This window comes from Ranitomeya variabilis, chromosome 4 (genome assembly GCF_051348905.1).
Source record: "Ranitomeya variabilis isolate aRanVar5 chromosome 4, aRanVar5.hap1, whole genome shotgun sequence".
Classification (NCBI taxonomy): Eukaryota; Metazoa; Chordata; class Amphibia; order Anura; family Dendrobatidae; genus Ranitomeya; species Ranitomeya variabilis.
In genome coordinates, this window is record NC_135235.1 from 753,270,162 (window position 1) to 753,414,340 (window position 144,179).

General features: G+C 46.7%; 1 protein-coding gene across 1 annotated transcript; it reads right to left on the reverse strand.

Annotated features, from left to right (window-relative positions):
* Positions 1 to 47,224: 47,224 nt before the first annotated feature.
* On the reverse strand, positions 47,225 to 110,935 carry LOC143766804 (uncharacterized). The gene is made up of 7 exons (XM_077254767.1): positions 110,911 to 110,935; positions 86,635 to 86,784; positions 86,326 to 86,505; positions 86,119 to 86,242; positions 85,941 to 86,035; positions 85,674 to 85,764; positions 47,225 to 48,803 (listed from the first exon to the last, which is right to left on the reverse strand). Exons 2-7 carry the CDS (start codon positions 86,710 to 86,712, stop codon positions 47,278 to 47,280), a joined length of 2,094 nt encoding a protein of 697 aa, XP_077110882.1. The 5' UTR covers positions 86,713 to 86,784; positions 110,911 to 110,935; the 3' UTR covers positions 47,225 to 47,277.
* Between the last annotated feature and the right edge of the window lie 33,244 nt (positions 110,936 to 144,179).

Below are 144,179 nucleotides of genomic sequence, written 5' to 3' on the forward strand. Positions count from 1 at the left end.
CGTCACAGGATCGCTCCTGCATCGTTCTGGAGCTGCTGTGTTTGACATCTCTACAGCGTCCTAAACAGCGACGCTGCAGCGATCGGCTCGTTGTCTATATCGCTGCAGCGTCGCTGAGTGTGACGGTACCTTAATAGTTTTACACAGTCTTGTATCTGGTTTATCTCATCAACAGAATCCAGGAAATATTCAGCACTCATAAATTCAATATATCTCAGTGATTTCTATGATACGTGCATTGTCCATGTTGTCTCCAACACCAACTATGGAGGACAGGAAGTGAGGGAACGGATTGATCTCCTAGTACAGGGCCCCTTTCTTGGCCCCACACAGTGTAATGCCCCCATTATGCCCTGTAAGCAGGGTTCTGCCCCACAACCAGCTGCCTCAGGCACTTTACCATGAGCTGGTACCTCAGATTCTTCTCCGCACCCCTTTCCTTTGCTTGGCGCCAAATCTGTTCTGCCTTTGGGGCTCTGGTCTTTATAATATCAGTAACTGCATCATCAAGGTCTCCTGACCAGGTGCACCCTCTAGACTTCCCTCCTGAAACCCTCCCTCTTCCCATTGATGTCACATGGTCCCGTCTGGACGGCAGATAGCAGTCTGTACAAATGCAGCACAGCCCTGAGGAGTCTTTTTTATGATGCTCCTTTTTACACCCCTTATGTAATATATATGATGCCGCTCACACAGTATAATGTTCCCACAGTACTGGCATCTCTCGTAAAAAAGGTATTTTCACACTACCGCCATACCCCCACACACAGTATAATGTTCTCATAGTACCGCCATACCCCCACACACAGTATAAAGTTCTCATAGTACCGCCATACCCCCACACACAGTATAATGTTCTCATAGTACCGCCATACCCCCCACACACAGTTTAATGTTCTCCCAGTACTGCCATACCCCCACACACAGTATAATGTTCCTACAGTACCTCCATCCCACCACAAAGAGTATAATCTTCTCACAGTACCGCCATACCCCCACGCACAGTAAAATGTTCTCACAGTACCGCCATCCCACCGCACATAGTATAATGTTCTCACAGTATCACCATACCCCCGCACACAGTACAATGTTCCTACAGTACCTCATCCCACCACACAGTATAATCTTCTCATAGTAACGCCATACCCCCACACACAGTATAAAGTTCCCACAGTACCATCATCCACCACTCACAGTATTTTGTTCCCACAATAGTGGCTTCACACAGACACAGGATAATGTTTTCCACAGGATTGGCATCCCCCTCACACACAGCATAATGTTCTCACCTCAATAAACGAGTGTCAAGAGCAAAGAGAGTCATGCCGGCTCGGACGTTGCCTGGATTAACAAGGTCTCCGATGATGCCCTGTACTACTGTAGTGTATCATCAATGCCTGTCAGTGTAATACTAATGGCCCCATACCATGCCTCCCAACCATCCCAGATCCAGCGGGCAGTCCCGATTTTGACAGTCTACCCCGCTGTCACAGGCGGGATCTCACTTTTCCCGCACTGCAATGTGAGCCTCAGCCTCATCCCTCCACCTGCAGAGCAGCACACCACATATATGGCTGCTCTGTGCGCACAGAACCTGTGATGAGGTCACAGGAGGGGAGGAGTCAGGGGTCACATCATTGAGGCCTCCGTGTATACATGCAGTACTGTTATGACCCCAGTGGACAGGGTCTCAGAGGAACGTGTAAGTCTGCAAGATACAAAAATCCAGCTCATAGGGCTGTGGTAACTGGGTTGACCAAATAGCTACTCCTAACGCCAACACTAGAAGTAGCCGGGGATCATGCCTACGGTGATCGCTAGATGACACGCGCCAGCCGGAGAATCTAACTACCCCTAGGAGAAGAAAACAAAGACCTCTCTTGCCTCCAGAGAAAGGGACCCCAAAGCAAGATACAAGCCCCCCACAAATAATAACGGTGAGGTAAGAGGAAATGACAAACACAGAAATGAACTAGGTTCAGCAAAGAGAGGCCAGCTTACTAATAGCAGAATATAGCAAGATAACTTATCTGGTCAACAAAAACCCTATAAAAATCCACGCTGGAGATTCAAGAACCCCCGAACCGTCTAACGGTCCGGGGGGAGAACACCAGCCCCCTAGAGCTTCCAGCAAAGGTCAGGATACAGATAGGAACAAGCTGGACAAAAATACCAAACAAAACAAAAGCAAAAAGCAAAGAAGCAGACTTAGCTTGGAAAACAGGAACCAGGATCAGAGGACAAGAGCACAACAGATTAGCTCTGATTTCAACGATGCCAGGCATTGAACTGAAGGTCCAGGGAGCTTATATAGCAACGCCCCTGAACTAACGGCCCAGGTGATGATATAGAAAAAGACAGACGCTCCAGAGTCAAATCACTAATGACCACTAGAGGGAGCAAAAAGCAAAATCACAACAGTACCCCCCCCTTAGTGAGGGGTCACCGAACCCTCACCACGACCACCAGGGCGATCAGGATGAGCGGCGTGAAAGGCACGAACTAAATCGGCCGCATGAACATCAGAGGCGACCACCCAGGAATTATCTTCCTGACCATAGCCCTTCCACTTGACCAGGTACTGAAGCCTCCGCCTGGAGAGACGAGAATCCAAGATCTTCTCCACCACGTACTCCAACTCGCCCTCAACCAACACCGGAGCAGGAGGCTCAGCAGAAGGAACCACAGGCACAACGTACCGCCGCAACAAGGACCTATGAAACACGTTGTGGATAGCAAACGACACAGGAAGATCCAGGCGAAAGGATACAGGATTAAGAATTTCCAATATCTTGTAAGGACCAATAAAACGAGGTTTAAATTTGGGAGAGGAAACCTTCATAGGAACAAAGCGGGAAGAAAGCCACACCAAATCCCCAACACGTAGTCGGGGACCCACACCGCGGCGGCGGTTGGCAAAGCGCTGAGCCCTCTCCTGTGACAACTTCAAGTTGTCCACCACAAGATTCCAGATCCGCTGCAACCTATCCACCACAGAATCCACCCCAGGGCAGTCAGAAGGTTCCACATGACCCGAAGAAAAACGAGGGTGGAAACCAGAGTTGCAGAAAAACGGCGAAACCAAGGTGGCGGAACTAGCCCGATTATTAAGGGCAAACTCAGCTAACGGCAAGAAGGTCACCCAATCGTCCTGATCAGCAGAGACAAAACACCTCAAATAAGCCTCCAAAGTCTGATTAGTTCGCTCCGTCTGTCCATTAGTCTGAGGATGGAAAGCAGACGAAAACGACAAGTCAATGCCCATCCTACTACAAAAGGATCGCCAGAATCTGGAAACGAACTGGGATCCTCTGTCTGACACAATATTCTCAGGGATGCCGTGCAAACGAACCACGTTCTGGAAAAACACAGGAACCAGATCGGAAGAGGAAGGCAGCTTAGGCAAAGGAACCAAATGGACCATCTTGGAGAAGCGATCACATATCACCCAGATAACAGACATGCCCTGAGACACCGGAAGATCAGAAATGAAATCCATGGAGATATGTGTCCAAGGTCTCTTAGGGACAGGCAAGGGCAAGAGCAACCCGCTGGCACGAGAACAGCAAGGCTTAGCTCGAGCACAAGTCCCACAGGACTGTACAAATGACCGCACATCCCTAGACAAGGAAGGCCACCAAAAGGATCTGGCCACCAGATCTCTGGTGCCAAAAATTCCTGGGTGACCTGCCAACACCGAGGAATGAACCTCGGAAATGACTCTGCTGGTCCACTTATCAGGCACAAACAGTCTGTCAGGTGGACAAGAATCAGGCCTATCAGCCTGAAATCTCTGCAACACACGTCGCAGATCTGGAGAAATAGCTGACAAGATAATACCATCCTTAAGAATACCAACAGGTTCAGCGACTCCAGGAGCATCAGGCACAAAGCTCCTGGAAAGAGCATCGGCCTTCACATTCTTTGAACCTGGTAAATACGAGACAACAAAGTCAAAACGGGAGAAAAACAATGACCAGCGGGCCTGTCTAGGATTCAGGCGTTTAGCAGACTCGAGATACATCAGATTTTTGTGATCAGTCAAGACCACCACACGATGCTTAGCACCCTCGAGCCAATGACGCCACTCCTCAAATGCCCATTTCATGGCCAACAACTCCCGATTGCCCACATCATAATTTCGCTCCGCAGGCGAACACTTCCTAGAGAAAAAGGCGCAAGGTCTCATAACAGAGCAACCAGGGCCTCTCTGCGACAAAACGGCCCCTGCTCCAATCTCTGAAGCATCCACCTCAACTTGAAAGGGAAGCGAGACATCAGGCTGGCACAAAACAGGCGCCGAAGTAAACCGACGTTTCAACTCCTGGAAAGCCTCCACGGCAGCAGGAGCCCAATTAACCACATCGGAGCCCTTCTTGGTCATATCCGTCAAAGGTTTCACAATGCTAGAAAAGTTAGCGATAAAACGACGGTAGAAGTTAGCGAAACCCAAGAACTTCTGAAGACTCTTAACTGACGAGGGCTGAGTCCAATCAAGAATAGCTCGGACCTTGACTGGGTCCATCTCCACAGCAGAAGGGGAAAAAATGAACCCCAAAAAGGGAACCTTCTGTACACCAAAAAGACACTTTGAGCCCTTGACAAACAAAGAATTTTCACGCAAAATTTTAAAGACCATCCTGACCTGCTCCACATGCGAGTCCCAATTATCAGAAAGAACCAGAATATCATCCAGATAAACGATCAGAAATTTATCCAGATAGTTCCGGAAAATGTCATGCATAAAGGACTGAAAAACTGAAGGGGCATTAGAGAGCCCAAAAGGCATCACCAAGTACTCAAAATGACCTTCGGGCGTATTGAATGCGGTTTTCCATTCATCCCCTTGCTTAATGCGCACAAGGTTGTACGCACCACGAAGGTCTATCTTGGTAAACCACTTGGCACCTTTAATCCGGGCAAACAAGTCAGACAACAGCGGCAAAGGATACTGAAATTTGACAGTGATCTTATTTAAAAGCCGATAGTCAATACAAGGCCTCAAAGATCCGTCCTTTTTAGCCACAAAAAAGAATCCCGCACCAAGAGGGAAAGAAGACGGACGGATGTGTCCTTTCTCCAGAGACTCCTTGATATATGAACGCATAGCGGTATGTTCAGGTATCGACAGATTAAACAGTCTTCCCTTAGGAAACTTACTGCCTGGAATCAAATCTATTGCACAGTCACAGTCCCTATGAGGAGGCAATGCACTGGACCTGGACTCGCTAAAGACATCCTGATAATCAGACAAGTACTCCGGAACTTCCGAAGGCGTAGAAGAAGCAATAGACACAGGCAGGGAATCCTCATGAATACCACGACAGCCCCAACTAGACACTGACATAGCCTTCCAGTCAAGGACTGGATTATGGGTCTGTAACCATGGCAGCCCCAAAACAACCAAATCATGCATTTTATGTAGAACGAGAAAACGTATCACCTCGCGGTGTTCAGGAGTCATGCACATGGTAACCTGTGTCCAATACTGCGGCTTATTTTCTGCCAATGGCGTAGCATCAATACCCCTAAGAGGGATAGGATTTTCTAATGGTTCAAGAATAAAACCACAGCGCTTAGCAAATGAGAGATCCATAAGACTCAGGGCAGCACCTGAATCTACAAACGCCATGACAGGATAAGATGACAGTGAGCAAATCAAAGTTACAGACAGAATAAACTTAGGATGCAAATTACCAACGGTGACAGGACTAACAACCTTAGATATACGTTTAGAGCATGCTGAGATAACATGTGTAGAATCACCACAGTAGTAGCACAAGCCATTCCGGCGTCTATGAATTTTCCTCTCATTTCTAGTCAGGATTCTATCACATTGCATCAAATCAGGTGTCCGTTCAGACAACACCATGAGGGAATTTGCGGTTTTTCTATCACATTGCATCACATCAGGTGTCTGTTCAGACAACAACATGAGGGAATTTGCGGTTTTGCGCTCCCGCAACCACCGGTCAATTTGAATAGCCAGGGACATGGTATCATTCAGACCTGTGGGAATGGGAAAACCCACCATAACATTCTTAATGGCCTCAGAAAGGCCATTTCTAAAATTAGCGGCCAGTGCACACTCGTTCCAATGTGTCAGCACGGACCATTTCCGAAATTTTTGGCAATACACCTCAGCCTCGTCCTGGCCCTGAGACATAGCCAGCAAGGCTTTCTCTGCCTGAATCTCAAGATTGGGTTCCTCATAAAGTAAACCGAGCGCCAGAAAAAACGCATCAATATCAGCCAATGCCGGATCTCCTGGCGCCAACGAAAAAGCCCAATCCTGAGGGTCACCCCGTAAGAATGAAATAACAATTTTTACTTGTTGAGCAGAGTCTCCAGACGAACAAGGTTTCAGGGACAAAAATAATTTACAATTATTCCTGAAATTCCTAAACTTAAATCGGTCTCCTGAAAACAGTTCAGGAATCGGAATCTTGGGTTCAGACCTAGGATTTCTGGTAACATAATCTTGTATACCCTGCACACGAGCGGCAAGCTGGTCCACACTTGTAATCAAGGTCTGGACATTCATGTCTGCAGCAAGCTTAAGCCACTCTGAGGTAAAGGGGAAAAGAAAAAAAAAAAATGAGAGAGGGAAAAAAAAAAACTCAAAATTTTCTTTCTTATAATCCCACTTCTGCAATGCATTAAACATTTAATACTGGCCTGGCATACTGTTATGACCCCAGTGGACAGGGTCTCAGAGGAACGTGTAAGTCTGCAAGATACAAAAATCCAGCTCATAGGGCTGTGGTAACTGGGTTGACCAAATAGCTACTCCTAACGCCAACACTAGAAGTAGCTGGGGATCATGCCTACGGTGATCGCTAGATGACACGCGCCAGCCGGAGAATCTAACTACCCCTAGGAGAAGAAAACAAAGACCTCTCTTGCCTCCAGAGAAAGGGACCCCAAAGCAAGATACAAGCCCCCCACAAATAATAACGGTGAGGTAAGAGGAAATGACAAACACAGAAATGAACTAGGTTCAGCAAAGAGAGGCCAGCTTACTAATAGCAGAATATAGCAAGATAACTTATCTGGTCAACAAAAACCCTATAAAAATCCACGCTGGAGATTCAAGAACCCCCGAACCGTCTAACGGTCCGGGGGGAGAACACCAGCCCCCTAGAGCTTCCAGCAAAGGTCAGGATACAGATAGGAACAAGCTGGACAAAAATACCAAACAAAACAAAAGCAAAAAGCAAAGAAGCAGACTTAGCTTGGAAAACAGGAACCAGGATCAGAGGACAAGAGCACAACAGATTAGCTCTGATTTCAACGATGCCAGGCATTGAACTGAAGGTCCAGGGAGCTTATATAGCAACGCCCCTGAACTAACGGCCCAGGTGATGATATAGAAAAAGACAGACGCTCCAGAGTCAAATCACTAATGACCACTAGAGGGAGCAAAAAGCAAAATCACAACACAGTACTCTGCTGGGTGTCATGGTGCTGGATGAGGGTAAGTTTCTGTGTGGGGTCAGGAGGTGTTTACAGTGTGGATGTAGCAGAGCTGTGTGTGTACAGAGCAGAGTTGTGTGTGTACAAGGTGTAAGTAGTGGAGCCGCATGTGAACGGCACAGAGCAGTGGTGTCCGGAGGTGGAGCCATGTGTGTATGAAGTGTACGGAGCGGAGCCACATGTGCAAAGTATATGGAGCAGAGATGTTTGTGTGTACGGAGCAGAACCGCGTGTGTACGAGGTGTACGGAGCGGAGCCACATGTGAACGAGGTGTACAAAGTGGAGCCGCGTGTGTGCGAGGTGTACGGAGCGGAGCCGCGTGTGTGCGAGGTGTACAGAGCGGAGTCGTGTGTGTATGAAGCAGAGCTGCGTGTGTATGAAGTGTACGCAGCGGGCGCTAGCTGTGTCGGGTCGGATCAGATATTGCTCCTCGCTCTGACACTGACTGGCACAGGAGACACGGAGAGGTCTTTATCAGTGGCGTATCGGAGCTGCAGCGACGTGAGCAGTCAGCGGTTCGGTGTGGCTGGATGATATCATCCAGTGCAGTGGGAGTGGAAGCTGCCGGCTGCTGCTAGGGAGCGCGTTGAAAGGTGTGTGTGTGTAGTGATGGAGAAGGCAATTATGAGGGTGAGGTAACCATGTGTGACCATCATACTGTACGCATTATCATGTGGTGCCATTATACTGTACCCAGCATCATGTGGGGCCATTATACAGAATGGAGCATCATGTGGGGCCATTATACAGTATGGAGCATCATGTGTGGCCATTATACAGTATGGAGCGTCATGTGGATCCGTTATACAGTACGGAGCACTATGTGTAGCCATCATACAGTATGGAGCACTGTGTGGCCATATTTTTTTTGTTTATAATTATTGTTAATGAAACAGTGTGATCAGCAGTGCTAAATAGGTGTGTTGGGGCGTGGATATGTGTGTGACTAGTTGTGAAATGGGTGTGGTTAGAGGCGTGGCCTAAAATTTGCCGCTGCGCGTGCCACAAACTTTGTCCCTCTTTCCTTTCTTCAAAAGTTGAGGTATGCCATACACATGAGATAAGAGTTGGCTGAACAGTCATTTGGCAGACAGCCATCTCTCCCGACTCCCCCATACACACAAATATTCCAGCTTTCCTGGGGTCTGTATGAGAGAGTCGCCTCCAGACTCCTCTAGTGGAGGATTATCTACAGGAAGAACAAACAGATTATCCTCTGAAATTCAGGATGTCAGATCCTTTTTTGCCCTGACATCATCTGTCGGGAGGCCCCCAAATACATTATATAGTCGCCCAAACCCCCGAAATCAGTGATTTCATGGAACTTTTGTCTAATGTGTATGGGGGCGGTAAAAGGTAACTTATTGGACGCTGCCTCTGGCCCGGCCTAATAGACCTTCATACATTACAGCCCAGACACCATTATTAGGCATGTAAGTATCGTAATAACTAGGCCGCCCCATACTATCGAGTACTTGGGGGCGGGGGGCATTCAGCCAAACTCTGTCACACTTTCTTAAGGCCCCGTCACACATAGCGATTTACCAACGATCACGACCAGCGATACGACCTGGCCGTGATCGTTGGTAAGTCGCTGTGTGGTCGCTGGGGAGCTGTCACGCAGACAGCTCTCTCCAGCGACCAACGATCAGGGGAACGACTTCGGCATCGTTGAAACTGTCTTCAACGATGCCGAAGTCCCCCTGCAGCACCCGGGTAACACAGGGTAAACATCGGGTTACTAAGCGCAGGGCCGCGCTTAGTAACCCGATGTTTACCCTGGTTACCAAAAAAAACAAACAGTACATACTCGCCTTTCGGTGTCCGTCAGGTCCCTTGCCGTCTGCTTCCTGCTCTGACTGAGCCGCCGTACGTCACCGCTGTGATCTGCTCTCACTGTACGGCCGGATCTCAGTCAGAGCAGGAAGCAGACTGCAAGGGACCTGACGGACATCAGATGGTGAGTATGTACTGTTTGTTTTTTTTGGTAACCAGGGTAAACATCGGGTTACTAAGCGCGGCCCTGCGCTTAGTAACCCGATGTTTACCCTGGTTACCAGTGAAGACATCGCTGGATCGGTGTCACACACACCGATTCAGCGATGTCAGCGGGACCTCAACGACCAAAAAACGGCCCAGGCCATTCCGACACGACCAGCGATCTCACAGCAGGGGCCTTATCGCTGGTACGTGTCACACATAGCGAGATCGCTACTGAGGTCGCTGTTGCGTCACAAAACTTGTGACTCAGCAGCGATCTCGCTATGTGTGACGGGGCCTTTAGATGTCATGTTTGCTTTTCACAGCAGCAAGTGGTTAAACTGCCAGGGTTTTTGTTGAAGCCTCATCTGTGCCGTCCCTGCGGTGCACATCTATGTTCTGGTGCACTAAAAGATTAATTTATTTTTAATAGATGTTTAACAAGTTAAAAATTATAAAATGTGTCTTCTGCTTTTTCCATGTTTTTTTTTTCTTTTTACAAGAATTGTTGGAGCCAATTTTCTCTTGAAACATTTTAATATCTTGTTTTTTTTCTGGTGTTTTTCCTGTAATATCGGAAAGACTAAGGCCAGAAATAAACCCCATAAATCACAGTACATGGAGACTTTGGGATCAGATAATTTCTGTCCGTGTTGATTGTGGAAACAAAAAAGCTTTTCTAAAAGCCTCAAACTTCTGTGTGTGAATCAGATCTGAGATCTAACGTGATAGAAGATTACAGTGCGGGGAAGACGGGAAACCTCCATATAGACGGCCGGTGGTGATGGAGTCAGTGACCGACTCTGGCCACATATGTCTCTAGAGCCGTAGTAGAAGATGAAGATGTCGTCCTCATCATGAAGTAGTTATTTCTCATGTCGCGTGTAATGAATATCTCCTGCAGTATTGCTAATGCCGATTCCAGGGTCGGTAAATGAGACGAGAATTAGCGTTATGGAAGATGAGTCTATGAGGAACGTATTCAGCTGCCGACTCCGAGGGAGAAACTGCTTGTTGTCTGTGGCCTAAATATATAGGATTTATTAGTAGATGTAAAGAAGGAAACTAAATACTGTAAAATAATAAATCTCCTCATATGTTTCCCTTATTATCTCCAGTTATTGTATTATTACACAGGATTCTTGTGATGTTACATCGGCTCATCTTCTCATTCAGGTCTCTACAATATCGGATCCTCTCAGTGAAGATCTTCTACAAAAGAGAATTGTCCTGATTTACCCATCAAAGATGGATATGGACAGAGACAAGATGGCGGAGAGGATATTACACCTCACCCTAGAGATCCTCTTCCGGCTTACTGGAGAGGTGAGAGATTCTGATGACGTCACGTTACATCATTCTTATCTATGGGAATAACAGATGGACAGAACTGGAGAGGTGAGGACTCTGGAAATGTCTGTAGTGAGATTTAATAATGTGTCTCTCCATTACCAGGATTACACAGTGGTGAAGAAGACCTCTAGTAATCGCTGTCAGGACCCTGTGTCTGAGGGATGGGGAAGACCCCTGAGCCCAATCACGGGGCCTCCACCTCACCCCCTGATCCATGAGGACATCAATGACCAGAAGATCCTAGAACTCACCTACAAGATGATTGAGCTGCTGACTGGAGAGGTGACACTGCTGGGAATGCTGGGACATTATACAGTAACACTATGAAGGGATCAGGGGGATGACGGTATCATTGTATGTGTCAGGTTCCTATAAGGTGTCAGGATGTCGCCGTCTATTTCTCCATGGAGGAGTGGGAGTATTTAGAAGGACACAGAGATCTGTACAAGAACGTCATAATGGAGGTTCCCCAGCCCCTCACATCTCCAGGTAATAGACAGGACTAAATACACACGGCCTATAATTATCTGTATGTAAAGAATGAATTCAGTCCCTGTATGTGTTTCCTCCAGATCTATCCAGTAAGAGGACAACACCAGAGAGATGTCCCCGTCCTCCTCTTCCACAGGACTGTAACCAAGAAGATCCCGATGCTCCTCAGGATCATCAGGTAGATGGAGAGAAGGTGTCAGGAGATCTCCCCTATGATGTGTAGACGCCGGTGAAGGTCTTGTGCTCAGTCTTGTTTTATCCACCAGTATTATATGTTTTATACTTGTGTAATGAGAACGGTGGAGATGGCAGGATTAGAGCTGATCATAGATGTGACTTCTCCATCTGTCGGTGACTTTTATAATATTTGTTTCAGAGTGAAGATCTGCCCCATATTAATACTACAGAGACATATGTGAGAGATGATGAGCGGTGTAAAGAGGAGATTCCCACATATGACCCAGGTGAGTAGTAACCACTAAATGCAGAGAAGTCACAGATTCTTCTCAGTCACCGGCTGTGGCTGCTTTATCGGTGGTGTAGTCCGGCCGTATTACCATGATTGCCATGGATTCTGGCTGATGAATTGGGACACACATAAATTTGTAGGACAATATGCTCTAGCAAGCTATCTGTCAAACAAATTATAAAAAATTGATTGGTCCAAAATTTTCCACCTCCACATTTATACCAGGAATGGCAATAAAATTAGGGATGAATGGAGTAGCCGAATCCGAATCCTCCCATCTGGGAAATGCTACACCAAGAGGCAAAGCCCCTTGGACATTGGTGTGCGCCAATTCACGGGCACTAGGGACATTGCTAGTACTGGGCATTGTTCCCTGAGTAGGAGACATTTCTCCAGAAGCGCTATTTGTCCTTCTTGTTGTACTGGTCCTTGTGTGTGAGGATGGACCAGAATCACTGCTCATTTCTGAGCTATCACTGTCACTGCTACTAAAGCCCTCGGAATCCACATCCCCATCCAGCACTGCGCTATCTTCGCTGTCAGAACATAAAAGTGCATAAGCCTCCTCTGCACTATAATACTGACGGGCCATTTTATTTATTTTATTTTTTTTTCATAAATAGAAAACACTGACATGACCAAATTATTGGGGAGACAATTGAGAAAAGCTTAATTCTTTAGCCTAACCCTAACTTTAGAATAAACCCTAACTTTAGCCCCAACACTAACCCTAACTATAACACTAACCCTAACCTGCCTTATCTGTTTTTTTTACTTTATAACAAGATCGCTGACTGACACAGCTGTTGCCAGCAGCACTTGTAACACTGATTCTCCTCTAATCTCTCACTGACAGGAGATTTGAGGAGAAACAGCATTTTTATGAGGCAGATCGCCAGGGAAAGTTAATTGCTACAACACACTATTAGTGATTTGTCTCATTGGCTGGTGTGACGCTGATGTCATCACGACCTGAACAAATCAAGTCTCAATGAGGTCGGGGGTCACAGTAAGTGTTGTGCGCCAGAATCCTCTCAACATAAGGTATGTGGGGGTCCCGATGAGCACAAAACCGCCGACCATAGACAAACGGTAGATAAACGTCAGCGCTAGCAGGGCTTTGTGCAGCGCTGACGTTTATCTACCGTTGGCGGTCACAAAGCGGTTAAGTTAAGGGAAACATCATTTCTGTCCAGGCCTATTTCCTGAGTTTTATTTTTTTTTTTTAATTCTGTGGAAGCATGGTTGAAAAGTAATGTCTGACTTTTATTTGTTCATTTTCATAGATTTTTGATTTATTACTTTTGTCAGATTCAAGTTATTTCTGTGACCATTGTGGGGTTTTCTGTCATTAAACGAGGGGTACCAACAATTTTGACCACGTGTGTCGGAGGAGTGAATATTTTGAATCCACATCCACTTTCTGGAAATTAGCACAAATTGGATGTCAAAATTACACATCTGCCATTTTATTACCCAGCACATAATGCTCAGATTGTGCTCCAGGAGACACACACCGCAGAGTAAGTGGATTCTTCTCACTATAATATTGCTAAATACAGGGATCCTAAATGTTGTTTGAGCACACTGCAAGACTCAGAAGTGAGAGCGGATTTTGCTGGATTGGTTTATAGAAACCCTGCTGCTTTTCAACAGCCTTTAGGGTATGTGCACACGTTGCGGATTTCTTGCAGAAATTTCCTGAAGAAAACCGGAAATTTTCTGCAAGAAATCCGCATTTTTTTTTTTGCGTTTTTTTTCCGTTTTTTTCGCGTTTTTTTAGCATTCTGCAAGCGTAATTAGCTTGCAGAATGCTAAAGTTTTCCAAGCGATCTGTAGCATCGCTTGGAAAACTGACTGACAGGTTGGTCACACTTGTCAAACATAGCGTTTGACAAGTGTGACCAACTTTTTACTATAGATGCAGCTTATGCAGCATCTATAGTAAAAGATAGAATGTTTAAAAATAATAAAAAAAATAAAAAAAAAGGTTATACTCACCCAGACATCTCCTCAGCGGCGTCCGTTCCTCTTCCTATAGCTGGTCTGTGCGCGCAGGACCTTCCGTGACGTCACGGTCACGTGAGCGGTCACATGACCGCTCACGACCAATCACAGGACAGTGACGTCATCGGCAAGGTCCTTCACCGCACATCAGCTACAGGAACCGAAGCGACAGCATGCAGTGGAGGCGGGAAGACATCGAGGGTGAGTATAGGACTATTTTTTATTTTAATTCTTATTTTTTGACCACTTATATGGTGCCCAGTGCGTGGAGGAGAGTCTCCTCTCCTCCACCCTGGGTACCAACCGCACATAATCTGCTTACTTCCCGCATCGTGGGCACAGCCCCGTGCGGGAAGTAAGCAGATCAATGGACCCCTAGGTGTGCGGAATCCCCTGCAATTCCGCATTTTAATGAACATGTTGCTTTTTTTTCCGCGATGCGATTTTTTCGCGGAAAAAAAGGCTACATTTGCACAAAAAATGCGGAATACACTTAAAATAATGGGAGGCATATGTAAGCGTTTTTTTCGCGTTTTTATCACGTTTTTATAGCGAAAAAACGCGAAAAAAACGCGAAAAATACTTAACGTGTGCACATGGCCTTAAGCTACTAATAGTGTGGGAACCTGTTTTTCAAACCTAGAAAAAGTGTGAGATGGGTCACACCTATACAATACCCTCAGGCATATCAGTAGAATATAGCACGGAGAGTCTCCCAATAATTAAAACGTAACTTTTAATCACTAAGATAAAATGGACAAACTAACATGACACAATTAACACATGTGAATAAAGGCCCCGTCACACATAGCGAGATCGCTAGCGAGATCGCTGCTGAGTCACAAGTTTTGTGACGCAACAGCGACCTCAGTAGCGATCTCGCTATGTGTGACACGTACCAGCGATCAGGCCCCTGCTGCGAGATCGCTGGTCGTGTCGGAATGGCCTGGACCTTTTTTTGGTCGTTGAGGTCCCGCTGACATCGCTGAATCGGTGTGTGTGACACCGATCCAGCGATGTCTTCACTGGTAACCAGGGTAAACATCGGGTTACTAAGTGCAGGGCCGCGCTTAGTAACCCGATGTTTACCCTGGTTACCAGCGTAAATGTAAAAAAAAAAAAAACAATACATACTCACCATCTGATGTCCGTCAGGTCCCTTGCCGTCTGCTTCCTGCTCTTACTGACTCCCGGACGTAAAGTGAAAGTACAGCACAGCAGTGACGTCACCGCTGCACTCTGCTCTCAGTGTACGGCGGCTCAGTCAGAGCAGGAAGCAGACGGCCAGGGACCTGACGGACATCAGATGGTGAGTATGTACTGTTTTTTTTTTTTTTTGGTAACCAGGGTAAACATCGGGTTACTAAGCGCGGCCCTGCGCTTAGTAACCCGATTTTTACCCTGGTTACCCGGGTGCTGCAGGGGGACTTCGGCATCGTTGAAGACAGTTTCAACAATGCCGAAGTCGTTCCCCTGATTGTTGGTCGCTGGAGAGAGCTGTCTGTGTGACAGCTCCCCAGCGACCACACAACGACTTACCAACGATCACGGCCAGGTCGTATCGCTGGTCGTGATCGTTGATAAATCGCTATGTGTGACGGGGCCTTAAGGTGCTCATGCAAACCAGTGCTCAAGATAAAAATTGGTTTGATCTCACCACTGGGAACAGACGAATGTCCACAGCAGATTCCTCCTGTTGCCTTCTCTAGATAGGAGGAGAGGAAAGAGCGGGAGGTGGTATAGGGCTTTACTAAACTCCCGTCGTGCCCCTTGTATTGCCCCTGTCCTAACAAGGACAGGCCACAAGTATACCCTGCTAGGGACAATCACCATCCACTACATCTAATATATAGGTCTCCCTACGCGTTTCCTCCCCAGTCACGGGGATTCATGACTACCCATAGGCAGTGACACAAATTGTCACACCCATTGATAGGTACCCTGGCACTGCAGGGTTACTTAGATGACGGACACTTAAGTTTTTGCATACTTTATGTCCCATTGGCTTTAAATCAACTCCCCTGATGAATCCCCGTTACTGGGGAGGAAACACGTATGGAGACATATATATTATATGTAGTGGATGGTTGTTGTCCCTAGCAGGGTATACTTGGGGCCTGTCCTTGTTAGAACAGGAGCAATACAAGGGGCACGACAGGGAGTTTAGTAAAGCCCTATACCCCCTCCCTCTCTTTCCTCTCCTATCTAGAGAAGGCAACAGGAGGAACTGCTGTGAAAGTTTGTCGTTCCCATTGGTGAGACCAAACCAATTTTTTATCTTGAGCACTGGCTTGCATGAGCACCTTATTCACATGTGATAATTTTGTCCTGTTAGTTTGTCCATTTTATCTTAGTGATTAAAAGTTAAGTTTTAATCATTGGGAGACTCTCCGTGCTATATTCTAACCTCTGTTTATCCATTGATCGATGATGGACCTGACAGGGGACTTGTTTTTTTGTGAGATAACAATTGGTATTATTTTTGCCTACATAACATTGATTGATTCTTTTTATTCAATATTTGGGAGGCAGAATGAACAAACAGTTGAACACCACACACTACTGGTTCATCCAACAAGGTTTTCTATTAGACTCTGAACACTCATTGTTTGGTAAATAAAGTTTTTACATAGCTTGCCATTTTTATGGATGGTTTAAGTTGAAATGTTCAAAAATATAAAACTCAAGGACATTTTATTACAAAAAAATGTTTGTTTGTTTTTATCTTAGCAGATGACTGTACCAGGAGATCAGAGGGACAGCTGACATCTTCAGTTTTTAAATCTGATGATCTTGAGATCCTACAAGATACAACTGAAGTGAATGCTTTTACTCCAGATATACCATCATCCATTCACAGCAAAGATCTGTCATCTGATCCTATGAAACAGGTCCCATCTTCTGATTCATTGCTAACTACTAAGGAAAATCAAAGTCATAAACAAGGCATTAAAAGACAAACTGCTCCTAATGCAAATAAGTCATTTTCCTGTTCAGAATGTGGTAAATGTTATAACCAGAAATCAGATTTGGTTAGGCACCATAGGACTCACACAGGGGAGAAACCTTTTTCCTGTTCAGAATGTGGGAAATGTTTTAACCAGAAATGGCATCTTGTTAGTCACCAGAGAAATCACACAGAAGAGAAGCCTTTTTCCTGTTCAGAATGTGGGAAATGTTTTAACCGGAAATCAGATTTGGTTAATCACCACAGAACTCACACAGGGGAGAAGCCTATTTCCTGTTCAGAATGTGGGAAATGTTTTTACCATAAATGGAATCTTGTTAGACATCAGAGAACTCACACAGGGGAGACGCCTTTTTCATGTTCAGAATGTGGGAAATGTTTTAAATGGAAAATAGATTTGGTTAATCACCATAGAACTCACACAGGGGAGAAGCCTTTTTCCTGTTCAGAATGTGGGAAATGTTTTTACCAGAAATGGAATCTTGTTAGGCATCAGAGCATTCACAAAGAGGAGAAGCCTTTTTCCTGTTCAGAATGTGGGAAATGTTTTATCCAGAAATCAGATTTGGTTAGGCACCATAGAACTCACACAGGGGAGAAGTCATTTTCCTGTTCAGAATGTGGGAAATGTTTTACATGTAAATCACTGCTTATTACTCACCATAGAATTCACACAGGGGAGAAGACTTTTTCCTGTTCAGAATGTGGGAAATGTTTTAACCAGAAATGGCATCTTGTTAGACATCAGAGCAGTCACAAAGAGGGGAAGCCTTTTTCCTGTTCAGAATGTGGGAAATGTTTTATCCAGAAATCAGATTTGGTTAGGCACCATAGAACACACACAGGGGAGAAGTATTTTTCCTGTTCAGAATGTGGGAAATGTTTTAACCAGAAATGGCATCTTGTTAGACATCAGAGCAGTCACAAAGAGGGGAAGCCTTTTTCCTGTTCAGAATGTGGGAAATATTTTACCCAGAAATCAGATTTGGGTAGGCACCATAGAACTCACACAGGGGAGAAGTCTTTTTCCTGTTCAGAATGTGGGAAATGTTTTACACGTAAATCACTGCTTGTTACTCACCACAGAATTCACACAGGGGAGAAGCCTTTTTCCTGTTCAGAATGTGGGAAATATTTTATCCAGAAATCAGATTTGGGTAGGCACCATAGAACTCACACAGGGGAGAAGTCTTTTTCCTGTTCAGAATGTGGGAAATGTTTTACACGTAAATCACTTTTTGTTACTCACCATAGGACTCACACAGGGGAGAAACCTTTTTCCTGTTCAGAATGTGGGAAATTTTTTAACCAGAAATCAGATTTGGTTAGGCACCATAGGACTCACACAGGGGAGAAGCCTTTTTCCTGTTAAGAATGTGGGAAATGTTTTAACCTGAAATCAGATTTGGTTAGGCACCATAGGACTCACACAGGGGAGAAGCCTTTTTCCTGTTCAGAATGTGGGAAATGTTTTAACCTGAAATCAGATTTGGTTAGGCACCATAGAACTCACACAGGGGAGAAGCCTTTTTCCTGTTCAGAATGTGGGATATGTTTTAACAGGAAAGCACTTCTTGTTAGACATCAGAGCAGTCACACAGAGAAGCCTTTTTCATTTTCTTAATGTGGGAAATACTTTACTTGGAAATCAACTGTTAATAAACATTAGAGACATCACATAGGGGAGAAGCCTTTTTTATGTTCATAATGTTGGAATAGTTTTAACCAAAATTGAATCTTCTTAAATGGGTTGTCTCTTGTCATTCCTCGTGTTTGCTGACAAAAGGATAAAACTAAACTTTATTAATTCCAAATGTAAAACTATACCCATAATTTGCCCCCTGAAGGTTAGTCAGTAGGTGACTAATAGAAATAACATGTACCCCACATTTCATTATATAGGGTGAGGTGACATATACACACTCACTCTCCAAGCCTCTCATTTCTACGGGTTTCATCGTCCTCACCAAAGGCAACTCATCAGGAGACTAACAGACTAATATTGACCTATATTTAAGCAAAACTAGACAAAAAACTAAAACCATGTATCATGTTATCCGAAACAGTCAGAAAACCAGCCACATATTGGCAGATCCCAGACCTCAAACTATATACTTCATAAGTTTATTAGCCACTCCAGTGTCAGGAATAGATAGTATGTGAAAAATACAGTATAATTCTTGTGTTTTTCTCCTATAGTGACTGCCCTAGTTTGGTATTGTAACAGCTGTTAATTAGTAGTGCAAACTGTCTCAGGCTAAACTCCGTTTTCAAATGGCCCAATATGTACCACTCGGGGAAAACTTACCTACTGCAAAGATCAATAGCAGCTTCTAATGGCCATGCTGTCAAGGAATGAGTACAATATCATTATAAAGACTAGGGATATGTGGAGGATCTGTGCCATTATTTAGTATGAAAATGTCACGGAGTGACTGGCCCAGTGTGACACGACCCAGCAACATACAGCATTGTATCTTAATTAACCAGAAAACTATTTTTAGCAAATGAAGAATAATAGAATGTTATCTGTATGTTGGTTTCAAATTTAAAGTGTTGATTTCTGGTTGGTCAAGAAAACAGACTTTTGTTAGTGTAAGCCTGGAATACTGACTTTTATTGTGGCTTATCCTTGATCACTAGTGATGTTTGCTGTTATGCTAATTATGCATTGTTTTATTGAGCCAGTTTGTTGACTTCTATAGCAGAGAGGGAAAAGCTATGCAGATAGTTTAAATAATTAAGTATGGCTATTTGATCTCGTCTACATTCTTACCCTTTATGTAAATACTGAATGATGGCCACTTGTTAAGTCTAAAAATAGGTTACATGCCTCTGTATAAAGATACTGAGAGAAACAGCCAGAGAGATTCTGCCAAGACATGCACACATTTCAAAAGGACCAGAGAAAGGACAGCAGCCATTTTACATCATGGCTCCATTACGAGGGACACGGAGCTATCATTCTATAGGTAACAACCTATGGGTTTTCAGCCTCAGTTGGAAGAATACAGATCTGTTCCATAGACCATCGCTGAACCATGGATACGTTTGGAGAAGCCAGGTTGTGAGCCTCAGATCAACTGGCCTTGTACCTTGTATGGATTCGGTGGACTGTCATCTTCCTACACTTGTTGTTACCTCCTCTCTGTGTGCGTGCCACAGGTGGAGTAACCGACCCTGGAATATGAAGCCAGGTTGTGATCCTCAGATTCACTGGCCTTGTAGCTTGTATGGACTCAGTGGACTGTCATCTTCCTACGCTTGTAGTTACCTCCTCTCTGTGCATGCCACAGGTGGGGTAGCGACCCTGGAAGATCTGTAGTCACAGCTGCTATTATCCCGGCGAGTCAGCGGAAGGGCGAGACTCTAATGTGCACCATCTTGGGATGTTTGCTGGGACTGTTCTATGTGTTATCTGCCTGTTTTATGGTACAATAAAGCTTTGCCACACTGTTTTACCTTCACCCTGTGTTGCCTGAGTAGCGTTTTGCCCATGTTAAAAGGAGAGCGGGAGTTCGGTGAGACGATCCCTGGTGCATGTGTTTTCGGCTAGCGGGCGGCGCTCATAGCAATCCGGCAGTGACAACCATAGACTTATTCTGGAGACCTCTGGTTGTCATGCCAACCCATCGGTGAGACGCGATCATGTGATGGGATCACTGATGAGCGGGATTTCAGGCGCGCTTGCTGACATGTGCTAGAAAAGATGTGGCTCAGCGCTGGAGCCCACATCAAAGGGAGGGAGTCTGACATCGGCGTACATTTGCTGCTGGTGTTGTAAAGGGGTTAAAAGGGATTGTTGTTACAGAGACAGAAGTGGTAATCAATCATGTATACATACATATATGTATGTGTGTATGAAGCCCCGCCCATTTCACATAGTCCCGCCCACTTCGCATAGCCACACTCACTCCACACGCAAAGCCCCGTATAATATCTAATATATCTATTTCATAGGCACATCTTCTTGACAACAATAGCTTACACTGCCTGTGTTGCCCATAGCAACCAATCACTAAGCATCTTTCATTTCAGCAGAGCTGTTTAGAACATGAAAGCTGAGCTGTGATTGGCTGCTATGAGCAGGTTTTCCTTGTAGACAGTTGTGGTAACTGAGGCCTATTATTCTTCTCATTTCTATGGTGTTATCGTCCTTCTGTAAAGCTGGAAATAACACAATTTATTACCGTACCGACACAGACCCCCCTCTGCCACAGACTGCAGGGGGCCCAGAATCAGGAACTTCTCTTTGTCTGACATGAAGCTTCTCATTAACTTCAACCACAGATTAAAGAAAGAAACACAAGACGGATTTCTCCAACCCATGAACCATTTTACTCGGTGTAACAGCGCCAACCTGACAATGCCGGGTTCACTGTACACCTATTTATACAGCTACAACTAATGCCGCTCTAAATGACTCCTTCTATACAATCCACAAACAGTACAGAGGGGCTGACAGCACTCACTTCTCTGGGGCGCCCGTTCCACGTCCAGGGAACCCTCCTGGATATTCCAAGACCATCCAATACAAACATGAACAGCGCTCCACCCAGGTGTAGAAATCTTCAAGCAACGCTTTATTAAGCCATAGAAAAAACAGCAACGTTTCGACCAAAAGCTGGTCTTGAAAAAGACCAGCTTTTGGTCGAAACATCGCTGTTTTTTCTATGGCTTAATAAAGCGTTGCTTGAAAATTTCTACACCTGGGTGGAGCACTGTTCCTTCTATACAATGTCTAACTAAATGGTATTACTGAAATGCTCTGTGCTGCGGGGACACTGCGCCTCCACCGTGTACAGACGGGAGGGAACCTGGAGACGACACAGGTATATACTATATACAGGGGAGATGACACAAAGGTATATACTATATACAGGAGGAGATGACACAAAGGTATATACTATATACAGGAGGAGATGACACACAGGTACAGTACAGACCAAAAGTTTGGACACACCTTCTCATTTAAAGATTTTTCTGTATTTTCATTACCATGAAAATTGTACATTCACACTGAAGGCATCAAAACTATGAATTAACACATGTGGAATTATATACTTAACAAAAAAGTGTGAAGCAACTGAAAATATGTCTTATATTCTAGGTTCTTCAAAGTGGCCTCCTTTTGCTTTGATGACTGCTTTGCACACTCTTGGCATTCTCTTGATGAGCTTCAAGAGGTAGTCAAGAGTTCCCAGAGATGCTTAGCACTTGTTGGCCCTTTTGTCTTCACCCTGCAGTCCAGCTCACCCCAAACCATCTCGAGTGGGTTCAGGTCTGGTGACTGTGGAGGCCAGGTCATCTGGCGTAGCACCCTATCACTCTCCATCTTAGTCAAATAGCCCTTACACAGCCTGGAGGTGTGTTTGGGGTCATATATATTTAGTCTGGCTGGGATAGCACGCGTGCGGGGTCGCGTGTGCAACCGATATTAAGTGCAACAGTATAAAGTGCTTGGCAGTTAGACAATGGCATTGAAGCTGATGTTCCTCTCTTCTTCACACGGGTAATTTATCCATCATCCATTTGTGTGCTGACTGCAAGTGTGAACAGAACCATATCTAGCAAGCTTTGCTCATGGTAATTTATCCATCATCCATTTGTGTGCCGACTGCAAGTGTGAACAGAACCATATCTAGCAAGCTTTGCTCATGGTAATTTATCCATCATCAATTTGTGTGCTGACTGCAAGTCTGAACAGAACCATGTCTAGCAAGTTTTGCTCATGGTAATTTATCCATCACTCCTGTGTTGCTTTTTTTCGCTCTGTTTTTGGTTTCTGATTTAAAGTGTTATAAGCTTTTTTTTTTTCCTTTTTTCCCACGGTTTTATGGCCTTGTTCAGCATTGATTGTTTACCCTGCATGGTCATGCCTGCTCTGGCCTTATGCTAATTGGTTAATTGCTGATTGTGGCCATTTGGTTCCTGATGCTAGCAGTCATTTCATATATATTTAGTCTGGCTGGGATAGCATGTGCACGGGGTCGCGTGTGCAACAGTATAAAGTGCTTGGCAGTTAGACAATAGCAGTTGGACAGGGCAGGAGACAGGTAAGGTGCATAAGTTCTTCAAACAATCATGCTTCTTGGTCAGTCATACTACATTATGCATTGATCATATCAATCTGCTTCTTATTTGTTTTTACTTCTGCTTTCTCACAACTCGCCCGCCCTTTAACACATTCTGGGCACTCTCTCTATATCCACCCTTCCCTTCTCCGCTCTCCCATATATAACTCTGAGGCTCTACTGACATTTCTTACCCACTCCAAACCAGCCACTACCTCCATGCAGCACTCAAAACGTTCATACAAATCATCCCACCACCTGCTCTTTCTGTTTTTTCTCCTTCTACTAGTTGCAGGAGACATCTCCCCCAACCCTGGGCCTCCCTCCACCAGCATACATTCCTCTTCAGCTGCAAATAGAAACCCTGCTAATCTTATTAACATTCAGTGCATGCCTTCTCCTATCGCTTTCCACTGTGCTCTCTGGAATGCACGGTCTGTGTGTAACAAACAAATTAACTTACATTCACGATATTTTCCTCTCTAATTCCCTTAACCTTCTGGCTATTACAGAAACCTGGATCCAGCACTCAGACACCACCACCGCTGCTGCTCTCTCGTTTGGTGGGCTGAAATTTTCACATACCGCCAGACCTGAGAACAGACAGGGTGGAAATGTTGGTTTGCTCCTTTCATCACAATGTGCTTTCCAGGTCATCCCCCCGGTTCACTCACTTACATTTCCTTTCTTTGAAGTCCATGCCGTCAGACTCTTTAAGCCCTTCTCCTTGCAAGAGGCGGTTGTTTATCGCCCTCCAGGCTCCTCCCGCCTGTTTCTAGTCCACTTTGCCCCCTGGCTTACTCACTTTCTATTCTGTGACATCCCCACCCTCATCACGGGAGACTTTAACATCCCATCAATGATCCCCTCTCCCAATCTGCCTCTCATCTTCTTACTCTAACTTCTTCATTCGGCCTCTCAGTTTACTAATTCTCTTACGCATGAGGACGGGAATACTCTGGACCTGGTTTTCTCCCGTCCCGGATTGCTGCCCGACTTTACTACCCTCTCCTGCTCTCGGACCACAACCTTCTTTCCTTCTCTGTCAAGAATTGTCTCCTCACCCAGGACACCCACACTTATCGGAATACACGTACCATTAATACCCAGCAGCTTATGGACAACCTCCACACATCTTTAGCCCCCATCTCCTCCCTCTCCTGTCCAGACTTAGCATTGTCACACTTCAATAATACACTGAAGAATGCCCTAGATGAAGCAGCACCTTCTACATGCAGAAAGACCTGACACAGACAACGGCAGCCCTGGCACACTATGCAAACACGCTTTCTTCAGCGTTGCTCAAGGTGTGCAGAGCGGCAGTGGAGAAAATCTCTCTTAGCAGAAAACTTTATCCACTATAAGTTCATGCTCAAAACCTATAACTCTGCTCTTTATCTGGCCAAACAATCCTACTTCACCACCCTCATCACCTCACTATCCAACAACCCAAAACGACTTTTTGAAACTATAAACTCCCTCCTGAAACCTAAAGTACAGGCCCCCATCACCAACCTCAATGGTGAGGATCTGGCCACTTATTTCCTAGAAAAAATCAACCACATCCATCAGGATATCTCAGCCCAATCTCCTCAGTGCCTGGATCCCCTTCCCTGCCACCCCCCCCAATCTCACTAGAAATCTTTGAGCCTGTTTCAGAAGAAGTTTCCAAGCTCCTCGCTTCTGCTCGGCCTACAACCTGCAACGGTGACCCCATTCCTTCACATCTCCTGCAGTCTCTCTCACCAGTGGTAACCACTCACCTGACTAAAATATTTAACCTCTCTTTCTTAAGGTATCTTTCCCTCCTCATTTAAACATGCCATCATAACCCCTTTACTTAAAAAGCCATCCCTGGCCAGAACTGCACTGCTAACTACAGACCTGTCTCTAACCTTTCCTTCATCTTTAATCTCCTGGAACGCTTGGTCCATTCCCATCTAATCCGCTATCTCTCGGATAACTCTCTTCTCGACCCCTTACAATCTGGTTTCCGCTCTTTACACTCCACTGAAACTACCCTCACTAAAGTCTCTAATGATCTAATAACAGCTATATCCAAAAGGTCATTGCTCTCTGCTGATTCTCCTGGATCTCTCTGCTGCATTTGACACTGTGGATCACCAGCTCCTTCTCACTATGCTCCACTCCATAGACCTCAAGGACACCGTTCTCTCCTGGTTCTCCAGCTACCTCTCTGACCGCTCCTTCACTGTATCTTTTGCTGGCTCATCTTCCTCTCGTCCCCTTACTATCGGGGTTCCGCAGGGCTCAGTCCTAGGCCCCCTCCTCTTCTCTCTATACACGGCCCCTATTGGACAAACAATCAGCAGATTTGGGTTCCAGTGTCATCTCTATGCTGATGACAACCAATTATACACTTCTTCCCCTGACATCACCCCAACCCTAATTCAAAATACCAAGGATTGTCTGTCTGCTGTCTCTAACATCATGTCCTCCCTCTATCTGAAACGAAATCTCTCCTAAACGGAACTTCTTGTGTTTCTCCCTTCTACTAACCTCACTCTACCAAACATCGAAATTACTCTGGAGGGTTCAACCATAACTCCCAAGCAGCATGCCTGCAGTCTTGGGGTCATATTCGACACCAAACTTTCCTTTACTTCCTATATCTAATTACTCACTCGCTCTTGTCACCTGCATCTTAAAAACATCTCCAGAATCCGACCTTTTCTCACCTTTGAAACTGCTAAGATTATTACTGTCGCTCTTATTCATTCTCGTCTGGACTACTGCAACTCTCTTCTGATCGGTCGCCCTCTTACCAAACTTTCTCCTCTCCAATCCATCTTGAATGCGGCAGCCAGGGTCATATTTCTGTCCAGCTGCTTCACCGGTGCCTCCATCTTGTGCCAGTTATTACACCGGCTACCCACTCGCTACAGGGTCCAGTATAAACTCATCTCTCTCACCCACAAAGCTCTCCACAGTTCTGCACCGCCTTATATCTCCTCTCTCATCTCTGTCTATCGTCCTACACGTGCCCTCCATTCTACAAATGACCTAAGACTAACATCCCCCGTAATCAGAACCTCGCACCTCCGTCTCCAAGACTTCTCCCGTGCTGCGCCAGCTCTGTGGAATGCACTTCCCCAGACAATCAGACTGATACCTAGCCCCGACCTATTCAAGCGTGCTTTGAAAACCCATCTCTTCAAACAAGCCTACCACACCAACTACTCAGTAAACTAACTTTGCCCTGTTCCCTCCTTCCAAATATTATTCTGAATCTGCACCCTACTATTCATCTGTCTCCACACCCTCCATGCACATGATAACTGCACTTGATACCTGACTAATGCACTTAAACACACGGGCTGATGACCGGATCATGCAGCTTTATATGAAAATCCCTATTTATTATAATTGCCAGACCTGAAATAACAAGCACTTTTCACTATTTCCTTGTAGATTGCAAGCTTGCGAGCAGGGACATCACCCCTAATGTCACTGTTTAAATTGTCTTAACTTGTATTGAATTTATTGTCTGTGCATGTCCCCGCTTAATTGTAAAGTGCTGCGGAATATGTTCGCGCAATATAAATAAAAAATTATTATTATTATTATTATTATTGTCCTGTTGAAAAATAAATGATGGTCCAACTAACCGCAAACCGGATGGAATAGCATGCCACTGCAAGATGCTGTGGTAGCCATGCTGGTTCAGTATGCCTTCAATTTTGAATAAATCCCCAACAGTGTCACCAGCAAAGCACCCCCACACCATCACACCTCCTCCTCCATGCTTCACAGTGGGAACCAGGCATGTAGAGTCCATCCGTTCACCTTTTCAGCGTCGCACAAAGACCCAGTGGTTGGTACCAAAGATCTAAAATTTGGACTCATCAGACCAAAGCCCAGATTTCCACTGGTCTAATGTCCATTCCTTGTGTTCTTTAGCCCAAACAAGTCTCTTCTGCTTGTTGCCTGTCCTTAGCAGTTGTTTCCTAGCAGCTATTTTACCATGAAGGCCTGCTGCACAAAGTCTCCTCTAAGCAGCTGTTGTAGAGATGTGTCTGCTGCTAGAACTCTGTGTGGCATTGTCCTGGTCTCTAATCTGAGCTGCTGTTAACCTGCGATTTCTGAGGCTGGTGACTCAGATAAACTTATCCTCAGAAGCAGAGGTGACTCTTGGTCTTCCTTTCCTGGGGTGGTCCTTATGTGAGCCAGTTTCTTTGTAGCGCTTGATGGTTTTTGCAACTGCACTTGAGGACACTTTCAAAGTTTTCCCAATTTTTCGGACTGACTGACCTTCATTTCTTAAAGTAATGATGGTTACTCGTTTTTCTTTACTTAGAATTTGTATTATGGCAAGAAAAAAGCAACTAACAGTCTATTCAGTAGGACTATTGTCATGTTCTCAATGGCAAGAGAACATAGCATCAGCATATATAGGAACTAGCTCTTGGAAGATGGGAACTGAGCTGACCATGAACTAAACCTAACGCACAACTAGCAGTGGCCGGGTAGCATGCCTACGTTGATTCTAGATGCCCAGCACCAGCCGGAGGACTAAATAATGCTAGCAGAGGAAAATATTAGTCCTAGCTCACCTCTAGAGAAATACCCCGAAAGGAGACAGAGGCCCCCCACATGTATTGGCGGTGAATTAAGATGAAATAACAAACGTAGTATGAAAATAGGTTTAGCAAATTTGAGGTCCACTTACTAAATAGCAGAAGACAGAAAGGACACTTTCATGGTCAGCTGAAAACCCTATCAAAACACCATCCAGAAATTACTTTAAAACTCTGGCATTAACTCATAACACCAGAGTGGCAATTCCTGTTCACAAGAGCTTTCCAGACACAGTAACGAAACTACAGCTGTGAACTGGAACAAAAAGGCAAAAATAAACATGGACAAAAGTCCAACTTATCTAGTAGTTGTCTAGGAGCAGGAACAAGCACAGAGAGGCTTCTGATAACATTGTTGACCGGCAAGCAACTAACAGAGCAGCAAGGTTATATAGCGACTCCCACATCTTGATGGGAACAGGTGAACAGAGAAGATGAAAACACCAGTTCAATTCCACCAGTAGCCACCGGGGGAGCCCAGAATCCAAATTCACAACAGTACCCCCCCCTCAAGGAGGGGGCACCGAACCCTCACCAGAACCACCAGGGCGATCAGGATGGGCCCTATGAAAGGCACGAACCAGATCAGAGGCATGAACATCAGATGCATTCACCCAAGAATTATCCTCCTGGCCGTATCCCTTCCACTTGACCAGATACTGGAGTCTCCGTCTGGAAACACGAGAGTCTAAGATTTTCTCCACAACGTACTCCAATTCACCCTCAACCAACACCGGAGCAGGAGGCTCAACGGAAGGCACAACCGGTACCTCATACCTGCGCAATAATGACCGATGAAAAACGTTATGAATAGAAAAGGATGCAGGGAGGTCCAAACGGAAGGAAACAGGGTTAAGAATCTCCAATATCTTATACGGGCCGATGAACCGAGGCTTAAACTTAGGAGAAGAGACCCTCATAGGGACAAAACGAGAAGACAACCACACCAAATCCCCAACACAAAGCCGAGGACCAACACGACGGTGGCGGTTGGCAAAAAGCTGAGTCTTCTCCTGGGACAACCTCAAATTGTCCACCACCTGCCCCCAGATCTGATGCAATCTCTCCACCACAGCATCCACTCCAGGACAATCCGAAGATTCCACCTGACCAGAGGAAAATCGAGGATGAAACCCCGAATTACAGAAAAACGGGGACACCAAAGTGGCAGAGCTGGCCCGATTATTGAGAGCGAACTCTGCCAATGGCAAAAAAGCAACCCAATCATCCTGGTCAGCAGACACAAAACACCTCAGATATGTCTCCAGGGTCTGATTAGTCCGCTCGGTCTGGCCATTCGTCTGAGGATGGAAAGCGGACGAAAAAGATAAATCTATGCCCATCCTAGCACAGAATGCCCGCCAAAATCTAGACACGAATTGGGTCCCTCTGTCAGAAATGATATTCTCAGGAATACCATGCAAACGAACAACATTTTGAAAAAACAGAGGAACCAACTCGGAAGAAGAAGGCAACTTGGGCAGAGGAACCAAATGGACCATCTTAGAGAAACGGTCACACACCACCCAGATGACAGACATCTTCTGAGAAACAGGCAGATCTGAAATAAAATCCATCGAGATGTGTGTCCAAGGCCTCTTAGGAATAGGCAAGGGCAACAATAATCCACTAGCCCGAGAGCAACAAGGCTTGGCCCGAGCACAAACGTCACAAGACTGCACAAAGCCTCGCACATCTCGTGACAGGGAAGGCCACCAGAAGGACCTTGCCACCAAATCCCTGGTACCAAAAATGCCAGGATGACCTGCCAACGCAGAAGAATGAACCTCAGAGATGACTCTACTGGTCCAATCATCAGGAACAAACAGTTTATCGGGTGGGCAACGATCCGGTCTATCCGCCTGAAACTCCTGCAAGGCCCGCCGCAGGTCTGGAGAAACGGCTGACAATACCACTCCATCCTTAAGGATACCTGTGGGCTCAGAGTTACCAGGCGAGTCAGGCTCAAAACTCCTAGAAAGGGCATCTGCCTTAACATTCTTAGAACCCGGTAGGTATGACACCACAAAATTAAACCGAGAGAAAAATAATGACCAGCGCGCCTGTCTAGGATTCAGGCGCCTGGCGGTCTCAAGATAAATCAAGTTTTTGTGGTCAGTCAATACCACCACCTGATGTCTGGCCCCCTCAAGCCAATGGCGCCACTCCTCAAAAGCCCACTTCATGGCCAAAAGCTCCCGATTCCCAACATCATAATTCCGCTCAGCGGGCGAAAATTTACGGGAAAAGAAGGCACAAGGCCTCATCACGGAGCAGTCAGAACTTTTCTGCGACAACACTGCCCCAGCTCCGATCTCAGAAGCGTCGACCTCAACCTGAAAAGGTAGAGCAACATCAGGCTGACGCAACACAGGGGCAGAGGAAAAACGGCGCTTAAGCTCCCGAAAGGCCTCCACAGCGTCAGGGGACCAATCAGCAACATCAGCACCCTTCTTAGTCAAATCGGTCAATGGCTTAGCAATATCCGAAAAACCAGCAATAAATCGACGATAAAAGTTAGCAAAGCCCAAAAATTTCTGAAGACTCTTAAGAGAAGAGGGTTGCGTCCAATCACAAATAGCTTGAACCTTGACAGGATCCATTTCAATGGAAGAGGGAGAAAAAATATATCCCAAAAAGGAAATCCTCTGTACCCCAAAAACACACTTAGAACCCTTCACACACAAAGAATTAGACCGCAAAACCTGGAAAACCCTCCTGACTTGCTGGACATGAGAGTCCCAGTCATCCGAAAAAATCAGAATATCATCCAGATACACAATCATAAATTTATCCAAATAATCGCGAAAAATATCATGCATAAAGGACTGGAAAACTGACGGAGCATTTGAAAGACCAAAAGGCATCACTAAATACTCAAAGTGGCCCTCGGGCGTATTAAATGCGGTTTTCCACTCATCCCCCTGCCTGATTCGCACCAAATTATACGCCCCACGAAGGTCAATCTTAGAGAACCACTTGGCCCCCTTTATGCGAGCAAACAAATCAGTCAGCAACGGCAATGGGTATTGATATTTTACAGTGATTTTATTCAAAAGCCGATAATCGATACATGGTCTCAAAGAGCCGTCTTTTTTTGACACAAAGAAAAAACCGGCTCCTAAGGGAGATGACGATGGACGAATATGTCCCTTTTCCAAGGACTCCTTTATATATTCTCGCATAGCAGCATGTTCAGGCACAGACAGATTAAATAAACGACCCTTTGGGTATTTACTACCCGGGATTAAATCTATGGCACAATCGCACTCTCGGTGCGGAGGTAATGAACCAAGCTTGGATTCTTCAAAGACATCACGATAGTCAGACAGGAACTCAGGAATTTCAGAGGGAATAGATGATGAAATGGAAACCACAGGTACATCCCCATGAGCCCCCTTACATCCCCAGCTCAACACAGACATAGCTCTCCAGTCGAGGACTGGGTTGTGAGATTGCAGCCAAGGCAATCCTAGCACCAAATCATCATGTAGATTATACAGCACCAGAAAGCGAATAATCTCCTGGTGATCCGGATTAATACGCATAGTTACTTGTGTCCAGTATTGTGGTTTATTATTAGCCAATGGGGTGGAGTCAATCCCCTTCAGAGGAATAAGAGTCTCCAAAGGCTCTAAATCATACCCACAGCGTTTGGCAAAGGACCAATCCATAAGACTCAAAGCGGCGCCAGAGTCGACATAGGCGTCCGTGGTAATAGATGACAAAGAGCAAATCAGGGTCACAGATAGAATAAACTTAGACGGTAAGGTGCAAATGGAAACAGATTTATCAAGCTTTTTAGTGCGCTTAGAGCATGCTGATATAACATGAGTAGAATCACCACAATAGAAACACAACCCATTTTTCCGTCTAAAATTCTGCCGCTCACTTCGGGACAGAATTCTATCACACTGCATACTCTCTGGCGACTTCTCAGTGGACACCGCCAGATGGTGCACTGGTTTGCGCTCCCGCAAACGCCTATCGATCTGAATAGCCATTGTCATGGACTCATTCAGACCCGCAGGCACAGGGAACCCCACCATAACATCCTTAATGGCATCAGAGAGACCCTCTCTGAAAGTCGCCGCCAGGGCGCACTCATTCCACTGAGTAAGCACAGACCATTTACGGAATCTTTGACAGTAAATTTCCGCTTCATCTTGCCCCTGAGATAGGGACATCAAAGTTTTTTCTGCCTGAAGCTCCAAATGAGGTTCGTCATAAAGCAACCCCAAGGCCAGAAAAAACGCATCCACATTGAGCAACGCAGGATCCCCTGGTGTCAATGAAAAAGCCCAGTCTTGAGGGTCGCCCCGGAGCAAGGAAATCACAATCCTGACCTGCTGTGCAGGGTCTCCGGCAGAGCGAAATTTCAGGGACAAAAATAATTTGCAATTATTTCGAAAATTCTGAAACCCAGATCTATTCCCCGAGAAAAATTCCGGCAAAGGAATTCTCGGCTCAGATACAGGTGCATGACAAACAAAATCTTGCAAATTTTGTACCTTCGTGGCGAGATTATTCAAACCTGCAGTTACACTCTGAAGATCCATTACAAACAGGTGGACACAGAGCCATTCAAAGATTAGAAGGAGAAAAAAAAAAAAAAAAAAAAAATTCTCAGCAGACTTCTTATTTCTCTCCATTCTCAGCCAAGGATTTTAACCCTTTAGTGGGCCGGTCAAACAGTCATGTTCTCAATGGCAAGAGAACATAGCATCAGCATATATAGGAACTAGCTCTTGGAAGATGGGAACTGAGCTGACCATGAACTAAACCTAACGCACAACTAGCAGTGGCCGGGTAGCATGCCTACGTTGATTCTAGATGCCCAGCACCAGCCGGAGGACTAAATAATGCTAGCAGAGGAAAATATTAGTCCTAGCTCACCTCTAGAGAAATACCCCGAAAGGAGACAGAGGCCCCCCACATGTATTGGCGGTGAATTAAGATGAAATAACAAACGTAGTATGAAAATAGGTTTAGCAAATTTGAGGTCCACTTACTAAATAGCAGAAGACAGAAAGGACACTTTCATGGTCAGCTGAAAACCCTATCAAAACACCATCCAGAAATTACTTTAAAACTCTGGCATTAACTCATAACACCAGAGTGGCAATTCCTGTTCACAAGAGCTTTCCAGACACAGTAACGAAACTACAGCTGTGAACTGGAACAAAAAGGCAAAAACAAACATGGACAAAAGTCCAACTTATCTAGTAGTTGTCTAGGAGCAGGAACAAGCACAGAGAGGCTTCTGATAACATTGTTGACCGGCAAGCAACTAACAGAGCAGCAAGGTTATATAGCGACTCCCACATCTTGATGGGAACAGGTGAACAGAGAAGATGAAAACACCAGTTCAATTCCACCAGTAGCCACCGGGGGAGCCCAGAATCCAAATTCACAACAGACTATCAGCTGTATATCCACCAGACTTCTGCACAACACAACTGATGCTCGCAACCCCATTTATAAGGCAAGAAATCCCACTTATTAAAGGGAACCTGTCCACCAGCATCAGGGGCTTATCTACTGCATTCTGTAATGCTGTAGATAAGCCCCCGCTGTATCCTGAAAGATGAGAAAAAGAGGTTAGATTATACTCACCAGGGCGGGTGGTCCGATCCGATGGGCGTTACGGTCTGGGGCCTCCCATCTTCTTATGATGACGTCCTCTTCTTGTCTTCATGCTGCGGCTCCGGCGCAGGCGTACTTCGTCTGCCCTGTTGAGGGCAGAGCAAAGTACTGCAGTGCGCAGGCGCCGGGCAAGGTCAGAGAGGCTCGGCGCCTGCGCACTGCAGTACTTTGCTCTTCCCTCAACAGGGCAGACAAAAGTAGCCTGCGCCGGAGCCTGGCCTGAAGACAAGAAGAGGACGTCATCGTAAGAAGACCGGACCGCGATGCCCATCGGAGCGGACCACAGCGGGAAGGCCCCTGGGTGAGTATAAGATAACTTCTTTTTCTCATCTTTCAGGATACATCGGGGGCTTATCTACAGCATTACAGAATGCTGTAGATAAGCCCCTGATGTTGGTGGGCTTAGCTCAACTTCCATTTTGGGGGTGACAGGTTCCCTTTCAACCTAACAGGGCACACATGTGAAGTGAAAACCATTCCTGGTGACTACCTCTTGAAGCTCATCAAGAGAATGCCAAGAGTGTGCAAAGCAGTCATCAAAGCAAAATGTGGCTACTTTGAAGAACCTAGAATATAAGGCTAGGTTCACATTGCGTTATTGGGTGATCGCTAACGGACAGCGTTGCGCGGCGAAAATGTCGCAATTAACACTGTGCAACGGGTCCGTTAGGGCACCCATTGACAGCAATGTTGTTCCTGCCTGAAGCGCATCGCTAGCGTGTGCCTTTTTCGGCTCGCGCTAGCGATGTGCTGTTCTTTTGTGACGCGCCTCGGACACTGCTTGCAGCGTCTGCGGCGCTCCCGAGGTCCATTCGGCGCTCCCGAGGTCCATTCCCCGCTCCCGCAGATCGGGGATCTGTAAGGGCGGGGACGCTAGCGCGACCCCTAAACGCGGCCCCTGCTGCTGTCCGGGTCCGATGGGTGTCGCAGTCCGGTCAAGGGCCTCCCATCTTCAAAGATGACGTCCTCTTCTTGTCTTCATGCGGCAGCTCCGGCGCAGGCGTACTTTGTCTGCTCTGTTGAGGGCAGAGCAAAGTACTGCAGTGCGCAGGCGCCAGGAAAGGTCAGAGAGGCCCAGCGCCTGCGCACCGCAGTACTTTGCTCTGTCCTCAACAGGGCAGACAAAGTATGCCTGCGGCATGAAGACAATAAGCCGGATTACTCACCGGTAATGCTCTTTTAATGAGTCCACGACAGCACCCCACATGAGAGAGAGGGATCCGCCCATAGGAACAGGAAACCTACAGAATAAAAGGAGGCGGTCCCCTCTCCTCCTCAGTTTAGTTTACAGAGTATAAAAAGGGAACCGCAAAAGCTTTAGTATTAATTCTTATTCAGCAAAATATCTTAAAAACTCTATACAACCATTATTTGTGAATTTAAAGAAAGGGCTGTGCGGATTTAGAGACATTGGAGGAAAGGCGTAAGCCAGTTTGAAGTTCCAAGGATGGTGTAGGGAGTCCAGCATGTCTGGATGATCCAAGGAGTTCAGGGAAGCGAATCTTTCTACCTGTCTGTTGCCTCTTGTGGCAAATAGATCTATCTGAGGTACTCCCCATGCTCTTGTTATTAGTCTGAACACGGTTTTGTTTAAGGACCATTCTCCCTGGCGCAGCCTGTTTCAACTGAGGTAGTCCGCTTTGGTATTCTCTACTCCTCTGATGTGTAGGGCTGTTAGAGATGCAAGATGAATCTCTGCGAACTGGAAGATCTCCCCTGCGATGGTCATCAGACTTCCTGACCGTGTACCGCCCTGACGGTTTACATAGGCCACTGTGGTGGAGTTGTCTGAGAAAACTCTTACATTTGCTCCTTGAATCTGTGGAAGAAAATAATTTAAGGCTTTCCCTACTGCTGTTAATTCTTTCCAATTTGAAGAACATGATGATTCTGACTGATTCCAGGTATCCTGAACTACATCATTTTCCATATGTGCACCCCATCCCGTAGGGCTGGCGTCGGTAGTAATTATTTTGGATGGATCTACTATCCAAGGTACGCCCCCTGAAAGGTGTCCCATATCTAGCCACCAGGATAGAGATTCTATGACATCTCTAGAGAGAGTTAGTTTACTCTCTAGGTGTCCTTTCCGTCCCTGAGCTGACAGTACTTCGTACTGTAATTGGCGGGTATGGAATTGAGCCCATGGTACAGCCGGGATACATGAGGACAATGATCCGTATAAGGACATAGCCTTTCTCAGTGTCATGTAGGGGTTTCTTATTGCTTCTGACACCTTTGACTGTATAGTCATTCTCTTTGAATGTGGGAGGAAGCTTTTTTGACTTACGGAGTCTAGCTGGATCCCTAGAAACATTTGAGTAGTGTCTGGCTTCAATCTGGACTTTTCGAAGTTGATAATCCAACCCAACTCCTGCAGGGATGAGATTGTGTTAGACAACCGCAATTTACATTGAGCCACAGAATCTCCTATCACTAAAAAGTCATCCAGGTAGGGTATTATTAAAGTGTCCCGTTGGCGTAGATGAGCCATCACCTCTAACATTACTTTTGTAAAGATGCGGGGGGCCATAGAAAGCCCAAATGGCATTGCTACATATTGAAAGTGACGAACCTGTCCCTGCAGGATGACTGCTACTCTTAGATACTGCTGGTGTTCGGCATGTATGGGAAGGTGATAGTAAGCATCTTTTAGGTCTATCCCGGCCATGACACACCTAGGGAACAAAAGCTTGATGGTAGTACTAATGGATTCCATTTTGAAAGTGTGGTTACGCAAAAAGGAATTTAGTTTTTTGAGGTTTATGATGGTTCTAAATGAACCATCTGGCTTATTGATCAAGAATAAAGGGGAATAGAACCCCCTCCCTTCTTGATCTCGTGGAACCTCTATCAATACTTTTTTAGATAGAAGCGACAGGATCTCTGATTCTAGAGCTTCTTGTTGTTGTTGACCTCTCGGAGATGTTACAATAAAAGAATCCCAAGGGATTCTATCAAATTCTAATTTTAATCCGTTTTCAACAATGTCCAGAATCCAAAGACTAGATGTTATCAGCTTCCATTTAGAAAAGAAATATTTCAATCTACCGCCCACTTCATAATTAACGGTACTTGTTACGTTTTTGGTTATAGGATCCCGAAAACAGAGCACCTCTTTGTTTTGGATCCTTTGTCTCCCAGCGCTCCCTTTGTTCAGTAGGTTTGTTTCTGGTAAAGGGGCGTCTCCTGAAAGCTCTCCTGTAAGAGGGAAGGTACTGGTTAGGGAAGCCTTTCTTCCGCTCTCCTGCCTTATTTAAGAGCTCGTCCAGAGTTTTCCCAAATAGGAACTCACCCTGGCAGGGGATCGCACAAAGTTTTGCTTTGGCCTGTGCGTCCCCTTTCCAATTTTTCAACCAGAGTGCTCGCCGGGCTGTGTTTACTAGGCCGGCTGACCTGGCTGTTAGGCGTAGCGAATCCACCGACGCATCTGCTAGAAATGCTACTGCATCTTTCATTAGAGGGATTTTCCACAGAATTTTATTTCTCGAAGCTCCACCTCTAATTTGTTCCTCCAGCTGCTCTGTCCATACTAGCAGTGACCTTGCAGTGCAGGTGCTAGAGATGGCTGGTCTGAATGCCCCCGTATTAGCCTCCCATGACCTCTTAAGTAAGGCTTCTGCCTTTCGGTCTAACGGATCAGTTAAAGTCCCTGAGTCCTCCACAGGCAAGACCGACTGTTTAGAAGTTGAAGCCACTGCAGCATCAACCTTTGGTATCTTTTGCCAGGAACTAAGTTCTTCATCACTGAAGGGGTAGCGTCTTTTAGCAGAGGATGGTAAGAATCCTCTTGTGTGTTGTTTCTCCCACTCTTTTTTAACCAGCTCCTTAATTGTGGGTATAGCGGGGAAGGACCTTCGTTTTCTTTGTCCTAACCCCGCAAACATGATGTCCTGCGCTGACTTCTTTCCCTTCTCATCTGGGCACCCCATCGTGCTCCTGACGGCTTTAATTAAACTGTCTACACTACTATTTGGTAGACAAAGGCCTCCTTCATATTCCGATGAACTTGGCTGGGACTCCTCTTCATCAGAGGATTTTTGTACTACCTCTGCCTCCGAGCTTACTGGAGATCGGGACCTGCTAGGCTGACGGGTACTGGTGCTACTCGTATGCGCCAAACCCTGCATCTCTTCACGTATTATGGCTCTAACGTCAGACGGAGTCATTACGTTTTCTTCCCGTAAGGTCAATATGATGCACTCTGCACATAATCTCTTTGTGTATGAGTCCGGGAGGGGTTGTAAGCATAAGGCACATTCTTTATGTTTGGATTTATGTGTTCTTTTCTTAGTCTAGAGGATACAGGAGGAACATATATCAGCATATGGGAAGAGACTCTTTTAAAAACTCACCCAGTGAAGCTGACAGGTTCCGGTTCTGGAGGCGGATTCTTTGATGAAACATCCTTCTGTTTGGTGGCAGATCGCTTTTCCTGGGATCGATCTCCACTTTTAGTGCTGCTCCTGGCGCTTGTCTCCTTACTGGGAGACCGCTCTGTTGCAGGCAAGTGCGCTACATCGGCCGGTGAAGCCATACTTACACACACCGGCCGACGCTAGTGCTGCACTTTTAAATCTGGCGCCGAATCTCCTGCCTCCCTGGACCCAACCCGGAAGTGCTCCAGCGACTTCCGGGTTAGACGCGCCGCTCCTCCTTACCATGCGGTGGCTGCTGGATAAGAAGCCGACCGCTGAGCGCGCGCGTCCTCATGGAGCCGGGCGGCCCAGCGGTACCGAACCCGGACCATGGCGACGATCAGACGAGGGGGGAGGCTGCAAACAGTGGCTCCCCCGATGCTGCCTCTGGTACCGCAGCCCCTGCCGTTCCCACGGAGACCGACGCAGGCGGGTGCATGGCCCAGGAATCCTTGAACTGTAGGTACTTCGGGTTCCCCATAGAAACAGGAAACCTAAACTGAGGAGGAGAGGGGACCGCCTCCTTTTATTCTGTAGGTTTCCTGTTCCTATGGGCGGATCCCTCTCTCTCATGTGGGGTGCTGTCGTGGCGAAGGGTAAAAAGAGGACGTCATCGTAAGAAGATGGGAGGCCCCTGACTGGACCGCGACGCCCATCGGACCCGGACGTAGCGAGACCGCCCCTGAGTGAGTATAATATAACCTCTTTTCTTATCTTTCAGGATACATCAGGGGCTTATCTACAGCATTACAGAATGCTGTTGATAAGCCCCTGATGCCGGTAGCCGCAGCTCATCTTCGATTTTTGGGGTGACAGGTTCCCTTTAAGAGCACCAATCTGGTTATTTTTAGAGTGCATTTGAGCTTTGATCTCTATATAGTTTCTCATAAAAATGAACAAGGGCTGGATTGGGCAAGAATTTTGTACACCACCAAGTGAAAACAGCAAAACATAACCTCAAATACATTGTCTTTTTTTGTGGAGGGGAATTCTCATGCACCTCTTCACAACCACACATGGGTATAAGCTTCCTGATTTGGTCTGTTTGGTGTTATCCTCATCATCCACTTTACATACGAACACCAGGGTGAACGTATTCCGTGATGCAAAAGTCACTCATTTTTTGTGCAAGGGTGTCTATGATGGCCCTGAAATATAAAAAAAAAAATGTACCCCCCCCCCTCCCCATGGGGAAACATTTGTCAGCCCATGCACTTCATATATGGGCATTACAAGTGTAGAAGACACACTCCTTTACATTGGGCCTAGTTTATAATGAGGCCTTCCTCCACGTCTCATCATCCACCGCTAGTGATCACTGATGAGCGAACATGCTCGCCACTACTCTGTACTTGCCCGAGTATCATTGTGCTCGGTGTACTCGGCGAGCACCGAGCATTTCCGGAATTATTAGGCAGGAGCTTGTGTCTCCGCCCTGCAATTCTGGCGCTCTCTACAGCGCCAATGAACCTGCAGGGATTGTCTGCCATGCACTGTAATACCGCAGCCATCTTTGTTGTGGTATTACAGTGATTGGCTGGCAGCACAGAGTCATCAGGTCTATAAGAGACCAGGCGCCACCCTGCTTGGCTCACTCTGCTCCGGACTCAGTGTAGGGAGAGCTACTACTGAGATAGGGTCAGATTTATTCTTTTATTAGTTAGTGTGGGTCTACTAGTGTTCAATCCACAAATCCTGAGAAACCTACAGTCCTTTTTAGGGCTATTTCGGGGGTATATAGATCATTGTGCTAGGTAGGCAGGGGAGTCTATGTGCACATATCCACATCACTGCAAGGCCTGCAGGCGCTGTATGTGAGTCTATAGATCTCCCTGCATACATCAAAAGGCTCCATTACTGTCTGGTTTGCTGCTGCGTATTTTATATATACCTAGCTGCAGGCATCCGTGGCCATTTTTTTGTTTGGCACCTTAAACCTGCAAATTTTAGTATAAAGCAATCCAGAGCCGCATTTTTTCCACATTTGCTTGGTCACACTGCAGGATACAGTCAGGTAGTTTTAATACAAGAGCATTAAAATTTAACAATTTAAAAAGGTTGTTTTTGTCCCAGGCATCAGATGTGAGTGGGCATAAAATTATGGCCTTTTTTTTTGGGGTACTATAGTTTTTTTTGGAGTGTCTTACAACATTTTTGTCAACATTTTGGTGACCAAAAAATCTTTAGCTGGCAAAAAAATATTTAGCTACAGTTCTTATATTTAGCACTGGGATTTGTACACCACACGCATCGCATATCATTGCGCTAAATATTGTACAATTTTATTACTCCACATTTTTTATTTTAGTGTCATAGCCTACTTATTGACACAATTTGGGTCGTCCCCAAAAAAATCAAGGCCACATTTTGATCAGTCTATCATCTCCGTCAGATGCACACAGGGCTGCCACTAGAAATTTCGGGGCCCCAAACTGGCAAAATTTTCGGGGCCCCCTTGAGATTCCGGCCAGGCTCCACCCTAGCCCCGCCTCCACCCCTCAAACTGTCCACAGTCCCACTGCTCTCTCTTGGAAAAACTCCACTTCTCACCTATCACACATTAACAGTTCCCATCACCAGATCACACATATAGCCGGCAGCTTTTGTTTTGGCAAAAGAGTTTTTAAGCCGCCAAAATGACAAGGTAGACACTTTTGGCCGGGCCCTACTCTACGCTAACCTATTAAATATTTGTTAAAATATGCAATACAATTTAGGTATATTGTAACGATTATAGTGGTACACTCAGGAATCTCTTGGCTTGAGACAAATAAGGCAACAAAACCAAAGTGCAGTGAAAAGTCTGTATTATTCAAAAAACACAGGTGCAAGGTGAGAGCAAGTCCAAACACAACAAACAAGATGAAATCAGGAGTAGTGCCTTAGCAGCTCTGCTGCAGGCAGAGTCAGTGTTTATATGCACAAACGTGGTTGCAGCATGTGCACAACAGTTCCAGTAAAAAGCAAACGAGGTCCTTCTTAGGCCGGTTTCACACGTCAGTGGCTCCGGTACGTGAGGTGACAGTTTCCTCACGTACCGGAGACACTGACACACGTAGACCCATAAAAATCAATGCATCTGTTCAGATGTCATTGATTTTTTGCGGACCGTGTCTCTGTGTGCCAAACACGGAGACATGTCAGTGTTCATGGGAGCGCACGTATTACACGGACCCAATAGAGTCAATGGGTCCGTGTAAAACACGGACCTCACACGGACATCTGACCAGCGGGGGGGGGCGCACAGGGGGTGGGGGGGCGACGGACACATAGATCTTTATTTTAAACACTATTATTCATATTTTCTCTGCAGGAAACGCTGCTGCAGGGAACATATGAATCGCGGCTTCAGCACGATGCAGAGTGGGTACCACACGCTCCGTGTGGTACCCACTCGCCATACGGGCGGCACACGTGTGCCGCACGTATGGCCTACGTGAGTTCCCAGGCACACGGACACGGATAACTCCGGTACCGATTTATTCCGGTACCGGAATTATCTGGACGTGTGGGACAGCCCTTAGGAGTTCATTGCAGCCCTGCTGCGGGCAAAGTCTGATGGGTGTAGCACCCTTTGTGGTGAAGAGGTAATCAGACACAGTTCATACTAGGTTAGGCAGTCATTAGAAAAGTGTCCAAAAGCAGTGCAGAGCTTTTGAGTCCAGAAACAGACAAACTGGCAGCGGATACCAAACTAGATTGGCTGTAGCAGGCAGATCTTACGTGTCCTAGCAGGCAGGAGAAGGTTGAAGATAGACTCAGGCAAAAACAGCTTGCAGCACAAGACCACTGAGAAATGAGCAGGTTTGCTGAGGAGGCGGAGCCGGAGAATCTGAAGAGGAAAGTCTCTTGTAGCACAAGCCCGGAATACTAGCAGAATACACAAGCAGAGAGTTGGATGTGAACCAGGGTTATAAAGACAGGGAAGGCAGATCACATGAGCAGAAGCAAGGCAGCAGACGCCATCTTGGAAAAGGGCGAAAAGTACCACAAATGAAACAGGAAATCCAGAGTCCTGACATATATTTTTATTTATTTCTCAATTTTTAAAATGACCAATAATATCACATCCAAAGGGACAAATACCACCACACCATGTCCAGACCACATATTACCACCACAGTGATCAAATAATATCAAATACAAGGAACAAATACCACAACACCATGACCAGACCACATATTACCACCACATATTGACTGAATAATAATAATTTTATTTATATAGCGCCAACATATTCCACAGCGCTTTACAAATTATAGAGGGGACTTGTACAGACAATAGACCTTACAGCATAACAGAAATCACAGTTCAAAATAGATACCAAGAGGAACAAGGGTCCTGCTCGCAAGCTTACAAACTATGAGGAAAATACTGAATACTACAATACTGATCAGTGATAAAAAAAACAAAACACTACCATCACCATCAGTGCCATTATACGCAGGAGATCTGTACTTAGTATGCAGTGTCTGTGTACAGGTAATACAGTGATCACTAGTGACATTATACACAGGAGCTCTGTATATAGTGTATAAGTAATCCAGTGATCACTGGTGATATTATACACAGGAGCTCTGTATATAGTATACAGTGTATAGTGTCAGTGTATAGGTAACACACTGACTCACCAGTGACGTCTCTAGGTGAAGTCCTTCATCTTTCATCGAGCACAGACCGCCATCACTTCTTCCAGCCAGGGCTCATCTCTGCAGGAAATAACAGTTATCTCGAGCTCCGCTTGCAGAACACATTACTTGTGGCTCGCGGTCCTATGAATTGTGGCTCGCGGCTGTCTGCCAGCTTGGTGAATTAGCTCCAGTTCTAGCAAACAGGTATGAAGAGCACATCTGAAAATGGTGGATTTTGTGAGCAGCCCTGCACAGAAGAGCAGATCTGGATGCACATATACTTGTCTTAGGGGTTTTGAGATGATTTAAGTATGGTACGCTGGAGACAAGATGATACCACCTGTCAGAGGAGATGTTTGAAGCTGGATGTGACAGTGTCTTGGGAGTGCTTTATAGGAGAATACTGAATGGGGGTATTGTGGGAACCCCTGGATCTTAGTATACTGCTTTGGCGTGATTTTTGTGGAAAAGCTTTGGTTAACCATTATGCCGGTAATGGGGGCTTTGGTTGCCACTATTGTGAGGGGGGCGGGAGCTGAATGTGGCTCGCGACCCTCTCTCAAGGCTGGATGTGGCTCCCGACCCTCTCTCAGAGCTGAATGTGGCTCTCAAGGTCAGAAACGTTGGGGACATCTGCTCTACACAGTAACAGGCCTGCCCCCTCATTTAAAACACTATACTCAAAAAAATAAAAAAAATAAGTCACTGCAGTAATAATATCCTTTAATTAGCCCCTATGGTAATAATATTCCCCATCCTGGCCCCCGTGTGTCTCATTCCTGGCGTCAGCCATATGTTCTCCCATCCTGCCCTCATGAGTATCTATTCTGCCCCATATGATCTCCCCATCGTATCCATCCTGCCCCACCTGTCTCCAATCCTGCCCCTAGTGTCTCCAATCATGCCCGTATCTCCATTTTGCCCCATCTCCAATCATGCCCCCATGTCTGCGATTCTGCCCCGTGTCTCCATTCTGACCCATCTGTCTCCAGTCATGCCCCCATGTCTTTCATCCTGCCCCATTTCTCCATCATGCCCTGTATCTCCATTCTGCCCCGTGTCTCGCATTCTGCCCCAATGTCCAGCATTCTGCCCCAGTGTGTCCAGCGTTCTGCCCCAGTGTCCAGCGTTCTGCCCCAGTGTGTCCAGCGTTCTGCTCCAGTGTCCTGCCCGCCATACCGGAAAGTACGAGTGAGACGGCATCTCTCAGATGCAGTGAATTCTAAAGCCCTGTCTGCCTCAGCTGTGTCCAGACACTTTTACAACGTGCACAAAGGTAATTTAACTAGCCTCAGATTCTGTGGAATAGAAAAGGTTTACAAACCTCCGAGAGGAGGTAATTTACAGCAGAAACTTTTTAATCGGGAAACGTATTGGATGTTCATGTTAGACACACGTATTCCCTATGGCCTTAATGCTAGACATGACTTAATAAAGCAATATTAATTTATGTTCAAGTAATGTTCAAGCAATGTCTCTTAAGGGTATTTCATATGTCAATCTGTCATTTCTATGATAATTTTAACCGGTGATTTTCCTTATTCTTTTCCTTTTTTTTTTTTTCATTTTTAATTGTTTGTCCAATCAATGTCATGTGCACACTATATATATGCTCTCATTGCACTATCAGGTAGATCATGAGTAAGACTTCATAGTTGAAACGTGTTGATCCTCCTCACTGGTGTGCCAGGTGTTTGCTATGTAAAGATTTTTCATTTTGAAGAACTATTTATCGGTTTAGTTGTCTAATAAAGTCTCACAAAGTTTGAACTGCCTCCACCTCCAGCTGGATCATTTCTCTTTTTGTCAACAACTTTTGGGGTCCAATTTCAACTGTTACCATTGGAAAAATACAAAACTGGGGGCTAAAAAATAATTTTTGTGGAAAAAAAAAAAAAATTTATTTCCACGGCTCTGCGTTATAAACTGTAGTGAAACATTTGGGGGTTCAAAGCTCTCACAACACATCTAGATGAGTTCCTTAGGGGGTCTACTTTTCAAAATGGTGTCACTTGTGGGGGGTTTCAATGTTTAGGCACATCAGTGGCTCTCCAAACGCAACATGGCGTCCCATCTCAATTCCTGTCAATTTTGCATTGAAAAGTCAAACGGCGCTCCTTCCCTTCCGAGCTCTCACATGCGCCCAAACAGTGGTTTACCCCCTCATATGGGGTATCAGCGTACTCAGGACAAATTGTACAACAACTTTTCGGGTCCAATTTCTTCTCTTACCCTTGGGAAAATAAAAAATTGGGGGCGAAAAGATCATTTTTGTGAAAAAATATGATTTTTTATTTTTACGGTTATGCATTATAAACTTCTGTGAATCACTTAATGGGTCAAAGTGCTCACCACACATCTAGATAAGTTCCTTAGGGGGTCTACTTTCCAAAATGGTGTCACTTGTGGGGGGGGTTTCAATGTTTAGGCACATCAGGGGCTCTCCAAACGCAACATGGTGTCCCATCTCAATTCCAGTAAATTTTGCATTGAAAAGTCAAATGGCGCTCCTTCGCTTCCGAGCTCTGCCATGCGCCCAGCCGTTTACCCCCACATATGGGGTATCGGCACACTCAGGACATATTGTACAACAAGTTTTGGAGTCCATTTTCTCCGGTTACCCTTGGTAAAATAAAACAAATTGGAGCTGAAGTAAATTTTTTGTGAAAAAAAGTTAAATGTTCATTTTTATTTAAACATTCCAAAAATTCCTGTGAAACACCTGAAGGGTTAATAAACTTTTTCAATGTGGTTTTGAGCACATTGAGGGGTGCAGTTTTTAGAATGGTGTCACACTTGGTTATTTTCTATCATATAGACCCCTCAAAATGACTTCAAATGAGATGTGTTCCCTAAAAAAAAATGGTGTTGTAAAAATGTGAAATTGCTGGTCAACTTTTAACCCTTATAACTCCCTAACAAAAAAAAATTTTGGTTCCAAAATTGTGTTGATGTAAAGTAGACATGTGGGAAATGTTACTTATTAAGTATTTTGTGTGACATATCTCTGTGATTTAATTGCATAAAAATTCAAAGTTGGAAAATTGCGAAATTTTCAAAATTTTTGCCAAATTTCCGTATTTTTTCGCAAATAAACGCAGGTAATCTCAAATAAATTTTACCACTATCATGAAGTACAATATGTCACGAGAAAACAGTGTCAGAATTACCAGGATCCGTTGAAGCGTTCTAGAGTTATAACCTCATAAAGGGACAGTGGTCAGAATTGTAAAAATTGGCCTGATCATTAACGTGCAAACCACCCTTGGGGGTAAAGGGGTTAAAATTGTGAAAAATACAGGCCACATATTAAAACAGTCTGTTACCTCCATCCGATGCCAGTTCTATGTGTGGTCTAAAAACAGTTGTTTTTCATGCATACATTCCAATTTTTGGTCTGTCTATACCCTAGGTCTATACACTATTTTGGTAAAAAACAACATATATTACAGTGTGGTAGTTCCGTGACACGCCTCATCTATCCACGGGCTACAAAGTGTGCTTTTGAGGCTGCCATTCTCCTTTTTTTGCGGTGTGTTACCCTAGCTATAAAAACTATTTAGCAGTAAAAAATATATAGGCCACATATTGAAGAATCTGGTATCTCAAACACCAGATGAATCTGTGGCCTAAAAATTGTGGCATTTCAGAGCTACATTCCACTGTGTTTGCTGCCTTTGACCTGATTTCTATACACTATTTTGGGGCCAAAATAAAAACACAGGCCACACATTTTACAGTGTGGTATCTCCGTGACACGCCTCATGTATCTTTGGTCTTCAAAGTGTGTCTTTCAGGCTTCGATTCACCTTTTTTGCTGTGTTACCCTAGCTATAAACAGTAAACACTATTTTGGGCTGAATGTAAAAAAACCCAAAACAATTACCCCCCCATGGGGAAATGTTTGTCAGCCCATACACTTAGGGTATGTGCACACGTTGCGGAAAGATGTGCGGATTTTTCCGCAATGATTTTGGTAAATTCGCAGGAAATCCACACTGCGGATTTACTGCGGAATTGTGGCGTTTTTTGTGCGGATTCCTATTATGGAGCAGGTGTAAACCACTGCGGAATCCGCACAAAGAATTGACATGCTGTGGAATAAACAACGCAGCGTTTCCACGTGATTTTTTCAGCAGCATGTGCAAGGCGGCTCTTGCATTCAGTGCATAAGATAACAGTATGGCAGGACCAACTGAATAATGTGAAGTGGGCTTTCCTGTGGCCATCCAGTACCTGGGTGCAAAGACTTATTGGGGTGCATATGACTTGAAAGCAGGGCAGGCCTTGCTTTCAATTCAATGTTTTTAAGGAAGCCCTCCTGTACCTCTCGTGAAAGGGGTATTGGAGTGCGTTGTAATTCTTGGCAGCCCATCCACTCACTTCATAGGCAATAACAGCATAGGAGTCTCACTGTTTAATAATGGCCCTTTAAGAATATTAATGCCGCCTGATGTCCCTCTAAAAATAGGCTTTAAGACTTTAAGAGTCCCTCCTTCATAAATGAAACAAGATGTGTCTCCTTATGTGTCACACACCACATAGCCAGCTAGGGTTGTTACATGTTACAATGACATTTCCCAGTGAGTGCATTTGTATTGGTTGAAAGCAATGTTACAGTTGAAAAACGCATCAAAAACTCTGCGTGTGAACATAGCCCAAGTGATGGAGGAACATTTTGGTCTGGGGTTAATTATTTTGCCCTCTATTCAAGTCATTACCCTGGAAAGGATGTACCTTAACATATTTCCCAGCAAAATCCATTTTGGTTTCCTTTTCGTATGTTTTTTGTGCACCTGTAAAAATGGCGTGAAACTCTGACAACATTGCTTACAGCTGTGACCTAGGAGTCAGAAATGCTTCCAGGGGCAATCCCCATGATGTTCCTTTTGTTACTTGAGCAGAGTTTTCATTTTTAGACGTTTTTAGACCTGAAAAGGACCCCTGAGGGGGTCGAGGTAAAAATATTTGGGTTTCCCATAGACTTACATTGGGCTCGTTGCTCTGGTCGAGTACCCGAGTATTCCAATTTGCTCGACCCGAGCAACGAGCATCCGAGCATTTTAGTGCTCGCGCATCACTAGTTAAAACTATTCCAACATTCCCCTATGTGATGTCTCTGATGTTTATTAACAGTTGATTTCCAAGTAAAATATTTCCCACATTAAGAAAATGAAAAAGGCTTCTCCTCTGTGTGACTGCTCTGATGTCTAACAAGAAGCGCTTTCCATTTAAAACATTTCCCACATTCTGAACAAGAAAAAGGCTTCTCCACCGTGTGAGTTATTTTGTGTGTAACAAGATTACTTTTACGGTTAAAACATTTTCCACATTCTGAACAGGAAAAAGGCTTCTCCCCTGTGTGAATTCTAAGGTGATTAACTAAATCTGATTTCTGGTTAAAACATTTCCCACATTCTGAACAAGAAAAAGGCTTCTCCCCCGTGTGAGTTATTTTGTGTGTAACAAGATTACTTTTACGGTTAAAACATTTTCCACATTCTGAACAGGAAAAAGGCTTCTGCCCCATGTGAATTATTTGGTGTCTAACAAAATGTGATTTACGTACAAAACATTTCCCACATTCTGAACAGGAAAAAGGCTTCTCCCCTGTGTGGGTTCTTTGATGGCTAACAAGATGTGATTTCCGGATAAAACATTTCCCACATTCTGAACAGGAAAAAGGTTTCTCCCCTGTGTGGGTTCTTTGATGGCTATCACGAGTTATTTTCCATTGAAAACATTTTCCACATTCTGAACATGAATATGGCTTCTCCCCTGTGTGAGTTCTTTTGTGTTCATCAAGATTCCACTTCTGGTTAAAACATTTCCCACATTCTGAACAGGAAAAAGGCTTCTCCCCTGTGTGAGTTCTATGGTGAGTAACAAGCAGTGATTTACGTGCAAAACATTTCCCACATTCTGAACATGAAAAAGGCTTCTCCCCTGTGTGAGTTCTATGGTGATAAACCAATTCTGATTTCTGGTTAAAACATTTCCCACATTCTGAACAGGAAAAAGGCTTCTCCCCTGTGTGGGTTCTTTGATGGCTATCACGAGTTGTTTTAAATGGAAAACATTTCCCACATTCTGAACAGGAAAAAGGCTTCTCCCCTGTGTGAGTTCTATGGTGATAAACCAATTCTGATTTCTGGTTAAAACATTTTCCACATTCTGAACAGGAAAAAGGCTTCTCCCCTGTGTGAGTTCTATGGTGATAAACCAATTCTGATTTCTGGTTAAAACATTTTCCACATTCTGAACAGGAAAAAGGCTTCTCCCCTGTGTGAGTTCTCTGGTGAGTAACAAGCAGTGATTTACAAGCAAAACATTTCCCACATTCTGAACATGAAAAAGGCTTCTCCCCTGTGTGAGTTCTCTGGTGATTAACAAGCAGTGATTTATGTGCAAAACATTTCTCACATTCTGAACATGAAAACGACTTCTTTGCTTTAGGAGCAGTTAGTGTATTAATGCCTCTTTTTTGACTTTGACTTTCCTTAGTAGTCAGTAATGAATCAGAAGAGGGGACCGGTTTCATAGGATCAGATGACAGATCTTTGCTGTGAAAGGATGATGGGATATCGGGAGTAAAAGCAATCACTTCAGTTGTATCTTGTAGGATTTCAAGATCATCAGATTTAAAAATTGAAGATGTCAGCTGTCCCTCTGATCTCCTGGTACAGTCATCTGCTAAGATAAGGATATTTTTATAAATAAAATATTTTTTTTGAGTTTTATATTTTTGAACATTTCTACTTAAAAGGTCCATAAAATAGCAAGCTATGTAAAAAAAACTTTATTTACCAAGACAATGACAGTTCACAGGCTAATAGAAAACCTTGTTGGATGAACCAGTAGTGTGTGGTGATCAACTGTTTGCTCATTCTGCCTCCCAAATATCGAATAAAAAGAAACCAATCAATGTTATGTAGGCGAAAATAATACCAATTATCTTCTCACAAAAAACAAGTCCCCACTCAGGTCCATCATCTGTCAATGGAAAAACAGATGTTCCCACACTATTAGTGGCTCAAAGGCTGTTGAAAAGTAACAGTTTCTATAAACTAATCCAGCAAAATGCACTCTCACTTTTGAGTCTTGCAGTGTGCTCAAACAACATGTAGGATCCCTGTAATTAGCAATATTATAGTGAGAAGAATCCACTTAATTTGTGGTGTGTGTCTACTGGAGCACAATCTGGGCACTATGTGCTGGGCAATAAAATGGCAAATGTGTAATTTTCACTCTCCAACATCCACTGCGTGTTAATTTCCAGAAAGTGGCTGTGGAATCAAAATATTCATTCCTCCTACACACATTGTCTAAATTGTTGGTACCCCTCGTTTAATGACAGAAATAACTTGAATCTGACAAAAGTAATAATAAATAAGAAATCTATGAAAATGAACAAATGAAAAAGTCAGACATTGCTTTTCAACCATATTTACACAGAATTAAAAACAACAACAAAAAAACTTATGAAATATGCCTGGACAGGAATTATGATACCCTTAACTTAACTGATTTGTGACCGCCAATAGTAGATAAAAATGTCAGGGCTAGCAGGGCTTTGTGCAGCCCTCATCAGGACCCACACGAACCTTATAACGAGGGGATTCCGGCGCACAACACTTACTGTGAACCCTGCGACCTCATCGAGACCTGATTGGTTCAGGTCCTGATGACGTCAGCGTCACACCAACCAATGAGACAAATCACTAGGAAAGTTTGTTGTAGCAACGAACTTTCTCGGGCGATCTGTCTCATAAAAACGCTGTTTCTCCTCAGATCTCCTGTCAGTGAGACATTAGAGTAGAAACAGTGTTACAAGTGCTGCTGGCAACAGCTGAGTCAGTCAGCAATTTTGCTATATAGTAAAAAAAAAAACATAAGGCAGGTTAGGGTTAGTGCCATAGTTAGGGGTAGTGTTGGGGCTAAAGTTAGGGTTACTGTTAGGTTAAGGTTACTGTGAGGCTAAAGTTAGAGATAGGGTTTATTCTGAAGTTAGGGTTAGGCTAAAGAATTAGGCTTTTCTCAATTGTCTCCCCAATAATTTGGTCACGTTCGTCACAGAGTTTTCTATTTCCGGAAAAAAAAAACAACGAATAAAATGGCCCATCAGTATTGTAGTGCAGAGGAGGCTTATGCACTTTTATGTGCTGACAGTGAAGAAAGTGCAATGCCAGATGGCAATGTGGATTTTGAGGGCTTTAGTAGCAGCGACAGTGATAGCTCAGAAATGAGCAGTGATTCTGGTCCATCCTCACACACAAGGACCAGTACAACAAGAAGGACAAATAGAGCTTCTAGAGAAATATCTCCAACTCAGGGAACGATGCCCAGTATTAGCGCTGTCCCTAGTGCTCGAAAATTGGCACACACCAATGTCCAAGGGGCTTTGCCTCTTGGTGTAGCATTTCCCAGATAAGAGGCTTCAGATTTGGCTACTCCATTCATCCCTAATTTTTATGCCATTTCTGGTATAAATGTGGAGGTGGAAAATTTTGGACCAGTTACTTTTTTTAATTTGCTTCTGACCGATAGCTTGCTAGAGCATATTGTCCTACAAACAAATTTATATGTGTCCCAATTCATCAGCCAGAATCTATGATCCTATCATGCTAGGTCAAATTTATGGACATCAACTAATGTCCTAGAAATGAAAACATTTTTAGGACTTACATTCGCTATGGTAGTAGAAAATAGCGTGTGCACTACTGGTCGAATGGTGCTAAGGTAGGCTCCCACACCTTAATCCAAATAAAGAAAACACCTAGCACTCAACTGATGCTTATGTGCAAATTTTATTGTAGTACCCAAAACGTTTCGGTCCCTCAAGCGGACCTTCATCAGTTATGTACTAAACTGAAGCTCGGGCATAAGAGACAATATTGTCTCAGGGCACTTGTACCTGCAGCGTCTTGGCAGAACGCTGTACTGGATAGAATGCTGTGGAGGATCAGGCGTGATGTGCTGCTGTCAGACGCGGTGTCCACCGCCTGATCTTCCACAGCATTCTATCCAGTACAGCGTTCTGCCAAGACGCTGCAGGTACAAGTGCCCTGAGACAATATTGTCTCTTATGCCCGAGCTTCAGTTTAGTACGTAACTGATGAAGGTCCGCTTGAGGGACCGAAACGTTTTGGGTACTACAATAAAATTTGCACATAAGCATCAGTTGAGTGCTAGGTTTTTTCTTTATTTACATTCGCTATGGGGCTTGTTAATAAAAACGAGCATTCGGTCCTAATGGTCCAACCGCCCTGTTCAAGCCACCCCAATCTTTTCTGACGTTCTTCCTAGGACCCATTCTGAAATGCTCATGAGATTTTGGCATTTTAGCGACAATAGTCAGTGTCCGCCCAGAAATGCCTCAGAACATGACAGACTATTCAAAATCAGACCCATCATCGAAGACTTGACAGAAAAGTTCTTAAAGCTTTACACCCCAACAGAAAACATTTCCATTGAGGAGTCCCTTTTAAAATTCAAAGGAAGACTTCACCTCAAGCAATTTATTCTTTCTAAGAGGGCAAGTTTCGGAATAAAGCTCTATAAATTGTGCGAGACTTCAACCGGATACACATCAGCTATTTGCATTTATGAGGGGAAAGATAGCCAACTAAACCCACCAGGATGCCCTACTTATCTGGGGACATCAGGAAAAACTTTTGGCCAGCTGATAACTCCATTATTACATAAAGGCTACAATCTGTATGTTGACAACTACTACACCAGCATACCCCTATTTTAAAAGTCTGGGGGCTTGTGGGACCATTAGCAAAAACAGACAGGGGTTTCCACAATCATTGGTCAATGAAAAGTTCCGAAAGGGCCAGTCAGGGGCTTTATGCAATGGAGAGATGCTTGCTCCCAATATTGCCTTGTGCTGGCGTGTACTCCGGAGGACAGAGAATGAACTTCAATCCAATATTGCGGCCAGCATGCAGCCAGTGGGTAAGGAAAGGGTGAATCAAACACCCGAAAACCCCGCCCATATGACCCAAAACTGGTCCCGCCAAATTCAGGTGACAGGTTCCCTTTAAAGACAGTTGCTGGGCTCTATATGTCAGGGGCTTCTGCTGGGCTGTATATACAGTATATATATGAGGGGCTGCTGCTGGGCTGTATATATCAGAGGCTGTTTACCTGTATATATCAGAGGCTGTTGCTGTGCTGGCTGTATATGTATGAGAGGCTTCCGCTGGGCTGTATATGTATGAGGGGCTGCTTCTGAGCTGTGTATATATATATATATATATATATATATATATATATATATATATATATATATAGCTGCTGGGCTGTATATATTGGAAGCTGCTGTTGGGCTGTATATATATGAGGGGCTGCTGCCGGGCTGTATATTTCAGAGGCTGTTGCTGTGCTGGCTGTATATAGAATAGAGGCTGAGGGGCTGTATAAAGTGTATACACAGCACTATACTGTAAACAGGTCCACACTCTATACATACAGTATACACAGACACACTGTAATGCAGGATATAGTGTGGACTGTAGTGAATTCCGTTCTTGGGCTCCCTCCTGTGGTTATGAATGGTACTTTTGTGAGTTCTGCCCTTGGGCTCCCTCTGGTGGTTTCGAGTGGAACTGCTGCTCCTTGAGTTTAGCTGTAGCAGCTGCTTTCACTAATCGGCTCCCCTGGCCTTGCTATTTAACTTGGCTCTGGTCTGTAGTTCATGCCAGCTGTCAATGTTCTCTGGGTTGGATTCAGATCTCTCCTTGGATTTCTCTGATGGCCTGTCCATTTCAGCATAAGTTCTTGCTAGTTCTTTGGTTGTTCCTTTGCTTTGGACTTTTCTGCTCAGTTTAAATTATGTTTCTTTTTGTCCAGCTTGTCATTATGAAATATTCAGGCTAGCTGGAAGCTCTGGGGAAGCAGATTTGCCCCTCCACACCGTGAGTCGGTGTGGAGCTCATTTTTGTAAACTCTGCGTGGATTTTTAGTTTTTAATACTGACCGCACAGTATCCTTTTCTATTTCTGTCTATCTAGATAGTATTGGCCTCCTTTGCTAAAATCTGTTTTCATTTCTGTGTGTGTCATTTCCCTCTCCACTCACAGTCAATATTTGTGGGGGGCTATCTTTCCTTTTGGGAATTTCTCTGAGGCAAGATAGTTTTCTGTTTCCATCTTTAGGGGTAGTTAGTTCTTAGGCTGTGACGAGGTGTCTAGGGAGAGTCAGGAACACTCCACGGCTATTTCTAGTGTTGGTGTTAGGAGTAGGATCTGCAGTCAGTAAAGCTACCACCTCCTCAGAGCTTGTCCCATGATTCATTTTACCCACCAGGTCATATCAGTGCTGCTCCGTAACCACCAGGTCATAACAGTGGACCTGTATATACAGTGTAGTATTGTGTAGGACAGGAGCTGCAAGAAAGATACTCAGACAGACACACACAGACAGACACACGGACAGACACAGATCATACTCGCCCACCGCGGCACTGTGAAGACTGACCCACTTCACCTCTGGATCTTCAGTGTCTGAAGACCCAGAGTGAAGTCCTGCCGTGCTCCGTGGTGGAGAATCCTCTTCTCGCGCCGACATCGTGGCTCTGCCTTTTTCCTTGAAGGTAGCTGATCAAACTCTCATCTGACCTAATCCGAGGGAGCGATCATATAGCTGAATGTTTAGCGCCTAGAAGCTTCTGTTGGGATCGGAGAAGGCTGCCGCAGGCCATAAGCTAAGCATTAGGTACAGGGAGGGTACTAAGGAAGTCTGGTTAGGCTAGCCAGGTCAGTGGATGCTGACGCAGGTCAGGTGCCATGACTCTGCCACTCCACTGAGATGTAGGACCATAGCCAGGTCCCTACACTTTCAATAGTTTCTCTTTTGTTAAATGTTCCTTATCATTAGAAATGGTTCACAGCAAAGAGACGTGTATTTTACATGTTTTCAGATATTTATCCCTATATTGGTGGGAGGCCCCTGCTTGGTGGGTGGCCCAGGGCCCGGGCCCCTAGGGCCCACCCCTAAATCCGGGCCTGGTGCTGACCTTGCAGATCAGGTTCTGCAGCCATACCATTTATCAAGAAAATCATATATCTAGTATAAGAAGTTAGTCATATATTTGTTTCAGGTGGCCACATAGAATTCTTTTGTGTTATACAAAAAAGCCGGAAATGCAGATACTTTCCTTGATTATCAGGAAAAGGTCATTGAAATTCTTAAAGGGAACCTATCACCCCGTTTTTTGAAGATGAGCTAAAAATAGCGTTAAATAGGGGCAGAGCTGGGCGTTACATTAGTGTCTTTTGTGTGCCTTTATAACCTGTTGTGAATTTGGATTCTGGGCTCCCCCGGTGGCTACTGGTGGAATTGAACTGGTGTCCTCATCTTCTCTGTTCACCTGTTCCCATCAAGATGTGGGAGTCGCTATATAACCTTGCTGCTCTGTTAGTTGCTTGCCGGTCAACAATGTTATCAGAAGCCTCTCTGTGCTTGTTCCTGCTCCTAGACAACTACTAGATAAGTTGGACTCTTGTCCATGTTTGTTTTTGCATTTTTGTTCCAGTTCACAGCTGTAGTTTCGTTACTGTGTCTGGAAAGCTCTTGCGAACAGGAATTGCCACTCTGGTGTTATGAGTTAATGCCAGAGTTTTAAAGTAATTTCTGGATGGTGTTTTGATAGGGTTTTCAGCTGACCATGAAAGTGTCCTTTCTGTCTTCTGCTATGTAGTAAGTGGACCTCAAATTTGCTAAACCTATTTTCATACTACGTTTGTTGTTTCATCTTAACTCACCGCCAATACATGTGGGGGGCCTCTGTCTCCTTTCGGGGTATTTCTCTAGAGGTGAGCTAGGACTAATATTTTCCTCTGCTAGCTTTATTTAGTCCTCCGGCTGGTGCTGGGCATCTAGAATCAACGTAGGCATGCTACCCGGCCACTGCTAGTTGTGCGGTAGGTTTAGTTCATGGTCAGCTCAGTTCCCATCTTCCAAGAGCTAGTTCTTGTATATGCTGATGCTATGTTCTCTTGCCATTGAGACCATGACAGTTTGACCGGCCACTAAAGGGTTAAAATCCTTGGCTGAGAAAGGAGAGAAATAAGAAGTCTGCTGAGATTTTTTTTTTTTTTTTTTTTTTTTTTTTTTTTTTCCCTCTTGAGTGTGCTCTTAATTGGACCTCTTGCCAGTCTGTCTATGCTGCAGCCTTTTTTCCTTTCTCTCCTTCTAAATCTTTGAATGGCTCTGTGTCCACCTGTTTGTAATGGATCTTCAGAGTGTAACTGCAGGTTTGAATAATCTCGCCACGAAAGTACAAAATTTGCAGGATTTTGTTTGTCATGCACCTGTATCTGAGCCGAGAATTCCCTTGCCGGAATTTTTCTCGGGGAATAGATCCGGGTTTCAGAATTTTCGAAATAATTGCAAATTATTTTTGTCCCTGAAATCTCGCTCTGCCGGAGACCCTGCACAGCAGGTTAGGATTGTGATTTCCTTGCTCCGGGGCGACCCTCAAGATTGGGCTTTTGCATTGGCACCAGGGGATCCTGCGTTGCTCAATGTGGATGCGTTTTTTCTGGCCTTGGGGTTGCTTTATGACGAACCTCATTTGGAGCTTCAGGCAGAAAAAACTTTGATGTCCCTATCTCAGGGGCAAGATGAAGCGGAAATTTACTGCCAAAGATTCCGTAAATGGTCTGTGCTTACTCAGTGGAATGAGTGCGCCCTGGCGGCGACTTTCAGAGAGGGTCTCTCTGATGCCATTAAGGATGTTATGGTGGGGTTCCCTGTGCCTGCGGGTCTGAATGAGTCCATGACAATGGCTATTCAGATCGATAGGCGTTTGCGGGAGCGCAAACCAGTGCACCATCTGGCGGTGTCCACTGAGAAGTCGCCAGAGAGTATGCAGTGTGATAGAATTCTGTCCCGAAGCGAGCGGCAGAATTTTAGACGGAAAAATGGGTTGTGTTTCTATTGTGGTGATTCTACTCATGTTATATCAGCATGCTCTAAGCGCACTAAAAAGCTTGGTAAATCTGTTTCCATTTGCACCTTACCGTCTAAGTTTATTCTATCTGTGACCCTGATTTGCTCCTTGTCATCTATTACCACGGACGCCTATGTCGACTCTGGCGCCGCTTTGAGTCTTATGGATTGGTCCTTTGCCAAACGCTGTGGGTATGATTTAGAGCCTTTGGAGACTCCTATTCCTCTGAAGGGGATTGACTCCACCCCATTGGCTAATAATAAACCACAATACTGGACACAAGTAACTATGCGTATTAATCCGGATCACCAGGAGATTATTCGCTTTCTGGTGCTGTATAATCTACATGATGATTTGGTGCTAGGATTGCCTTGGCTGCAATCTCACAACCCAGTCCTCGACTGGAGAGCTATGTCGGTGTTGAGCTGGGGATGTAAGGGGGCTCATGGGGATGTACCTGTGGTTTCCATTTCATCATCTATTCCCTCTGAAATTCCTGAGTTCCTGTCTGACTATCGTGACGTCTTTGAAGAATCCAAGCTTGGTTCGTTACCTCCGCACCGAGAGTGCGATTGTGCCATAGATTTAATCCCAGGTAGTAAATACCCAAAGGGTCGTTTATTTAATCTGTCTGTGCCTGAACATGCTGCTATGCGAGAATATATAAAGGAGTCCTTGGAAAAGGGACATATTCGTCCATCGTCATCTCCCTTAGGAGCCGGTTTTTTCTTTGTGTCAAAAAAAGACGGCTCTTTGAGACCATGTATTGATTATCGGCTTTTGAATAAAATCACTGTTAAATATCAATACCCATTGCCGTTGCTGACTGATTTGTTTGCTCGCATAAAGGGGGCCAAGTGGTTCTCTAAGATTGACCTTCGTGGGGCGTATAATTTGGTGCGAATCAGGCAGGGGGATGAGTGGAAGACCGCATTTAATACGCCCGAGGGCCACTTTGAGTATTTAGTGATGCCTTTTGGTCTTTCAAATGCTCCGTCAGTTTTCCAGTCCTTTATGCATGATATTTTTCGCGATTATTTGGATAAATTTATGATTGTGTATCTGGATGATATTCTGATTTTTTCGGATGACTGGGACTCTCATGTCCAGCAAGTCAGGAGGGTTTTTCAGGTTTTGCGGTCTAATTCTTTGTGTGTGAAGGGTTCTAAGTGTGTTTTTGGGGTACAGAGGATTTCCTTTTTGGGATATATTTTTTCCCCCTCTTCCATTGAAATGGATCCTGTCAAGGTTCAAGCTATTTGTGATTGGACGCAGCCCTCTTCTCTTAAGAGTCTTCAGAAATTTTTGGGCTTTGCTAACTTTTATCGTCGATTTATTGCTGGTTTTTCGGATATTGCTAAGCCATTGACCGATTTGACTAAGAAGGGTGCTGATGTTGCTGATTGGTCCCCTGATGCTGTGGAGGCCTTTCGGGAGCTTAAGCGCCGTTTTTCCTCTGCCCCTGTGTTGCGTCAGCCTGATGTTGCTCTACCTTTTCAGGTTGAGGTCGACGCTTCTGAGATCGGAGCTGGGGCAGTGTTGTCGCAGAAAAGTTCTGACTGCTCCGTGATGAGGCCTTGTGCCTTCTTTTCCCGTAAATTTTCGCCCGCTGAGCGGAATTATGATGTTGGGAATCGGGAGCTTTTGGCCATGAAGTGGGCTTTTGAGGAGTGGCGCCATTGGCTTGAGGGGGCCAGACATCAGGTGTTGGTATTGACTGACCACAAAAATTTGATTTATCTTGAGACCGCCAGGCGCCTGAATCCTAGACAGGCGCGCTGGTCATTATTTTTCTCTCGGTTTAATTTTGTGGTGTCATACCTACCGGGTTCTAAGAATGTTAAGGCGGATGCCCTTTCTAGGAGTTTTGAGCCTGACTCGCCTGGTAACTCTGAGCCCACAGGTATCCTTAAGGATGGAGTGGTATTGTCAGCCGTTTCTCCAGACCTGCGGCGGGCCTTGCAGGAGTTTCAGGCGGATAGACCTGATCGTTGCCCACCTGATAAACTGTTTGTTCCTGATGATTGGACCAGTAGAGTCATCTCTGAGGTTCATTCTTCTGCGTTGGCAGGTCATCCTGGCATTTTTGGTACCAGGGATTTGGTGGCAAGGTCCTTCTGGTGGCCTTCCCTGTCACGAGATGTGCGAGGCTTTGTGCAGTCTTGTGACGTTTGTGCTCGGGCCAAGCCTTGTTGTTCTCGGGCTAGTGGATTATTGTTGCCCTTGCCTATTCCTAAGAGGCCTTGGACGCACATCTCGATGGATTTTATTTCAGATCTGCCTGTTTCACAGAAGATGTCTGTCATCTGGGTGGTGTGTGACCGTTTTTCTAAGATGGTCCATTTGGTTCCTCTGCCCAAGTTGCCTTCTTCTTCCGAGTTGGTTCCTCTGTTTTTTCAAAATGTTGTTCGTTTGCATGGTATTCCTGAGAATATCGTTTCTGACAGAGGGACCCAATTCGTGTCTAGATTTTGGCGGGCATTCTGTGCTAGGATGGGCATAGATTTGTCTTTTTCGTCCGCTTTCCATCCTCAGACGAATGGCCAGACCGAGCGGATTAATCAGACCCTGGAGACATATCTGAGGTGTTTTGTGTCTGCTGACCAGGATGATTGGGTTGCTTTTTTGCCATTGGCGGAGTTCGCTCTCAATAATCGGGCCAGCTCTGCCACTTTGGTGTCCCCGTTTTTCTGTAATTCGGGGTTTCATCCTCGATTTTCCTCTGGTCAGGTGGAATCTTCGGATTGTCCTGGAGTGGATGCTGTGGTGGAGAGATTGCATCAGATCTGGGGGCAGGTGGTGGACAATTTGAGGTTGTCCCAGGAGAAGACTCAGCTTTTTGCCAACCGCCACCGTCGTGTTGGTCCTCGGCTTTGTGTTGGGGATTTGGTGTGGTTGTCTTCTCGTTTTGTCCCTATGAGGGTCTCTTCTCCTAAGTTTAAGCCTCGGTTCATCGGCCCGTATAAGATATTGGAGATTCTTAACCCTGTTTCCTTCCGTTTGGACCTCCCTGCATCCTTTTCTATTCATAACGTTTTTCATCGGTCATTATTGCGCAGGTATGAGGTACCGGTTGTGCCTTCCGTTGAGCCTCCTGCTCCGGTGTTGGTTGAGGGTGAGTTGGAGTACGTTGTGGAGAAAATCTTAGACTCTCGTGTTTCCAGACGGAGACTCCAGTATCTGGTCAAGTGGAAGGGATACGGCCAGGAGGATAATTCTTGGGTGAATGCATCTGATGTTCATGCCTCTGATCTGGTTCGTGCCTTTCATAGGGCCCATCCTGATCGCCCTGGTGGTTCTGGTGAGGGTTCGGTGCCCCCTCCTTGAGGGGGGGGTACTGTTGTGAATTTGGATTCTGGGCTCCCCCGGTGGCTACTGGTGGAATTGAACTGGTGTCCTCATCTTCTCTGTTCACCTGTTCCCATCAAGATGTGGGAGTCGCTATATAACCTTGCTGCTCTGTTAGTTGCTTGCCGGTCAACAATGTTATCAGAAGCCTCTCTGTGCTTGTTCCTGCTCCTAGACAACTACTAGATAAGTTGGACTCTTGTCCATGTTTGTTTTTGCATTTTTGTTCCAGTTCACAGCTGTAGTTTCGTTACTGTGTCTGGAAAGCTCTTGCGAACAGGAATTGCCACTCTGGTGTTATGAGTTAATGCCAGAGTTTTAAAGTAATTTCTGGATGGTGTTTTGATAGGGTTTTCAGCTGACCATGAAAGTGTCCTTTCTGTCTTCTGCTATGTAGTAAGTGGACCTCAAATTTGCTAAACCTATTTTCATACTACGTTTGTTGTTTCATCTTAACTCACCGCCAATACATGTGGGGGGCCTCTGTCTCCTTTCGGGGTATTTCTCTAGAGGTGAGCTAGGACTAATATTTTCCTCTGCTAGCTTTATTTAGTCCTCCGGCTGGTGCTGGGCATCTAGAATCAACGTAGGCATGCTACCCGGCCACTGCTAGTTGTGCGGTAGGTTTAGTTCATGGTCAGCTCAGTTCCCATCTTCCAAGAGCTAGTTCTTGTATATGCTGATGCTATGTTCTCTTGCCATTGAGACCATGACAATAACCTACCTAAGCTGCCGAAATACCTTTGTAAAGTCGCCGTTTTCTGCTGTCACTCACGCTGGTCGGGTCAGATGGGCGTGGTGACAGCGCTGTTTCTCCCCCAGAAACCTGCTCATCATTACGTTGGTGGCGTAGTGGTGTGCGCATGTCCAAAGCGAAGATCCACTGCCCAGGAGATTCAAAACAGCGCGGGCTTCGCTATTCGCCGTTCAACGGTGGGCGCGGCCATCTTTCCTGTGGCCGCGCGTACGCAGATGGAGCGCTCTGCTGCCCGGGCTTCAGGAGAATGGCCGCGGGATTCCGCGCATGCGCAGATGGAGATCGCGGCGGCCATTTTCCTGAAGCCCGGGCAGCAGAGCGCTCCATCTGCGCACGCGCGGCCACAGGAAAGATGGCCGCGCCCATCGGTAAACGGCGAATAGCGAAGCCCGCGCTGTTTTGAATCTCCTGGGCAGTGGATCTTCGCTTTGGACATGCGCACACCACTACGCCACCAACGTAATGATGAGCAGGTTTCTGGGGGAGAAACAGCGCTGTCACCACGCCCATCTGACCCGACCAGCGTGAGTGACAGCAGAAAACGGCGACTTTACAAAGGTATTTCGGCAGCTTAGGTAGGTTATAAAGGCACACAAAAGACACTAATGTAACCCCCAGCTCTGCCCCTATTTAACGCTATTTTTAGCTCATCTTCAAAAAACGGGGTGATAGGTTCCCTTTAAGTAAATAAAAAAAGTATTTTTTCAGCTCATCTGTCCATTCTGTGCATGGCTGCCATCCCAGGAAAATCCAACAAGTAGTAAAAAATCCAGCACCAAGAGGTTGCAGTCCAATAAGCTTTATTGCAAAAATCTTCATTAAAAGCATGGACAACCGAGAATACAAAAATGGCATAAATAGCAGGGGTCCCAAACACCGGTTTACGCGTTTCAGTGCCAAATATGCCCCTTAGTCATAACCTAGTGTTATACTAGTGAGTCAGGGTTTATATAACCGCCTTCAAGACTTCTCCCAAATATCCCTCATCCTCTGGAATTCTCTGCCCCAACACATCCGACTATCAACCACATTCATATCCTTCAGATGGAACCTGAAAACCCACCTCTTCAGGAAAGCCTACAGCCTGAAAACAGCAACCTATATAGAAAGAAACACCAGAGATAATAATTTTTATAAACTGAGGAAAAACACTATAGAAATGAACCCTTAAAAAATTTCCTTCAGACCAGATTATATTAAATAAAATATATTTTTTATTAAAAATAAATTGCAATCACAAAAAACATCACCAAAACGTATGGAAATTTTTTATTATTATTAAAATTGTATAATCTACAACAGATATTTATTTATTAAGAATATAAAACATACAACTATAGATAATATGTATCTCCTCCAATCGAGGTTTACTTAGGGATAGATAAAAAATATATATATAAAAATCCCGTATGTGCAAGACAGGGCAAATCCAAACTGATCAGTATAATAGACATAAAAATATATATAATGCAGCAAATAATGATGAAGCAGTGAGCAAATCGGCGTTGGAGTGGTGTGTGCAGGGCAGTGGTACTCCTAACTGGTCAGTATTCATAATATATTTTGGCACATTTGGCTGCGCTTTTACTGGGTAATACATAATTATTTGTTTTTTGGTTTTGGCTCACAACTTTTGTGGACACACTGGTTGTTTTGTATGCAATTTATTTTTTATTGCACTATTGCACTTTATTATGAATTGATTTATTTTGCTGCACACAATAGGTGTGTGTGTGTGTGTATATATATGGATATACACATATTATTCACAAATTTATTTGACTGATTTTTATCACATATTATATTATTAAATTATTATTTGCTGCATTATATATATTTTTATGTCTATTATACTGATCAGTTTGGATTTGCCCTGTCTTGCACATACGGGGTTTTTATATATATATTTTTTATCTATCCCTAAGTAAACCTCGATTGGAGGAGATACATATTATCTATAGTTGTATGTTTTATATTCTTAATAAATAAATATCTGTTGTAGATTATACAATTTTAATAATAATAAAAAATTTCCATACGTTTTGGTGATGTTTTTTGTGATTGCAATTTATTTTTAATAAAAAATATATTTTATTTAATATAATCTGGTCTGAAGGAAATTTTTTAAGGGTTCAAGCCTACAGCCTGCACTGACCCCGCTGCCTCCTCACCACTACCGGAGATACCGCCTCACCCACACCGGAGCTGCTGCAACCCTCAACCTATTGTCTCCATCCCCACCATCCTGTAGAATGTAAGCCCGCAAGGGCAGGGTCCTCGCCCCTCTGTATCAGTCTGTAATTGTTAGTTTGCTTACTGTAAGTGATATCTGTAATTTGTATGTGACCCATTCTCATGTACAGCACCATGGATTCAATGGTGCTATATAAATAAATAATAATATAAAACGCCCTATCACATGGTTCAGTTATTTCACACCCACAACATTAAAACTCTTTTACCAGTACGAAAATTCAAACTTAAACCCAACAATATGATGCGGTGAACAATATTAATAACACAATATTCTATGTGTGCTCTTATTTACACCGGTGGGATGGGCGGTCTCCATCAGGATCCAATGGGTTTCTCGGCTAAGAAGTTTTTGTCACCAAGCTCTGCCCCTTCTGGGCTTACTGACCCTTTTCCATTCCGATAAACTGGAAACCACTCAAATCGCCACCGTGCGCCTGATAAAATGTTTGGATACATTAGGTGAATCTCTGGTCACTGAACCCTGAAGGGCTGACATGTCGGATATTGTTCACACTAGAGCGTCTGCCAGACAGCAGTAATTCCACTTACGTCCCCTACACTCTCAGTGGCGTCGGCTAGATTTTATCCAGCTTGCTCGGGGTTAATCTAGCTGGTAATCAGGTTGGAGGCTGGGTCACGCCCACCGCCTTTAAATAGTCGTGCTGGACTTTGGGCGTCGCCGATTATAGCTTGTGCTTTATGCCTGGTGATTCCGGTCTGGAGTGGTGGTCTCGTTGTAGGAATATCGTATCTGGTGGTGTATAATCCTTTGTCATATTCCTCCTTCCTATTTGTATTTGTTTTGCCCTGTGCACATTATAGTGTATTCCTGTGTGTCTGCGGCGTGGTGCGTTTTTCAGTTTTCCCTGTCTGTGCTTTCTGTGGGGATTGGTGTGTAGTCTCTTCACTGGGTGGCGGGTGGTTGTTTCAGCTTAGGGGTGAAACAGGAGTCAGGGTCAGGCCTGGCGGCCCAGACATGCACACCTTTAGTGTAACTTCTGGGAAAGGGACAGACAGGGTTTCCCTAGCCTGAGGGATATCGCAGGGGCCCGGGTAACCAACCTTAGTCTACCCAGTTCCCTCGTGACATTATAATCGGCCCAAAAGAAAAAAAATATATATATTTTTTTTTTGTATGTCATGGATCCCATGACTTCCATAAACCGCCAGTTGAGGGCGCTGTTCTTACAGGTCACTGAGTTGAAGGGGGCAGTTTAGCAACAGGGTCTTGAGGTATCTAATGTGCAAGTGGAAACTGCAGGTAGAGTTGCAGAGCCAAAAATCCCTTTACCTGAGAGGTTTGCTGGGGAACACAGTAAATTTGTTGTTTTCCGTGAAGCTTGCAAATTGTACTTTCGTATGCGCCCGCTTTCCTCAGGAAATGAGGCTCAGCGTGTGGGCTTGGTTTTGTCATTACTGAACGGAGACCCCCAAGCATGGGCGTTTTCATTAACTTCTGATTCAGCTGCATTTAACTCAGTAGAGAGTTTTTTTTCTGCTCTTGGACTCATATACGATGATCCTGACAGATTGGTTCTAGCAGAATCTAAAATACGCGCTCTCTGCCAGGGGGAGCTAATGGCAGAGGATTACTGTTCTGAATTTCGCCGCTGGGCGGTGGACACACAATGGAATGACCCGGCGCTGTGGAGTCAGTTTGTATGTGGGGTTTCGAGAAGGGTTAAACAAGCCCTTCTGATGTATGAGACTCCTGCTTCTCTAGAGTCTGCCATGAGTCTTGTTGTCCGCATTGATCGCCGTTTGCGTCAGGGGCGCTAGAGACGCCGCCTATGGAGGAGGTTGTAGGTGCACGTGAGGTTGCTGCAGGTGAGCCCACGGAGCCTATGCAAATCGCAGGGGTGTCACGTCATCAAGCCTCCTCGCTCAGGAAGCAGGGACTCTGTTTTTGCTGTGGTAAAAAGGGGCATTATGTAAATGCTTGTCCTTTGTTTTCTAAAAAAAAGCGCAAAGGCGGAAATCTACTAAGCTCAGAGGGTGTTGAGGAGGCCAATCTGAGCTGATGCATATCCTCCATGGTGGTCTCTCAATGTATGCTCCCTGCCAGAGTTATGGTCGCTGGCAGAGAGCTGCCAATCACTGTTTTTGTGGATAGTGGTTCGGCCACTAATCTCATTGATGAGGAGTTTGCGCGCACGTCTGGGTTCACGGTCGAAAAATTGCCTCATCCTATCCAGGTGGTCACCATCAATGCTACCTCTCTCTCACAGGGGGAGATTACCCGAGTTTGTGGCTGAGGTTAAACTCCACATTGGGGTCCTACATTCTGAGCAGGTTTCATGTAGGGTGCTCAGTAATCTTCCTGCACCAATGGTTCTGGGTTTTCCATGGTTATCTATGCACAACCCGGTTATTGACTGGAAAACTCAGGACATAATTCAGTGGAGCGGATTTTGCCAGGAGAATTGCTTGGCCACGTGTGTCCGCTGTGACTCCAAGCATTCCTGAGTCACTGCTGGATTTCGCAGATGTGTTCTCAGAGAAGGGTTGCTCAGAATTGCCACCACATCGCCCCCATGACTGTACTATTAAGTTTAAACCAGGGGCTAAATTGCCGAAAGCAAGGATGTTCAACATCTCTGGTCCTGAGAGGCAAGCTTTAAAAGATTACATTGCTGAGAGTCTGAGCAAAGGGCACATCAGGCCTTAGTCCTCGCCGGTGGCAGCAGGGTTCTTCTTCATTAAAAAGAAAGATGGCGGACTACACCCGTGTCTGGATTTCAGGGAGTTAAACCAGATTACGGTTCGTGATCCATACCCTATGCCACTGATACCTGATTTGTTCAATCAGGTGGCAGGTGCTAAGTGGTTTACCAAGCTTGACCTCAGGGGGGGGCTTACAACCTCATAAGAGTCCGTCAAGGTGATGAGTGGAAGACGGCTTTTAATACTCCTTAGGGTCATTTTGAAAATTTGGTGATGCCATTTGGGTTGACAAACGCGCCTGCAGTTTTTCAACATTTCATAAATGATGTATTCTCGCATGTTCTGGGGAAATTCGTTATTGTGTACCTAGATGACATTCTCATTTATTCATGCGACCGTGATACTCATTTAGAGCATGTGAGGCAGGTGTTACAGCTTCTCAGGGAAAATGAGCTCTATGCAAAACTTGAGAAATGTGTATTTTCGGTTCAGGAGTTTCCTTTCTTGGGTTATATTGTGTCTGCTTCAGGGTTTAAAATGGACGCCGCTAAGGTGCAAGCGGTGCTGCATTGGGAACAGCCTGATAACCTAAAAGCACTCCAGCGGTTCCTTGGGTTTTCCAACTATTATAGAAAGTTTATCAAAGATTTTTCTACCATTGCTAAACCGCTTACTGACATGACGAAAAAGGGTACCAATTTCTCTGCCTGGCCTCAGGCTGCTGTGCGCGCATTTGAATTTCTGAAGAACAGTTTTGCTTCGGCCCCCATTCTGGTGCAACCGGACGTATAAAAACCATTTACCGTGGAAGTCGATGCGTCTGAGGTTGGAGTGGGGGCGGTGCTGTCACAAGGCTCATCCTTGGGCGAGTTGCGTCCTTGCGCCTACTTTTCCAAGAAGCTGTCGTCCGCCGAACGTAATTACGATATCGGCAACAGGGAGTTGTTGGCTATCAAGTTGGCTTTTGAGGAATGGCGACACTTTTTGGAGGGGTCGGTCCATCAGGTTACAGTTATCACCGACCATAAAAATCTGCTGTATTTGGAGTCAGCCAAGCATCTGTCCCCCAGGCAGGCTCGCTGGGCATTGTTTTTCACGCGGTTCAACTTTTTTGTTACGTACCGACCTGGGTCTAAGAACACTAAGGCGGATGCTTTGTCCAGGTGTTTTCCGGGGGGAGAACCTCGGGAAGATCCGGTACCCATCCTCCAAAAGGGTGTAGTGGTCTCGGCTCTCACGACCGAGGTTGAGGCTGAGATTGCCGAGGCTCAGGTGGAGGTACCACCAGAGCTTCCCATTAACAAATCGTTTGTACCGCTCCATCTTCGCCTAAACATGTTGGGTGAGCATCATGATGCTGTCCTGGCTGGCCATCCAGGGGTTAGGGGTACCTTCGAGTTGGTGTTACGTCGGTTTTGGTGGCCCTAAATCCGACAGGACGTGGTCTCATACGTGTCAGCATGTACCATGTGCGCTAGGGCTAAGACGTCCCGCTCTCGTCCTGCTGGCACACTACATACTCTCGGGGTATCCAGTAGGCCATGGACGGAGATTTCCATGGATTTTATCACAGATTTGCCTTCCTCGGTCATTCTGGTGGTTGTTGATCGGTTCTCAAAGATGTCGCACTTTGTGTCTTTGCCTTCGTTGCCTAAGACTTCGCTAAGGCTCTGGTTCAGATTTTTGTGCAGGAGGTGGTCAGACTTCACGGGGTCCCGTCTGACATCGTGTCTGATAGGGGTACTCCGTTTGTGGCAAAATTTTGGAAAGCTTTTTGCTCACGGCTGGGGATCAAGTTGTCGCATTCTTCTGCAATTCATCCTGTCAAATGGTCAGACCTAACGTATGAACCAGAATTTGGAGCAGTACTTACGCTGTTTTGTTTCTGACAATCAGGAGGAGTGGTCGACGTTCCTTCCTTTGGCTGAGTTTGCTATAAATATTCACTGTCAGGAATCGTCTGGGGAGTCCCCGTTCTTTTGTGTTTATGGGCTCCATCCTCAGTTTTGTACTCTGCGTCAGGGGGGCTCTACTGGCGTCCCGGAGGAGGACTAGTTAGGAGCACAACAGTCATCCGTTTGGAGGAGAGTGAAACAGCGCTTGCTAAGCATAGGTGCAAGGTACAAACGAGTGGCTGACAGTAAACGTGTGACAGGTCCGGACCTGAGTGTGGGTGACTGGGGTGTGGTTGTCCACAAAAAAAATAAGACTCAAGATTCCATCCTTGAAATTGGGTCCAAGGTTTATTGGTCCATTTAGGGTTGCCGCTATCATTAACCCGGTAGCCTACCGTTTGGCGCTCCCTACGGTATATAAAATACACAACGTGTTCCACAGATCTTTATTAAAAAAGGGGTGGTGGGTTCTGTGGACACGGCGCCTATGCCACCTCCAGTCTTGGTGGATGGCAATTTGGGGTTTGAAGTCTCCAAGGTGGTTGACTCTCGTGTAGTGCGCCGCACATTACAGTACCTGGTACACTGGCGTGGTTATGGGCCGGAAGAGAGGTCCTGGGTACCAGCCTCAGACATACATGCGGTCCGGCTGGTCAGTATGTTTCACCGCCGCCATCCGGACAAGCCGGGACCTATAAGTCGTGAGGGCCCTGGGGTCCCGAAGTAGAAGGCGGGGTACTGTCATGTCGGACGCTGTTTACACTAGGGCGTCCGTCAGACAGCAGTAATTCCACTTACGTCCACTACACGCTCAGTGGCGTCGGCTAGATTTTATCCAGCTTGCTCGGGGTTAATCTAGCTGGTAATCAGGTTGGAGGCTGGGTCACGCCCACGGCCTTTAAATAGTCGCGCTGGACTTTGGGCGTCACCAATTATAGCTTGTGCTTTATGCCTGGTGATTCCGGTCTGGAGTGGTGGTCTCGTTGTAGAAATATCGTATCTGGTGGTGTATAATCCTTTGTCATATTCCTCCTTCCTATTTGTATTTGTTTTGCCCTGTGCACATTATAGTGTATTCCTGTGTGTCTGCGGCGTGGTGCGTTTTTCAGTTTTCCCTGTCTGTGCTTTCTGTGGGGATTGGTGTGTCGTCTCTTCACTGGGTGGCGGGTAGTGGTTTCAGCTTAGGGCTGAAACAGGAGTCAGGGTCAGGCCTGGCGGCCCAGACATGCACACCTTTAGTGTAACTTCTAGGAAAGGGACAGACAGGGTTTCCCTAGCCTGAGGGATATCGCAGGGGCCCGGGTAACCAACCTTAGTCTACCCAGTTCCCCCGTGACAAGGGCTCACTGAGGCTGCCGGAGTTCACGTGCAGCTGATATAGGAGGGATCACAGATACTGCAGGTAACCATGTATATGACATGTACTACTGCAAGTCAAAAAGTCACCAATAACCATTGTTTCAGGCCTCACTTAACACATTGCTTGGAATTTCCTGCATATCTACATGCTCCACATTTGCCACCGCAGCTGATGAAACCTTTAGTAGAGACAGCCAGGACGCTCTACTAGGACCACCCATTACCAGACTAGGGGTCAGCAGATTAGGAAAAGTGAGAGCTCTCCTTGTGGAGAATAAACCCCCTCCTGAAGAATACTCTCCAGAGCAGGATCGTTTCTGAGCATTGGTACTGACATTTCTGAGATTCTCAAATTTATGAGTTATCTGAACAATAATAACTGTAACCTTTTTTTTACCCACACCCATAATAAATCTACCATCAGTTTTTTGGACTTATTGATCTATGTGGATGACAGGAATAAGGTAAAAACTACTTCTTTCCGCAAGGAAACTATGGGCAACATCATTCTGAGAGCTGACTCCTGTCATCCTAGACATGTGAGGGTTAATATCCCTAGGGGAGAATTATATAGATCTAAAAGAATCCGCAGTGACCATGAATTCTATATTCAAGAGAGAAGAAATCTGTGCATGCTGGAGGAAAATAGGGATTTTTGTGTACTCACCGTAAAATCTTTTTCTCCGAGCCACTCATTGGGGGACACAGGACCGTGGGTGTATGCTGCTGCCACTAGGAGGCTGACTGTTGTGAATTCCATTCTTGGGCTCCCTCCTGTGGTTGTAAATGGCACTTTTGTGAATTCTGCCCTTGGGCTCCCTCCGGTGGTTTTAAGTGGAACTGCTGCTCCTTGGATTTAGCTTAGCAGCTGCTTCCACTGATCGTCTCTCTTGCTCTGCTATTTAGCCTGGCTCTGATCTTCAGCCAGTGCCAGCTGTCAATGTTTCTTGGTTGGATTCAGATCTCTCCTTGGATTTCCTTGATAGTCGGTCCAGTTCAGCAAAGATAAGTCCTTGCATGTTCATTTGTAGTCCACTTGCTGTGGACTTAATCGTTCAGCTCATTTTATGTTTGCTCTAGTCCAGCTTGTCAGTATTCTATATTCAGTTAAGCTGGAAGCTCTGGGGAAGCAGATTTGCCCTCCACACCGTTAGGTGTGGAGATTTTTTGTAAACTCTGTGATGGATTTTTCTAGCTTTTAATACTGACCGCACAGTATCCTTTCCTATTCTGTCTGGTTAGAAGTGGCCTCCTTTGCTAAATTTTGGTTTCATTCTGTGTATGTCATTTCCCTCTCCACTCACAGTCCATATTTGTGGGGGGCTGTCTGTCCTTTGGGAATTTTCTCTGAGGCAAGATCGCTTTCCTGTTTCCATCTTTAGGGGTAGTTAGCTATCCGGCTGTGACGAGGTGTCTAGGGAGTGACAGGAACATCCCACGGCTACTTCTAGTGTTGTTAGGTTCAGGAACTGCGGTCAGTAAAGATACCATCTCCTCAGAGCTCATCCCATGTTGCTCCTTAACCACCAGGTCATAACAGTACAGCTGGCCGGCAATGTATTGAATGCATCTCAAAAGAAGGAAAAAAAAAGTTCTGAACCATTTTTTTTTTCTCTGCAGCCTGTTTTGTCTTTTTTTTCCCCTAAGGGTATGTTTCCACGTTCAGTTTTGCGTCAGGCTTTGGTCAGGATTTTATGCAGGTAAAATCCTGACCAAAACTGCACCTGAGGTCACTGGCAGGTCACCTGCGGTGTACCTGCGTGTTTTGCTCATTGTAGCAACATGCTGCGTTTTGAAAAAACGCACCGCGCATGCGTTTTCGCGGCAAAAACGCATGTGTTTTTAAACGCATAGTGCAGTTGGGATTTCATGAAATCCCCTCCACTATGCTGTAACATCTGGACGCTGCGTTTTTGACGCTGCGGAAAAACGCAGCGTCAAAAACGCAGCGTTTCCTGAACGTGGAAACATACCCTTAATCTCTGGGTGGTTCAGGATTTTGGCGCTGACATGGATGTTCAGGGTTTGTTCTCTCGTGTGGATCAACTTGCTGCAAGGGTACAGAGTATCCAAGATTATGTTGTTCAGACTCCGGTTTTGGAGCCTAGAATTCCTACTCCTGATTTGTTTTTTGGGGATAGATCTAAGTTCTTGAACTTTAAAAATAACTGCAGATTGTTTTTTGCTTTGAGACCCCGTTCCTCTGGTGACCCCATTCAGCAGGTGAAAATTGTCATCTCTCTGCTGCGTGGAGACCCTCAGAATTGGGCATTCTCCTTTGAGTCAGGGGATCCGGCATTACTTAATGTAGACGCATTTTTTCAAGCGCTCGGATTACTGTATGATGAACCTAATTCTGTGGATCAGGCAGAAAAAACCTTGTTGGCCCTGTGTCAGGGTCAGGAAGCGGCAGAATTATACTGCCTGAAATTTAGAAAGTGGTCTGTGCTCGCTAAATGGAATGAAGAAGCTCTGGCTGCAATTTTCAGAAAGGGTCTTTCTGAAGCCCTTAAAGATGTTACGTTGGTTTGAACGAATGTATGTCTCTAGCCATTCAGATTGATCGGCGCCTGCGCGAGCGCAAGGTTGTGCACCATATGGCGGTGTCCTCTGAGCAGAGTCCTGAGCCTATGCAATGTGATAGGATTTGGACTAGAGCAGAACGGCAGGAATTCAGACGTCAGAATAGGCTGTTTTTACTGTGGTGATTCTGCTCATGCTATTTCTGATTGCCCTAAGTGTACTAAGAGGGTCGCTAGGTCTGTTACCATTAGTACTGTGCAGCCTAAATATCTCTTGTATGTTACCCTGATTTGCTCATTATCGTCCTATTCTGTCATGGCATTTGTAGATTCAGGCGCTGCCCTGAATTTAATGGACTTAGAGTTTGCCAGATGCTGTGGTTTTTCCTTACAGCCTTTGCAGAGCCCTATTCCCTTAAGGGGCATTGATGCGACACCATTGGCCAAGAATAAACCTCAGTACTGGACTCAGCTGACCATGTGCATGGCTCCAGCACATCAGGAAGATTGTCGTTTTCTGGTGTTGCATAATTTGCATGATGTGTTTGTACTGGGTTTTCCATGGTTACAGGTACATAATCCAGTGCTGGATTGGAAATCTATGTCTGTGACTAGTTGGGGTTGTCAAGGGGTACATAGTGACGTTCCTTTGATGTCAATTTCCTCTTCCCCCTCTTCTGAAGTTCCTGAGTTTTTGTCGGATTTCCAGGATGTATTTGATGAGCCCAAGTCCAGTTCCCTTCCTCCTCATAGGGACTGTGATTGTGCTATTAACTTGATTCCTGGCTGTAAGTTCCCTAAGGGCCGACTTTTCAATCTGTCTGTGCCAGAGCATGCCGCCATGTGGAGTTATGTTAAGGAGTCTTTGGAGAAGGGGCATATTCGGCCCTCTTCGTCACCGTTGGGAGCGGGATTCTTCTTTGTTGCCAAGAAGGATGGCTCCTTGAGACCCTGTATTGATTATCGCCTTCTTAATAAGATCACGGTCAAATTCCAATACCCTTTACCTTTGCTTTCTGATTTGTTTGCTCGGATTAAGGGGGCTAGTTGGTTTTCTAAGATTGACCTTCGAGGGGCGTATAATCTTGTTCATATTAAACAGGGTGATGAATGGAAAACTGCATTTAATACGCCCGAAGGCCATTTTGAATACCTTGTGATGCCATTCGGGCTCTCTAATGCCCCATCTGTGTTTCAGTCCTTCATGCATGATATCTTCCGGAATTATCTTGATAAATTCATGATTGTATATTTGGATGATATTTTGATTTTTTCCGACGATTGGGAGTCTCATGTGAAACAGGTCAGGATGGTATTTCAGATCCTTCGTGCTAACACTTTATTTGTGAAGGGGTCTAAATGCCAATTTGGAGTTCAGAAGGTTTCTTTTTTGGGTTTTATTTTTTCTCATTCGGCTATAGAAATGGATCCTGTTAAGGTCCAAGCCATTCATGATTGGATTCAACCCACTTCTGTGAAGAGCCTTCAGAAATTTTTGGGCTTTGCTAATTTTTATCGCCGTTTCATTGCCAACTTTTCCAGTGTGGTTAAGCCCCTGACCTATTTGACGAAGAAAGGCGCTGATGTGATGAATTGGTCCTCTGCGGCTGTTGAGGCCTTTCAGGAGCTTAAACGTCGATTTACTTCTGCCCCTGTGTTGCATCAGCCGGATGTTTCTCTTCCTTTTCAGGTTGAGGTTGACGCTTCTGAGATTGGGGCAGGGGCCGTTTTGTCTCAGAGAAGTTCTGATGGTTCTTTGATGAAACCGTGTGCCTTCTTCTCCAGAACGTTTTCGCCTGCGGAGCGTAATTATGATGTCGGCAATCGGGAGTTGTTGGCTATGAAGTGGGCATTTGAGGAGTGGCGACATTGGCTTGAGGGAGCCAAGCACCGCATTGTGGTCTTGACCGATCATAAGAATCTGATTAACCTCGAGTCTGCCAAGCGGTTGAATCCTTGACAGGCTCGATGGTCCCTGTTTTTCTCCCGGTTTGATTTTGTGGTCTCGTATCTTCCGGGATTTAAGAATGTTAAGGCTGATGCCCTCTCTAGGAGTTTTTTGCCTGATTCTCTGGGAGTCCTTGAGCCGGTTGGTATGCTCAAGGAGGGGGTGATTCTTTCTGCCATCTCCCGATTTACGGCGGGTGCTTCAGGAATTTCAGGCTGATAAACCTGACCCCTGTCCAGTGGGGAAACGGTTTGTTCCTGATAGATGGACTAGTAAGGTAATTTCTGAGGTTCATTGTTCGGTGTTGGCTGGTCATCCTGGGATTTTTGGTACCAGAGATTTGGTTGCTAGGTCCTTTTGGTGGCCTTCCTTGTCGCGGGATGTGCGTTCTTTTGTGCAGTCCTGTGGGACTTGTGTTGTGAACTATACTTTTTGGCTCCCTCTTGTGGTCACTAGCGGTATGGCTCTTGGATTTTCTTTCCCCAGGTTGGTAGTCACCTGGTTCGTTAGACCCTGGGTGTTCCTATTTAAACTTCCTGGATTCTTAGTCCATTGCCTGGCATCAATGTAATCAGTCCTTGTCTGGTTGCTCCTGTCTACTGGTCCTGATTTTTGCAAGATAAGCCAAGTCCTGCTTTCTTATTTTTGTTCATTTGCATTGTTCTGTTTTTTGTCCAGCTTGTTCATAATGTGATTCCTGATTTTGCTGGAAGCTCTAAGGGGGCTGATATTCTCCCCCCACACCGTTAGTCGGTGCGGGGGTTCTTGGATATTCAGCGTGGATATTTTTGTAGGGTTTTTCGCTGACCGCATAAGTCCGCTTTCTATATTTCTGCTATTATATAGTGGGCCTCTCTTTGCTGAATCTAGTTCATACTTACGTTTGTCCTTTCTTCTTACCTCACCGTTATTATTTGTTGGGGGCGTGTCTTTACTTTGGGGTACCTTTCTCTTGAGGCAAGTGAGGTCTGATTTTCTCTGAAAGGGTTAGTTAGTTCTCCGGCTGGCGCGAGACGTCTAGAACCAACGTAGGTACGTTCCCCGGCTGCTATTAGTTGTGGGCTAGGATCAGGTATGCGGTCAGCTTAGTTACCACCTCCCTATGAGCTGGTTTTTTATGTTTGCAGACTTTGCTGAAAACCCTGAGATCCTCTACCATTGGGATCATAACAGACTTGTGCCCGGGCCAAGCCTTGCGGTTCCCGCGCTAGTGGGTTGCTTTTGCCTTTACCGGTCCCTGAGAGGCCCTGGACGCATATTTCCATGGATTTTATTTCGGATCTTCCTGTTTCCCAGAAGATGTCTGTTATCTGGGTGGTTTGTGACCGGTTCTCTAAAATGGTCCATTTGGTACCTTTGCCTAAATTGCCTTCCTCCTCTGATTTGGTTCCATTGTTTTTTCAGCATGTGGTTCGTTTGCATGGCATTCCGGAGAATATTGTGTCTGACAGAGGTTCTCAGTTTGTTTCTAGGTTTTGGCGGTCCTTTTGTGCTAGGATGGGCATTGATTTGTCTTTTTCTTCGGCGTTTCATCCTCAGACAAATGGCCAAACTGAGCGAACCAATCAGACCTTGGAAACCTATTTGGGATGCTTTGTGTCTGCTGATCAGGATGATTGGGTGGCCTTCTTGCCGTTGGCCGAGTTTGCCTTTAATAATCGGGCTAGTTCGGCTACTTTGGTTTCGCCTTTTTTTTGTAATTTTGGTTTTCATCCTCGTTTTTCTTCAGGGCAGGTTGAGCCTTCTGATTGTCCTGGTGTGGATTCCGTGGTGGACAGGTTACAGCAGATTTGGACTCATGTGGTGGACAATTTGACGTTGTCTCAGGTAAAGGCTCAACGTTTTGCTAACCGCCGTCGGTGTGTTGGTCCCCGGCTTCGTGTTGGGGATTTAGTTTGGTTATCTTCTCGTCATGTTCCTATGAAGGTTTCTTCCCCTAAGTTCAAGCCTCGCTTTATTGGTCCCTATAAGATTTCTGAGATTATCAATCCGGTATCTTTTCGTTTGGCCCTTCCTGCCTCTTTTGCCATCCATAATGTTTTCCATAGATCTTTGTTGCGGAGATATGTGGTGCCTGTTGTTCCCTCTGTTGATCCTCCTGCCCCTGTGTTGGTGGAGGGGGAGTTGGAATATGTGGTGGAGAAGATTTTGGATTCTCGTTTTTCGAGGCGGAGGCTTCAGTATCTTGTCAAGTGGAAGGGTTATGGCCAGGAGGATAATTCTTGGGTTGCTGCCTCCGATGTCCATACTGCCGATTTGGTTCGTGACTTTCACTTGGCTCGTCCGGATCGGCCTGGGGCCTCTGGTGAGGGTTCGGTGACCCCTCCTCAAGGGGGGGTACTGTTGTGAATTCCGTTCTTGGGCTCCCTCCGGTGGTTGTAAATGGCACTTTTGTGAATTCTGCCCTTGGGCTCCCTCCGGTGGTTTTAAGTGGAACTGCTGCTCCTTGGATTTAGCTTAGCAGCTGCTTCCACTGATCGTCTCTCTTGCTCTGCTATTTAGCCTGGCTCTGATCTTCAGCCAGTGCCAGCTGTCAATGTTTCTTGGTTGGATTCAGATCTCTCCTTGGATTTCCTTGATAGTCGGTCCAGTTCAGTAAAGATAAGTCCTTGCATGTTCATTTGTAGTCCACTTGCTGTGGACTTAATCGTTCAGCTCATTTTATGTTTGCTCTAGTCCAGCTTGTCAGTATTCTATATTCAGTTAAGCTGGAAGCTCTGGGGAAGCAGATTTGCCCTCCACACCGTTAGTCAGGTGAGATTTTTTCGTAAACTCTGTGATGGATTTTTCTAGCTTTTAATACTGACCGCACAGTATCCTTTCCTATTCTGTCTAGTTAGAAGTGGCCTCCTTTGCTAAATCCTGGTTTCATTCCGTGTATGTCATTTCCCTCTCCACTCACAGTCCATATTTGTGGGGGGCTGTCTGTCCTTTGAGAATTTTCTCTGAGGCAAGATAGCTTTCCTGTTTTCATCTTTAGGGGTAGTTAGTTCTCAGGATGTGACGAGGTGTCTAGGGAGTGACAGGAACATCCCACGGCTACTTCTAGTGTTGTGTTAGGTTCAGGAACTGTGGTCAGTAAAGATACCATCTCCTCAGAGCTCGTCCCATGTTGCTCCTTAACCACCAGGTCATAACAGCTGACACTAAGTAAATACAAAAAGGGTTAGCTCCTCCTCTGTAGTATACACCGCCCACTGGCTCTGAATAATACCAGTTCATAGCCAAGCAGTAGGAGATTAACAAGATTTAACCATAGTAACAACATCTTGAAGACTAAGACACTCATCATAGGCAACAAGCCAAAAACAAGGGTGGGTGCTGTGTCCCCCAATGAGTGGCTCGGAGAAAAGGATTTTATTGTGAGTACACAAAAATCCCTATTTCTCCATCGCCACATTGGGGGACACAGGACCGTGGGACGTCCAAAAGCAGTCCGTGAGTGGGGAATAACAACCCAACAGTGTAAACTAATGGCACCTGCTGTCTACAGATGTGCAACCGCTGCCTGCAGAATACGCCTACCCAGGCTTGCATCTGAGGATGCCTGAGTATGGAAATTGTAATGCTTTGAAAAGGTGTACAAGGTAGACCAGGTCGCAGCTTTGCAAACCTGCTCTGCAGACGCTTGATTCTGAATGGCCCAGGAAGCACCCACTGACCGAGTGGAGTATGCACTGAGGCCCGCAGGGATAGACTTGCCTCTGATGCGGTAAGCCTCTTGAATGGTCGACCGAATCCATCTGGCGATTGTCGACTTAGAAGCGGCCAGTCCCTTCCGGTGTCCCGCCGGGAGCATGAACAGAGCATCCGTCTGATGAAAAGATGCCGTCCTGGACACATACTTCCTGAGAGCTCTGACAAGATCCAAGGAGTGAAGAGCCTTCTCCACGCGGTGCGTTGGAGTAGGGCAAAGAGACGGAAGTAAAATATCTTCATTGAGGTAGAAGGAAGACACCACCTTCGGGAGGAAAGTAGGGGACAGTCTGAGGACCACCTTGTCTCGGTGGAACGTAAGGAACAGCGTCCGACAGGAAAGAGCAGCCAACTCCGAGACTCGTCTGATCGAGGTAATGGCGGCGAGGAAGGTCACCTTCCATGAAAGAAGAGATAGAGAGATGTCCTGCAACGGCTCGAAGGGAGATTCCTGCAGGACACCTAGGACCAGATTAAGGTCCCAAGCCTCTAGAGGCGCTCTGTAGCGAGGCACCACGTGAGAGACTCCCTGAAAAAACGTTCTGACCTGAGGCTTGGAAGCGATTTTTCATTTTAAAAGGACTGAAAAAGCCGAGACCTGCTCTTTAAGGGAACTCGGCCAAAGCCCCAAGTCCAGACCGGATTGGAGGAAATCCAGGATGGTAGAGATGTTGAAAACCATCAGAGGGCGACCTCTGCTTCTGCACCATTCGAAGAAGATCCTCCAGATCCAATGGTAGATGCGCGATGACACTGGCTTTCGGGAATTGATCAAGGTGGAAACTACCTCACGGGAAAAACCCGCTTGAGTCAGAACCCAGGATTCAACAGCCATGCCTTCAAACACAGGGCCCCTGAGTTCTGGTGGTAAATCAGGCCCTGAGAAAATAGATCTGGATGATCTGGTAAGCGCCAAGGAACATCTGCGAGGAGCTGGACCAGCTCTGCATACCACGCCCTGCGAGGCCAATCCGGGGCGATGAGAATCACCGTGACACCCTCTGCCCTGATCTTCCTGGTTACTCTGGAAAGCAGGGGCAGGGGGGGAAACAGGTAAGGGAGGCGAAACTGACCCCAAGGAAGGACTAGCGCGTCCACCCCGATTGCTCTGGGGTCCCGGGACCGGGCTACAAACTGAGGTACCTTGGCATTGAACCAGGAAGCCATCAAGTCTACGTCCGGAGTACCCCAACGAAGGCAAATCTGTTGGAATATGTCCTGATGGAGAGACCACTCTCCTGAGGCAAGACCTTGCCGGCTGAGGAAATCCGCGGCCCAATTCTCCACTCCTGGAATTTGAACTGCCGATATGACCGAGTGGTTGTTTTCGGCCCAGCGAAGGATGTGCTCTACGTCGCTCATTGCAGCTCTTCTGCGGGTTCCCCCTTGATGGTTTATATAAGCCACAGCCGTGGCATTGACCGACTGGATACGGATGGGGCGGCCTGCTAGGAGATGATGGAACCGCTTTAGGGATAGCCGAATCGCATGTATCTCCAGGATATTGATGGGAAGACGAGACTCGTGATGAGTCCAGGTTCCCTGCGCAGTGTGATGGTGAAAGACCGCACCCCAGCCTAGGAGGCTGGCGTTGGTAGTGACTACCAGCCAATGGACTGGGAGGAAGGACCTCCCTTGGAGGAGAGAGGATCGGAGCATCCACCACTGGAGTGACTGCTTGACCCGAGGAGAGAGAGGACACAGTCGGTCGAGGGAAAAGGGACTCCCATCCCATGCGTCCAGTAGAGCATGCTGTGTGAAATTGCCTCCATTGCGGCCACCATCTTTCCGAGAAACCTCATACCGAAACGGATGGAACAAGTGGACGGCTGAAGAAGCTTCCAGACCCCCTGTTGAAGAGCCAGGACCTTGTCCCGTGGAAGAAGCACCAACCCTAGGAAGGTGTCCAGGGTCATGCCTAGGAAGGAGATCCGTTGAGCTGGAACAAGAGATGACTTTTTTAGATTGATCAACCAGCCCAACCGAGAGAGTATCCAAGGAAATGCGGACGCACTCCTCGCAGGCTCGGAAAGATGGGCCTTTGACCAGTAAGTCGTCTAGGTAGGGAAGAAAGAGTAGACCCCGAGAATGCAGAATGGCCATGACAGCCGCCATGACCTTTGTGAAAACTCTGGGGGCAGTGGCGAGGCCGAAAGGCAACACCATGAACTGAAAATGTTCTTCGCCGTTGGCGAAGCGAAGGAACCTTTGATGAGGTGGGAAGATTGAGATGTGGAGGTACGCATCCCAGATGTCGATGGATGCTAAGAATTCGCCTTGTTCCATCGAGGCAATAGACGGAACGGAGAGATTCCATCCTGAAATGATGGACTTTGACAAATCTGTTCAAGAGCTTTAGGTCCAGGATGGGCCTTACCGTTCCATCGTTTTTGGGGACCATAAACAGATTTGAATAAAAACCACAGAACTTTTCGTCATCTGGGACAGGGACAATCACTCCGTCTTGTCGGAGCGACTGAATGGCCTTGGAAAAAGCCTGAGCGCGCATTCCTGCTTCAGGAGGGCGGGAAGCGAAAAACCGGGTTGGAGGGTGGAAGAAAAAATCAATTTTGTAACCGGAGGACACCAGATCCCTGACCCACTCGTCGTGAACGACTGCAAGCCAGACATGACGAAACAAGAGAAGACGTCCACCTACTTTGCTGGTGTCGTCCGGAAGAGATTGCGAGTCATTTAGAGGAAGACGGTTGGGGTCTGGATCTCCTGGACCTAGACTGTGTGGAGCGGCCCCTCCGGGAATGGTTGGTCCTGTATGGAGCCTGAGGGCTTTTGTCTCTGCTGGCGTGGCGCCCCGAGCCAGGGGAATTGGCTGAGGAATGCCATGCGGAAGATCCACGAAAGGGCCGAAAACGAGCCTGCGGCTGTCGTCGGAACGGTTGTCTGAACCTCTGCTGGGGAAGGGAAGTACTTTTCCCCAAGTAGTGTCTGAAATCAGTTTTTCCAGCTTTTCGCCAAATAGACGGCCACCGAGATATGGCAGAGACGTGAGGGACTTTTTAGAGACGGAGTCCGCTCGCCAATTCCTCAGGCATAGCCCTCTCCTAATCGCCACAGCGTATGAAGCCACAAGTGCAGAGCAGTTCGCAGCATCCAGGGAAGCGTTAATTAAGTAATCGCCCACCAGGGAGATTTGATTTGCTAGCTCCGCTAAGTCAGAAGGAAGACCACTGCTTTGTAAGGCCTTGTGCAGGGAGTCTGCCCAAGAAGTCACGGCTTTGGCTACCCAGGTAGCAGCGAAGGAGGGAAAGAGTGCCGAGCCTGAAGCCTCGAAAGCTGAGCGGGCGAGACTGTCAACTAGGCGATCTGTGGGATCTTTGATCGAAGATCCGTCCGGCACGGATAGGACAGTTTTATAGGACAAACGTGAGACAGGAGGATCCACAGGAGGGGATTCTGTCCATTCTGTTTGCGGAGATCAGGAGAAAAGGGGTATATGGACTCCAGAGATTTCTGGCCCTGAAAGCGTTTGTCTTGACGCTCCCTATGTCGCTGGACTATGTCCTGGAACTCTGGGTGAATGGCGGACACCCTGTGAGTACGTTTGATCCTTTTGAAAGACACCGATTTATCCGTACTGGAGGTCGCCGGTTCCTCATCAACCTGAAGAGACTGGTTGACAGACTCGATGAGACTACCTATAGTGCTCTGATAACCTGGCGACTCCAGATCTAGAGGCCCATCAGACTCAGGATCAGAGTCCTGGTCGGAAGAGGTGCCTGGGGAGCGAGAGCAGGAAGCAGGAGCTAACGGACGCCGAGGCACCGGAGGGCATGGGGGAAGAGCTACGGACGCGCTTCCTAGATGACCTCTTGTGCTTAGAATGAGATCGGCCACTGGAGGCTGAAGATTCCACAGCCGTAGGGGAAACATCCTGAATAGGCGGATTAGTGGTCCTGCTCCTGGTTGGATCCTGGAGGGACTCGATAGCTTTGGTCAAACAAGCCATAGATTGCGAAAGTGACAAAGCCCACTCAGGGGAACTGGTCACCGCGGGCTCGTTTGCGGCGGGGGGCTCCTGAGCGCATTTAGGGTATAGGGCATTAAGGAGCACAGCCTGACAGGAGGTGCAAGGAGTGAAGAACACTGTATGTGTTTTTGCAGACTTTTTGGGTTTATGCAGGGACATGTTGTCAGTTAACCTCCGTGCAGGGCTGTGGGGCACCTGTGCAGCTAGTGAGCGGAGCACTGTGTGCAGGAGTAGGAGGGCCTGTTTCAGTGTACAGCACACCTACCCAGGTCCTGTGTCCGGATGCCGCACTGAGACCGGAGAGGGACGTACTCCTTAATTTGGTGACGTTCTGAGGCTCCTGAGAGACACCGGGAGCTCTATCTTCCGTCCAAGATGGCCGTCGAGAGTTGAGAAGCGCTTCTCGCAGTGTGCGAAAAGCACTGAAGTGGTGGGCAGGGCCTCGCGCAGAACGCACTCTAGCTGAGGCCAAAGCCGGGGACTAAATTAGCGGTGCCCGGCCGCGAAATGCGGCCGAGCCCGCGGTGCGCTCGGGAGCCCCCCCACCCTATCAGACTCACCACTTGTGGTCCTCTTCAGGTGAGGTACGAGGGAAGGTGCAGTCAACCTCAATCCACCACCCTCTTGATGAGGGGGTGAAGAGGGACTGAGGAGCTCCATGCAGCACCGCTGTTCCACAGTGGTGGTGCAGAGGGAGAGCGGCCGGACTGTGCTCAGGGAAAGTGCCTCTGTATATCCTAAGGGTTCGCTCCCCTAGGATTTCACAGGGCTAGTTCACGGCTGAACATCCCACATCTCAGGAAAGGGTACGGGGAATAAACTCGCCGTGCTCGCCTGTTGGTGTTTCAGGGGAGATCGGCCCCTTTAAAAAAGGGTCCATCGCCCCCTTCGTCCTCTTGCGCAAAGATAAAAAAAAAATAAAACGTCTGGAAAAAAATCAGATGCAGTGTGCCTCCTACGGACACTAAGCAAGAACTGGTATTATCCGGAGCCAGTGGGCGGTGTATACTGCAGAGGATGAGCTAACCCTTTTTGTATTTACTTAGTGTCAGCAGCATACACCCCCGGTCCTGTGTCCCCCAATGTGGCGATGGAGAAAGAGGTCATCAGAATTGGGCTTTGGTAAAAGCAAAAAAAAAAAAAAACTGTGGAAAAAAATACCCAGAACTGACTTGGTAAAATTCCATAAAAAAGAACAAAAAAACAGGAGGATCAAAAACCCACATTTGTCATCACCTATAGCAGAGAATACACCCAAAGATGATTCTCAATAAATACTCGCCAACGCTCAGAAGCGATCCTGCTCTGGAGAGTATTTTTCAGGAGGGGGTTTATTCCCCACAAGGAGAGCTCCCACCCTTCCTAATCTGCTGACCCCTAGTCTGGTAATGAATGGTCCTGGTAGAACGACCTGGTTGTCTACTAAAGGTTTCTTCAGCTGCGGGGGCAAATGTGGAGCATGTAAATAAGCAGGAAATACCAAGCAATTTATTAAGTGAGGCCTGAAACAATGGTTATTGGTGACTTTATGACTTGCAGTAGTACATGTCATATACAGTGCTTGGCGAAAGTATTCGTCTCCCTGGAACTTTTCAACCTTTTCCCACATATCATGCTTCAAACAAAGAGATAACAAATGTAAATTGTTGGTGAAGAGTCAGCAACAAGTGGGACAAAACTGTAAAGTTGAACGAAATGAATTGGTTATTTAAAATTTTTGTGGAAATTCAAAAACTGAAAAGTGGGGCGTGCAATATTATTTGGCCCCTTTAACTTAATACTTTATTGCGCCACCTTTTGCTGTGATTACAGCTGCAAGTAGCTTGGGGTATGTCTCTATCAGTTTTGTACATCGAGAGACTGAAATTCTTGCCCATTCTTCCTTGGCAAACAGCTCGAGCTCAGTGAGGTTTGATCGAGATCGTTTGTGAACAGCAGTTTTCAGCTCTTTCCACAGATTCTCGATTGGATTCAGGTCTGGACTTTGACTTGGCCATTCTAACACCTGGATACGTTTATTTGTGAACCATTCCATTGTAGACTACAACAGGTTTTTTTGAAGAATGGTCCTGTATTTGGCTCCATCCATCTTCCCATCAATTTTAACCATCTTCCTTGTCCCTGCTGAAGAAAACCAGACCCAAACCATGATGCTGCCATCACCATGTTTGACAGTGGGGATGGTGTGTTCAGGACGATGAGCTGTGTTGCCTTTACGTCAAACATATCGTTTAGCATCGTTGCCAAAAAGTTCGATTTTGGTTTCATCTGACCAGAGCACCTTCTTCCACATGTTTGGTGTGTCTCCCAGGTGGTGTCAGGACTCTGAACATTTTTTTACCTTTTGTGCATCACTGCCCTTTTCCAACATGGCGTCTTTGGTCTCATGTGCACTTGTCTTCCTCCTATAAAACTCCACCCCAGCCTTCAGTCTGTGCTAGATTATTCTGCCTTGCTCCCAGCTCCTGACCTGTGATTACTCCCTGGCTACACACCTGCTCCTGTGAACCTGTGTGGTGATCCTGCTACTCTGCTCTGAGTTCCTGCTGCATACACAAGTCTCCAGTAATCCTCCTTCATCTGCTGTTCGTGTTTACTTCCATCTGCATTTGATTTGATTTGTGAAAAATGTTATTTTTTTTCTTCTTTCCACAGCTCTACATTATAAGCTTCTGTGAAGCACCTCTGGGTTGAAGGTGTTCAATACACATCCAGATAAGTTCCCTAAGGGGCCTAGTTTCCAAAATGGTGTCACGTTACTCTTGAGAAAGTAAAAAAAATTAGGTCTAAAAGAAATTTTTTGTGAAAGAAAAGTAAATGTTTATTTTTCCCTTCCACATTCCATTCATTCCTGTGAAGCACCTGAAGGGTTAATAAACTTCTTGAATTTGGTTTTGAGCACCTTGAGGGGTGCAGTTTTTAGAATGGTGTCACTTTTGGGGATTTTTTGTTATATTGATCCCCCCAAAGTCACATCAAATGCGAGGTGGTCCCTAAAAAAATGGTTTTGTAAATTTGTTGTAAAAATGAGAAATTGCTGGTAAATTTTTAACCCTTATAACTTCCTAACAAAATTTTTTTTCCCAAAAAAATTGTGCTGATTTAAAGTAGACATGAGGGAAATGTTATTTATTAACTATTTTGTGTGATATGACTGATTTAAGGGCATAAAAATGAAAATTTTGAAATTTTCAAAATTTTCGCTATATTTCCATTTTTTTAACAAATAAACTTAAGTTCTATAAGATAAATTTTACCACTATCATAAAGTACAATAAGAAAACATTCTCAGAATCACCAGGATTCGTTGAAGAGTTTTAGAGTTATGACCTCATAAAGTGACACTGAAAAAATTGGCCCAGTCACGAAGGCAAAAGCAGGCTCTGGCACGAAAGGGTTAATATTTTGCTGCACAATCTTTTGAGGCAATCACTGCAATCAAACGATTCCTGTGACTGTCAATGATACTTCTGCGCCTCTCGACTGGTATTTTGGCCGCTCCTCAAGAGTAAACTGCTCCGGTTGTCTCCTGTTTGAAGGTTGCCTTTTCCAGACAGCATGTTTCAGCTCTTTCCAAAGATGGTTCAGAATAGTCCAATGTTTTCCTCTTAGCCATTCTTGGGTGTTTCTAGCTGTGTGTTTTGGGTCTTTATCCTGTTGCAAGACCCATGACCTGTGACTGAGACCAAGCTTTCTGACACTGGGCAGCACATTTATCTCTTGAATCCTTTGATAGTCTTGAGATTTCATTGTACCCTGCACAGATTCTAGACACCATGTGCCAGATGCAGCAAAGCAGCCCCAGAACATAACAGAGCCTCCTCCATGTTTCACAGTAGGGACTGTGCTCTTTTCTTGATATGCTTCAATTTTCCGTCTGTTAACATAGAGCTGATGTGCCTTGCCAAAAAGTTCCAATCTTGTCTCATCCGTCCATAGGACATTCTCCCAGAAGCTTTGTGGCTTCTCAACATGTAGTTTAGTTTAGTTTAAAGGGCGATGAGCAAGGCAATCCTTGGGATATGGAAAGCAGAGAAGATAGTGCCAAGCATGTTCATGGTGGAGATCGAACAGTGCTCCCAATACATTGTGTCTGCAAATAATTCCAGCTAGATCTGCAGTCAAACAGCTAAATGGCGCTCCTTCCCTTCTGAACACTGCCATGTGCCCAGAGAGTAGTGTACAATCGTATGTAGGGTATTGTGAGAAGTTGGAAAATAATTTGTAAGATCCATTTGTTTTCTATTATCCTTTGTGAAGAATTCCAAAGTTATCACCACATAAAGTGACCACGTCAGATTGTAAAAATGGGACCTGATTAAGAACACAAAACTGGCTGCAGGAAGAGGTTAAATCAGAGGATTCTGGACACTACTGTAATCAAAAACTGTGACTATAGACAATAACATCTACTGAAATGCTCAAACTGAACAGTCTCCATCAGTAATAAATGAGGAGCTAGTGGTGAAACCTCTCTGGGTAATTAGAGCACGGGGCTCGGTGACTTCACAATCTAAACTATCGGAAGCTCCAATATTTTCTGTCAGATGACTTTCAAGAAGAAATATTACACATTTAAAGAGAACTGTGTATAATAGTGCAGAGCGGAGATGTCTTAAAGGGAACCTGTCAGCAGGATTGTGCTCAGTGACTACAGACACTGTCAGGTCGGTGCCGTTATACTGATTACACTGATACCTGGTGATGAAATCCGTATTGTGGTGGTTGTTTAATCTGTATTTGTAGTTTTCAGTTGATGAGATTCTCATGCTCTGGGGCGGGGCTGTGGCCGGGGCTTTATGTGGTGCTCTGATTACATATTCATCTGTATTGGCTTATGACAGGTCACTGGTCCCTCACTACATGGGCCGACAGCCCCTCTGCCTTTGGATCCTAGACCCTGTGGCATGACGCGTGGTCTCGATCACTGCCATGGAGACCCGATGTAGTCATGACGACATCCGGGTCTCCAGACCTGAGAGGCTTCTTCTCATGCGCAGTGATGATCAGGAAGTCTCTCAGGTCAGTGCATAGAAGGAGAATGTTGTGGTCTAGAGGCAAACTGGTGATCATGGTAATACGGCCGGACTACACCACCGATAAAGCAGCCACAGCCGGTGACTGAGAAGAATCTGTGACTTCTCTGCATTTAGTGGTTAGTACTCACCTGGGTAGCCATATGTAGGAATCTCCTCTTTACACCACTCATCACCCCTCACATATGTCTCTGTAGTATTAATATGGGTCAGATCTTCACTCTGAAACAAATATTATAAATGTCACAGACAGATGGAGAAGTCACATCTATGATCAGCTCTAATCCTGCCATCTCCACCGTTCTCATTACACAAGTATAAAACAAGACTGAGCACAAGACCTTCACTGGCGTCTACACATCATAGAGGAGATCTCCTGACACCTTCTCTCCATCTACCTGATGATCCTGAGGAGCATTGGGATCTTCTTGGTTACAGTCCTGTGGAAGAGGACGGGGACATCTCTCTGGTGTTGTCCTCTTACTGGATAGATCTGGAGGAAACACATACAGGGAGTGAATTCATTCTTTACATACAGATAATTATAGGACGTGTGTATTTAGTCCTATCTATTACCTGGAGATGTGAGGGGCTGGGGAACCTCCATTATGACGTTCTTGTACAGATCTCTGTGTCCTTCTAAATACTCCCACTCCTCCATGGAGAAATAGACAGCGACATCCTGACACCTTATAGGAACCTGACACATACAATGATACCGTCATCCCCCCGATCCCTTCATAGTGTTACTGTATAATGTCCCAGCATTCCCAGCAGTGTCACCTCTCCAGTCAGCAGCTCAATCATCTTGTAGATGAGTTCTAGGATCTTCTGGTCATTTATGTCCTCATGGATCAGGGGGTGAGGTGGAGGCCCCGTGACTGGGCTCAGGGGTCTTCCCCATCCCTCAGACACAGGGTCCTGACAGCGATCACTAGAGGTCTTCTTCACCACTGTGTAATCCTGGTAATGGAGAGACACATTAATAAATCTCACTACAGACATTTCCAGAGTCCTCACCTCTCCAGTTCTGTCCATCTGTTATTCCCATAGATAAGAATGATGTAATGTGACGTCATCAGAATCTCTCACCTCTCCAGTAAGCCGGAAGAGGATCTCTAGGGTGAGGTGTAATATCCTCTCCACCATCTTGCCTCTGTCTATATCCATCTTTGATCGGTAAATCAGGAAAATTTTCTTTTGTAGAAGATCTTCACTGGGAGGATCCGATATTGTAGAGACCTGAATGAGAAGATGAGCCGATATAACATCATAAGAATCCTGTGTAATAATACAATTACTGGAGATAATAAGGGAAACATATGAGATTTATTATTTTACAGTATTTAGTTTCCTTCTTTACATCTACTAATAAAACCTATATATTTAGGCCACAGACAACAAGCAGTTTCCTCCTCGGAGTCGGCAGCTGAATACGTTTCTCATAGACTCATCTTCCATAACGCTAATTCTTGTCTCATTAACCGACCCTGGAATCGGCATTAGCAATACTGCAGGAGATATTCATTACACGCGACATGAGAAATAACTACTTCATGGTGAGGACGACATCTTCATCTTCTACTACGGCTCTAGAAACATATTTGGCCAGAGTCGGTCACTGAATCAATCACCACCGGCCGTCTATAAGAAGGTTTCCTGTCTTCCCCGCACTGTAATCTTCTATCACGTTAGATCTCAGCTCTGATTCACACACAGAAGTTTGTTTATAGCATAGGAAGGGGATAATACCCGTGGAGCTTCCCAGGCTATTAAAATGGGGGAGCACCCAAAAAAGTGATGTAGGGTCCCCCTATATTTAATAACCAGCCAATTCTGGCACTTAGCATCTCTCTTCCCAATTGCCCTTTAGTGGATATCGCTGAAATTATGATGATGGGAAGGACACGGTGACCAATACCACACCCCACCAAGCCCTGTCCATTCATAGGCATCATAGGAACCGAGTGGGCTACCGTTTTGGATGATACACTCCAGCCTATCCCACTATCGTATGGTAAATATCTCAAAGATCCTGGGTTCAATTGTATTTGCACCAAGAATGAGGCTAAGTGAGTATTTATTAATTAACGGTCAGTGGTAGTCAGTGAAGTGGATGGTACCATATTGTGCATGTAGTGGGCAGTACTGTGGGAACATTAAAAAGTGGGGGGATGGCAGTACTGTGGGGACATCATACTGTGTGTGAGGGGGATGCCAGTCCTGTGGAAACATTATCCTGTGTCTGTGGGAGGCCACTATTGTAGGAACAAAATACTGTGTGTGGTGGGATGCTGGTACTGGGGGAACTTTATACTGTGTGTGGGGGTATCGTGGTACTGTGAGAACATTATACTGTGTGGGGGGTATAGCAGTACTATGAGATTATACTGTGTGTGGGGGTATGGCGGTACTATGAGAAGATTATACTGTATGTGGTGGGATGGAGGTACTGTGAGATTATACTATGTGTAGTGGCCTGGAGGTACTGTAGGAACATAATACTGTGTGTGGGGGCATGCAGGTACTGTATGAACATTATACTGTGTGGGGGAATGGCGGTACTATGATAAGATTATACTGTGTGAGGTGGGATGCAGGTACTGTAGGAATATTACACTGTGTGTGGTGGGATGGAGGTACTGTGAGAACATTATACTGTGTGAGGTGGGATGGAGGTACTGTAGGAACATTATACTCTCTGTGGGGGTATGGCGGTACTGTGAGAAGTGTGATGGTGTGATATGTTATGTGGGTATCATTTTGTGTATATTTATATTTTACTTATTATCATGGTGTTCTCTTGTAGGATGAGTTATTTGTCAATTTATGAATTGCTGTTATTTGCCATCTGATATCAGCCCCCACAGTCCTGTACTGTTATCTCTCCACAGGGTCAGTAAATAATGTTGTTTGCTAATATGCTAATGACATATTGAACTAGCTTGTTGAAACAATGAGCCCCTGCGACCCACACCCCTAACCTGTGAATGAGGAGAGGGACTTGTAAATATCAGGGAGGTGACACAAATCAGTCTTGTGTGGAATGATGATGTGGATACAGCATATCAGAGAGAAAGAAGAGTATATGGACTATGCTATCCTCTGTCTGCTGGATTGTTGGACTTTCATGCTGTTACTGAACTGCATTCGTTTTCTGGACTGTTTAATCCTTTGTGTGGTGGATCGTATATGGACCTTTCGTATTTTTGCCTAAATTAAGGTCTTGGATTTGCTCACTATACTCTAGCTCTGTTGATTGTGTGATACCGGAGAAGGACCCCGTGACAGAAGATTATACTGTGTGTAGGGGTATGGTGGTACTGTGAGAACATTATACTGTGTGTGGTAGGATGGAGGTACTGTAGGAACATTATACTGTGTGTGGGGGTATGGCGGTACTATGAGAAGATTATAATGTGTGTGGTGGGATGGAGGTACTAGGAGAACATTACCCTGTGGTGGGTATGGCAGTACTGTGAGAACATTATACTGTGTGTGGGGGTATGGCGGTACTATGAGAACATTACACTGTGTGGTGGGTATGGCTGTACTATGAGAAGATTATACTGTGCGTGGTGGGATGGAGGTACTGTAAGAATATTATACTGTGTGTGGGGGTATGGCGGTACTGAGAACATTATACTGTGTGGGGGTATGGCGGTACTATGAGATGATACTGTGAGTGGTGGGATGGAGGTACTGTGAGAACAATATACTGTGTGTGGGGGTATGGCGGTACTATGAGAAGATTATAATGTGTGTGTCATGCCCTCAGCCGCAGGTCCAGTCTCCGCTGTGCAGGGAGACCGGCGCCTATCACACAGCCTTACTCACCCTGTCCGTGGCTCCAGACGATCAGCGGCTTCTTTCTCTGCTAGGAACCTGCATCCTCTTGGCAGGTCTCCTGGAAATGCTCTTAGGAGCCGCGCCCTGCTTCCTGCACATACTTGAAACAGCAGGACACCTGTTTGTTATTAGGGCTGTCTGTGTTGTGATGCTCTGTGCATAAAAAGCACCCTCCCCTTAAGGGAGGTGCCTGGGCAATGTGTTCATTCCATTGTTTGTGGCCTTCTGCTCAGGCCACACTCTGCTGTGCTCTGCTAAGTATAGTTTTTAATTTTGGTTGCTAATCGCTCGGTCTCCTCAGTATCCTCCGCTGGCAGTTCTCTATTCTGGATCCTCCTGGACTCTCCGGTTTCCACTCCAGGCTGGCTAAGCTGCTCCTCACTGAACCATCCAGATTTGGCTACCGGCTGGATCAGCCTTTCCAAAAACTTCACAGAGCTTCCAGGATCCTCTTCATTGACAGAGCCTGAGTTCCACCATCTTGTTTATACGGTCTGTACGGGTCGTCCCTCTGGTCCGGGTACTGCGGAATTTTGGCCATCTGGTGTTGTGACGGGGGAATCCCTGTATAGGGGTACACCTTGCCCGGTGCTCCACTACATGGTTCTGTGTCGTGGTCCAGAGGGTTCTTCTCTCAGGCAGCTCTTTCTGTTTGTTTTTCATTTAAATAAATACCTTTGCTTTTTGGAAGCACATTCTCCTGTCTCTTGTGTACCGGGTATACAGCTACCACTGCTCCATCAGTGGTCTAGTGAGTCCACTATATTTCCCCACGCCCTGTGGGCGTTACAGTGTGTGGTGGGATGGAGGTACTGTGAGAACAATATACTGTGTGGGGCGGTATGGCGGTACTATGAAGATTATACTGTGTGTGGTGGGATGGAGGTACTGTAGGAACATTATACTGTGTGTGGGGGTATGGCGGTACTATAAAAAGACGATACTGTGTGTGTGTGTGATGGAGGTACTGTAGGAACATTATCCTGTGTGTGGGGGTATGGCGGTACTATAAGAAGATTATACTGTGTGGTGGGATGGAGGTACTGTAGGAACATTATACTGTGTGTGTGGGGGTATAGCGGTACTAAAGGGACATTATACTGTGTGTGGGGTGTAGCGGTACTATGAGATTATAATGTGTGTGGTGGGATGGAGGTACTGTAAGAACATTATACTGTGTGTGGGGGTATGGCGGTACTATGAGAACATTACACTGTGTGGTGGGTATGGTGGTACTATGAGAAGATTATACTGTGTGGTGGGATGGAAGTACTGTAGGAACATTATACTGTGTGTGGGGGTATGGCAGTAGTATGAGAAGGTTATACTGTGTGTGGTGGGATGGAGGTACTGTAGGAACATTATACTGTGTGTGGGGTATGGCGGTACTATGAGAAGATTATACTGTGTGTGGTAGGATGGCGGTACTGTGAGAACATTATACTGTGTGTGGGGGTATGGCGGTACTATGAGAACATTATACTGTGTGTGGGGGTATGGCGGTACTGCAGGAACATTATACTGTGTGTGGGGGTATGGCGGTACTATGAGAACATTATACTGTGTGTGGGGGTATGGCGGTACTGTAGGAACATTATACTGTGTGTGGGGGTATGGCGGTACTATGAGAAGATTATCCCCTTTACCCCATGTGTGGTTTGCACGTTAATGACTGGGCCAAGTTTTACAATTCTGATCACTGTCCGTTTATGAGGTAATAACTCCGAAACGCTTCAACCAATCCCAGTGATTCGGACACTGTTTTCTCGTGACATATTGTACTTCATGTTAGTGGTAAAATTTCTTCCATATAACTTGCGTTTATTTCTGTAAAAAAACGGAAATTTGGCGAAAATGTTGAAAATTTAGCAATTTTCAAATTTTGAATTTGTATTCTGTTAAACCAGAGAGTTATGTGACACAAAATACTTAATAAATAACATTTTTTTTAGGTACCACCTCACATTTGAAGTCACTTTTAGGAGTTTATATGGCAGAAAATACCCAAAAGTGACACCATTCTGAAAACTGCACCCCTCAAGATGATCAAAACCACATTCAAGAAGTTTATTAACCCTTCTGGTATTTCACAGGAGCAGAAGGGACGTGGAAGGAAAGAAATGAACATTTTACTTTTTAGACACAAAAATGATCTTTCAGCAATATTTTTTTATATTTTTCCAAGGGTAAAAAGAGAAAATGGACAACAAATGTTGTTGTCCAATTTGTCCTGAGTACGCTGACACCCCACATGTGGGGGGAAGCACTTTTCCATTACGTCCCTCAGGACAGCACCATGGAGGACGTCCTTCCTTGACCTATAGCGGGACAGGATCATAGAGAGGTTAAAAGGACCCTCCCACCTCCACCCTCCAGTGTTTTTTCCTGTCCCTACAGGGACGGTTGTATGAGAGGTTGCTCCTAGAGCGAAGATATCCTGTGGATTTTCTTCCCCCTGTCAAGTGGTCCGTGGCCGACACCTCACTAGTTAGAGGTCCCTCAGCTATCAGTGCTGTACCAGATGGACTCAGAGTTCGGGGATCTCAGCCTTCCCTTTTTCCCGGTCAGACAGACCATGGCCGACTCCTCTTTGAGAGGTTTCTCAGCCATCAGCCTGTGTAATGGGCTTAGGGGGATCGTGTGGCAGGTCCAATCCTTCCCCCGGTCAAGTAGCCCAGGGTGGAAACTCTCCGGTGGGGAGTCCCTCAGCCCCAGAGACCAGTCGAGCGGACGGGCTCCTGGGTAGAGCCGCTTCCTCCCAGTGGGGGACTCTCGGCTCGGACGCTGACTGGCAAAACACCGCTTCTTCCAAAAGTCGTGTGGTGGAGAAGGCCGTTGCGCTCCCAGTGACGTCAGAGAGGAGCGCCGGCACATTTGATCGGCATGCGTTCCACAATGGAACACAGAAGGGGGCACAGGCAGTAATGCAGCATTTCTGAATGGACGCCGCTTCCTTCCACGGTAGGCTCTCGGCGTTACCAGATCCCCCTGTCTTCTAGCAGGTATGGAGCCAGCACAGGTGAGTGCTTGGTTTAATGTTGCATCGATGGCCGGGGCCTCTGGGCTGACTCTAGTCTCAGGCCTTTGTGCCAAAGCTGTACCTCAAACCCATTTGCAGCTAGGCCTTGGACCTCTAGGCTATGGTGGGGCCATATGTCCAGGCTACATTTCATGACTGGACTTTAGTTAGATGCAGGTCTTGTCTGCACAGAGCCTTATGATCGGGCTTCAGAGTGACTTTGGAAGCATGCTTTCCATTTTCTGGTTCAATAAACAAGTGTTTCACTTTCTTTGCAACTTAACTACTCCATCCATAGGAGGACACAAGGTGTTAATTCAGCACATTGTCTCCATGAAGACTGCCCTCCAGCTGCGGCTCATTAATTAGCTCCTTCGGGTGGAGTCAGTCTGACAAATGAGATGTATTGTTCAGAGTGGAGATTTATCTGGAACTCTGATAGATTGCTCTTTTGCTTAAAAGTGTAAGTCTGGTCTCTTGTTTGGCACCTTCAGGCATGGCCTAGTCATACTGTCTCTATGTATCATATTGAGTGCCTCCGTGCATAATACTGCCTCTATGCATCATATTGAGTGCCTCCGTGCATAATACTGCATAATAGTGCCTCTATGCATCACATTGAGTGCCTCCGTGCATAATACTGCCTCTATGCATCATATTGAGTGCCTCCGTGCATAATACTGCATAATAGTGCCTCTATGCATCATATTGAGTGCCTCCGTGCATAATAGTGCCTCTATGCATCATATTGAGTGCCTCTGTGCATGATACTGCATCATAGCACATCTATGCATCATATTGAGTGCCTCTGTGGCATCATACTGTTTCATAGTTACTTCGTGTATCATATTGCATCATATTGCTTCATGGTTCCTATGTGCATCAAGGTGCTTCATTGTTCCGATATGCATCATAGCGCTTCATAGTTACTTCGTGTATCCTATTGCATCATATTGCTTCATGGTTCCTATATGCATAATGGTGCTTCATTGTTCCTATATGCATCATAGTGCTTCATATTGCCCTTCTGCATCATATTGCATCATATTGCTTCATGGTTACTATGTGCATCATAGTGCTTCATAGTGACTCTGTGCGTCATATTGCATCACTGTTCCTATATGCATCATAGTGCTCGTATTGCCTTTGTGCATCATATTGCTTCAGGTTTCCTATGTGCATCATAGCGCTTCATATTGCCTTTGTGCATTATATTACAGCATATTGCTTCATGGTTCCTATACGCATCAGCGCTTCATATTGCCTTTGAGCATTATATTACAGCATATTGCTTCATGGTTCCTATACTCATCAGCGCTTCATATTGCCTTTGTGCATTATATTACAGCATATTGCTTCAGGGTTCCTATATGCATCATAACGCTTCATAGTGACTTTGCGCATTATATTACAGCATATTGCTTCATAGTCCCTATATTCATCATATTGCTTCATTGTTCCTATATGCACCCACCATAGCGCTTCATAGTTACTTCATGCATCATATTGCATCATACTGCTTCATTATTTACATCATATTGTTTCATTGTTCCTATATGCATCATAGTGCTTCAAATTGCCTTTGTGCACCATATTTCTTCATAGTTGCTATATGCATCATAGCGCTTCATAGTAACTTTGTACATCATATTGCATTATATTGCTTCATAGTTCCTATATGCTTCATAGGTCCTATATGCATCATTTTGCATTATAAGGTTTCGGTGCCCTTTTGCATGGCAGGGGGTATCAGAGTGTCGGGCTTGGTGCCTTTTTCGCCTCTGGCTGTGAGCCACTGGATCAGACCTTCTGTCTGGTGCCTTGTTGTGTGGCCGCACATTGTATCATCGGCCTACCACTTCACATTTTTGTCTTGGGCCTCAACTCTGGATATGGAGTTCTTGTGTTTTGGACCCAGATCCAGCTTCTGTTACTTCATTCTTTACAACAAGGCTTAGTCAAGCAAACAGATATGCTTGAATTGGCTTAGTAAAATCTGCATTTCTTCTGTTTGGAACAGGTCTCTCAGGTAGGTTCTACCTTGAGTGCTAAAGGCAAGTCTATTTTATAATTAGCTTTAAAAGATGACATACGTCATTTTGATACATTCTATAATCCTATAGGACATACTTCTGTCCCGGGAGCGGAAAATCCCACGAGTTGAAAGGAAGGATTCCTTCCGCCTCGGAATGCTTTGCCCTAAGATATTAGGACCATCTACAATTTGCATAGTTTTGGGCGCTCCCTTAAGACACATTTGTTCAGAGCGGCCTATCACGTTCCCTAATCAGTCTTTTTATGTTTGTGCGTGTAGCCCATTCACTGTCTCCATCTATCCCCCACCCCGAGATGGTTGTGCCATCATTGTAAATAAAATATTGTTTATACACACCTGTACTTTGTATCTTCCCCGCCTCATTGTAGATTGTAAGCTTTCAAGAGCAGGGTCGTCATATTTTGCTTTAATTATTATATGGTTGTTACTTATGACCGTTGTGTTTGAAACTGTCAAACTGTAAAGCGCTGCGGAATATATTGACGCTATATAAAGTTTATTATTGTTGTTATTATTATTAATCCATCCCAAACTCTACATTCGGCAATCAGACAGATTCTTGTCCCATAAGTCTGTTGCGTTATGTTTACCAGGGACATCAGCACTGCCTTCTGTACCTTGTGGTGAAGCAGCAGCACTGTGTCGTGTGGCAGTGGATCCCATACTTGCGGCTCTTACAGCAGTCGCGGCTCCTAAGATAAATGAAACTGGATCCAGGGCTCTTACTGTTAAGACCCCATAGTCTCACTGCCTCAAGGAGATAATCTCCCTCTGTTACGAGGAAGAAACCTACTTTTCTCTAGCCATGGAATATGGTTACTCCCACAATGTCAGTCTGAGTGTATAAAGATCCCTGAGAAGATTGCCTCTTGGGATATGTATAAGCGTAATATGCATATATGGACAAATAAGTTGACATACTTATAATGTCTGGACTAATGACTCGTATAAATGCAGTTCCGAATAATTTCAAGTGTCGGAAGATTTTTACTAGCACTACCACCACCACCTTCATCGATTCAGAGTCCAGACTCCCTGTGTCTAACATCAGTAAAACAGGAGTGATGACCCACGTTTCTCTTTCAGAGCTTCTAATGAGAAGCCCAACATTGGTAATGGCAGGAGATATTACCTGCCGGATGGTGTATTCCTTAGTTTCAATAATATATAACCCTTCTTGGGGTTAGACATCTAAGGATTTGGAATAGACGTGATCTCCTGGATGAGTACTGTGTGTACACCCAATGCTCTGCCATTATCCACGTACTAACTGTTATTGGTTTGATATTCCCGCAGTCCAGGGCCTCTGTCCTGCAGGTCTCCTTGTAGTACGGTAAGCTGGTCTGTAACCAGGGCTTAACCTGAGCCCAGAAGGACCGATGAAGGAACAGTCCTGTTATAAGCACATGCAGCTTATTATTGGTCGGTACAGTCCTCATTGTGTGGTGGCTGTGACTTTCACCATATTTTGCTGGGCAATAAGGTTTTTTAACCTTATTCTGGGGCTGCGATGTCTATAAGTATCTATCACAATAAATAACTTGCTTGGTTCATTATTGGTATTGGAGTACAATGGGTGAATTTTACTCTCTGCTCCTGATGCTTATTTCATTTACCACATTCATACTGAAATTGGCCATTATAGATGTATATCAGACACTCACTACGGTGATTTTCTTTGCAAATCTCTTTAGATATCTATGGTTTTTCTGATCTTTCAGATCCTCTATATATCTAGTCTGGTTTTTGCCTGGGACTTTGATTCCTGGGCTACTGTACCCACCCTGGGAGAGTTGCTTTGGTATTCTCCATAGTGCTGTCCTGAGGGACGTAATGGAAAAAGGGAAATTAGACTTACTGGTAATTCCATTTCCAGGTAGTCCCTCAGGACAGCACCCGTAGTTCCCTCCCTTTTGTTTCTGTTTTTTAGGATTGTTTGGGATTAATCTACCGGCAGATCGTTTATCCTTCTGGTCACCATGGCTCGAAATTAAGATGAACCAGTTTAATGGTTATTACAGACATGTTTGTAAGGGCACATTTAAACCATTTATTTCCATCCTCGGTGGTACTTTGAAACAACACTGGAGGGTGGAGGTGGGAGGGTCCTTTTAACCTCTCTATGATCCTGTCCCTCTATAGGTCAAGGAAGGACGTCCTCCATGGTGCTGTCCTGAGGGACTACGTGGAAATGGAATTACCAGTAAGTCTAATTTCCCTTTTTTTGGCGCACGACAGGAAAGGAAAAGGAAAGGAGCGCCGTTTGACACTTTCAAGCTAAAATTGGATGGAATTGAGATTGGATGCCATGTCGCGTTTGGTGAACCCCTGATGTGCCTAACGTCCCCACACACAATATAACCCCCACGCACAGTATAATGTTCCTACAGTACCTCCATCCCACCACACACAGTATAATCCTCTCATAGTACCGCCATACCCCCACACAGTATAATCTTCTCACAGTACCACCATACCCCCACACACAGCATAATCTTCTCATAGTACCACCATACCCCCACACACAGTATAATCTTCTCAAAGTACCACCACACTCTCATACACAGTATAATCTTCTCATAGTACCACCATACCACCACACACAGTATAATCTTCTCATAGTACAACCATCCCACCACACACAGTATAATCTTCTCATAGTACCACCATACCCCCTCACACAGTATAATCTTCTCATAGTACAACCATACCACCACACACAGTATAATCTTCTCATAGTACCTCCATACCCCCACACACAGTATAATCTTCTCAAAGTACCACCACACTCTCATACACAGTATAATCTTCTCATAGTACCACCATACCACCACACACAGTATAATCTTCTCATAGTACAACCATCCCACCACACACATTATAATGTTCCTACAGTACCACCATACCCCCACATAGAGTATAATCTTCTCATAGTACCGTCATACCCCCACACACATTATAATGTTCCTACAGTACCACCATACCCCCACATACAGTATAATCTTCTCATAGTACCGCCATACCCCCACACACATTACAATGTTCCTACAGTACCACCATACCCCCACATACAGTATAATCTTCTCATAGTACCACCATACCCCCACAAACATTACAATGTTCCTACAGTACCACCATACCCCCACACACAGTATAATCTTCTCATAGTACCGCCATACCCCCACACACATTACAATGTTCCTACAGTACCACCATACCCCCACATACAGTATAATCTTCTCATAGTACCACCACACTCCCATACACAGTATAATCTTCTCATAGTACCACCATACCCCCCACACAGTATAATCTTCTCATAGTACCACCATACCCCCACATACAGTATAATCTTCTCATAGTACCACCATACCCCCACATACAGTATAATCTTCTCATAGTACCGCCATACCCCCAAACACAGTATAATGTTCCTACAGTACCACGATACCCCCACACACAGTATAATCTACTCATAGTACCACCATACCCCCACACAGTATAATCTTCTCATAGTACCACCATACCCCCACACACAGTATAATCGTCTCATTGTACCACCATACCCCTCCACACAATATAATGTTTCACAGTACCTCCATGCCACCACACACAGTATAATCTTCTCATAGTACCGCCAAAACCCGACACACAGTATAATGTTCCTACAGTACCTCCATCTCACCACACACAGTATAATCTTTTCATAGTACCACCATACCCCCACACACAGTATAATGTTCCTACAGTACCTCCATCCCATCACACACAGTATAATGTTCTCATAGTACCGCCATACACCCACACATAGTATAATATTATCACAGTACCCCGCTATACCCCTCCAAACAGTATGTTTCACAGTACCTCCATGCCATCACACACAGTATAATCTTCTCATAGTACCACCATAACCCCACACACAGTTTAATCTTCTCATAGCACCGTAATACCCACCACACAGTATAATGTTCCTACAGTACCTCCATCCCACCACACACAGTAAAATGTTCCTACAGTACCTTCATCCCACCACACACAGTACAATCTTCTCACAGTACCGCCATACCCCCACACACAGTATAATGTTCTCACACTACCGCCATACCCCCCACACAGTATAATGTTCTCACAGTACCTCCATCCCACCACACACAGCATAACCCCTTTCTGACATCTGACGTACTATCACGTCGAGGTGGCCTGGGTCCGTATGACCACCAACGGGATAGTATGTCATGCCCTTTAATGAGACACTGCGATTTAAGTCGCATTAAAATTCTGACGCCATCTTACCTGGAGGGCTCGTCTCCCCCGGCCTCCAGATCGCGGTGATTGGCTGTTCAATTCTGAACAGCTAATCACAGCCTCTCTCATTGTTTCAGCCAATCTGATTGCCTGAAACCGTGAGTTCCCACGCTAGGATCGAGTACCGACGATAACATCGATCTCGCAAATCGTAGGGCACAGTGGTGGTGTTACCGTGCTGTGCCCTGCCGGTAACTAACTGGATCCTACTCCTACACCGATCCTACTCCGGAGCCTTCAGCTACTGATTGGCGCGATCTATGTGATCGTCGATCGTGCCAATCACAGGGCACAGCAGCGGTGTGTCCACGCTGTGCCCTGATGGTGACCTGCCGGTCACCTGCTGGTGACCTTCCTAGGATCGGAGCTGTGAGCATCTAACCCGTGCCTTCCTTTTTTTTTTTTCACATCCCCGTGCACGCACCCAGCCGCTGCGTCTAACCCGTGCCTTCTTTTTTTTTTTTTTTTTCATATCCCCGTGCGCACACCCAGCCGCTGCGTCTAACCCGTGCCTTTCGTTTCATTTTTTTTTCACATCCACGTGCGCGCACCGAGCAGCTGTGTCTAACCCGTGCCTTCAGTTTCTTTTTCCACATCCCCGTGCGCGCACCCAGTAGCCACGTCTAACGCGTGCCTTCCGTTTTTTTTTTTACATCCCCTTGCTCTCACCCAGCCGCTGTGTCTAACCCGTGCCTTCCGTTTTCTTTAATCACATCCCTGTGCGCTCACCCAGCCGTCGTGTCTAATCTGTGCCTTCCGGGTTCCTTTTTATTTTTTTTACATCCCCGTTCGCACACCCTTGAACCTTGATAAGTGACGCGGTTCACTTATCAGAGCTCTCGTGCCTGCCATTTTCTTTCTTCACATCCCGATGCGCTCACCCAGCCGCCTTGTCTAACCTGTGCCTTCCGTTTTTTTTTCACATTCCCGTACGCTCACCTAGCCGCGGCGTCTAACCTGTGCCTTCAGTTTTCTTTTTTTTTCACATCCCTGTGCGCACACCCAGCAGCCGCCAAACTTTGATAAGTGACGCGGTTCACTTATCAGAGCTCTCGTGCCTGCCGTTTTCCTTTTTTTCACATCCCCGTTCCCACACCCAGCAGCCGCTGAACTTTGATAAGTGACGCGGTTCACTTATCAGAGCTCTCGTGCCTGCCGTTTTCCTTTTTTTCACATCCCCGTTCGCACACCCAGTAGCCGCTGAACTTTGATAAGTGACGCGGTTCACTGATCAGAGCTCTCGTGCCTGCGGTTTTCAACTTTTCCTTTTACAGGTATTTTTTTCTCCCTATTTGCTTTTTTTTTCCAGAATAGTTTGCACCAATTACTATCCCTCCCACACATACACATAGATACCAATAAAGCATATTCTTTTATTGCCTCCGACACTGATAGCGAGGGAGAGGATCCCACATTCCTTTACTCTTCAGATTCTTAATCCTCTTCCTCCTCCGATCCTGCGGAACCGCCACGCAGACGTCGCAGGACAGAAGTAGCACCCACGATTCATGAAGATGAACTAGAGCGCCCGCTTCTGAAGATGAACCAGAGCGCCCCTCTTCGGACCCCGTATGGACCTCTCCCCCAGAAAATTACGAGCCACTGATTCCTGATTTTGTGGCAGAACCAAGAATCAAGTTTGACACCACCGGCCTCACAGAACTAGACTTTTTCAAAGTCTCTTTCTCTGAGGCTTTTGTTAACCTCATGGTGGAGCAAACTACCGTATATACTCGAGTATAAGCCAAGATTTTCAGCCCTAATTTTTGGGCTGAAAGTGTCCCTCTCGGCTTATACTCGAGTCATGGTCGGCGGGTGAGGGGGAGAGAGGACTGTCGCATACTCACCTGTTCCTGGCGCTCCTAACGCTGTCCCAGCCTGTCCCATGGTCTCCCGCGCTGCAGCTCTTCCTCCAGTCAGCGGTCACGTGGTACCGTTCATTAAAGTAATGAATATGGGCTCCACTCCCATAGGGGTGGAGCCGCATATTCATTACTGTAATGAGCGGTACTCATTACAGGAAGAAGCTGCGGTACCATGGGACAGGCAGGGACATAGTCAGGAGCGCCAGTGTTGTGAATTCCGTTCTTGGGCTCCCTCCGGTGGTTGTAAATCGCACTTTTGTGAATTCTGCCCTTGGGCTCCCTCCGGTGGTTTTAAGTGGAACTGCTGCTCCTTGGATTTAGCTTAGCAGCTGCTTCCACTGATCGTCTCTCCTGCTCTGCTATTTAGCCTGGCCCTGATCTTCAGCCAGTGCCAGCTGTCAATGTTTCTTGGTTGGATTCAGATCTCTCCTTGGATTTCCTTGATAGTCGGTCCTGTTCAGCAAAGATAAGTCCTTGCTTGTTCATTTGTTGTCCTCTTGCTGTGGACTTAATCATTCAGTTCATTTTATGTTTGCTCTAGTCCAGCTTGTCAGTATTCAATATTCAGTTAAGCTGGAAGCTCTGGGGAAGCAGATTTGCCCTCCACACCGTTAGTCAGGTGTGGAGATATTTTGTAAACTCTGTGATGGCTTTTTCTAGCTTTTAATACTGACCGCACAGTATCCTTTCCTATTCTGTCTATATAATTAGATGTGGCCTCCTTTGCTTAATCCTGGTTTCATTCTGTGTATGTCATTTCCCTCTCCACTCACAGTCCATATTTGTGGGGGGCTGTCTGTCCTTTGGGGATTTTCTCTGAGGCAAGATAGCTTTCCTGTTTCCATCTTTAGGGGTAGTTAGTTCTCCGGCTGTGACGAGATGTCTAGGGAGTGACAGGAACATTCCACGGCTACTTTTAGTGTTGTGTTAGGTTCAGGAACTGCGGTCAGTAAAGATACCATCTCCTCAGAGCTCGTCCCATGTTGCTCCTTAACCACCTGGTCATAACAGTACAGCTGGCCAGCAATGTATTGAATGCATCTCAAAAGAGGGGAAAAAAAAAGTTCTGAGCCATTTTTTTTTCTCTGCAGCCTGTTTTGTCTTTTTTCCCCCTTAATCTCTGGGTGGTTCAGGATTCTAGCGCTGACATGGATGTTCAGGGTTTGTTCTCTCGTGTGGATCAACTTGCTGCAAGGGTACAGAGTATCCAAGATTATGTTGTTCAGACTCCGGTTTTGGAGCCTAGAATTCCTACTCCTGATTTGTTTTTTGGGGATAGATCTAAGTTCTTGAACTTTAAAAATAACTGCAGATTGTTTTTTGCTTTGAGACCCCGTTCCTCTGGTGATCCCATTCAGCAGGTGAAAATTGTCATCTCTCTGCTGCGTGGAGACCCTCAGGATTGGGCATTCTCCCTTCAGTCAGGGGATCCGGCTTTACTTAATGTAGACGCATTTTTTCAAGCGCTCGGATTACTGTATGATGAACCTAATTCTGTGGATCAGGCAGAAAAAACCTTGTTGGTCCTGTGTCAGGGTCAGGAAGTGGCAGAATTATACTGCCAGAAATTTAGAAAGTGGTCTGTGCTCACTAAATGGAATGAAGATGCTCTGGCTGCAATTTTCAGAAAGGGTCTTTCTGAAGCCCTTAAAGATGTTATGGTGGGGTTCCCCACGCCTGTTGGTTTGAACGAATCTATGTATCTAGCCATTCAGATTGATCGGCGCCTGCGCGAGCGCAAGGTTGTGCACCATATGGCAGTGTCCTCTGAGCAGAGTCCTGAGCCTATGCAATGTGATAGGATTTGGACTAGAGCAGAACGGCAGGAATTCAGACGTCAGAATAGGCTGTGTTTTTACTGTGGTGATTCTGCTCATGCTATTTCTGATTGCCCTAAGCGTACTAAGAGGATCGCTAGGTCTGTTACCATTAGTACTGTGCAGCCTAAATTTCTCTTGTCTGTTACCCTGATTTGCTCATTATCGTCCTTTTCTGTCATTGCATTTGTGGATTCAGGCGCTGCCCTGAATTTAATGGACTTAGAGTTCGCCAGACGCTGTGGTTTTTCCTTACAGCCTTTGCAAAACCCTATTCCCTTAAGGGGCATTGATGCGACACCATTAGCCAAGAATAAACCTCAGTACTGGACTCAGCTGACCATGTGTATGGCTCCAGCACATCAGGAAGATTGTCGTTTTCTGGTGTTGCATAATTTGCATGATGTGGTTGTACTAGGTTTTCCATGGTTACAGGTACATAATCCAGTGCTGGACTGGAAATCCATGTCTGTGACTAGTTGGGGTTGTCAAGGGGTATACAGTGACGTTCCTTTGATGTCAATTTCCTCTTCCCCCTCTTCTGAAGTCCCTGAGTTTTTGTCGGATTTCCAGGATGTATTTGATGAGCCCAAGTCCAGTTCCCTTCCTCCACATAGGGACTGTGATTGTGCTATTAACTTGATTCCTGGCTGTAAGTTCCCTAAGGGCCGACTTTTCAATCTGTCTGTGCCAGAGCATGCCGCCATGCGGAGTTATGTTAAGGAGTCTTTGGAGAAGGGGCATATTCAGCCCTCTTCGTCACCGTTGGGAGCGGGATTCTTCTTTGTTGCCAAGAAGGATGGCTCCTTGAGACCCTGTATTGATTATCGCCTTCTTAATAAGATCACGGTCAAATTCCAATACCCATTACCTTTGCTCTCTGATTTGTTTGCTCGGATTAAGGGGGCTAGTTGGTTTACTAAGATTGACCTTCGAGGGGTGTATAATCTTGTTCGTATTAAACAGGGTGACGAAAGGAAAACTGCATTTAATACGCCCGAAGGCCATTTTGAATACCTTGTGATGCCATTCGGGCTCTCTAATGCCCCATCTGTGTTTCAGTCCTTCATGCATGATATCTTCCGGAATTATCTTGATAAATTCATGATTGTATATTTGGATGATATCTTGATTTTTTCCGACGATTGGGAGTCTCATGTGAAACAGGTCAGGATGGTATTTCAGATCCTTCGTGCTAACACTTTATTTGTGAAGGGGTCTAAATGCCTATTTGGAGTTCAGAAGGTTTCTTTTTTGGGTTTTGTTTTTTCTCCCTCGGCTATAGAAATGGATCCTGTTAAGTTCCAAGCCATTCATGATTGGATTCAACCCACTTCTGTGAAGAGCCTTCAGAAACTTTTGGGCTTTGCTAATTTTTATCGCCGTTTCATTGCCAACTTTTCCAGTGTGGTTAAGCCCCTGACCGATTTGACGAAGAAAGGCGCTGATGTGATGAATTGGTCCTCTGCGGCTGTTGAGGCCTTTCAGGAGCTTAAACGTCGATTTACTTCTGCCCCTGTGTTGCGTCAGCCGGATGTTTCTCTTCCTTTTCAGGTTGAGGTTGATGCTTCTGAGATTGGGGCAGGGGCCGTTTTGTCTCAGAGAAGTTCTGATGGTTCTCTGATGAAACCGTGTGCCTTCTTCTCCAGAAAGTTTTTGCCTGCGGAGCGTAATTATGATGTCGGCAATCGGGAGTTGTTGGCTATGAAGTGGGCATTTGAGGAGTGGCGACATTGGCTTGAGGGAGCCAAGCACCGCATTGTGGTCTTGACCGACCATAAGAATCTGATTTACCTCGAGTCTGCCAAGCGGTTGAATCCTAGACAGGCTCGATGGTCCCTGTTTTTCTCCCGTTTTGATTTTGTGGTCTCGTATCTTCCGGAATGTAAGAATGTTAAGGCTGATGCCCTCTCTAGGAGTTTTTTGCCTGATTCTCCGGAAGTCCTTGAGCCGGTTGGTATTCTCAAGGAGGGGGTGATTCTTTCTGCCATCTCCCCTGATTTACGGCGGGTGCTTCAGGAATTTCAGGCTGATAAATCTGACCGCTGTCCAGTGGGGAAACTGTTTGTTCCTGATAGATGGACTAGTAAGGTAATTTCTGAGGTTCATTGTTCGGTGTTGGCTGGTCATCCTGGGATTTTTGGTACCAGAGATTTGGTTGCTAGGTCCTTTTGGTGGCCTTCCTTGTCGCGGGATGTGCGTTCTTTTGTGCAGTCCTGTGGGACTTGTGCCCGGGCCAAGCCTTGCTGTTCCCGCGCTAGTGGGTTGCTTTTGCCTTTGCCAGTCCCTGAGAGGCCCTGGACGCATATTTCCATGGATTTTATTTTGGATCTTCCTGTTTCCCAGAAGATGTCTGTTATCTGGGTGGTTTGTGACCGGTTTTCTGAGATGGTCCATCTTTGCCTAAATTGCCTTCCTCCTCTGATTTGGTTCCATTGTTTTTCCAGCATGTGGTTCGTTTGCATGGCATTCCGGAGAATATTGTGTCTGACAGAGGTTCTCAGTTTGTTTCTAGGTTTTGGCGGTCCTTTTGTGCTGGGATGGGCATTGATTTGTCTTTTTCTTCGGCGTTTCATCCTCAGACAAATGGCCAAACTGAGCGAACCAATCAGACCTTGGAAACCTATTTGAGATGCTTTGTGTCTGCTGATCAGGATGATTGGGTGGCCTTCTTGCCGTTGGCCGAGTTTGCCCTTAATAATCGGGCTAGTTCGGCTACTTTGGTTTCGCCTTTTTTTTGTAATTTTGGTTTTCATCCTCGTTTTTCTTCAGGGCAGGTTGAGCCTTCTGATTGTCCTGGTGTGGATTCTGTGGTGGACAGGTTACAGAAGATTTGGACTCATGTGGTGGACAATTTGACGTTGTCTCAGGAAAAGGCTCAACGTTTTGCTAACCGCCGTCGGTGTGATGGTCCCCGGCTTCGCGTTGGGGATTTAGTTTGGTTATCTTCTCGTCATGTTCCTATGAAGGTTTCTTCCCCTAAGTTCAAGCCTCGCTTTATTGGTCCCTATAAGATTTCTGAGATTATCAATCCGGTATCTTTTCGTTTGGCCCTTCCAGCCTCTTTTGCCATCCATAATGTTTTCCATAGATCTTTGTTGCGGAGATATGTGGTGCCCATTGTTCCCTCTGTTGATCCTCCTGCCCCGGTGTTGGTTGAGGGGGAGTTGGAATATGTGGTGGAGAAGATTTTGGATTCTCGTTTTTCGAGGCGGAGGCTTCAGTATCTTGTCAAGTGGAAGGGTTATGGCCAGGAGGATAATTCTTGGGTTGTTGCCTCCGATGTCCATGCCGCCGATTTGGTTTGTGCCTTTCACTTGGCTCGTCCTGATCGGCCTGGGGGCTCTGGTGAGGGTTCGGTGATCCCTCCTCAAGGGGGGGGGGGGGTACTGTTGTGAATTCCGTTCTTGGTCTCCCTCCGGTGGTTGTAAATCGCACTTTTGTGAATTCTGCCCTTGGGCTCCCTCCGGTGGTTTTAAGTGGAACTGCTGCTCCTTGGATTTAGCTTAGCAGCAGCTTCTACTGATCGTCTCTCCTGCTCTGCTATTTAGCCTGGCCCTGATCTTCAGCCAGTGCCAGCTGTCAATGTTTCTTGGTTGGATTCAGATCTCTCCTTGGATTTCCTTGATAGTCGGTCCTGTTCAGCAAAGATAAGTCCTTGCTTGTTCATTTGTTGTCCTCTTGCTGTGGACTTAATCATTCAGTTCATTTTATGTTTGCTCTAGTCCAGCTTGTCAGTATTCAATATTCAGTTAAGCTGGAAGCTCTGGGGAAGCAGATTTGCCCTCCACACCGTTAGTCAGGTGTGGAGATCTTTTGTAAACTCTGTGATGGCTTTTTCTAGCTTTTAATACTGACCGCACAGTATCCTTTCCTATTCTGTCTATATAATTAGATGTGGCCTCCTTTGCTTAAAGGGAACCTGTCACCACGTTTTTGGAAGATGGGATAAAAATAGCGTTAAATAGGGGCAGAGGTGGGCGTTACATTAGTGTGTGTGTTATGCGTTTATTACCCACCTAAGTTGCCGAAATAACTTTGCAAAGTCTCCGTTTTCGCCTGTCAATCAGGCTGGTCAGGTCGCATGGGCGTTGTCTTCCCCCAGATTTGGCGTAGTTTTCCGTTGGTGGCGTAGTGGTGTGCGCATGCCCAAAGTCCGGAATCCTCTTCCAGGGGATTTAAAATAGCTCGGTGTTCGTTATTGCATTGGTGATCGGTGGGCGCGGCCATCTTCCTTTGGCCGCGCGTGCGCAGAAGCGGCGCTCTGCTGGCCGCGGCTTCAGGAAAATGGCCGCCGCGATATCCATCTGCGCACGCGCGGCATCCCGCGGCCATTTTCCTGAAGCCGCGGCCAGCAGAGCGCCGCTTCTGCGCACGCGCGGCCAAAGGAAGATGGCCGCGCCCACCGATCACCAATGCAATAACGAACACCGCGCTATTTTAAATCCCCTGGAAGAGGATTCCGGACTTTGGGCATGCGCACACCACTACGCCACCAACGGAAAACTACGCCAAATCTGGGTGAAGACACCACGCCCATGTGACCTGACCAGCCTGATTGACAGGCGAAAACGGACACTTTGCAAAGTTATTTCGGCAACTTAGGTGGGTAATAAACGCATAACACACACACTAATGTAACGCCCACCTCTGCCCCTATTTAACGCTATTTTTATCCCATCTTCCAAAAACGTGGTGACAGGTTCCCTTTAATCCTGGTTTCATTCTGTGTATGTCATTTCCCTCTCCACTCACAGTCCATATTTGTGGGGGGCTGTCTGTGCTTTGGGGATTTTCTCTAAGGCAAGATAGCTTTCCTGTTTCCATCTTTAGGGGTAGTTAGTTCTCCGGCTGTGACGAGATGTCTAGGGAGTGACAGGAACATTCCACGGCTACTTTTAGTGTTGTGTTAGGTTCAGGAACTGCGGTCAGTAAAGATACCATCTCCTCAGAGCTTGTCCCATGTTGCTCCTTAACCACCAGGTCATAACACGCCAGGAGCAGGTGAGTATTTCATATTCACCTGTCCACGTTCCATCCGCCGCTCTGTCTTCCCGTCCTCTTGCTGTGACTGTGCAGGTCAGAAGGCGCGATGATGTATTAGTGTGTGCGCCGCCCTCTGCCTGAACAGTCACTGCGGAGAGACGGGACGCTGAGGAGCAGCGGGCAGTGACGAGAGGGGAGTATGTCATTTTTTTTTTTATTGCAGCAGCATTACATGAGGCACAATGCTATATGGAGCGTCTATGGGGCCATAAAGAACTGCATGGGGCATTATATGGAGCGTCTATGGAGCCATAACTGCATGAAGCATTATATGGGGCATCTATGGGGCCATAACTGCATGAAGCATTATATGGAGCATCTATGGGGCCATAACTGCATGGAGCATTATATGGAGCATCTATGGGTCCATAACGGCATGGAGCATTATATGGGGCATCTATGGGGCCATAACTGCATGAAGCATTATATGGAGGATCTATGGGGCCATAAGTGCATGGAGCATTATATGGGGCATCTATGGGGCCATAACTGCATGGAGCATTATATGGAGCATCTATGGGGCCATAACTGCATAGAGAATTATATGGGCCATCTGTGGGGCCATAAGTGCATGGAGCATTATATGGGGCATCTATGGGGCCATAACTGCAGGGAGCATTATATGGGGCATCTATGGGGCCATAACTGCATGGAGCATTACATGAGGCATCTATGGGGCCATAAAGAACTGCATGGAGCATTATATGGGGCTCCTGATTCAATATGGATATTCAAAAACACAACCTACTGATGTCTCAATTAATTTTACTTTTATTGGTATCTTTTTTTTTTTTTTTTTTTAATTTACCAGTAGCTGCTGCATTTTCCACCCTAGGCTTATACTCGAGTCAATAAGTTTTCCCAGTTTTTTTGTTGCAAAATTAGGGGGGTCAGCTTATACTCGAGAATATATGGTAATTTGTATGCTCAGCAATTTTTGGAGCAAAACCCTGGTTCATCATTTTCTAACTGGTCTCCTGTAGACGCAGTTGAAATGATGCAGTTTTGGGGCCTGGTCCTTAATATGGGGATCCTGACAAAGCCAGAAATTCGGCAATATCGGAGTGTTGATATTTTATACAACACTCCAGTGTTCCGTATGGTCATGGCCTGGATGAGGGATGCCTATCTTTGCCTTTGTGATCTTGGTATTGGCAAGAAGAGCTAATATTGTGTATATACAGTATATATTTGTATGCCATAGATTCTGATATTGTTATACCATTTATGTGTATTTATGGCTTTGGGGTTTTGTGTTTTGAATTGCATGCCAATTATTTAGGTGATATAAATTTTCTGTGAATTGATAGCATTGCACGGGACCTTATTTTGGTCGTATGCTCTCCCATGGGGAAGGGTGTGTATATCATATTTTTAACTGATTTTAAATTGGTCTGTGTGTCTTTATTACAATAAAGTTTTCATTTTGTCATATAACAGGTGTGCACATATTTATGCATAGGCTTCCCCCTTTTCTTTCGTCTGTTGATAAAGTTCTGTGAAGCATTTGGGGGTTCAAAGTGCTCAACACACACCTAGATAAGTTCCTTAGGGGGTCTAGTTTCCAAAATGGTGTCACTTGTGGGGGGTTTCCACTGCGGTACTATGAGATTATACTGTGTGTGGTGGTATGGCGGTACTATGACAAGATTATACTGTGTGTGGGGGTATGGCGTAAGTGTGAGATTATACTGTGTGTGGGGGTATGGTGGTACTGTAGAAACATTATACTGTGTGGGGGGTATGGCGGTACTGTAGGAACATTATACTGTGTGGGGGTATAGCGGTACTGTGATAACATTATACTGTGAGTGGTGGTATGGCGGTACTATGAGAAGATTATACTGTGTATGGGGTATGGCGGTACTATGAGAACATTATACTGTGTGTGGGGGTATGGCGGTACTATGAGAACATTATACTGTGTGTGGGTATGGCGGTACTGTAGGAACATTACACTGTGTGGGGGTATGGCGGTACTGTGAGAACAACAACACAGGTCCGATGCGCTCTGCTGGTGCATTTGTTTGGAGGCTTCAGCAGGTAACCGTCTCTGCTTTTTTCTCTGTGATTTTTTGTCAATTTTCTGGAGGATTTTTAAGTCCTCTTTGTGCGTCTGTGAGCTTTTACTCAATGTTTAGCGTTAGGACCGACAAAAATGTACGGACCTGTGACGTGGGTTGCCGGCTTACATATTGAGGCCCCAATATAAACTAATACCTTACATACATTGATATGTGTTTTTTTTGCACTTTATCTTGCAGGGCGCAGTTGGACCAAGATGGCTCTGTAAACTGTAGGCCTCTATTCACACAGCATGCATTTTGTGGCACTGGGCGGCCCGCCTGTATGTGCGTTAGTAATAGGCTGTAGACCAGATGCTCTGCATTGCCTGTGTGAACAATGCCACATACAGACTATTATCTCTTATCTTTTTGTGCACTAATGCCAAACAGCCAACACTGGATTGAAAGTGGTTGTTTCATCTGTATTTCTTGCACCTGTGTTGTTGCCATCATTAATCGGGTCCGATGCGCCCTGCTGGTGCATTTGTTTGGAGGCTTCAGCAGGTAATCATCTCTGCTTTTTTCTCTGTGATTTTTTTGGTACTGTGAGAACATTATACTGTGTGTGGGGGTATGGCGGTACTATGAGAACTTTATACTGTCTGGGGGTATGGAGGTACTATGAGAACATTATACTGTGTGTGGGGGTATGGCGGTACTGAGGAAACATTATACTGTGTGTGGGGGTATGGCGGTACTATGAGAACATTATACTGTGTGTGGGGGATGGCGGTAGTGTGAAAATACCTTTTTTACGAGAGATGCCAGTACTGTGGAAACATTATACTGTGTGAGCGCCATCATATATATTACATAAGGGGTGTAATAAGGAGAGTCATAAAAAAGCCTCCTCAGGGCTGTGCTGCATTTGTACAGACTGCTATCTGCCGCCCAGACGGGACCATGTGACACCAATGGGAAGAGGGAGGTTTCCGGAGGGAAGAGTCTAGAGGGTGCACCTGGTCAGGAGACCTTGATGGCGCAGTTACTGATATTATAAAGGCCGGAGCCCCAAAGGCAGAACAGATTTGGCGCCAACAAAGGAAAGGGGTGCGGGGAAGAATCTGAGGTACCAGCTCCTGGTAAAGTGCCCGAGGCAGCTGGGTGTGGGGCAGAACCCTGCTTACAGGGCATAATGGGGGCATTACACTGTGTGGGGCCAAGAAAGGGGCCCTGTACTAGGAGAACACTCCGCTCCTCACTTCCTGTCCTCCATAGTTGGCTCGTATGTATCTATTACAGGAAACAGAACAACAACGTTATGGTTCTTATAAAGAGTCTCCTCCGTGCAGAAGGGGTTAATGTCCCCGGCTGCGCTCAGTACTGGGGAATCTGCACATACCTCCACCTGCAGAGCCGCACTCCACAGATATGGCTGCTCTGTGCGCACAGGACCTGTGATGAGGTCACAGGGGGAGGAGTCAGGGGTCACGTGATCAGGGGCCTCAGGGAATGAGATCTATGCTGCGATTGGGCATCAAGCACAGGGTGAGCGAGGCCCCGCCCGTTCCCGTGACGTCATCTCCTCTTAGGTTCCCGGTGTGCGGCTCTGCAGGTGGAGTCTGCGCAGTCCTCGTCACCCTCCATGTGGGGGATTCCTCCTCCTATATCGCCTCCATACTCCGCACCCTCACTATAGCGCTTACTCACACCTGGGAGTCCTGGCTGTGTCTGTGCAGTGAGGGCGTTTTCCTCTTTGTCTGCAGACAGTAATGTCCTCCCCTGTGTACCGGCCACTGTAAGAATTCTCCCTTCTTCCCCCACATGGTAATATTCCCCTATTCACCTACAGGGGCCATAAGTCCTTCTATGTGGCCCTAAATAGTATTATTGGCCCCTGTGTCCCCATATATTACTACTGGCCCCTGTGTGCTCTTATATATGACTACTGGCCCCCGTGTGCCCCCGTATATTAATACTGGCCCCCGTGTGCCCTCGTATATTACTACTGGCCCCCGTGCGCCCCCCCTATATTACTACCGGCCCCCGTGCGCCCCCCATATATTACTACCGGCCCCCGTGTGCCCCCCATATATTACTACCGGCCCCCGTGTGCCCCCCATATATTACTACCGGCCCCCGTGTGCCCTCATATATTACTACCGACCCCTGTGTGCCCCCATATATTACTACCGGCCCCCGTGTGCCCCCATATATTACTATTGGCCCCTGTGTTCCCCCATATATTACTACTGGCCCCCGTGTGCCCCCATAGATCGCTACTGGCCCCTGTGTGACCCATATATTACTACTGGTCCCCGTGTGCCCCCATAGATCACTACTGGTCCCCGTGTGGCCCCATAGATCGCTGCTGGCCCCCGTGTGCCCCCATAGATCGCTACTGGCCCCCGTGTGCCTACACTGATCGCTACTGGCCCCCGTGTGCCCCCATATATCACTACTGGCCCCCGTGTGCCCCCATATATCACTTCTGGCCTCCGTGTGCCCACATAGATTGCTACTGGCCCCCTTGTGCCCCATATATTACTACTGGCCCCTGCTTGCCCCCATATATCACTACTGGCCCCCGTGTGCCCCCATATATCACTACTGGCTTCCGTGTGCCCTCATATATCACTACTGGCCTCCGTGTGCCCACATAGATTGCTACTGGCCCCTGCTTGCCCCCACATATTAGTAATGTGCCCCCACATATTAGTAATGTGCCCCTACATATTAGTAATGCCACCTACAGATGCTTCTCACAAAATTAGAATATAATCAAAAAGTGAATTTATTTCAGTTCTTCAATAGAGAAAGTGAACCTCAATATTCTATAGAGTCATTACACACAGAATGATCTATTTCACGTGTTTATTTCTGTTAATGTTGATGATTATGGCTTACAGCCAATGAAAACCCCAAAGTCATTATCTCAGTAAATTAGAATACTTTATAACACCAGCTTGAAAAATGATTTTAACATCTGAAATGTCCTACTGAAATGTCTGCTCAGTAAATGCACTCAGTACTTGGTCGGGGCTCCTTTTGCATTAATTACTGCATCAATGCGGCGTGGCATGGAGGCGATCAGCCTGTGGCACTGCTGAGGGGTTATGGAAGCCCAGGTTGCTTTGATAGCAGCCTTCAGCTCATCTGCATTGTTGGGTCTGGTGTCTCATCTTCCCCTAAACAATATCCATAGATGCTCTATGGGGTTGTCAGGCAAGTTTGCTGCCAATCAAGCCCAGTGATACTGTTGTTTTTACACCAGGTATTGGTACTTTTGGCAGTGTGGACAGGGGTCAAATCCTGCTGGAGAATGAAATTTACATCTCCAAAAAGCTTGTCAGCAGAGGCAAGCATGAAATGCTCTAACATTTCCTGGTAGACGGCTGCACTGACTTTGGTCTTGATAAAACACAGTGGACTTACACCAGCAGATGACATGGCCCCCCAAACCATCACTGATGGTGGACACTTAATAATAATAATCTTTATTTATATAGCGCCAACATATCCCGCAGCGCTTTACAGTTTAACAGTTTCAAACACAACAGTCATGGGTAACAACGTTAACAATACAGTAATAAAGCAAAATAAGCCGACCCTGCTCGTGAGAGCTTACAATCTACAATGAGGGCGGGGGAGATACAAAGTACAGGTGTGTATTTACAATGATGGTCCAGCCATCTTCAGGGGGTGGGGGGTAAATGGAGATAGTGAATGGGCTACACACAAACATAAAATGACTGATTAGTTAATGTGGTAGGCAGCTCTGAACAAATGTGTTTTGAGCGAGCGCCTAAAACTATGCAAGTTGTGGATGGTCCTAATATCTTGGGGTAGAGCATTCCAGAGGATTGGCGCAGCACGGGAGAAGTCTTGGAGTCGGGAGTGGGAGGTACGGATTGGTGCAGAGGTTAGTCGAAAGTCGTTTGCAGAGCGCAGTGGTCGGCTAGGCCGATAGACAGAAATGAGGGAGGAGATGTAAGGTGGTGCCGCACTGTGGAGAGCTTTGTGGGTGAGAACAAGTAGTTTGAATTGTATCCTGTAATGACACTTCACACGAGACCTCCAGCAGCTTGGATTGTGGCATCTCCACTCTTCCTCCAGACTCTGGGATCTTGTCTTCCAAATTAAATACAACATTTACTTTCATCTGAAAACACCTTGGAGCACTGAGCAACAGTCCGGTTCTTCTTCTCCTTGGCCCAGGTAAGGGTGTGTTTCCACGGTCAGGAAATGCTGCGTGTTTGATGCTGCAGTGTCAAACACGCAGCTTCAAACACGCAGCGTCCAGATGTTACAGCATAGTAGAGGTGATTTCCTGAAATCCCGTCTCCACTATGCGTTAAAACACGCAGGCAGCAGGCCCACCTAAACGGACATGCGGCGCGTCTTTTCAGAATTCAGCATGTCTGTTTACCATGCGGCGACGCTACGTCGACGCACCGTAAATTTCCCATAATCATTAGATGCGGTAAAATCGCGTTTAATGATTAGTCACATGCGTAGTAAGTGCGTAAACGCAGCTTACTACGCATGTCTGCTAATTTACATGCGGGTTTCCCTGCCCCGCCGCCGGAAGTCCCGCATCCACTGCAGTTCTCGCGATAACTTTTCTTATCGCGAGAACTGCCGCGCACGTGACCGGGGGTTATCTCCGGTCACTAGGCTGGTTCTCACGATCAGCTGATTGTGCGAACGCTGCAGTGTAGGTGATAGCTGCAGAGTTATCTCCACCGATCATCTACAAGTTCTGCTACATCTGGATGTCAGGGATTCAGATGTAGCAGAGCTGGACTCGTGGGACACTCGTTGTGTGCACATACACCATGCAACATACAACATACACCATATGACATACATACAGTACAGACATATAGTACATACAACATAGAGTACATACCACCACCCTGTCACCTTGATCCCCAAAGCCACTGTCACCTGTAAAAAAATATTAAAATAATAAACCATATACTCCCTGATCCACAGATATCCAATTAAAACGAATGTCCCATGACGATCTCCCATGGAGAGCAGCAGCATCAGTTGATACGACCGCTCTCCAGGGGCTCCAGGAATACAATGACGGAAGGTATCCTTCCGCACTGTATTCCTCCGCCCCTGTGAGAAATAGTCCCTATTCTCACTTGTGGCGCTGCTGTGTGGGAAAATTCCCACTCAGCTTTGCCATAAAGTGAGACTCTGAACTAAGGTAACCTCTCAGTGATGCACTGCAGGAGCCACTGTCTCCTGTCAGGGTGTCACTGAAGGTCCTATAGAGCAGTGTCATCACCCGATGTCACTGTTCTATAGGGGAGATCGTTGTGGGACACTCGTTATTAATTGGACTACGGCGGAAAGTGAGTATACGGTTTATTATTTTTTACAGGCGATGGAGTATGGTCAAATTATATATATATATATATATGGTATATGACCAGGGTGTATTGTCTGGAGGCATTTTCCATGTATGTTATCAAATGGCTACGTTACATCGATGATGTTCTATTTCTCTGGACAGGCACCCTGGAGGAGTGTCATCAGTTTATTGGGACGCTCAATGGCAACCCTTGGAACATACGCCTTACATCGCATCTCTCACAATCGGAAATGGAATTCTTGGATTTGAAACTTAGTCTAAGGGATTCCAGTATCACTACATCTTTATATCGAAAGCCTACGGCTACTAACAGTCTACTGCACTTTACCAGTTTTCATCCACAACATCTAAAAGAAGGGATACCGAAGGGCCAATTCTACAGGGTCAAGAGAAACTGTTCCCGACAGGAGGACTTCTTGAGACATTCTAGAAAACTCACCTCGAGGTTTAGAGACAGAGGCAACCCAAAAAGTAATCTTGCGTGCCTTTGTTTCAGCGAGGGAATCGGGATAGGGAGGAACTGTTACAGCCTCGTGCCAGGGCTCCCAGCAAACCACTGGGGATTATTACAGCATTTAATGATCAGTGGCACGATATACGTAACATCTTATCTAGATATTGGGGTATGTTGTTGAGTGAATCCAAATTGCTGCCGCATATTTCCCCCAGACCCAACCTCATAGCCAGGAGAGCCAGAAATCTTAAGGATTGTCTGAGTCACAGCCATTTCCAGTGTCCGGTAGTGAAACTAAGCAGGGGGTTTCGACTCTTTGGTACATTTCCATGCGGTAACTGTAATATTTGCCCTTTTACGGCTGGAGATACTAACATCACTTTGCCTTCTCTACCTTTTCAGATTGCTCCCAAAGCATATTTCAACTGTAAAACACAAAACCTTGTTTACGCCTTGGTGTGCCCTTGCCCCAGGGTATATGTTGGTCAAACAACACAAGAATTGAGGAGGAGAATTCAGCAACATTTCTCTAATATCACAACGGCAAAGAAGGATTAGGCTAAAGGGAAGACCCTCACGCCCGTCGCCTCACACTACTTTGGTGGAACATAACTCGCTTTGGAGTGGAACCAAGATTTTGGGCCTGGAGAGTGTTCCTACCAACATCAGAGGGGGCAATATCACTGCTGAACTGTTGAGACGGGAATCCAAATGGATTTTTTAATTGAACTGTGTAGCTCCATCAGGCCTCAACGAGGACTTATTTATTTTTATAAAAGCATGTGACTTGTTCTGGGTTCAATAATACGTAATCTCAAACTACCATTCTGTGTTCGTCCTTCGGTTGTTATATGGACAAGTTATTCGTATTTCTTGATACTTTTACAACTTCTCCATCTGGACAGCTAATGGCTATTTTTGGTTCTCATTACCCAATGGTGTATACGTGATCTTGTGAACTATACAATTGTATGTGATCTGTCCTTGGGTCCATAATACGGTGTCCTATAGTGTCATTCTACGAGGTTTGTTGCTATGCAGCTCTCATTTTATTATATGGACAGCATATTCAAAATTGCCCTATAGTGACAATATGTCTGTGCCTCTTGCAGTAGGGACTCCATGGCCTAAGGGCCATGTATTGTTCCTCTATCTATTGTTGTTCCAATCCAATATTGTTGGATCACCCGCTGACATCGCTGGATCGGGGTGTGTGACACCGATCCAGCGATGTCTTCACTGGTAACCAGGGTAAACATCGGGTTACTACGCGCAGGGCCGCGCTTAGTAACCCGATATTTACCCTGGTTACCATTGTAAATGGAAAAAAAAACACACTACATACTCACCTTCTGATGTCTGTCGTGTCCCCCGGCATCCGCTTCCCTGCACTGTGTCAGCGCCGGCCGGCCGTAAAGCAGAGCATAGCGGTGACGTCACCGCTCTGCTTTAGGGCCGGCGCTTACACAGTGCAGTGAAGCGGACGCCGGGGGACGCGACAGGCACCGGAATGTAAGTATGTAGTGTTTGTTTTTTTTACATTTACACTGGTAACCAGGGTAAACATCGGGTTACTAAGCGCGGCCCTGCGCTTAGTAACCCAATGTTTACTCTGGTTACCCGGGGACTTCGGCATCGTTGGTCACTGGAGAGCTGTCTGTGTGACAGCTCTCCAGCAACAACACAACGACGAAACAGCGACGCTGCGGCGATCGGCATCGTTGTCTATATCCCTGCAGCGTCGCTTAATGTGACGGTACCTTTACTTCATTCATAAGTGTGGAGAGATAGGGTATTGGGTTTTCAGGATATCTCTTTCCACATGACATTTGGATGCAACAAGTCTGACAACTTTTAACCCCTTCCTGACATCAGACGTACTATCCCGTCGAGGTGGGGTGGGCCCGTATGACCACCGACGGGATAGTACGTCATCACCGATCAGCGGCGCTCACGGGGGGAGCGCGGCCGATCGCGGCCGGGTGTCAGCTGCATATCGCAGCTGACATCCGGCACTATGTGCCAGGAGCGGTCACGGACCGCCCCCGGCACATTAACCCCCGGCACACCGCGATCAAACATGATCGCAGTGTACCGGCGGTATAGGGAAGCATCGCGCAGGGAGGGGGCTCCCTGCGGGCTTCCCTGAGACCCCCGGAGCAACGCGATGCGATCGCGTTGCTGCGAGGGTCTCCTACCTCCTTCCTGGCTGCAGGTCCCGGATCCAAGATGGCCGCGGCATCCGGGTCCTGCAGGGGAAGGAGGTGGCTTACCGAGTGTCTGCTCAGAGCAGACACTTGGTAAGCCTGCAGCCCTGCACAGCAGATCGTCGATCTGGCAGAGTGCTGTGCACACTGCCAGATCAATGATCTGTGATGTCCCCCCCTGGGACAAAGTAAAAAAGTAAAAAAAAAAATTTTCCACATGTGTAAAAAAAAAACAAAAAAAAAAAAACTCCTAAATAAATAATAATAAAAAAAAATATAATATTCCCATAAATACATTTCTTTATCTAAATAAAAAAAACAAAACAATAAAAGTACACATATTTAGTATCGCCGCGTCCGTAACGACCCAACCTATAAAACTGCCCCACTAGTTAACCCCTTCAGTAAACACCGTAAGAAAAAAAAAAAAAAAAAACGAGGCAAAAAACAACGCTTTATTACCATACCGCCGAACAAAAAGTGGAATAACACACGATCAAAAAGACTGATATCAATATCCATGGTACCGCTGAAAACGTCATCTTGTCCCGCAAAAAACAAGCCGCCATACAGCATCATCAGCAAAAAAATAAAAAAGTTATAGTCCTGAGAATAAAGCGATACCAAAATAATTATTTTTTCTATATTTTAGTTTTTATCGTATAAAAGCGCCAAAACATAAAAAAATGATATAAATGAGATATCGCTGTAATCGTACTGACCCGACGAATAAAACTGCTTTATCAATTTTACCAAACGCGGAACGGTATAAACGCCTCTCCCAAAAGAAATTCATGAATAGCAGGTTTTTGGTCATTCTGCCTCACAAAAATCGGAATAAAAAGCGATCAAAAACGGTCACGTGTCCGAAAATGTTACCAATAAAAACGTCAACTCGTCCCGCAAAAAACAAGACCTCACATGACTCTGTGGAGCAAAATGTGGAAAAATATATAGGTCTCAAAATGTGGAGACGCAAAAACTTTTTTGCTATAAAAAGCGTCGCTGGTTTCACACTTGCGTTTTTGTCTGCAGCGTTTTTTGCACAAAAAAAGCATGCGTTTTTTCCCTATATTTAACATTGAAAACGCATGCGGTTTTTTTCTGCATGCGTTCATTTTCAGAAATACAACCTGCAGTATTTTCTTGCGTTTTTAAGCACATGCGTTTGTTTGCGTTAAAAACGCATGCATTTTTATCGAAAAAAAAAAAGAAAACACACTGAAAAGCCACCCACCACCATCAAGGTGATAAAGGGATCCAAACCCTAACCCTAACTCTACCCCTAACCGTTTAATGAACATTTTCTGACAGTCATAGTGCCACGTATTTCAGTGCCACGTATTTCAGTGCCACGTATTTCAGTGCCACGTATCACGTATTTCAGTGCCACGTGTTTCAGTGCCACGTATTTCAGTGCCACGTATCACGTATTTCAGTGCCACATATTTTAGTACCACGTATTTCAGTTGCACGTATTTCAGTGCCACGTATTTCAGTGCCACGTATTTCAGTGCCACGTATTTCAGTGCCACGTGTTTCAGTGCCACGTGTTTCAGTGCCACGTATTTAAGTGCCACGTATCACATTTCAGTGCCACGTATTTCAGTGCCACGTATTTCAGTGCCACGTATTTCAGTGCCACGTATTTCAGTGCCACGTATTTCAGTGCCACGTATCACATATTTCAGTGCCACGTATTTCAGTGCCACGTATTTCAGTGCCACGTATTTCAGTGCCATGTATCACGTATTTCAGTGCCACGTGTTTCAGTGCCACGTATTTAAGTGCCACGTATCACGTATTTCAGTGCCACGTATTTCAGTGCCACGTATTTCAGTGCCACGTATTTCAGTGCCACGTATTTCAGTGCCACGTATTTCAGTCACGTTTAGGGGTAGGGTTAGGGTTAGGGCTAGGGTTGGAGGTAAAGTTAGGGTTGGGGCTAAAGTTAGGGTTGGGGCTAAAGTTAGGGTTAGGGTTTGGATTACATTTACGTTTGGATTAGGGTTGGGATTAGAATTATGGGTGTGTCAGGGCTAGGGGTGTGGTTAGTGTTACCGTTGGGATTAGGGTTAGGGGTGTGTTTGGGTTAGGGTTTCAGGTAGAATTGGGGAGTTTCCACTGTCCAGGCACATCAGGGGCTCTCCAAGCGCGACATGGCGTCCAATCTCAATTCCAGCCAATTCTGCGTTGAAAAAGTAAAACAGTGCTCCTTCCCTTCCGAGCTCTCCCGTGCGCCCAAAAAGGGGTTTACCCCAACATATGTGTTATCAGCGTACTCGGGACAAATTGAACAACAACTTCTGGGGTCCATGTTCTCTTGTTATCCTTAGGAAAATAAAAATTTGGGGGGCTAAAAATCATTTTTGTGGGAAAAAAAAGATGTTTTATTTTCACGGCTCTGCGTTATAAACTGTAGTGAAACACTTGGGGGTTCAAAGTTCTCACAACACATCTAGATAAGTTCCTTGGGAGGTCTAGTTTCCAATATGGGGTCACTTGTGGGGGGTTTGTACTGTTTGAGTACATCAGGGGCTCTGCAAATGCAACGTGACGCCTGCAGACCAATCCATTTAAGGCTGCATTCCAAATGGCGCTCCTTCCCTTCCGAGCTCTGTCATGCACCCAAACAGTGGTTCCCCCCCACATATGGGGTATCAGTGTACTCAGGACAAATTGGACAACAACTTTTGGGGTCTAATTTATCCTGTTACCCTTGTGAAAATACAAAACTGGGGGCTAAAAAATCATTTTTGTGAAAAAAAAAAAGAATTTTTATTTTCACGGCTTTGCGCTATAAACTTTAGTGAAACACTTGGGGGTTCAAAGTTCTCAAAACACATCTAGATAAGTTCCTTGGGAGGTCTAGTTTCCAATATGGGGTCACTTGTGGGGGGTTTGTACTGTTTGGGTACATCAGGGGCTCTGCAAATGCAACGTGACGGCTGCTGACCAATCCATTTAAGTCTGCATTCCAAATGGCGCTCCTTCCCTTCCGAGCTCTGTCATGCGCCCAAACAGTGGTTCCCCCCCACATATGGGGTATCAGCGTACTCAGGACAAATTGGAAAACAAATTTTGGGGTCCAATTTATTCTGTTACCCTTGTAAAAATACAAAGCTGGGTGCTAAAAAAATCATTTTTGAGAAAAAAAATAAAAATTATTTTCACGGCTCTGCGTTATAATCTGTAGTGAAACTTGGGGGTTCAAAGCTCTCAAAACACATCTAGATAAGTTCCTTAGGGGGTCTACTTTCCAAAATTGTGTCACTTGTAGGGAGTTTCAATGTTTAGGCACATCAGGGGCTCTCCAAACGCAACATGGCGTCCCATCTCAATTCCAGTCAATTTTGCATTGAAAAGTCAAATGGCGCTCCTTCCCTTCCAAGCTCTGCCATGCGCCCAAACAATGGTTTACACCCACATATGGGGTATCAGCGTACTCAGGACAAATTGGCCAACATTTTTTGGGGTCCAATTTCTTCTCTTACCCTTGGGAAAATAAAAAATTGGGGGCGAAAAGATCATTTTTGTGAAAAAATATGATTTTTTATTTTTACGGCTCTGCATTATAAACTTCTGTGAAGCACTTGGTGGGTCAAAGTGCTCACCACACATCTAGATAAGTTCCTTAGGGGGTCTACTTTCCAAAATGGTGTCACTTGTAGGGAGTTTCAATGTTTAGGCACATCAGGGGCTCTCCAAACGCAACATGGCGTCCCATCTCAATTCCAGTCAATTTTGCATTGAAAAGTCAAATGGCGCTCCTTCCCTTCCAAGCTCTGCCATGCGCCCAAACAATGGTTTACACCCACATATGGGGTATCATCGTACTCAGGACAAATTGCACAACATTTTTTGGGGTCCAATTTCTTCTCTTACCCTTGGGAAAATAAAAAATTGGGGGTGAAAAGATCATTTTTGTGAAAAAATATGATTTTTTATTTTTACGGCTCTGCATTATAAACTTCTGTGAAGCACTTGGTGGGTCAAAGTGCTCACCACACATCAAGATAAGTTCCTTAGGGGGTCTACTTTCCAAAATGGTGTCACTTGTAGGGGGTTTCAGTGTTTAGGCACATCAGGGGCTCTCCAAACGCAACATGGCGTCCCATCTCAATTCCAGTCAATTTTGCATTGAAAAGTCAAATGGCGCTCCTTTCCTTCCGAGCTCTGCCATACGCCCAAACAGTGGTTTACCCCCACATATGGGGTATCAACGTACTCAGGACAAATTGTACAACAACTTTGGGGGTCCATTTTCTCCTGTTACCCTTGGTAAAATAAAACAAATTGGAGCTGAAATAAATTTTGTGTGAAAAAAAGTTAAATGTTCATTTTTATTTAAACATTCCAAAAATTCCTGTGAAACACCTGAAGGGTTAATAAACTTCTTGAATGTGGTTTTGAGCACCTTGAGGGGTGCAGTTTTTAGAATGGTGTCACACTTGAGTATTTTCTATCATATAGACCCCTCAAAATGACTTCAAATGAGATGTGGTCCCTAAAAAAAAATGGTGTTGTAAAAATGAGAAATTGCTGGTCAACTTTTAACCCTTATAACTCCGTCACAAAAAAAATTTTTGGTTCCAAAATTGTACTGATGTAAAGTAGACATGTGGGAAATGTTACTTATTAAGTATTTTGCGTGACATATGTCTGTGATTTAAGGGCATAAAAATTCAAAGTTGGAAAATTGCAAAATTTTCAAAATTTTCGCCAAATTTCCATTTTTTTCACAAATAAACGCAAGTTATATCGAATAAATTTTACCACTAACATGAAGTACAATATGTCACGAGAAAACAATGTCAGAATCGCCAAGATCCGTCAAAGCGTTCCAGAGTTATAGCCTCATAAAGGGACAGTGGTCAGAATTGTAAAAATTGGCCCGGTCATTAACGTGCAAACCACCCTTGGGGGTGAAGGGGTTAATGGCCATGGTATCATTTGTTTGATCCCATGATAGTGATGCACCTATCTTGCTAGCATCAGTTCCAGTACTTTATGAGACGATCTCAAATCTATTGCGGACTTAAATCACTTTAGCCGAGTGAAGAGACCCATATGTATCTTTAAAATGTATTATTTATTAAATTACAATACATCAAAACAAAACAAAGCTAGAAATATTTTCTTCACAAAGTGTCCAAAGAAAGGATAGAGAAAACTCCCATCTGTTATCACCTATATAAAAATAATATATGGCTAGAAATAAACCATTATAACCACTGCTGCTCATATACTATTATCACTAATATCTAATTGCCACCAGGCTCATATAGATTACAATACAATATATCAAGTTTTCTCTTTAGAAGCAATTAAATATACATGCAGCCGCTATGTCTCTGATATCATACACATACAGCCTATTATACATATAGCTGACAATTGTTACCTGTCATATTAGGCTGGTTTCACACTTGCGTTTTGATCTGCAGCGTTTTAGCGCTAAAAAACGCATGCAGTTTTTTTTCTATACTTAACATTAAAAACGCATGCATTTTTTAGCGTGCGTTTTGACGCGTTTTCGGCAACGCATGCGTTTTTTGACGCGTGCGTTTAGTTGCAGAAATGCAACATGTAGATAGGCTACGTTCACATTTGCGGTGTGCGCCGCAGCGTCGTCGCCGCAACAAAACGCATGCGTCGTGCGGCCCTATCTTTAACATCGGGGTCGCATGGCGCCGCATGTACATGCGTTGTCATGCGTTTTGGTGCGTTGTACGCCGCATGCGGCGTTAGGGCGCACCTGTCAGGGCGCGGCAAACGCAACATGTTGCATTTTTTGGGCAGCGCAGACTTTTTAAAAAACGCATGCGTCGTGTTTGCGTCGTCGATGCGCCTTTTTTCCCATTGACTTGTATTGACAACGCAGACGACGCAAGTACTTGCGTCGTGGTGCGTTATACGACGCATGCGTTTTCCAATAAAAAATGCAAAACATTGTCTAGACTTTGGGGGGGGATGAAGAATGACTCAATGCAAAAAAAACGCATGCGGCGCAAAACGCTGCGTTTTTTGTTCAAAACGCAACTGCGTTTTTGTTTGCGTTGTGCGTTGCGGCGACGACGCTGCGGCGCACACCGCAAATGTGAACGTAGCCTAATTTCTAGCGGCGTTTCTTTGCCGCAAAAAAACGCATGCGTTTATTCGCGGCAAAAAAATGTATTGCTGTCTATGTAAACGCATGTGTTTTTAAGCACATGCGTTTGCATGTGTTTTTAAACGCATGCGTTTCTATAGAAAAACACAAGAGAACACAAAAAAAAACAAGAAAACCCTAACCCTTGGGTTGGTTAGGATCCCTAGTAACCCTAGGAATCCTAACCCTAGGGATCCTAACCCTAACCCTTAGGGTTAGGGTTAGGATCCTAACCCTTAGGGTTAGGATCCCTAGGGTTATAGTTAGGGTTTGGATCCCTAGGGTTAGGGTTTGGATCCCTAGGGGTAGGGTTATGGTTAGGGTTAGGAACCCAAGGGTTATGGTTAGGAGTAGGGTTAGGGGTAGGGTTTGGATCCCTAGGGTTAGGGTTAGGATCCCTTTATCACCTTGATGGTGGGGGGTGGCTTATCAGTGACCTGGTGACCAGGACATTCTTCTAATAAAAAGCCACCCCTAACCCTAACCCTAGGGATCCTAACCCTAACCCTAGCTAATTCTATTAATAGTGGGTTTTCTAGTTGATTTTGATGATTGGCAGCTTCTCAGCATGCGTTTCAAAAACGCAAACACATGAAAAAGCGCATGTAAACGCGGTAAAACGCCGCGTTTTTTTTTGTTGCAAAAACGCATGCGTCTAAAAAACGCAGCGTTTGCATGCGTTTACATGCGTTCTTTCACCACATGCGTTTTTTTAAAAAAAACGCTGCAGATCAAAACGCAAGTGTGAAACCAGCCTTAGCCCCAGCGGCCGCCACATGTTCCATGCCATAACTACCTAAGGAGCCACGCTTCCAACCAGAGCCAGCAGTGTACGGTGCCCAGGTGACAAACAGGTGAGAGTCCACCGATCCCTCCTTGTGCGCACGAGGTAACAGGTAACAATTGTCAGTGTTACCTGTTAGTGGTTATACTGGTTTATTTCTAGCCATATATTATTTTTATATAGGTGATAACAGATGGGAGTTTTCTCTATCCTTTCTTTGGACACTTTGTAAAGAAAATATTTCTAGCTTTGTTTTGATGTATTGTAATTTAATAAATAATACATTTTAAAGATACATATGGGTCTCTTCATGCGGCTAAAGTGATTTAAGTCCGCAATAGATTTGATGTTGTTCTGAAGTGCCATAGCCTATAGAATAAAAGACAATTTGAGAATATATGTAACTTTATGAGACTATGTATTTTCCTACTTCTCTGATCAGTGTACACACAAATATGAGCTTGTGTCCTGTATGATGCATTGAACGGTGACTTACGATGTGTGCATCTCTTCATCCTTTTGGGGTGGATGTTTGGTTCATGCGTATTCTCTGCAACCTCTACTGTCTTTTTGGATCCTCTACCGGGAGGCGCGGCAAAATCCGGTGCTGAGTTTACAATGATTTTTTTTCTCCCCAGGTCGTGCTTACTATGGGGATTACATTAACTAATATATCTGTATTGTATCCTTTGCTTGCACCCTAGATCTTGGTATAGCTTCATGCAACTATAAACATTTTTTACATGCAACTTACCGTATTTTTCGGACTACAAGACGCACTTTTCCCCCCCAAAAAAAGGGGGGAAAGTAGGGGGTGCGTCTAATAGTCGTAATGCAGGCTTACTGTGGCGGCAGAGGTGCGGGGATGAGGAGGGGCTGTGAGCGGGGTCCCTTTCACCGGTGAGGTTATGCAGCAGCCCGGTAAGCAGCAGAGCCGGGTGAATCCTGTTATCGGTGGTGGCGGCCATCTTCCTGAGGCCGCGTGTGCGCAGATGGAGTGCTTTGCTTTCCGGGGCTTCAGGAAAATGGCCGCGGGAGGCCATGCGTGCGCAGACGGAGATCGCGGTGGCCATTTTCCTGAGGCTGAGTTCGCAGATTTAGATCTTGGCTTCAGGAAAATGGCCGCCGCGATCTCCATCTGCGCACGCGCGGCCTCCCGCGGCCATTTTCCTGAAGCCCCGGGAAGCAGAGCACTTCATCTGCGCACGCGCGGCCTCAGGAAGATGGCTGCCACCACCGATAACAGGATTCACCCGGCTCTGCTGCTTACCGGGCTGCTGCATCACCTCACCGGTGAAAGGGACCCCTCTCACGCCATACCGCTCACTGCGCCTCCTCATCCCTGCACCTCTGCCGGTAACCACTGTTGCAACCCTCCCATGGACACCAGGCCGTGGCGTTGCACACCTAAGCAGGAAGGGACCCTGCTCAGGTGCATGCCGTACCACATCACCCCACCTCTGCCGACACCTTGCCTCCTGTGACCCTGCTCTGCCACCGCCAGCCCTCAGGTAAGATTCTGTAAATTCGGACAATAAGACGGACCCCCATCTTATAAAAAAATATTTTTTTCTGCAATTTTCACCCCAAATTTGGGGTGAGTCTTATGGTCCGGTGCATCTTATAGTCCGAAAAATACGGTATATGTGGCTCGTGCAAATTATTGTATATTAAGATCCTTGTATGGCTTTTGTTTATTTTCCACATGGTTGCTGTTTTTAGTCGGGGTTCCTCTTTTGATGCAATAATCCTCTCATATATAAGCACCGTTGGTCCTGTTGTTATACTTGAACCTGTCGCTAATTGCCATACATGGGTTTATTGTTTACATGGTGAGTCCGGCGCATGCGTATTTATCAAACACTCTAGGTGCAATGGTACCAATTTCGTTGATGTACTCATTATGTCCTCAAATAAGTGGATAATATATATGCGGCATGCACCTAGTTATATCTTATTGACGTCTCTTATTTTTATGCAGTTTGATATTGGAGGCTATGTGGCCTCTCTTCGATGCGCAGGCACCGTTCCTGTGTCTCCATGTGTCTATTGGTTGCTAGGTGCGAGACACTTCCGGCACTTGTGTGCCAACGTATGCGAATGTACCGCTGCACAGTTGTTCATTGAAGCTATTGGTTCTCCTTTGTATGCGCAGGTGCCATCACTGTGTCTCAATATGTTTATTGGTTGCTAGGCTCGAGTTACTTCCGGGACTCGGACGCCGGTGCATGCGCAATCGTTACTGTTCCTAATGTAATGGTCCTATACTCCGGCTTCCACTCCACGCGGCTGAGGTAAGCAGCACAGCTGCACTAGATGTCTTACTAATTATGATATTTATACATGGGCACTTCTGGCGGAATAGTACCCCTGACGAAGCCACCGCTGTGCAGCGACACGCGTTGGGCATCCGCTCTTTTAGTGCCTGGTTTTGCTAGTATTGGGCTATCGTACCAACTTTCGGGTGGTTATGGCTAAGGCGGGCTCTCTGCATACATGAATTTGGTTTAATTATTTATCAACAGCATGACTGTGTTTTGCGCATTTAAAGTAGAAGGGGACCCTGGGTTGTTATGTTTTGTGTACACTATAGGGTCAATACAAATGTGGGTGCACAGGTTACTATCTTACCTTTGTGCACTCGGGCATTATAACTGCTTGATTTGACATAGTCGTTTCATACTCTGTTATTCTGACTGCTAGGGATCTAGCTGCTATATTAGTGACCACAAGGTCCTCGGCCCACAAAGTCTGCTATATGTTGTGTACATCTGTCTGTTATTTCAGCGTTCACATCTATGGCCATACGTATATGGCTTACTTACATCTGTGATTTTGTTATTTGCTGCTATTTACCTGCATTTTTTGCACATTGTGAATATGCTGTCCATATATATAGGAGCTTAATATTTGTTCTTTTGCCTTCCCCATCTACCTAGCACAGGCACTTTTCTTATTATAGACTTTGTGTATTTCTATTGTTTTAAATGTTATTAAATGTTCATGTCCTGTGTTATATTATAATAAAGCTGTGTTCCTTGGCCTAATCTTCGCTGTCTGGTGATCCCCAGTTTGTATGGCCTATTCTGTATCTTGCTTTTTAGTGCATTTATCAACGTCAAACATCAGAATAAAGTGACTATGACACCCTCTCGTCCCGTGTGTGAAAAGTGCGTGTACCCCCCGATCCTGCGCGTGTGAAAAGTAACCCCCTGTCCTGTGTGTGAAAAGTAAGAAAGTGCACCCCCCGGTCCCGCGCGTGTGAAAAGCAAATGCACCACCCAGTCCCACGCATGTGAAAAGCAAGTGCACACCCGATCCCGTGCGTGTGAAAAGTAAGTGCACCCCCCGGTCCCACGCGTGTGAAAAGCAAGTGCACCCCTCGGTCCCGCGTGTGTGAAAAGCAGTGCACCCCATGGTCCCGCGCGTGTGAAAAGTAACCCCCGGTCCCATGTGTGAAAAGTAAGAAAGTGCACCCCCCGGTGGTCCCGCGCGTGTGAAAAGCAAGTGCACCCCCCGGTGGTCCCGCGCGTGTGAAAAGCAAGTGCACCCCCCGGTGGTCCCGCGCGTGTGAAAAGCAAGTGCACCCCCCGGTGGTCCCGCGCGTGTGAAAAGCAAGTGCACCCCCCCGGTGGTCCCGCGCGTGTGAAAAGCAAGTGCACCCTCCGGTGGTCCCGCGCGTGTGAAAAGCAAGGCCACCACCCGGTGGGCCTGCGAGTGTGAAAAGCAAGTGCACCCCCCCTGGTGGGCCCGCGTGTGTGAAAAGCAAGTGCACCCCCCCCCCCCGTGGGCCCGCGTGTGTGAAAAGCAAGTGCACCCCCCCCCGGTGGGCCCGCACGTGTGAAAAGAAAGTGCACCCCCCGGTGGACCCGCGCGTGTGAAAAGCAAGTGCACCCCCCCCGGTGGGCCCGCACGTGTGAAAAGCAAGTGCACCCCCCCCCCGGTGGGCCCGCGTGTGTGAAAAGCAAGTGCACCCCCCCCCCCCCCCGGTGGGCCCGCGCGTGTGAAAAGCAAGTGCACCCCCCGGTTCCGCGCGTGTGAAAAGCAAATGCACCCCCCTGGTGGGCCCGCGCGTGTGAAAAGCAAGTGCACCCCCCCCCCCCGGTGGGCCCACGCGTGTGAAAAGCAAGTGCACCCCCAGGTGGGCCTACGCGTGTGAAAAGAAAGTGCACCCCCCGGTGGGCCCGCGTGTGTGAAAAGCAAGTGCACCCCCCGGTGGGCCCGTGCGTGTGAAAAGCAAGTGCACCCCCCCCGGTGGGCCCGCGCGTGTGAAAAGTACGTGCACCCCCGATCCCGCTCATGTGAAAAGTAACCCCCGTTCCCGTGTGTGAAAAGTAAGCAAGTGCACCCCCCGGTGGTCCCGCGCGTGTGAAAAGCAAGTGCACCCCCCGGTCCCGCGCGTGTGAAAAGCAAGTGCACCCCCCGGTCCCGCGCGTGTGGAAAGAAAGTGCACCCCCAGGTGGTCACGCGCGTGTGAAAAGCAAGTGCACCCCCAGGTGGTCCCGCGCGTGTGAAAAGCAAGTGCACTCCCCGGTCCCGCGTGTGTGAAAAGCAAGTGCACCCCCAGGTGGTCCCGCGCCTGTGAAAAGCAAGTGCACCCCCCGGTGAGCCCGCGCGTGTGAAAAGCAAGTGCACCCCCCGGTGGGCCCACGCGTGTGAAAAGCAAGTGTACCCCCCGGTGGGCCTGCGCGTGTGAAAAGCAAGTGCACCCCCCGGTCCCGCTCGTGTGAAAAGTACGTGCACCCCCCGGTCCCGCTCATGTGAAAAGTAACCCCCGGTCCCGTGTGTGAAAAGTAAGCAAGTGCACCCCCCGGTGGTTCCGCGCGTGTGGAAAGCAAGTGCACCCCCCGGTCCCGCGCACGTGAAAAGTAACCCCCGGTCCCATGTGTGAAAAGTAAGAAAGTGCACCCCCGGTGGTCCTGCGCGTGTGAAAAGAAAGTGCACCCCCCGGTGGTCCCGCGCGTGTGAAAAGCAAGTGCACCCCCGGTGGTCCCGCGCGTGTGAAAAGCAAGTGCACCCCCGGTGGTCCCGCGCGTGTGAAAAGCAAGTGCACCCCCCCCCCCGGTGGTCCCGCGCGTGAGAAGTGCGTGCACCCCCCGGTCCTGCTCATGTGAAAAGTAACCCCCATTCCCGTGTGTGAAAAGTAAGAAAGTGCACCCCCCTGATCCCACGCGTGTGAAAAGCAAGTGCACCCCCCGGTCCCGCGCGTGTGAAAAGCAAGTGCACCCCCCGGTCCCACGCGTGGGAAAAGCAAGTGCACCCCCCGGTGGTCCCGCGCGTGTGAAAAGCAAGTGCACCCCCCGGTCCTGCGCGTGTGAAAAGTGCGTGCACCCCCCGGTGTCGCACGCGTCAAAAGCAACCCCCGATCCCGTGTGTGAAAAGTAAGAAAGTGCACCCCCCGGTGGTCCCGCACGTGTGAAAAGCAAGTGCACCCCCCGGTGGTCCCGCACGTGTGAAAAGCAAGTGCACCCCCCGGTGGTCCCGCGCGTGTGAAAAGCAAGTGCACCCCCCGGTGGTCCCACGTGTGTGAAAAGCAAGTGCACCCCCGGTCCCGGGTGTGAAAAGTAAGTGCCCCCCCGGTCCCGGGTGTGAAAAGTAAGTGCAACACCCCCCCCCCCCGGTGGGCCCGCACATGTGAAAAGAAAGTGCACCCCCCGGTGGACCCGCGCGTGTGAAAAGCAAGTGCACCCCCCCCCCCCGGTGGGCCCGCACGTGTGAAAAGCAAGTGCACCCCCCCGGTGGGCCCGCGCGTGTGAAAAGCAAGTGCACCCCCCCCCCCGGTGGGCCCGCGCGTGTGAAAAGCAAGTGCACCCCCCGGTTCCGCGCGTGTGAAAAGCAAATGCACCCCCCTGGTGGGCCCGCGCGTGTGAAAAGCAAGTGCACCCCCCCCCCCCGGTGGGCCCACGCGTGTGAAAAGCAAGTGCACCCCCAGGTGGGCCTACGCGTGTGAAAAGAAAGTGCACCCCCGGTGGGCCCGCGTGTGTGAAAAGCAAGTGCACCCCCGGTGGGCCCGCGCGTGTGAAAAGCAAGTGCACCCCCCGGTTCCGCGCGTGTGAAAAGCAAATGCACCCCCCTGGTGGGCCCGCGCGTGTGAAAAGCAAGTGCACCCCCCCCGGTGGGCCCACGCGTGTGAAAAGCAAGTGCACCCCCCCCGGTGCGCCTACGCGTGTGAAAAGAAAGTGCACCCCCCGGTGGGCCCGCGTGTGTGAAAAGCAAGTGCACCCCCCGGTGGGCCCGCACGTGTGAAAAGCAAGTGCACCCCCCCGGTGGGCCCGCGCGTGTGAAAAGTACGTGCACCCCCCGATCCCGCTCATGTGAAAAGTAACCCCCGTTCCCGTGTGTGAAAAGTAAGCAAGTGCACCCCCCGGTGGTCCCGCGCGTGTGAAAAGCAAGTGCACCCCCCGGTCCCGCGCGTGTGAAAAGCAAGTGCACCCCCCGGTCCCGCGCGTGTGGAAAGAAAGTGCACCCCCAGGTGGTCACGCGCGTGTGAAAAGCAAGTGCACCCCCAGGTGGTCCCGCGCGTGTGAAAAGCAAGTGCACTCCCCGGTCCCGCGTGTGTGAAAAGCAAGTGCACCCCCAGGTGGTCCCGCGCCTGTGAAAAGCAAGTGCACCCCCCGGTGAGCCCGCGCGTGTGAAAAGCAAGTGCACCCCCCGGTGGGCCCACACGTGTGAAAAGCAAGTGTACCCCCCGGTGGGCCTGCGCGTGTGAAAAGCAAGTGCACCCCCTGGTGGGCCCGTGCGTGTGAAAAGCAAGTGCACCCCCCGGTCCCGCTCGTGTGAAAAGTACGTGCACCCCCCGGTCCCGCTCATGTGAAAAGTAACCCCCGGTTCCGTGTGTGAAAAGTAAGCAAGTGCACCCCCCGGTGGTCCCGCGCGTGTGGAAAGCAAGTGCACCCCCCGGTCCCGCGCACGTGAAAAGTAACCCCCGGTCCCATGTGTGAAAAGTAAGAAAGTGCACCCCCGGTGGTCCTGCGCGTGTGAAAAGAAAGTGCACCCCCCGGTGGTCCCGCGCGTGTGAAAAGCAAGTGCACCCCCGGTGGTCCCGCGCGTGTGAAAAGCAAGTGCACCCCCCCCCGGTGGTCCCGCGCGTGAGAAGTGCGTGCACCCCCCGGTCCTGCTCATGTGAAAAGTAACCCCCATTCCCGTGTGTGAAAAGTAAGAAAGTGCACCCCCCTGATCCCACGCGTGTGAAAAGCAAGTGCACCCCCCGGTCCCACGCGTGTGAAAAGCAAGTGCACCCCCCGGTCCCACGCGTGGGAAAAGCAAGTGCACCCCCCGGTGGTCCCGCGCGTGTGAAAAGCAAGTGCACCCCCCGGTCCTGCGCGTGTGAAAAGTGCGTGCACCCCCCGGTGTCGCACGCGTCAAAAGCAACCCCTGATCCCGTGTGTGAAAAGTAAGAAAGTGCACCCCCCGGTGGTCCCGCACGTGTGAAAAGCAAGTGCACCCCCCGGTGGTCCCGCGCGTGTGAAAAGCAAGTGCACCCCCCGGTGGTCCCACGTGTGTGAAAAGCAAGTGCACCCCCGGTCCCGGGTGTGAAAAGTAAGTGCCCCCCCGGTCCCGGGTGTGAAAAGTAAGTGCACCCCGGGTGTGAAAAGTAAGTGCTCCCCCGATCCTGGGTGTGAAAAGTAAGTGCACCCCGGGTCCCGTGTGTGAAAAGTGCACCCCCGGTCCTCTGTGTGTGAAAAGTAAGTGCACCCCCGGTCCCGTGTGTGAAAAGAAAGTCCACCCCCAGGTCCCGTGTGTGAAAAGTGCATCCTCGGTCCCATGTGTGAAAAGTAAGTGCACCCCCAGTCCCGTGTGTGAAAAGTAAATGCACCCCCCGGTCCCATGTGTGAAAAGTAAGTGCACTCCCGGTCCCGTGTGTGAAAAGTAAGTGCCCCCCGTCCCGTGTGTGAAAAGTAAGTGCCCCCGGTCCCGTGTGTGAAAAGTAAGTGCCCCCCGGTGCCGTGTGTGAAAAGTAAGTGTCCCCCGATCTCGTGTGTGTAAAGTAAGTGCCCCTCGGTCCGGTGTGTGAAAAGTAAGTGCCCCCCGTGTTATGATCCTAGTGGCTTAAGATAACAAATCTAACCAGCTAAGTAGAAGATAATAGGACGAGCTCTGGGGATGTGGTAACTGGACTAACCGCAAACCTGATCCTAACCGCACACACTATAGGCAGCCGTGGAACGTTTCCTGAAATCCTAGACGTCTCTTCACGGCCTGAGAAACTGACTACCCCTAAAGAGAAAGTAAAGACCTCACTTGCCTCAGAGAAATAACCCCAGAGATATAGAAGCCCCCCACAAATAATAACGGTGAGTTAAGAGGAAAAGACAAACACAGAGATGAAACAGGTTAAGCAAATGAGGCCCGCTAACGCTAGATAGCAGAAAATAGCAAGGGATCTGTGCGGTCAGTAAAAAACCCTATGCAAAAATATCCACGCAGAGAATGCGAGAACCCCCACACCAACTAACGATGTGGGGGGAGCAACTCAGCACCCCAGAGCACCAGCAAGCAGGGAAGTCACATATTAGCAAGCTGGACAAAACTCATCATATACTAGGAAACATCTTGAACACAGATGAGCAAAAATAAGCAAACCAAACTTAGCTTCTCTTGGAGAGACTGATAACGGATGTAGACAGGAGCAATCAGAATAGCACTGAATACAACGACAACAGGCAAGGAATGAAGGACCAGGTGGATTAAATAGGAAACCTAACTAGCAGATGACGAGACAGCTGATCCTGCCAGAAACCTGCAAAATAACAAAAAGAGCCACCAGGGGGAGCCCAAAGAGAGAACTCACACAGTACCACTCACGACCACAGGAGGGAGCCCGGAAACAGAGTTCACAACAGTACCCCCCCTTGAGGAGGGGTCACCGAACCCTCACCAGAACCCCCAGGGCGATCAGGGTGAGCCACATGGAAGGCACGAACCAAATCGGCCGCATGAACATCAGAGGCGACAACCCAGGAATTATCCTCCTGACCATAGCCCTTCCACTTAACCAAATACTGAAGCCTCCGTCTTGAAATACGAGAATCCAAGATCTTCTCCACCACGTATTCCAATTCTCCCTCAACCAGCACCGGAGCAGGAGGCTCAACAGAAGGAACCACAGGCACCACATACCTCCGCAACAAAGACCTATGGAACACATTATGGATGGTAAACGATGCCGGGAGGTCCAAACGAAATGACACAGGGTTGAGGATTTCCAAAATTTTATAAGGACCGATAAAACGAGGTTTAAACTTAGGAGAAGAAACCTTCATAGGAACATAACGAGAAGACAACCACACCAAATCCCCCACACGAAGTCGGGGACCCACACAGCGACGACGGTTAGCAAAGCGCTGAGCCTTCTCTTGTGACAACATCAAATTGTCTACCACATGGTTCCAAATCTGCTGCAACCTATCCACCACAGAATCCACCACAGGACAGTCAGAAGACTCAACCTGACCCGAGGAAAAACGAGGATGAAAACCAGAATTACAAAAAAAAGGCGAAACCAAAGTAGCAGAACTAGCCCGATTATTAAGGGCAAACTCGGCCAATGGCAAAAAAGTCACCCAATCATCCTGGTCAGCAGAAACAAAACATCTCAAATAAGTTTCCAAGGTCTGGTTAGTTCGCTCGGTTTGGCCATTCGTCTGAGGATGGAATGCCGACGAAAAAGACAAATCAATGCCCATCTTAGCACAAAAGGACCGCCAAAATCTGGACACAAACTGGGATCCTCTGTCAGACACAATGTTTTCAGGGATGCCGTGCAGACGAACCACATTCTGAAAAAATAACGGAACCAAATCGGAGGAAGAAGGCAACTTAGGCAAGGGCACCAAATGGACCATTTTAGAAAAACGATCACAAACCACCCAGATGACAGACATTCTCTGAGAGACCAGAAGATCCGAAATAAAATCCATGGAAATATGCGTCCAAGGCCTCTTAGGAACCGGCAAAGGCAAAAGCAAACCACTGGCACGAGAACAGCAAGGCTTAGCCCGAGCACAAATCCCACAGGACTGCACAAAGGAACGCACATCCCGCGACAAGGATGGCCACCAGAAGGATCTAGCCACCAAATCTCTGGTACCAAAAATCCCAGGATGACCCGCCAACACTGAAGAATGGACCTTGGAAATAACTCTGCTGGTCCATCTATCTGGGACAAACAGTCTCTCTGATGGACAACGGTCAGGTCTATCCGCCTGAAATTTCTGTAACACCCATCGCAAATCTGGGGAAATGGCAGACAAAATTACCCCCTCTTTGAGGATACCAACCGGCTCAGAAACACCAGGGGAGTCAGGCACAAAACTCCTAGAAAGAGCATCAGCCTTCACGTTCTTCGAACCAGGAGGGTACGAGACCACGAAATCAAAACGTGAGAAAAACAACGACCAACGAGCCTGTCTAGGATTCAGGTGCTTGGCCGACTCAAGATAAATCAAATTTTTATGATCAGTCAAGACCACCACACGATGCTTAGCTCCCTCTAGCCAGTGTCGCCACTCCTCAAATGCCCACTTTTGCGATGCATTTAACACTTTGGGCCTGTTGTACTGTTATGATCCTAGTGGCTTAGGATAACAAATCTAACCAGCTAAGTAGAAGATAATAGGACGAGCTCTGGGGATGTGGTAACTGGACTAACCGCAAACCTGATCCTAACCGCACACACTATAGGCAGCCGTGGAACGTTTCCTGAAATCCTAGACGTCTCTTCACGGCCTGAGAAACTGACTACCCCTAAAGAGAAAGTAAAGACCTCACTTGCCTCAGAGAAATAACCCCAGAGATATAGAAGCCCCCCACAAATAATAACGGTGAGTTAAGAGGAAAAGACAAACACAGAGATGAAACAGGTTAGGCAAATGAGGCCCGCTAACGCTAGATAGCAGAAAATAGCAAGGGATCTGTGCGGTCAGTAAAAAACCCTATGCAAAAATATCCACGCAGAGAATGCGAGAACCCCCACACCAACTAACGATGTGGGGGGAGCAACTCAGCACCCCAGAGCACCAGCAAGCAGGGAAGTCACATATTAGAAAGCTGGACAAAACTCATCATATACTAGGAAACATCTTGAACACAGATGAGCAAAAATAAGCAAACCAAACTTAGCTTCTCTTGGAGAGACTGATAACGGATGTAGACAGGAGCAATCAGAATAGCACTGAATACAACGACAACAGGCAAGGAATGAAGGACCAGGTGGATTAAATAGGAAACCTAACTAGCAGATGACGAGACAGCTGATCCTGCCAGAAACCTGCAAAATAACAAAAAGAGCCACCAGGGGGAGCCCAAAGAGAGAACTCACACAGTACCACTCACGACCACAGGAGGGAGCCCGGAAACAGAGTTCACAACACCCCCGGTCCTGTGTGTGAAAAGTAAGTGCCCCCCGGTCCTGTGTGTGAAAAGTAAGTGCACCCCCGGTCCCGTGTGTGAAAAGTAAGTGCCCCCCGGTCTTGAGTGTGAAAAGTAAGTGCCCCCCCCGTCCTGTGTGTGAAAAGTAAGCGCTGCTGTAAAGCTGGCAGCTCTGTTAAAGCACCATGTATTTCCTTTAGGAAATGCCCATCTAGTTTATTCTCCCTTTTTTTCCGCAATTAATGCGGCCCGAACCGCTCGGCGCAGAGACCCCGTTGAGGCGGCGTTTCGAAGCCCTCGGTGGGGACAGGTGTGCTATGTATTTTTGGAGTCGATCCGATTTGTAGTTTTTTAAAAAAAAAATCGCATTTTAATTTTTTTTTCCCATAGAAATTAATGGCGACCTTTCCATGCCCCCCAACTGACATGGATTGGTAGGCACGGTACTGTATAAGGTGCGTGCCTCTGACTGCAGAGCCTTTTAAGGGATTAGCTAGATGGGAAAAACTGTGCAGTTCCCAATTCCCCCCTCCCACTACTCCCCCAGGTGATGTCATGATTGGGACGCCCAGTGGACCAACCGAGGAGAAGAGGGGAGTCTGGCCACACCCTCAGGGGTTAAATTCTAGTGCAGGGACCAGTGCCTCCCTTCTTTCTCCCCGGCTGACCCTTGGAAGCTGTTGTAGCTGTTGTCCCGAGGACCCCCAGGATCTCCCCTGCAGCCATGTCTGAAGCGTTGTTCGAGGCCCTGCAGCAGAGAGCAGCACAGAAAGGTGAGGAATGGTTAAGAGACTGTGTCCAGCCTGGGGACTCACCTCCCTGTGCCCTCTCAGGACCCAGTGACTTCACCGCAGGCCTCCCCCTCTTCCCCCAGGGCACCATCTGTTTCCGGGCCGCAGTCATCTCCCACAGCCTCTGGGCCCCCATCCCTTCCTGTGCCGTGGAGCTCGTCGGCCCTGCATGTTCCCGCTCCCCTTCGGGCCTCCTCCGCCTTGCCCGGGCCCCCACCCCAGCCTGGACTGCTGGGCTCCCCTTCATCCCCCGGGCCCCAGTCTTCCTCCGGGCTCTCCCCCGTCATAGAGGCCGTGCTACCCGGTCCCCGCTCACCTCCTCCCCCGTGCTGTCCACCGCTCCCATGGCTGCAGCTGTGGGGGGCAGGCAGACGCTCCGCTCGGTCCTCCCGCCCCCCTGAGCGTCTTCCGAGTAGACGTGCCCGCTCCGCCGCCGTTCCATCCGTTGTCCCTGTCGCTGCTGCGGGGGGCGCCATGCAGGGGCCGCGGTCTGTGTCTTCCAGGGCCCAGGCCCAGACAGCCGGCAGGCCCTACATCGCGCGCCCTGGCGAAGCCCCGCCCACTTCTGGTTTGCGGGCCCGTACTTCTGGTCCTGCAGCTGGAGCTCTGCTCACTCCCTCTCCCTTCTTCTCGGTACCCAGGCTTAATTACCTGACAGGCCAGGACCGGGCCACGCTACGCAGCGCCGCACTGGCCCCAGCCACACCAGTGCTACACTATCGTGGACCTCTGGCCAGCCCGCTCCTGGCCAGCCATGTCCCCCCAGCAGGCACATCAGCGTTGCCTGTGCGGGGGGGCGGGCGGTCAGGGGCCAGAGGCCACCATACGGCCACAAACTGTGATGACCGGTCTAACCGGACCGGCCAGCACGCTCTGCAGCCAGGAGAGTACGCACCAAGCACGCACACAGCTACAATAAATTATGTGCCACCAACACCCAAATGGTCCCAAACGCAAATCGCTAGCAGTTTCCTATCAGCCCCCGCCCCTTTAAGCTCACCCCGCAGTGGAAGTCTAACAGTCGCTGCGCCTTCCTTTGCTCTACGCCCTACAGAATAACGACCCCCCTACTCCCGAATTAAATGCCCCCAACACAACCCCTAGACATGGCATAGATGCCGCAGATCGTCTTCATCCTCATCAGAAGATTCCCGCCACCATCCTCGCTGTCCCTCTGTCGGCATTCCCACTCCAGACGCCGACGCAGCTCATACAGGAGCCGCCGTAGATCCCGCTCCTCCAGATGTCGCTCGCCATCCACATCCACACATCGGGGAGTCACAACTGGCGGTGTCTGTCGCATGCCGAAAGACGGCGGTCTCACCGGTCACCCAGAGTGGTTACCCGGAGGGAACAGACGTCGACACCCCCCATCACCAACCAGGCGGGGACCGTTGCCCCACCAGCAGCCGTAGCCTCTCGTCCCCGAGCACACGACAGATCTCATCCGTCACGTCCTCCGTCCTTGGCTGCCGCACAGGAAGAACTACCCATACCTCCCCAGTCCACCAGCCAGCACCGAACCATTGAGGCAATAGAAGCCGGAGCTCCCCCCTCACCAGGGGTCGCTCGGCACCAGACGCAACGCAGCGAACAACATCCCCGTGCCACAGCGCTGGCCTCTGGCCTCTCATCTTCATCTTCCCGGGCTGGCGGCCAGCACCAGGACAACGCCATGGCCGGAGCCAGAGTCCCTCTGTCCGGAGACACTCTGCCTGCACCTGACAGCGGTGAGTTCCTTGATTTCGGTGAGCACTCTACAATACAAAATGTGGGAGAAAGCGAGCTAGCATCCGCTATCAAGGCCCTAGTTCAGCAGTTGACTCACCCAGGCGTACCAACTGACACTAGCACCACCCAAGCAGCCAGTCTTCACAAGGATGTATTTTTTCGTGGAGTTAGCCCATTGGGAGCACACGTAGAATTAGAAACAAAACAGAAAATATGGGATAATGAATACGTAGATATATGGTCACTGTTATCGGCTGACCAACAGTCCGTAGACAAGGAAAGGAGGATAGGCGAGCGGCTAAAAGATAGGAACAAACCAAAAATAGCTCAAACGATGAATAACTGGCTTCAGGCTTTCGCGGTTCTCGGCTGTATCATGGGCCAAAAGCATCCAGAACGCTGTTTCGAATTATTTAGTTATCAGGACCTAATTTATAATTCATATAAGTGTCACGGCGGGTCTGCATGGAAGCGGTACGACGAGGCGTTCCACAGGCGGTTGGCCATGCAACCAGACTTGGGCTGGGGGGGTAAAAGCGACGGATGTATGGTTACGACTCATGCTGTCCCAAAAACAGCCCCCCTTTTCAGCAGCGACCACTTATTACTCAGCAGCAGCAGGCCAGAATACAGTGGTCGTATACGGACCTGGGGCCTGCTTACTTTTTAATGACGGATACTGCCGTTTCCACGGGTCCTGTAAATATAGACACGAATGCTCCTGCGGAGGTGGACACCCTGCATCGAGGTGTACCCGCCAAGCAAACAGAGCGCCTGCGAGGCTTAACCCCGGTGAACTTAACCACAATGGGCCCATGGCTAAACCTTTATCCCAATAAAGAAGCGGCGCAGCAGCTATATTTCGATTTTGAATACGGCTTTTATATCCCCTTCAAACCCAGTCCCACACCGACTACCGCAAATAATTTGAAATCGGCACGCGAATTCCCCGAGATTTTACAGAAAAAAATCCAAAAAGAAGTAGAACTGGGCAGGATGGCGGGCCCATTTAAATCATTGCCATTCAAGAATTTCAGGATCTCGCCTTTAGGTATCGTTCTCAAAAAAGAGCCAGGAAAATATCGGCTAATACATCACCTTTCTTACCCAAAAGGCGCATCGGTTAACGACGCAATACCCGCGGAAGAGAAGTCCGTAACCTAAAGGGATAAGGACACACCGGCGCTCCCAGAGAGTGTAAGAATGAAATATATAAGTAGGTAGGTAGAAAGCTGCTGGTGCCCAGACAGTCACTGTGCTAGATCTGTCATAAAACAAAAGAAAAAAAATAGTATACAAATTAGGTCACCGCGCTAACAAAATGAAAGAGGGTTCAATGAGCAAATGAAACAGCGACTTTAGTAAGCCTTAGGAGGCTAGTATGCATATGAGTAGACGGCCAGCCAAACAAAACAATAGCGCACTGGCTGGTGCCCATCAATAGTGGTGACTGCCGGTGTTAAAGGGTATATAAATAGTAGATCTGGGCCAGAATGTTTTGATGTGATTGAGCAGCCGCTAGTGGTAATAGGCTGATTACAAGATGTCACAATGCCAGATAATAATTAAACATTACCTCACAGTAACCAGTGATAACAGTCGGATGTCATAATGCAACAACAAGTGAATGCCTGAATGGATATAGCAATTGGAAAAGATATATATGAAGCAAACACTTACTGTTGTTGCATAGCTGCAGTGTCGGTCCTATAACTGCTCACATTTCATATACTGCTCATTTATTTATCTGCATTTAGCCTGAAACTAGTCCTACAGCTTGGGCATTCAGTGTGGCTTATATAGTTTTTTCTCCCAAGTGACGGTGGGTTTAGGCTATATATAAAGAGCAGGAGACTGCCGGGACCTCTAGCCCTGACGAAGAAGGTCCGATGACCTTCGAAACGCATGGGCAATTTGGTCCAGCTCGGCACCCATCCCCCACTCTTTGCTTTCCACTCTAGGTGATGCCACCCAGACCATGCCCCCTTCAAACACCACTTCCATCTAGCGGCGCTTTCGGCCGAGGCTTGCCACTCAGCGGTGCTCCAGGTGCACGTGGTGGCTGAGCACTAACAGGGGAGGACACTCCCCGTAGCTTTGCCACCCTACACCGTCGCTCTGACCCCCAAAGCTCTGGACAAACAGGCCGCAGGTCGCCCCTTCCTCTGACATTTCACCACTCCGGAGCAGTTATAGGACCGACACTGCAGCTATGCAACAACAGTGTTTGCTTCATATTTATCTTTTCCAATTGCTATATCCATTCAGGCATTCACTTGTTGTTGCATTATGACATCCGACTGTTATCACTGGTTACTGTGAGGTAATGTTTAATTATTATCTGGCATTGTGACATCTTGTTATCAGCCTATTACCACTAGCGGCTGCTCAATCACGTCAAAACATTCTGGCCCAGATCTACTATTTATATACCCTTTAACACCGGCCGTCACCACTATTAGTGGGCACCAGCCAGTGCGCTATTGTTTTGTTTGGCTGTCTGTCTACTCATATGCATACTAGCCTCCTAAGGCTTACTAAAGTCGCTGTTTCATTTGCTCATTGAACCCTCTTTCATTTTGTTAGTGCGGTGACCTAATTTGTATACTATTTTTAAGTCCGTAACCTACTCTTCTTTTGACAGGGCCGTCGAGCTCGTGCGCGCAGCTGGGCCCAGTGCCCTGCTGGCAAAATCCGACATAGAGGCAGCCTTCCGCCTTTTGCCCGTTCACCCTGAGTGTTTCCATTTATTAGGTTGTGAGGTGGATGGGCTATTTTACTTCGATATGTGCCTACCAATGGGCTGCTCCATTTCCTGTCATTATTTTGAGATTTTCAGTACCTTCCTAGACTGGGTAGTACAATACGAAACTGGTAGCAATTCAACAATTCACTACCTCGACTATTTTTTGTTCATTGGTCCCGGGGACTCCAGACTCTGCTCATTTCTTCTCCAGAAGTTTAAGTTTTTAGCTTGTAAATTCGGAGTACCACTTTCACCGGATAAAACAGTTGGCCCTTGTAACGTTCTGCTGCTCCCATTCGCTTCCAAACTCCTGGAGCAGCACGTCCATGCTGAACTCTCCTCCCACTTCTCATGTAACTTGTTGTTCGACAATCTACAATCTGGTTTCCGCCCCCATCACTCAACTGAGACTGCCCTGACCAAAATCACTAACGACCTACTTACCGCTAAAGCTACTGGACAATACTCTGTACTCCTCCTTCTAGACCTGTCCTCTGCTTTTGACACAGTTGACCACTGCCTCCTACTACAGATCCTCTCCTCCTTTGGCATCAAAGACCTCGCCCTATCCTGGATCGCCTCGTACCTTTCCAACCGCACATTCAGCGTCTCCCACTCCCACACTACCTCCTCATCCCACCCTCTCTCTGTTGGAGTCCCCCAAGGCTCTGCTCTAGGACCCCTACTCTTCTCAATCTATACACTTGGCTTGGGACAACTCAAAGTCCCATGTATTCCAGTACCACCTCTATGCTGATGACACTCAGATCTACCTCTCTGGCTCAGATGTCACCGCTCTGCTGTCCAGAATCCCAGAGTGCCTATCAGCCATATCCTCCTTCTTCTCCTCTCGCTTCCTCAAACTCAATGTGGACAAATCTGAACTCATCATCTTTCCTCCATGCCACAAATCTTCCCTACCTGACCTATCTATCGCAATCAATGACATCATGCTTTCCCCCGTACCCGAAGTCCGCTGCCTCGGAGTAACCTTCGACTCTGCCCTGTCCTTCAACCCGCACATCCAAGCTCTTTCCACGTCCTGTCGCCTCCAGCTCAAAAATATCTCCAGAATCGGTCCTTTCCTCAACCCTCAATCTACTAAAATGCTTGTGCATGCCCTCATCATCTCCCGCCTTGACTACTGCAACATCCTTTTCTGTGGCCTCCCTGCTAACACCCTTGCCCCTCTACAGTCCATCCTTAACTCTGCTGCCCGACTAATCCATCTCTCTCCTTACTACTCCTCTGCTTCCCCCCTCTGCAAAGCTCTTCACTGGCTCCCATTCTCTCAGCGTTTCCAGTTCAAATTACTAATACTGCCCTACAAGGCCATCCATAACCTGTCTCCTCCGTATATCTCTGAACTAATCTCCCGATATCTTCCCTCACGTAATCTCCGGTCCTCCCAAGACCTCCTTCTCTCCTCCACACTTATTCGCTCCTCATCCAATCGCCTCCAAGACTTCTCCAGAATATCCCCCATCCTCTGGAACTCTCTGCCCCAACACGTCCGACTATCAACCACAGTCGGATCCTTCAGACGGAACCTGAAAACTCATATCTTCAGGAAAGCCTACAGCCTGCACTGACACCGCTGCCGCCTCATCACTATCGAAGCTACCGCCTCACCAACACCGGAGCTCCTGCAACCCCCAACCTACTGTCTCCTTCCCCATAATCCTGTAGAATGTAAGCCCGCAAGGGCAGGGTCCTCGCCCCTCTGTATCAGTCCGTTATTGTTAGTTTGTTTACTGTAAGTGATATCTGTAACTTGTATGTAACCCCTTCTCATGTACAGCACCATGGAATCAATGGTGCTATATAAATAAATAATAATAATAATAAATTACCACACATAATCCCCCCCACATTACCACACATAATCCCGCCCCCCACCACATTACCACACATAATCCAGCCCCCCCACCACATTACCACACATAATCCCGCCCCCATCACATTACCACACATAATCCCGCCCCCACCACATTACCACACGTAATCCCTCCCTCCCAACACATTACCACACACAATCTCGCCCCCCACCACAATACCACACATAATCCCGCCCCCCACCACATTACCACACATAATCCCGCCCCCCACCCCATCACCACACATAATCCCACCCCCCACCACATCACCACACATAATCCCACCCCCACCACATTACCACACATAATCCCGCCCCCACCACATTACCACACAATCCCGCCCCCCACCACATCACCACATATAATCCCGCCCCCACCACAGATAATCCCGCCCCCTGCACAGTAGCTCCGCCCGCCACCCCATCACCACACATAATCGCACCCCCCACCACACATAATCCCACCCTTCCACCACATTACCACATAATCCCACCCCCCACACAATCTCGCCCCCCACCACATTACCACAGATAATCCCGCCCCTGCACAGTTGCTCCGCCCACCACCCCATCACCACATATAATCCCACCCCATCACCACATAATCCCACCCCATCACCACACAATCCCGCCCCCCACCACATTACCACACATAATCCCGACCCCCACATCACCACACATAATCCCGCCCCCCATATTACCACACAATCCTGCCCCCCACCACATTACCACACATAATCCCGCCCCCCACATTACCACACAATCCTGCCCCCCACCACATCACCACACATAATCCCGCCCCCTGCCACATAACCACACGTAATCCCGCCCCACACCACATAACCACACAATCCCGCCCCCCAACACATAACCACACATAATACCGCCCCCCCACATTACCACAAATAATCCCGCCCCAACCAAATTACCACACGTAATCCCGCCCACCCACCACATTACCACACATAATCACTCCCCCAACACATTACCACACACAATCCCGCCCCCCACCACAATACCACACATAATCCCGCCCCCCACCACATTACCACACATAATCCCGCCCCCCACATTACCACACATAATCCTGCTCCCCACATCACCACACAATCCTGCCCCCCACATTACCACAGATAATCCCGCGCCCTGCACAGTAGCTCCACCCCCCACCC

Coding starts and splice junctions, on each gene's coding strand:
- LOC143766804 (XM_077254767.1), bottom strand. CDS start 86,712: ATGGATATAGACAGAGGCAAGATGGTGGAGAGGATATTACACCTCACC. Junction 86,036..86,118: donor CCAGCCCCTCACATCTCCAG/GTAATAGATAGG, acceptor TGTTTCCTCCAG/ATCTATCCAGTAAGAGGACA. Junction 48,804..85,673: donor TCCTACATATGGCTACCCAG/GTGAGTACTAAC, acceptor TTATCTTAGCAG/ATGACTGTACCAGGAGATCA.